At 46.9% G+C, this 123,135-nt stretch overlaps 2 protein-coding genes across 4 annotated transcripts; one reads left to right on the forward strand and one right to left on the reverse strand.

Moving 5' to 3' along the window:
* Positions 1-1,447: 1,447 nt before the first annotated feature.
* Positions 1,448-66,135, reverse strand: GGT1 (gamma-glutamyltransferase 1). 3 transcript variants are annotated; one of them, XM_030583175.1, is made up of 14 exons: positions 66,054-66,135; positions 59,566-59,707; positions 24,783-24,962; positions 23,727-23,854; positions 23,371-23,460; positions 21,417-21,609; positions 20,770-20,927; positions 18,070-18,219; positions 17,253-17,389; positions 16,359-16,546; positions 12,763-12,890; positions 11,519-11,631; positions 8,382-8,495; positions 1,448-5,154 (listed from the first exon to the last, which is right to left on the reverse strand). In XM_030583175.1, exons 2-14 carry the CDS (start codon positions 59,604-59,606, stop codon positions 5,011-5,013), a joined length of 1,764 nt encoding a protein of 587 aa, XP_030439035.1. In that variant the 5' UTR covers positions 59,607-59,707; positions 66,054-66,135; the 3' UTR covers positions 1,448-5,010. The 3 variants fall into 3 exon arrangements, with proteins under 3 accessions (XP_030439035.1, XP_030439036.1, XP_030439037.1); XM_030583176.1 differs by lacking the exons at positions 17,253-17,389; positions 18,070-18,219; positions 21,417-21,609; ... (3 more) ...; positions 59,566-59,707; positions 66,054-66,135 and having other exon boundaries at positions 20,770-20,919; XM_030583177.1 differs by lacking the exons at positions 17,253-17,389; positions 20,770-20,927; positions 21,417-21,609; ... (3 more) ...; positions 59,566-59,707; positions 66,054-66,135 and having other exon boundaries at positions 18,070-18,152.
* A 7,987-nt stretch (positions 66,136-74,122) lies between these two features.
* On the forward strand, positions 74,123-108,542 carry LRRC75B (leucine rich repeat containing 75B). Its single transcript, XM_030583517.1, has 4 exons — positions 74,123-74,713; positions 81,583-81,711; positions 89,298-89,410; positions 107,353-108,542. Exons 1-4 carry the CDS (start codon positions 74,426-74,428, stop codon positions 107,882-107,884), a joined length of 1,062 nt encoding a protein of 353 aa, XP_030439377.1. The 5' UTR covers positions 74,123-74,425; the 3' UTR covers positions 107,885-108,542.
* The last annotated feature ends 14,593 nt before the right edge of the window (positions 108,543-123,135 follow it).

The following is a 123,135-nucleotide window of genomic DNA, read 5'->3' on the forward strand; positions in this document are numbered from 1 at the left end:
CATATTGTAGGGTCAGGAAGGAATTTTCCTCCAGGGCATATTGGCAGAGGCCCTGGGTGGTTTTCACCTTCCTTTGCAGCATGGGGCAAGGATCACTTGCTGGAGGATTCTCTGCACCTTGAAGTCTTTAAACCATAAGTCGAGGACTTCAATAGCTCAGATATAAGTCAGCGGTTTGTTGCAGGAGTGGGTGGGTGTGACTCTGTGGCCTGCGTTGTGCAGGAGGTCAGACTAGAAGATCATAATGGTCCCTTCTGACCTTAAAGTCTAAGAGTCTAAGAGTAGCATAGTCAGGATTTCTATTACATCTGCACAAATACACAATGAGCCTTTCCTAACTGGAGCTGTTACTGCACCCACCAACACAATGAGACATGATGCAGACTGGTGCTGTGCGTTCTGTGACTATTTTACACCTGTGTCCTCAGGAAGAATTGTGCTCCACAAAAATGAGTTGCCCCAATTAACTACCACAAGTGACCTATGTTTTTCAGAGAATTTAAGGAGAGGACTGTAGAAACATGCCAAAGAACAGTCATAGCTAATATGCCTGTAGGAGGGGAGCGGACTAGTGCTTGTTAAATTACAGACGTGCACGGCCTAGCGGATTATGTACGCCTCATCCCTGCCATAGGTATGATTGGGCAGGCAGTCACATTGTTTATATTTGTACACTGATAGCTTTAAAGGGCTTTAGAAAAATTCATAGGACCAAAGATTCAGCATGCCTCTGTAAATTCACCTGCAGCCACTTGTGTGTATAGGAACCTTTGTTTGCATGCAGGAATTTGAGATTATTATACACTTTTAAAGCCTTGCATATAACAAATTTATATTGGCTTTTTTTTGTGTGTGCGTTAATAGATTCCCTATTCTATTAACCCATTTGATGCAGAAAAGCAAGCAGTTACATTCATGTCAGACCTTAGTCTTTTTACACCAGTCTCATTATCCCCCCACCACTGTTTTCAAACTCATGCTTAAAATGTCTCCGCAAACCCTTCTGACTGTTAGCTTTTGGTCCCAAATGGCTGCATACATGCCTTTAAAAAAATCCTGTATCTCATGAAACCAGATTGCTGGATGCCTGCTTTTTCTACACATAAGCCCCTATCATGCAAATAAAATGCTAGCCACTTAGAAACCTATTAACTCGGAGAAACAAAAGTCAGCCTTTAGATGCATTTCAGTGCTGTTGAAAATTAAACTTGCTACAAAGAGCGAGCTGTTTTCCTTCAGGAATAGTACTCCAAGAAACTATCTTTATTGCAACAACTTCCATGAGAAGCTACGGCTGCATCATAGTGGTGGCTCATACAGAAGTATGGTTGCACTAGAACCATGATGTTTTGTCTGGAAAAGTATCAGAGGGGTACCCGTGTTAGTCTGGCTCTGTAAACAGCAACAGAGTCCTGTGGCACCTTATAGAGTAACAGATGTATTGGAGCATAAGCTGACGAAGTGGGTATTCACCCACAAAAGCTTATGCTCCAATACATCTGTCACTCTACAAGGTGCCACAGGCTGCTTTGTTACTGTCTGGAAAACAAATTTATTGGTTTACGTACTAGTCAATGAGTAAGACCGTGTTTTCCTGAAGCAGGGCTTGCTGTTTAAAGTACTTGCCTGAACAAGTAGTAAATGTAAGTGTGGCAGAATGGTACAGGATAAAAGAATGTTGCTGGTTGGCTAGCACTCATTCTAGAGTATGTAGAATGAGAGGGGCCCTGCTTTTTCTTACTTGTTACAGTCTGGTGTTTGCAGTAGCTGTTGTGATTTAGCAGTCGTATGACCTGAGCTGCAGGTATATTGACCTCTCAACGGTGGTAGCACTGATGACTATAATTAGTTGCCATCCAAGAATTGTGGGTAATTACATAGGCCCCAAACAGTAAGTTCAAAAATGGACCCAACTCTTCAAGAGCAGACCCACTGACTGTACGCTAGCAGAACTATCACGTAGAACCATAACACACTAGGCAGATAAACTGAACAGAAGTAGTGCTAGAGCTGTCATGACCTTTGGCTGGGTGAATGTTGCTTAGTGTGTATAAAAATGAGGAACTGGCTGGAAGTAGGCAAGAGCTATTTTTGCTACCATATTACACCTCAACTCTGATCTCAGCATCAATCAGGTCTAGCCCTGGGATTCTCCGCTGGTAGGCTCCCCCATGCCAACTGCTGCCAAGGGCAGGGGCCAGTTCTGTACACTGCCACCTTCCATGGGCTTTACGTGACACTGTGAGAGGGGATATGCTTCTATTTTCCAATGGAAATTTGTTTTACAAAGTTATATTTTTAATAAAGTACTTTTACAAATGGCTTGTAGCTGCTGGGAATTTTTAGCCTGCAGCCCTACCTCCCCCACCCCAACCGATCAGTTCTTAGAGAATGGAACCAGCTGCATGGTTTCCATTTCTCTGCCATCCCGAGTCATTCTGGCATTTCTTCCAGTAGCAGCAAGGCGTTCAAGGTGGTTTTGAACAGACACATGTTCTACTTCACATTTGAAATAAGAGTGTCTTTGCCTGGACTGGGCTCTCATGGCTTGGGCCCTGGGCCCAGCATTAGGCACTGAATTGTCGGAGGGGGCTGAATATTACCGCAATGATTGTGAAATAGCAACAGCCTAACTATTGCTAAGGAGCTTATGAAGCTCCTTTAATTAAAGTGATATGAGACAACTGGTGTCATTATAAAGATTGGGAGAAGCTAAAGCAGTCCTTTTAGAATAGTTTGTTCTGGTGCTTTCCAAAATAGTACCCAAGTTCTACTTAATTTCCTCTACTGGGACTTTCACTCATAACATTTCGGTGCACGGTTATGGATTTATTTATTTTTTTAAACATAATCAGTGCAACTCAGTTCAAATCTTTGAAGGCCATACTTTGGCACTTGTTTGTCAGCTAGAAAATAAGTCATATTGAGGTTTCTGTACCATTAAAGCAACACACTGATAGCTAAACCTTGACTTACTGTGGAAAAAGTTTGAGAATCTTGCCCTGTTGCAGAAGGATCTATATAGAATGGGACAGGAAATGAGTTCAACTGATATTTTTCAGGAATAAAAAAGGAGTTTGAAAAAGGAAGTTTTCATCTCAAAACACATAAATTTTGGTAATTTCAAAATCTGAGCATTTGCAAAGACAAACATTTGTTTTCATCAGAAATTCTCAGAGGAAAAAGTCAGTTCCTGACCCCCTCCACACCTACAGGATTTAGGAACACAATTGCCATTGACTGTGGGAACTGTGCTCCTAAATCTTTTGAGGTATATTTCTGAAGGACCTGGCATTTATTTAGTTATTAGTATTGTGGATTTTTATTTTTTGGCTTGTTTTAAAATACAAGTGAGCAAATACTTGCACTTGCTCTTTAGAGAGCTACTTCAGGTTAACATTCATTTTCAATGAAGTCTTGTTTGTATTACTAATGCCACTAGTTATTGCCACTGAATAGATTTTTAAAATCCTGTTTAGACCAGTTATATTTTAGTTCTTGGATTTCACCCAACTGCAAAGGACAATGGTGAGAGTAGCAGGCTGCCAGTTTGACAGTCTGTTTGTGCCCATCCTATAAGGTACCAAGAGCTTCTGAAAGCTATTGACCAGCCTCACCTCCGGTGGGGAGACTTCAGGAAGCAGCGAGGGTGCTCAGGCCTTATTTACCCACCTTGCATCTCAAATCCAAATGAATGACCCCAAGCTCTGAAGGTGGCGAATAGTCTTATTTCTGTTAGAAAGATGGCTAAAGTCACAAGCAACTCAAAAGTTTAAGGGACACACAGTTGGCTGAAACCACAGCTTCACACTCATCTAAGGACACAACTTCTGCAATATTCAAGTCTTTGAGGTAAAAATCCACATATTCAACTGCATCAAAGTTGGAGTTTAAGGATGGGCACCCTGCACCCCCCACCCCTTATAGAAAGATCTCTTTTCAGCTGCTAGACACCATATCACAGTGATATAACCAAACCGAGCCCTCAGAAGTTGTGCTTGGTAACTGAAAAACAAGATACCTTGCTGCCCAGGCTGTCAGTGGCTTATACTATGCTATTTGGCTTTAAATGCTTCCTTCCTTTTTCCTTTGGACTCTAGGAATTTGCATGCTGTCAGAAGGGATAATAGTGAGAGACAAATTGGAGACTCCTGGGGTGAGGTGAGAAGGGAAGACGCATCATGGAAAAAGGAGCCTTGTCCCTATTTTCTGGGACCTGAAGGAGTTGCACCAAGGAGCCAAATTGCTGCAGTGCCTCAGTCATACAGAACCTCCCGATTCCTTGTGGACAAGGGCGCTGTACAGGTCAAAGCAGGAATGTTTACCTCCATAGGCCTGGCATTCTTTCTCAGCATAAATTAAACAGGTAGCCTCTGTCTTCCCCTGACAGCTTTTGAACAGATGTAAAAAACAAACAAAAGACATTGGCACCATCACTTCTTCGGCTACCCCGTCATCCCTCAAACTCCTGAAATGAGAAGTAAGACGATAAAAAAAAATGGGTGAGGTTGTGGGAAAGGGTTATCCTAATCCCTCTTCAGACTGTGGCTCAGGTGTTCTGCTTTACAATGTAGCGTTGCCAGCACCTTCCATCCCATTGACAGTCCAGCATTCATTTCTCATGGGAATGCGTCACTTCTAGAGAACAGACCAGGACAGCCACTGGCTGAGTAAAGCTGAAAAATAAAGGAGCTGGGGCTTTGGACCTTCCAAAAGCTGTGCACTCAGTCCCTGGTGAGCAGGAGGAGGGAGTAGACCCTTTAGGTAGGTGCTGGATATTCTGGGAGATTTGTGCTTTTTCTTAGCACACTGATCTGTTGTAAGGCACTTTTCAGTAATGACCCTCGAGAACATCTGTCCAGGTCCATTAGCAGAACCACAGGCAAATTAATTCTTTCCTGTGACAGTCCCTGAGTTGCAGTGCTCAAGTATTCCCTCCCCCTTCTCCCCAAATGTAAGCTGGTCACTAGATCTGCAAAGAAGCAGGCTGTCAGAGCAGCTTGAGTGACTTCAGTAGCCTGCTGGGAAGCCACCTTTCCGGGAATCAGACACAGCAGCCCAGCCATCGGCAGTCCATAGAATGGCCTGGACAACGGCGTTACTGTCACTCCGCTTGATATCGTGTTTCCTCTTCTTTAGTTCCACTTCTATGCCCTGGAATGCAGAGAGAAGGGATAAACACACAACAGGAGAGGCACCAAAGGATGCGCACAGCGATTACACGGTACATGCAATGTACCTCACTTGCAACACACAAGTATACTGGACTGCTGAGCTGCCCCTCTGCTGCTGGTAGCTCCATGCAGAAACCTGGTCCACCCTCTCCACCCTCCCACTCCTCCAACCAGCTACGTCCTCTCTCCGGCTTTCCAAGGGGTTTTGCTACAAAGTGACAGAAGGCAATTCTTGATTTAATCCTAAATGTTGCACAGGGTCTGGTTTAAACGGTGACTATAGCTGAACCCCTTGGTAATAAACAACCATCATATAATTAAATGTAACATCCCTGTGGGGGTGGTGGGACACCAAATAAGCCCACCACAGTAGCATTTAATTTCAAAATGGGGAATTACACAAAAAAGAGGCAGCTCGTTAAACAGAAATTAAAAGATACATTCCCAAAAGTGAAATGCCTGCAAGCTGCATGGAAACTTAAAAAAACACCATAATAGAGGCTTAAATTAAATGTATACCTCACATTAAAAAACATAGTAAGAGGCCAAAAAAGTGCCACCATGGCTAAACAAAATAAAAGAAGCAGTTAGAGGCAAAAACGCATCCTTTAATAATTGGAAGTTAAATCCCATTGAAGAAAATAGAAAAGGAGCATAAACTCTGGCAAGGTAAAAGTATAATTAGGCAGGCCAAAAAAGAATGTGAATTGCAACTAGCCAAACACTCAAAAAGTAACAGCAAAAGCAGGAAGCCTGCCAAACAATCAGTGGGGACAATGGTCGATCAAGGTGCTTAAGGAGCACAAGCCATTGCGGAGAAACTAAATGCATCAGTCTTCACTGTGGAGGATGTGAGGGAGATTCCCAAACCTAAGCTACTCTTTTTAGGCGACAGATCTTAGGAACTGTCCCAGATTGAGGTGTCATTAGAGGACGTTTTGGAACAGATTGATAAACAGCAATAATAACTCACCAGGACCAGATGGTATTCACCCAAGAATTCTGAAGGAACTCAAATGTGAAATTACAGAATTACTAAATGTGGTTTGTAACCTCTCATTTAAATCAGCTTTTGAACTGGATGACTGGAGGATAGCTCATGTGACACGAATTTATAAAAAAGGCTCCAGAGGCAATCCTGGCAATTACAGGCCAGTAAGCCTAACTTCAGTATTGGGCAAACTGGTTGAAACTATAGTAACGAACAGAATTGTCAGACACATAGATGAACATGATTCGCTGGAGAAGAGTCAACATGATTTTTTTGTAAAGTGAAATCACACCTCACTAATCTAACTAGAATTCTTTGAGGGGGGGTCAACAAGCATGTGAACAAGAATGATCCACTGGAGATAGTGTACTTTGAGTTTCAGAAAGTCTATGACAAGGTCCCTCACCAAAGGCTCTTAAGCAAAGTAAGCTGTCATGGGATAAGAGGGAAGGTCTTCTCATGGATCAGTAACTGGTTAAAAAGATAAGAAACACAGAGGAATAAATGATAAATTTTCAGAGCAAAGAGAAGTAAATAGTGGTGTCCCCCAGGGGTCTATACTGGGACTAATACTGTTCAACATATTCATAAATGATCTGGAAAATGGAGTAAACAGTGAGTTGGCAAAATTTGCAGATGATACAAAATTATTCAAGATAGTTAAGTCCAAAGCAGACTGCAAAGAGTTACAAAGGAATCTCACAAAACTGGGTGACTGAGCAACAAAATGGCAGATGACATTCAATGTGGAGAAAGGCAAAAGAATGCATATTGTATGAGCTTGGCAAAAATTTGTGCACTTCAGTGGTGTGCTTTGTACAGAGAGCAAACATAAGCAGGAAGCATGATGGACCACAAAAGCAGAACTGCAGTGGGTCTGGGGGTCTTTATAAACCCTGCCCAAACACGGCTGTGCTTTAGAGGTGGAATTCAGAATCCCAGATCCCAATTGCTCAGCTGAGCCCTTCTGTCTTTAAGTAAAAAGGGCAAAACCTTAGGGCATTTGAAGTTAGTGTCTGAATTTTGCACTTCTGTGTATCTAGACCACACATACCTCCCTATCACTGCAGTGCCCAAACAGACAGCAACAGCCATTATCAGAGGAAGCAGAGCACTAGAGTGATAAATCTTGGAGTCATTGTGGATGGCTTTCCCAAAACATCTGCTCCATGTGCAGCTGCAGTCAAAAAAGCTAACAGAATATTAGGAAGCATTAGGAAAGGAATAGGTAAGACCGAAAATATTATAATGCCTCTATAAAAATCCATGGTACACCCACATCTTGACTCCTCTGGTCAGATCTGCTTGCCCCATCTCAAAAAAGATATATTAGACTTGGAAAAGGTACAGAGAAGGGCAACAAAAATGATGAGGGGTATGAAACAGCTTCTGTATGAAGAGATCAAAAAGATGGGACTTTTCAGCTTGGAAAAGAGATGACTAAGTGGGGGATATGAGAGAGGTTGATAATATCTTGACTGGTGTGGAGAAAGTGAATAAAGTGTTATTTACTCCTTTAGATAATGCAAGAACTAGGGGTTATTAATAGGGAAATTAATGGGCTGCAGGTTTAAAATTTAAAAAAAGGAAGTACTCCTTCACACAACACACAGTCAACCTGTGGGACTCTTTGTGGTGAAGGCCAAAACTATAACAGAGCTCAAAAAAATAACTAGAGAAGTTAATGGATCGGTCTATCGATGGCCACTAGCCAGGAAGGGCAGGGGTGCAACACCATGCTCTGAGTGTCCCTAGACTCTGTTTGCCAGACATTGGGAATGGACAGAGGATGGATCACTTGATGATTGCCTGTTCTGTTCATTCCCTTTGAAGCACTGGTCACTGTCGGACAACAGGATACTGGGCTAGATGGACCTTTGGTCTGACCCAGTAGGGCCATTTTATGTAAATGAAACATTTTGAACACTACAGCACATCACGCCCATTCGTGAGCTCCTCATCCATGCCACTTCAAGTTTTGTAGGCAAACTGCAGCCAAAATGCCGAGTGCAAACCCACATGGATGGGCCCTTGAACTCCTTGTTGTAGACCAAGGCCAAAGCTTTGCCCAGCTTTAATTCTTAAGCTCATAAACAGTCAGACAAACATTATGCAATGGAACATAGGGAAAACATTCCCATGGTGCCCGCAGAGACCAGGATCATGTCTGACATCATAGCCCCTGCCCCAATCCTTCCCACAGAAGACAAACAGACCTGCTCTACGTTCTGCTCCAGCTCCGTGACATTGGGAATCAGCTGATCATGAACTCGAGGTTCTTCCACAGCCTTTGTCACATCGTACCCGAACCAGAGGGATCTGATGATTGTCTGGATGAAGCAGAAAGCCGCAGCATTAGTACATGACCTGCCCCTGGAGAACTCTGTCATTGGTGTCTCAAAATACTGCAGTGAAAGAAAGCCAGATTCCTCAGCATGTTAGACGTTACCTGTACAATGCTGCCTCTAAAGCTGGCTGAATGGGACACAGGAGATCACCTCAGTATACAGGGCTGCTCAGGTGATTCAGAGCCACTACAGCCCTTTCTCCACCACTCCCTGCCTTGAAGCCAGCCTGGACAAAGCTCCCTTATGCCTGGCTCATCCCTGGCTGTTCTAAATGCCACTTAGGGCTACAGGCAGACATGCTAGAAGGCCTCTAGGCTCAAGGACCTCAATAGCTGACTTAAGGCAACTATTGCACTACCTCCTCTTGCCTTGCACCAAGTGTTGCTCCCCCAGATTCCAGGTGCTAGCCCCACGTGTACAACTGCTGTGCTTTGTATGAGCTTGGGAAAACCCTGTATGCAATTCAGTGGTGTGCTTTGTACCGAGAGAAAACATAAGCAGGAAGCAGAATGGACCACAAAAGCAGAACTGCAGTGGGTCTGAGTGTCTTCATACAGAGCTGTGCTCTAGAGATGGAATTCAGAATCCCAGATCCCAATTGCTCTGCTGAGCCCTTCTGTCTCTAAATTAAAAGGGCAAACCCTTAGGGCATTCAAAGTTAGTGTCTGAATTTTGCACTTCTCTGTATCTAGACCACACATACCCCCGTCACTCTGCAGTGTCCAAAGAGGGACAGCAACAGCCATTATCAGAGGAAGCAGAGTACTAGGGTGGCAGCTACTTCCTGTGAAAACCCATAATACTTGGTAAGGTTGCTTCTGTAAGAATTTTGTACAGTGAATCATGAGGATCCATATTTCTAAAGCAGACTGAAATGAAGCCAAGTTAGAGTTCCAGTAAACGTAACCTGTAGCTGTGCAGTGCAACTGCCATTTGAGAGTCCTGCAGTTGTGCGTGGATGTGGAGAAATGCATGAAGGAGCAGTTCCCATGCAAACCATGCAGCTAAACACTGGATAAGTTAGGAACTTTGCGTGCCTGTGATGCAAGTAATCTAGATTGTCTCCTTAATTCTCAGGAAGTTGTACTGAATGAGGCTCAACAGCAGCCTCTGCTGGTCTTCTGTTAAAGTGCACCTGGATCATTATCACCCCAAAGCAGGGCACACCAGGAAAGCCACCTCAGAAGCTTGGAACATTGTACCAAATCTGACTTGGATTCTTTACCGCAAAGAGTAGTAGACTATTGTATTTGCTAACCAAGTGTTATTGACCCACTAACTCTTTCACCAACCTAAAAAAAGAAAGAAAATTCACCCTTTTGCACTCAGGAAAATCTCATGCGAAGAGACAGATACAAATATTCATGTGCTCAGGAATGTACACAAGTACGAGGTTTAGTGTAAATAACCGGGGTTGTATGCACACACAGGTGCTTTTTAAAGTAGCCTTTTTAAAAGCCTCCAAAAGCTTAAGGCATTGTGTAGGCACTCAGCAAACTTGGTTTCTTTGAGATCATACTACATGAGTTATATTACAACAAAGTGCATGGCAGAAAAAAGTTACTTCTGCACACAGCACAGTAGTACACCTGACGCTTCTAAAATGAAGGTTTTCTATTGCAGATACCGTTTTCCATTGTAACAGTGCTGTGAGGGTTAGGACAGCAGTCTTCATTATGCATTTCTGCATTTGTTAGGGTTTAACATACACCAACCATTTTGTATTGATTGGAGAGAGATATATATATATAAAAATCCAGTCAATACACACACACACACACACACACGCGCGCACGCCAGAGCAGTGTCCTGCTCGGTTGATTAATTTTATTAAGTTCTGTAAAAACATAAAACATGCATTTAGAATAATGTCCAAGTGAAAGGAATTTGGTATGTCCTAGTCTCCAGAGCACAGTGGAATGATTCAGCTGGGACGTATGCTAGGGCTCAGTATAGCTGCAGCTAACCCAGGTAGGTCACATTAAGTAGTACTTAGCTCCTACATAGCACTTTCACCCAGAGACCCAAAGCTCTTCACAAAGATTGTCATCCCCATTTTATCTATGGGGAAACTGAGGTACAGGTTAGTTGATTTGCCCAAGAACAGTCAATGGCAGAGCTGAGGAGAGAGCCTAGATTTCCCAACTCCATCCCAGTTGTGAGGTTACATTATGGCTGTTTTCTTGTGTGACATGCTTACTATGACGTTCTCCGTGGAAACAAAGCATGTCGATCACACAGGATGGGAGACAGTTGCCTGGAATTCAGCAACACTGAAAAGGACACGTACCCATGAACCCTAAGTGAAAATGAGCTCTGAGTACAATACTGTGACTAAGAGGGTGAACACATCCTTGATTCCTAAGCAGGAGACAATCAAATAGGATGCAGGAGACCCTATTTACTTCTGTATACCCCGTTAGTGAGACCATTATCGGAATAGTGTCTAGTTCTGGTGTCCACGCATCAAAAAGGGTTTAGGAAAAGAGGTACAAGAATATTTGAGGTCTGGAAATCATTCCTCATAGACTGAGCTTCCTAAATCTCTCCACTGAGTTTACTCCAAGAGAAGGTTAAGAGGCGACTTGATCACAGTCTAGTAATACCTACATAGGGAAGAGATTAGTCAGTCAGTGGCTTTTAATCAAGCAAGAAAAGGCATAATGGGATCCTATGGTTGGAAATGACAAATTCAGACTAGAATTATGGTGCAGATTTTTAAGTGATGACAAGTAACCACTTGAAGAACTTACACAGGGAGGCTGTGGATTCTCCACCATTTGCAGTGTTTATATCCAGATGATGTCTTAAAATATATGCTATAGCTCAACAGAAGTTATGGGCTGGATGCAGAAATTACTCGGTGAAGGTCTGCATTTTACAGCGGGTCAGAGTAGATCGTCATAATGTTTCCTTCCACCCTTAACATTTCTGAATCAGCCACCTCTCCAACCTTGTCTGCCCTCTACTAACTGTCTCCTCATCTGTCCCACAATGACATGTACCAGTGCTGTTGCTGTGATAATTTTTGTTCCTCCGGATGCACCAACCACCATCTTCAGCTTATTTGTTTTATCCACTAGGACTGATGGACACATGGAGGACAGGGGCTGTTTACCTGTAAGAGTGCACACAGACGTTAACTTGTACTTAATTACATGCTCGGCATCTGGGCCCACACCACCACAGCCTGCTTAGGCCAGAAATACAGAACACTGCTACCGCTGGTCTTTTGCAGATCCCAGATCTGCTGGTTCAGCGCACAAGTCTCTCTTCAGCTGCCAAGGGGATTCTGTCATCCCCTGATCCCTGCCCCTTGTTGACTTTGTAGAGCGGGTGCGAGTGAGAACTACAAGGGCTTTGAGCTGGCCCCTGACATATGGGCACACCTCAGTGTGCCAGCTATCCAGCTGTGTGCACCCATACACTGGAGGCCAGGGTTCCGCTTCAGAGCTCATCCCTGAGTAATGGGCCCTTCCTGGTCACTTTCCCGTCTGGGTGAGAACCTCTGTGGCTATAGATCTGGTTGGGGAGGCTCCCTTGCACTAATCCTCTGGTCCCCCCAGCTCATCTTCATTGCCCCATGATCCACTCTTGGCACTGGCAAAAGGCAGCTTTTACATACAGGGGGTGTGTCCCTCTCTGACTCCACCTCACCTGTAAAAAAAAATGGAAAACAAGGGAAGTAAAGGGAAGAGATCTAGGTTTAAAGGTTAGCAAAAGACAGTGTATTTTTTTTCAGAGCTGTATTCCTAAAGTATTGTGGGGGAGAGAGAGCATACGCACTGACACAAATGCATTCTAAATATTTATGCAAATTGCTTGCAACCAGCAGATTGTTGGAATGCTGCACGGTTGTGCACCACTCCCAGGGCCTCCCATGTCCACTCATTGCCTCCCTGATCAGCGATGTCCAAGGCTCTCTTGCAGTTGTGGAGCATTGCACTTGGAGTGATTTTTGAGCTCACCTTTGTGAGGGCTTCAGGCAGCTGGGGATAAGCAAGTCCCGGGTGTTTCCCTTGACACTACAAATGCTTGTGTTCCTCTCAGCCAGCCAGTGCATACAGATCACAGTAAGGAAATGTGATCTGTAGTTAAAGAGCTGTTATCAGTGATGCAGTATACAGAACTTGCATATTTCCCACATGTGACAGGGACCTCGAGTCAGCCCTCTAGCTGGCAGTCAGCATCACTTTGGTATGCAAAAGGCAGCCATGATACTGGCTAAGGAGAGGAAGTGAAGTGCTACCTGGTTCGATGAAGTTTGCAGTAGAGGGAAGGATTCCGAAGCCATTGACAATGTAAGGTGAACTGAAGTCGTCCATCTCATCGTTAAATATGATTCCACTCACATTGGAGCGAACTTCTGAGCCAAAGCTAAATAGAAGGAGCAGAAGGGAAGGCATGTCAAACCCAGACTCTAGGAGAAGGACAAGCTTCAGGTAAATTGTAGGTCACAAGAAACTAGGGCTGTTGATTAATCACAATTAACTCACCAGATCAGCTCAAAAAAATTAATCATGATTAAAAAAATTAATTGCAATTAACTGCAATTTTAATCGCACTCTTAAACAATAGAATCCCAATTGAAATGTATTAAATACTTTTGGATGTTTTTCTACATTTTTAAATATATTGATTTCAATTACAACACAGAATACAAAGTGTACAGTGCTCACTTTTTATTACAAATATTTTCACTAAAAATTATGAACAAAAGAAACAGCATTTTTAAATTCACCGTATACATGTACTGTAGTACAATCTCTGTATCATGAAAGTGCAATTTACAAATGTTGATTATTTTTGTTACATAACTGAAGTCAAAAACAAAACAGTGTAAAACTTTAGCGCCTACAAGTCCACTTAGTCCTACTTCTTGTTCAGTCAATTGCTCAGAGAAACAAGTTTGTTTACATTTATGGAAGATAATGTTGCCCGCTTCTTATTTACAATATCACCTGAAAGTGAGAACAGGCATTCATATGGCACTTTTGTAACCAGCACTGCAAGGTATTTATGTGCCAGATATGCTAAACAGTCATATGCCCCTTCATGCTTCGGCCACCATTCCAGAGGACATGCTTCCATGTTGATGATGCTTGTTAAAAAATAAGAGTTAATTAAATTTGTGACTGAACTCCTAGGGGGAGAATGGTCTCCTGCTCTATTTTACCTGCATTCTGCCATATATTTCATGTTATAGCAGTCTCAGATGATGACTCAGCACATGTTCATTTTACGAACACTTTTGCTGCAGATCTGACAAAACACAAAGAGGTACCAATGTGAGATTTCTAAAGATAGCTACAGTACTCAACCCAAGGTTTAAGAATCTGAAGTGACTTCCAAAAATCTGAAAGGGACAAGGTGTGGAGCATGCTTTCAAAAATCGTAAAACAGCAACACTCTGACGCAGAAACTACAGAACCCAAACCACCAAAAAAGAAAATCAACCTTCTGCTGGTGGCATCTGACTCAGATAATGAAAATGAACATGTGTCAATCCATACTGCTTTGGATCATTATCGAGCAGAACCTGTCATCAGCATGGATGCATGTCCTATGGAATGGTGGTTGAAGCATGAAAGGACATATGAATCTTCAGCGCATCTGGCACATATAAATCTTGCAATGCCAGCTACAACAATGCCATGTGAATGTCTGTTCTCACTTTCAGGTGACATTTTAAACAAGACGAGGGCAGCATTATCTCCTGCACATGTAAACAAACTTGTTTATCTGAGCGATTGGCTGAACAAGAAATAGGACTGAGTGGACTTGTAGGCTCTAAAGTTTTACATTGTTTTATTTTTTAATGCCTTTTTTTTTGTATATAATTCTATGTTTGTAAGTTCAACTTTCATGATAAAGAGATTGCACTACAGTACTTGTATTAGGTAAATTGAAAAATATTATTTATTTTGTTTATTACAGTGCAATATTTGTAATAAAAATAAATACAAAATGAGCACTGTACACTTTGTATTCTGTGTTGTAACTGAAATCAATATATTTGAAAATGTAGAAAACATCCAAAAGTATTTAAGTAAATGGTATTCTATTATTGTTTAACAGTGCGATTAATTTTTTAAATCGCTTGACAGCCCTACATGAAACTGTTGTATCTCAGAGTGAGACCTCACTGCCCTGCAAGGCACAGGCCTGCACTCAGAGAACACCTAGCAGACTAACAGAGGGACATTAACCTACCTTTGGATCTCACTTGGGGGAGCCAGTTTTCCTCTGCCTGTCACCTGTTGGTGTAACCTCTGTACAGGAGACACTGCCACCGACATAACTGGGAAACTCTATTTACAGCCACTTTGCATGTGTAACTATCCCAGGTGTGATCAGGACCCAGCTTTCCCATACAGGGGCCAAACCAAACCTCCAAATACCCTAACGTGCCTAAATGTGCGGGTTGAATTCCAGCTCCAAACCGCCCTGGGGTAGAGGTGCTCCAGTACAACCCATCATGGAGATAGGATTGAGCTGCAATCTTGGATCCAGACCCATCTCTACCAGAAGAGAAGTGGTATTTTACCAGAACGCCACGGCAGCATCATGTGCTTTGTTTACATTTTCTCATTATTGATTAAATCAGTCAGCAAGTGAATAAATTGCAATCGCCTTCATAACCCGCTAGTGGCTCACACCCGATTCATTCAGTGATGCCACAGCCCAACACTTGACATGTTACAGGCATTTTGATAGGTTGGATTTGACCTCACCAGGTGAATCAGGCAGGAAAGGTTCACGCTGAGCAGATGGGAGGAAAAGCCATCCTGGCTGCAGTCTGGTAATTTAGAAGAAAGCCTCTATTTACTAACAGACGGGGGAGGGATAGCTCAGTGGTTTGAGCATTGGCCTGCAAAACCCAGGACTGTGAGTTCAATCCTTGAGGGGGCCATTTAGGAATCTGGGGCAAAAATCTATTAGAGACAGTACTTGGTCCCAGTGTGAAGGCAGGGGGCTGGACTTGATGACCTTTCAAAGTCCCTTCCAGCTCTATGAGATAGGCATAGCTGCATATAATGATAAAAAAAACCACCTCTCTTAATAGCCAATAACAGCACAACACTCAGTGTGCCAGTAACAGGCAGAGCAGCTGCAGTAACTATACTTCCTTTATTTTAAATGGAGACATACCTATCTCATAGAGCTGGAAGGGACCCCAAAAGGTCACCCCATCCAGCCCCCTGCCTTCACTAGCAGGACCAAGTATTGATTTTGCCCCAGATCCCCTAAGTGGCCCCCTCAGGGACTGAACTCACTACCCTGGGTTTAGCAGGCCAATGCTCAAACCACTGAGCTACCCCTCCCTTTCCTTCTCTTACAAGAGAAGGAAAGAAAGAAACAGGAAGGGTCTGATAATTTAAGGAAGCATTAATTTAAAAGAGGTACTTGAGTACAGTAGGGGATTCCCTGATGACAAAGGGCATGGAATAGGTCATTGCAAAATTAAACAAGAGTGGGCTTGAATGAAGCATAATGGAGGCCTCTAGTCCTTATACCTTATGTGTCCTACTCAGTATCATGGGACTTAGCATTAAGGGCCTGACCTGTAAAGTTCCCTCAGCTCCTGTGGATTTCAATGACTGTTGAGGGTGCTCAGCACCTAGCAGGACTAGACCAGAGAAAAGTATAGAACCTAGAAGTCCATTTCAAGTCTTACTGGAACAGTGGCACCTATATGACTCCAATAAAGGGAGTTCCAGTCAGCAATTCCTCTACCAATGACTAACCCACTATGGAGATACCAGGCCAGTGATGTTTATACCAACCACAGAACCACTATGAAGACGGCAGAGGCCTACATGGAAGTAACATCTGAACTCATACTGTTGGTTGATGGTGCTGGTGGCGGACACAGCACTGCCATCATCAGCCACAACGGAGAGATGGGATGTACCGGCATTGTCTGGAGTGTAGTACTCTGGCTCATAGTAGTCGACTATATGGGTGACGTTGTCAGTGATTTTCCCCCGTAGGTTATCCGCAAAGAACTCAGAGGTCATGTTCCTGATCACCTGTTAGGAGAGACAGATTCATCTCAACGCTACCAATAAGTTCCAGTTAAAGATGTAATTCTAGAATGGTGGAACCCTTGCGAGATGGGTCACATCAGACCTTGAAAAAAACTGGGGGAGAATCCAGCAAGGAAGCGACTGGCTTTCCATTGTCTGGAACCCTTTGTTCCATGCTGCGAGGCCAGCACGTCAAGCTTCCATAAAGAGAACGCTGCCCACACCGACACTAATACCACTGAGACCAGTTCACGTCTTTCATTGTCAAAACACTTTATGGAAGTCCCTTGTCACCATCCCCGTGAGGTAGGCAGACAAGTGGAGGTATCCTTGTTCATAGTCTGTTATTTTTGTATGGCACACTGAACACGTAACATGTTACGGTAGTGCAAAGTATTATCTATATTTTGTAAATTCTACTGGCAAACCAATGGCTGCACACTGCCCACAAACACCAGTGGAAATTCCTTTTTATATCCCTGGCAGGTCACCCATGGATCAGTGGTAACATATGGCTTTACATTTGGATCCAGATCTGCCATCAGCAAGTTGATGAAACACAAACAGAATTCTGAAGTGCCCTTGGACATCTCTGGGGTTCCCTGTCAGAGGCTGTAAGCCAATCGCCACTTGGCTTTCATAATGCTTTGGACATGCAGAAAGATCTTGCTTTTAGGACAGGAAATACAGTGACTTCTCTGCTCTTTACCTCCGTAATGTTGACAAATGCTGGGTCTCCCAGTAAAGTCCTCTTGGCATACGCGAAGCGGAAGGCCTCCACAATGCGGTGGTAAGTCAGACCCTTTTTCTCCATGGTTGTGATACTGTCACTGGAGAAATTAAATCCTGGCAATAGTAGATAACACATTGTGAGCATGTCTGAAAGCACATGGCCAGTGGGTGGCAAACAGGAACTGGCTCTGAAAGATGGTCAACTTGCAATCTAGTCATTTTAAGAAAAGACTCAGAAGCAAGTATTGCCCCAGTCTCTGAGCCCCAACAGCCACTGCTTGGGGTCTGACAGTCACATTTCTTTTTTCCTTTTCTGCTGTTGCTGCATGAAAGATCCATTCAGGAAAAACAGGCCACTGAAAATACAGAGTGCTGGAAACACTTCAAAAGAAAACATGTCCTCTAGTTTCTGTTCGAGTGACCGTACGTGTTACTTGCAAGAATGGCAGGTAAGAAAGTGAGGGCACTATAAGTCCGTGTCCCTTTCATTTCCACACATGCGGGTACTAGAGGACACCCATCAAGAGAATCCTTTTCATTCTTCAGCCTGTTCTTTCATCTGCTGAGGCCATCTCCTACGTTTATGGAATTAGAGGGCTGATTCCCAGATGTGCAAAGTGGCCTGCTAACCGCCTTCAATCACTGGCCACTTCAGAACTGAGGTTAATTAAGAACACTGCTGTTTGCCTACTGAGATTGCTGTGGCAGAGAAAGTCAACTGGACAGCGTGGTCTTTGGGAAGCCCCAGGCTGCTATCACCTGTAACAGTGTGCTTCACTGAGGCTTGCTCTTACCTTTCAGCATGTTGAGGATGAGAGCTAGCACTGGGCCACTCAGGGGGGAACTGGGTGTGTACATGGTGAACTCCCCGATTGTGATGTTTAAAGGATTTTCAATCAGGATCGGAGTATAGTCTCTTAGGTCCTCCATTGAAACTATGCCCCCTAGAACAGAGAGAAAAGCCATCTGTGGCTCCAGGTTTACATGATCTCCAGTAGGAGGAAGAACCTATCTTCCCCGTTCCCCATCCTTGCTGTGCTGCCAATGGTGGGAATGCAGTGACCTCACCATGATTGTGATTTAACCAGTGAGATTCCACAAATTTACTGAGATAAGGGGAAGTGTGAATGGAGATGGGTTTATCCCTTTTCTGACTCAGGGCCAGATCCCCAGCTGGCAAAAATCTGCATCAATCTTTGGTGAAGTTAGACTGACTTATACCAGCCAGGGTTCTGGCACTCTGCTTCTCTCATTGTGGGAGACTGGTAACATCAGGGAGTGAGCCACAGAATCCTCTTGTTTTACAAGGAGGAAAAATGCTGGTGGTGGATGCAGACGCTTTATGCTCCCCAACAAGCACAGTGATTGGTGCTGTCTGTTTCCAGCCTCACTGGAATTGATGCAGGGTTTGCAGAGTGTGGTGAAGGAAAGTGGTGGCCAACAGGGATTATTTGTCTCAATCCTCCCTGCTTCTGGGGAATCTCACCCCTGCTGTATTACGTCCCCTGAAAGGGATGCATTCAGAAAGTGGGAGACTATTACTGAGGGAGCCGAGCCAGGTGGACCACACACCCGGGCTAGGAACAGTGAGGGATTTTAATTTATTTTAGCCCCAGGGCACTTTAGAACCTATGGTCACATTTTCAAGTAAGCTCAGCACCCAGCAGCTCCTACTGAGAACAAGGGGGCAGGGTGCAGAGCAGTTCTGAAGAGCAGGCCCCAGTTGTGGGTGCCAAGTACTTTTGATAAACTGGCCTTTGGTGGTTCAGACACCCAAGTGCTGAGCATGGTGTGAGCTAGACAGACTCTTGTGAAGGCTCCTACTCTCAAGAGCTGACAGACCCCTGGACAGAACTAAAGGAAAATGGGTGAACTAGCTGTCCCTGGCCCTCCAAACCCAAACTGAACCTCTGAGGTTCAGAGACATGGCTGACAAGGGACAGGATGTGCAAAGGTGACCCAGGTCCACCTGGAGGCTGCATCCAATTCTGATCACTTCATCTTAAGAAAAATACAGTAAAAACTGACAGAGCTCCTGAGAAGGGCAATAAAGGTGATTAGACTGAGCACAGAAAGCATAAGACAGAAGGAACTGGTGGCTTCTATGTACTGATAGTGTCAAAACCGAGCCATCCCTCTTACCCCTTCTGTGCCTCAAGTTCCCCATCCCACTTTGTAAGTGCTGTGTAAAGTGCTTGAGAACTGATGAAAAGTGCTATATGCCGGGGATCATTATTCCATAGTACAAGAACGGGGGGGCACTCAGTGATGTTAAATGTCAGAGCATTTACAACCAATTGAAGGAATTACTTAAAAACAAACAAACAGAAAACATAGTATATAGTCAGCTGGAGGAACTCACTGCTCCGGGAGGACAAGCACAATAGGTGGGTTACTACAGTTCTGTGAATTCCGAAGCTATGTACAATGTACTAGCTAAGCCTATGCTTCTGTCACCATTTAGTGACCTACAGAGGGTCAGAGCCCTATTCCCACAGACAGACCAGATTAAGTGTGGGTGGGTGAGATGCTGTGGCCTGCGTTGTGCAGGAGGTCAGACTAGATGATCAAAATGGTCCCTTCTGACCTTAAAGTCAATGATTCTATGAAAGTCTAAGTTCACATGGTACAGGCCTATGTTTTTAGGTATAAACTAATATCAGAGGTTGCATCTCAGATTTGACAGCAGACCCTGATCTGCTATGAGAAGTCAGTACTTCCCATGAGTCTAAAAGCAAAAGATGTTTGGACCAGAGATTTTACTTAGGTTATTTACTGGCAGAAAAAGAGTCTACACCTTTTTATTGTTCCCCCAAGATTAAATTTAATCTGGCACAAAAAAATCTCCCAATAAAATTGTTTCTCTCCAATAAGATGCTAAATCAGTGGTTCTCAACCAGGGGGTACATCAACTCATCTAGATATTTGCCTAGTTTGACAACAGGCTACATAAAAAGCACTAGCAAACTCAGTACAAACTAACATTTCATACAGATGGTGACTAGTTTATACTGCTCTATATACTATACACTGAAATGTAAGTAGCATATTTATATTCCAATTTATTTTATAGTAATATGGTAAAAATGAGGAAGTCAGCAATTTTTCAGTACTAGTGTGCTGTGACACTTGCATTTTTATGCCCAATTTTGTAAGCAAGTAATTTTTAAGTGAGGTGAAACTTGGGGTATGCAAGACAAATCAGACTCCTGAAAGGGGTACAGTAGTCTGGAAACACTGAGAACCCCTGATCTAAATCATCAGCCCCACGACTACTGACTTATAACCAATGACAACTTCAGCCAGCTGCTAATGGGTTTCACTTTCTTTGGCCATTATAAGAAGTTTTGCTAAATCAGAGACTTGGTATCACAGCAAAGATTTTCATCCATGGAAGCTGAGCTTCTGCAGTTCTTCTTGATTACATTTGGGGTATTTAGTTTTATTTTAAACAACCAAAAAAAAAAAAGATACTCAAGCCCCTGGTTTCTCACCTGCCTCCTTGATGTCTTTGACAATTTGCTGCGCCAGGCTCCCTGTGTAAAAGGCATCTGCTCCCTCATTGGCTAAAGTCTCGTAGGTGTTCGCTAGTTTGGGCATCTTGATGACATCCCCCTCATGCAGGATTGTTCCTTCTCTGCAGAACACTTCACTGTGGGGGAAAGGAAAAGAGAGTGAGAGAATCAGCTCTGACATTGAGCTTCACCATAGACATCTTTGGCTTTGAATTGTGCAGTATGCAGGCTAACAGCTTCCAAGAGAAAACCAGCACTGAGGAGTTAGAAGACATGCTATTCACATGGTCCCCCCGGACCCAAGTATCAAGACAGTAACGCCAGGCCAGCTCGCTGAACAACATACACAAGGAACTCCTGCCTTAGAGTTAAAACAAACTCATCGCTCACCACTTGCTCAGTGTAACCTACACTAGTGGAGAGTGGCTCTTTGTGTCCAATAGGCTAGTAGCTGGTCTACATCAGAGATCAAACCTACCGCAGCAGCCAGGAATGGGGCTTGTCCTTGAGCTCAAATGATGGAGGCTCCTACTGCTGGTTCTGAAGTTCCTGAGTTCAACGCTTGCTGCCAGTCCAAGCAGGGGCAGTTATAATACCACCAATGCAGGCTCCCAAGCACTACCTACCACAGCAAGGGGTTGCTTTCAATTGCCTTCTCTTTATCCTTGATGGCTTTTGCCAGAGCTTTCCCAATTGGGAACCCTTCTCTCGCCAGCCTGATGTTGGGCAGAAACAGGTGCTTCCATGGCAACTTGCCATGCCGCTTATGAGCCATTTCATAGCCACGAATTTCTCCTGGAACCGCAATTGACAGGCCCCCTGGAGCAGACAGGGAAGACATGAGGCCATTGGGCAACAAACATTAAGCAAGAACAAAGACAGAGTCGTCTTTACATGTACTCATTTCCAGAACAAGAAGTGAAGGGGACCCCTCCATGGCCAGGTCTTCACTAGAGCTGAGCAAACAATTGTTTTTTTGCTTCGGTGGCCAAACTGGGAGAGGAGTGGAGGGAGAGAAATCAGGAAAAAATTGTTGTGTTCCAGACTGGAAGTTGAGTTTCTCACCAAAATGAAAAAACAAAAATAAAACAAAGTTGTTTTTGAACAAAACATTTAATTCAATCCAAAACATTTGGGGGTTGTTTTTTTTGTGTGTGTTTAATATTTATTATTTAAGTAAATCCAGCTACATTTCTAAATGAAAACATTGTTTCAAGAAGAAAAGTCAAAATGTTTCATTTCAGAAGTATCAAATCAAAGCATTTAGATTTTTTTTTTTAAGCTGAAGCTATTTGCTGAATTCAGCCTGAATTCAAACACAACTTCAGTTGACTCAAAACTGCATTTTTTGGCAAATAAAAGTTTAGTCTGCAAAATGCTGCCTTGCTCTGATGTTCACTTAGCAAGGAAGCCATTTTATGGGAATAGCCTGCATGAAATGGTTGGTCTCATCTCATGTCTTTGCAACAGTTCAGTCCACCCATACGATCATGCTGTTTGGCGGAGCTGGTTTTGGTCCAGTCACTCCCTGTACGTGTTCGAGGACTCTTGAAGCAATTGCTGGTAGAGGGGGGGGTTCGGGTTTTACCCAACATGAGGCCCTGCAGTGTGGGATAGCATCACTAGAGCTAGCTGAACTGATGAGTCAGCTTATGGCTTCCAATCCAAAAAAGGGGAGAAAGACTGTAGTAAAGGACAAAAATACAACCAGAGCTGAATCATAGGCCTCACTGCATCCACCTGCACCGGGATGGCTATTGGGTGTTGACACATGGCGTTGTACAAGTAACCCATGCAGATGGGATTTCAATCCATGGTTTGGTGCAACAACTTGCACCTCATATAGTCAGTCCCATTTTTATGTGCACCTCCCCAAATTGTAATGTATTCCTTGGTGCCAGTTTTCCCCACAGAGGCTTTTCCCTTCCCCCCTCAAATACAGATGTATCCCAGCAAGAGAACTTGCTTTCCTAGGTCACGCAAAGCATTCTGGGAAGTCAGTTGGTTTAGCTGCTTCATGTCTTTTTGATATGGTTCTGTTTCCAGTCAGGAGAATTTCTGCCTCTGCCCTGGACCCTCTAGGTATCCAACTGGAGCCACCATTAATAAGACAGTTGAGTGATGGCTCTCACGGCAACACAAGCATTGGTGAGATCTAATAGCAGGGACTCCTGTCTATCAGAGCATGGGGAGGAAAGTGGCAGATGTTATGTTGTTCATGGCAATACAAAACATGGCCCCTTAACAGTTATGTATTAAGATTGATTTTCTACATTGTTCTTTGTATGAATGAGACAATGGGTGCTGTTGCGACTGACTGTCATGGTCGAGACAGTACATTCTGACCTCCTGGACAAGTGAAGTTACACAGCAGCAATCATCAGGAGGTGGAAGAGATTTCTGGGGAAATTGAGAAGGTGAGAATCCCAGATGGCTGGGTAGGCCAACGCCAGCCACAAGATGCAGAATAGTCAGAAGTACTCTGAACCCAGGAGATTCTGCAACAGTAGCTAAAGTTTGAACAGCCCAAGGATCCACTTACTGGAATCAACGTGCCAGCACCATCTGACATCTCCTTACCTTTAAGGGAGAGCTCTGTGTTGTTCCCAAACATGCCCAAGGATGCATTTTTTGGAGCCACCTCTCTTGCATTAATGACTTCTACTTTCCCTTTAAAGACACAAGGCGTAAGGATGGCATCAGCTCTTCGCTCTAGACACACAATACACTGGCTTTGTGGTACTGAACCTCTGAATTGGAGTCCTACAGCACTGAGAATTGACTCCTGCGTGGCTGGGATGCCTGAGGCCACCTCACCTGCGTTGGTAGGGTACGATGTAACCCGCCCTGTGCTAGGATAGAATTAATAACTTTGCTTTAGACAGAGCCATGTCTCAGGGGTAATGCTACCCATCATTTACGACTGACACTCTTACCTGTGCGGGTGTAGATGGTGAGGAAGAGACCCCCTCCAATTCCCATACTGTGAGGATTCATGAGGCCCACACAGAGCAGAGCTGCAATTGCCGCATCCACTGCAGATCCTCCTTGCTGAAGGATATCCCTGCACAGGCCAAAGAGAACAAAATTATCGTCCAGCAACCGACAGCACAGGAGCCTCTTCTCCAGCACTTTCAGGACTTCCTGGTACATGGCAGATCGCAGGGCTTCTACAGACAAGTCGGGCTTTTGTACCAGATTTGGATTGGCTATGGAGCATCCACCATAGAACGCGACAAGAGAGGTGTTCTCAGTCTAAGAGATACTTTAACGTGCTGCCCTCTTTGTGGATGTTACACATGGCATCACCTAGTGGCTGAATATTATAAGACTGTTTTAGTGTCCCACCACAGCCGCCACTCCCTCCTCCCGCTCATGGGCTCTCAAGGGGTTGCCTGCTTCAGCACAGAGGCAGTAGGGAAGCAGTATCCAGTCGCCTTCTCAGCATTTTATTCAAGACAACAAAGATGCAACCTGGTTCAGTTTCACAGTGAAGCCTGAGCTCTCCCTTGGTAGCATCATCTACTCTTGAGTGTACCCCATCTTACGGAGTAATTTTTAAAAAGCAGCATCTCCTGCTGGTGTGGGCTGGAGAGATCTGCATTAATATCAGCTTGAAACCCTGCTGAGGTTTTCTAGAGCTGCTTATGGCATTTAGATATCCAGTTCCCAATTTAAAGTGGGAATAGGCCACTGAAATCTCCATGGAGACTGAAAAAATTGATTTTAAAAGTGCCTTGAAAAGTTTATTTCAGTCATGTATGTGGTTCCCATCCCTGTGGACCCAATGTACATAACTTAGATTGTCAGCATCCATGTTTCTCAGGCATGGGGAAAAAACCAAGCATTGCAAGACTCCTCAGTTTTGCTATCCTGACCTTAATGACAGATTACAAAGCAGCTCCTGAGTGAAAGCAAATCGAACAGCAAATAGGTCCTTGACTTTGTTACAATAGCTAAGAGAATGTATGGACATGAGTAAAGAGAGATACCTTCCAATTATTGAGCACGGCCCAGAATCCGTGGCTACGGCTGCTTTCTTATAGAGATGTCCATCCTGCGCTGGGGGCAGCGGGGCTGAGCGCAGTCCAAAGAAAAACCCCAAGAAAAGGACCAGGCCCACCAGGAAGCCAGTCATAATCCCAACCACGAAATAGCGCTTCTTCATCTTTCTGTGGACAGAGACACTGTGAGCACGCAATTTCCACGGGGCCTACAGGTGATCGTTGAACACGGTACTGAGAGGGCTGCTTCCACCAGTCCGTTTCAAATACACTGGAAATGAATGTCCACCTATCCAGTTTCACACTCTGGTTTCTCACCAGTTGTCTCCTCTCTTGACTCCCTATTGCAGCAGGGGAGGTTCGGGGAAGAGCAACTGAAGGAGACCAAAGGCGCATTCCATTCAGAGAAAGTAGAGACTCGGCCTACTCCTTCTGGAAGGGAGGTAGATAGTGAGGAACTTTTCAAAGGCCCCCAGGGCAGATGGGCATGCAACTCTCATTGCCTTAGTTAGGACCTGGGTGCCTAATTATCCCTTTTGACTTTCATACCTCACCCCCATGCCAAAAAGCATAACGAAGTCATTGGGCATGCCTGTTCTTGCAGTCCTGTGAGAGTAAGAGTCCCCAGTGTCCGCGGGACAGTGCTCAGATGCAATCTGTCTCAGTTAACTTTGAGGAGCCCTATCAAATGCTGTGCCAGACTCCAGCTCTGTTACATCCCTGAGTGCCCTTCATTCAACAGTTTATAACTTGATCAACATTAAAAAGCTCATCGCTGTCTGGCGTGGGCTGGTGTCCTGCAGCTTTCTGCTCCTGAGAGTGCCCGGGGAATAATGGAAACAAACATTCCCTCTGAGCCAAAAATTTTAGTAGAGACCGAAGTTAGATTTACTGGATGGCAGTTACCAGGATTGCTCTTTTTTCCTCCTTTCCCCTCACAGAAAGTCTGTACATCTCATTATCCCTCCCTCCCCCACACCCCCTTGTTTTTAAACCAGGTCTCCATGGCTTTTCAAAAGTAATTGCCAGTAGCTCAGTAAATCAATTAGCTAACATCCCTGGCCCTACTGATGTGCAGCACTTCCAAGTATTCCCTACCCTAGATTTATTTTTCATTCACAGGTATATTGTACTGATACCATCACTACTTCGTTGTGTCTCTCAATGAGCCTTGGAGTTTTCATGCTGAACATCGACCACAAGCAGCAGACCAGGGATTCTATCATTTTAGAATGTTAACAGACCTACTCTGTGCAACACTTTCTGCCCCCATTCCCTCGGCCCTGATCATTCTATTTATTATGAATATAGCATCACCATTGTTCCAGTTTATAAGCACAGAGCCCTTCAAACCCAGCTTCTTTGGCTAAGATTTTAAGTCAGCAAAGACTTTTGCAAGAGCTGCCCCATATTTCTTCAAATGGAGCAGGCCAAGATATAGTAATTAATACAGTGAGCATCCAGGATAGATTATGTTACGTAGTAGCAAATAAGTATTCCACATAGAGCAGAGGTAGCACGATCAGGAGAAGTCCCAGGTACAGAACTTGATTTAAGCTGAAATAAATTCTAAATGTCTGGCAATGACTTCACAGGAGAAATGCTTTGTTTTCAAATTCTAGAACAGGGGTAGGCAACCTATGGCACAGGTGCCGAAGGCGGCACATGAGCTGATTGTCAGGGGCACTCACACTGCCTGGGTCCTGGCCACCAGTCCGGGGAGCTCTGCATTTTAATTTAATTTTAAATTAAGCTTCTTAAACATTTTAGAAACCTTATATATACATACAACAATAGTTTAGTTATATATTATAGACTTATAGAAAGAGACCTTCTAAAGACGTTAAAATGTATTACTGGCACGTGAAACCTTAAATTAGAGTGAATAAATGAAGACTCAGCACACCACTTCTGAAAGGTTGCTGAACCCTGCTCTAGAATCAACAGCTGCCCTCCCTCTGTGCAAGGTCATGGGGTATCCATAGACCTGCATTATATACATCTTCAGTAATGACACTAGGAGCACTATGATATGTTCCAGAGGCAACATACAAATATAGGCACAATGCACTCTAAGCGGTACAAAACGCAGAGTACTCAGAAGGTGTCTTTTATCCCATTCCTAGGTGCAATAGGAAGCCATCTGCTTTCCCAGTAGTTGGGGCCTCATTTCCCCAGAAACAGCTGCACTGGAAGTAAGAAAATAAATGTATCTTCTTTTAACTGCTTATGATCCCCCTCTCCTCCAAACAGTACAGGTTAGTTACAGATGTAATACAGCCAGCACACTTAGTGCAATAGCCACGCTACCCAGGAACCTTACCAAACCATCTGTTGTGCACAGAGAGAAAGCAGGCAGAGGCATGGTGTGACGAGCGGACAGGACTGACCCTCTCCAGTGACGTAACAGTCCCAAGGCAGGATGTGATTTCCAGCCAGGTCAGACTGGCTCTCGCTGCCCTGTGGCAGAGGCACATGCAGTACCAGTGAGCTGTGGGGGGAGCTCATGCAGAGGTCACTGGAGGGAGCAGGCCAGCCAGGATGGAAGCAGAGTGGGTAAGTTGGCCCATCAGGGAGAAGATTGGCTGAACACCCCCCCACACACAGACAGACAGACAGACAGACAGACACACACATCACTTCAGCTGAACAGAGGTCAGTGCACCATTCTGGCCCTCTGTCTATTAGTAGCCATTGCATTGCTCTTCTCATCCAGGCACGGAAAGCTTTCTCGTAGCTCATTATAAAACTACTCTACTGCCTGTGCCTTTACACATGTGAATCTTAAAGATAGTCAGTCACAGGTAGCTGATGGGGAAAGGATGAAGACTCTCCGCACAGGTTCCGAGCCTGCTTTATACTAGATCATTCTAAAATCAGTGGCATACTTGTCATACAGTTACTGTGCATGGAAACGGAGCAGCCATTATGTCTTCAACAATAGCTCCCTTAGCACAGGATCTTAAAGGCAGTTTATTGGCTGCGAGTTTGGACTGGCTCTGTCCTCGGCTTGTTACAGAAAGTGCCGCAGGATCTGTCACCAGGCAAGAGGCGTCTTTTTTCTGTGGCTCATCTGAAGGACGACCCCTCTACCCCTGCAGCACAGGGCAGGATCACTAGACCCAGGCTGGAGCCTGAAGCCATAAGCTTCTGAATCACTGGAAGCAGTGCTCTGTGACCTGACCATCCTGGGTCTGGCCAGCTGCAGTGGGGCACAGTGTCAGACCTCTTGTTTCTCACTGCTTATAATCAGTGCAAGTTACCCCAGTATCACAGTAATGGGCATCATTCCAGACCAGTAAGGGCCAGATTGGGCCCAGCTGCTGGGTGACGGCACACAGTGTACAAAGCCTCTGACCCCTTGAGCCCCATACATGGGAGTCAAGCCCAGCCAGTCCCCCTGTAGATGACAGCCACCCCGAAGAGAATAAGGCTAAGACCAGGACACGACCTCCAGTGCCCTAGCTCAGCACAGCTGGAAAGACACAGGGAAAGGCTGTGTCAGTGCCCCAACCTGTATACCTGAGAGGGAGCACCTCCTGGAGCCAGCACCCCCTATGCTCCTGCTGGGGCAGTGCAGCTCTGCATGCCCCATCCTCAGGACCATGCCTATCAGAGAGCTGGGCTCTATGTTCAAGAGTCATAGTCAGTGTTTCAGCTTAACTCTCAGCTCAGAATTCAGCTCCCAAGTTTCCTTTGGGCTTAGAATAAGTGGAGCATCCAATGCATCCTCTGTCAGGAGACTAGGTCCCCAGCCTTGCAGTGACTCCTGTGACCTAAGAGGTACATCTCTGTTTCTAACTAGTATAATCCATGCCAAAGTCTTGAGGAAGCTGGAAGAAAAACCATCACTTGGAATGGCCAACCAGGACATTGAATAGACATGGACCTACAGGCAGAAGAAAGAGAAGGCATCTCGATGAAATGCAGCTGCGTGAGATGGATCATGTCAGGGGAGAGAGCCAGAGAAAGCTTGGTCCCTGTAGGAAGCTGGAGGACTGAGCTACAGGAAAAGCAGGCAATCCTGAGCAGAGCCGGGACTAGAACCAGAGCCAAGAACACACTAGGTCTTTACTGCTGGAGTTAAAGGAAAGCAACTAGATTCCCTAGCCTACTGTAGGCCTCGCCACTAGAAGGCCACATCCATCCTATACACAAGAGCCACTACATTGCAGTTTTGAAGATAGGAAAGAAGCCTGTGAATGTTGCTGCATGAAGTTTAAGAGGTATTGGCCGACGTTATGACCAACATTTCAGTACTTACCTGATGCCTCTGACTAGGTGGCATAGACAAGTGTTTTAAGTGAACAGCCTATTTTTTCCCTGCTGAAGCTGGCTCTTTTCTCCAGTGATTTGTTGGTGGGACTAGTCAGAACAATTACTGTGCACTGCCATCTGAAGCAGCGAGTGCTGGAACTCTCTAGCAAGCTGTGTTCTGCAAGTGGTTTTAACCTCTGAAACCTCTCGCCAAATCAAGCTGCGGGGAAGCTCTGTTAGTATTTCAGTCAGATAGCGCTTCTCGTCAGCAGAAGACCGAGACAGAGGGGCTATAAAGTAATTAAAGGCACTACAATTCCTTCTCCGACATTAGGCTTGTGACCGTGTCCAATGTGAGGCAGGAAATTCAAAGCCAAGTTTGACCTGTCTGAATTCATGCAAGGGAAGAACAGCAAGCAACGGAGTTATAGTTGGATGAGCAGCTTTACCAGTGAGCTGTGTTAATTGGTGTCACAACTTTAACAGTCCTAAACATACAGAAGCTTCATTTCAAACCCCAGCACAACAGCCTAGTTACTGCCAGGCAGGGGATTCAAGTTCAGCCTGCTGTGCAGTATGAAGCAGGGGCTGGAAGTGGGTCTCATGATGCTCGCTTCTGGCCATGTGAAGGAACAGCAATGAGTGGCTCTGACGGGAGGCAACGCCAGCCCCCTCTGTGCCTGAAGGCAGGTTGCATTGCCCTGAGAACTGGAGCAGGATGAGGAGAACAGAAGGCGGGACATTAGGAGGGTTCTGGAGGACCACCCAGAAGAGTTGAGAGAGTCACACATACACACATCCCTGCTCTAGAGAGCTAAGCATGTCAGAATTTGGTATTTCCCCCTGGAGGCCAGAATTTCCAAATGCACATAGTTTAAGGTCTCGGCTCATTGTGGCCCTAGAGATCAGGCATTCCAGATTAGGAACCAGGGGTAATCAATTATATTTTGTCAAGTTCCAAATTTCTTGGTCAAGGTATTGTCAAGGTCCAGACTCCAGTGAAAAACAACAACACAAAACCAACAATAATACTGGTAATAAGAAGTAAATAAAAAGATGTTGCGGTCTGTCCAAAAGCATCTGGTGGTCCAGAGCTGGCCCACGGTCCGCCTATTGATTACCCCTGCAAGTCTAAGCTGTCAGAAAGGTGGGGCTATCAGAGCTTGGATGGTGTTGCAATCATCGCAGCTAGCAGTGCTTTCTAGCACAATGCAGAGCAGCAGCAGCCAACATTTGTCCATTAGCCAAAAACTCGCAGGCAAAAAGTGTCACGGAGTGTGGGGGAGTCCAGCCCTGCACCCCTTTTCCTGGGACTTACAGTGACTCTTACCCAGCCAGTAAAACAGAAGGTTTATTGGACAACAGGAATGCAGGTTACAGCAGAGCTTGTAGACACAGTCAGGACCCCTCCATCGAGTCCTTCTGGGGTTTCAGGGTGCTTGTATCCCAGCTTAGGATTCCCTGAATTCCCACCACCCAGCCCAAAACCGAAACTGGAACTAACCCCCTCCAGCCGGCCCCTTCCTTTGTCTAGCTTCCCAGGCAAAAGTGTTGACCTCCCACCCCCCTTGCCTAGCTCAGGTTACAGGCTCAGATATTGTCCATCCTCTAAAGACCTCCCCTGCTCTCCCATCCCCATGCAGACAGCCCCTACTCCATCACAAAAAGATATCTAGATCACCTCCTCCACAGACACCAGCGCTGCTCATAGAAAGAGGGCACAGCCAGATCCCATCACTTTCCAAAGCAGCACGCTGCCTTTGGCCTACCAGTTAGAGTAGGATCCCTTGTTACCCAGGGACCATTCCCTCAGTTGTGGTTGTCAGTGCCTTTTCCCATACATCTCTGTACTTGCATTACAGGATTTGCCAATAAACTGCTAGGGTACCAGATTATATTCACGACTGGCATATGAATTATTTTCATTCTCCCTCCAAAGGCAGGTTTGCAGTAGTTATTTAGCCATTAAGCTAAATAAACCATCATTTCCTCACTCACATGTCAGCCAGTGAACTCACTTTACCTCTATGTAAACAGAAAAAGCAAATGATTCTGTCAGCCTTGGAAACCTTGATCATCACTAGAGTGTTGTAGTCAAGCCTAGTTAGCCATTGTTTATATCCTTAGATGCTGTAGTCTAATTCTGCATTCTCCCAAACCGTCTTCCAGCTGTTAGTAGGGTCAGGGCCAGCAGACACACTCTGTGTGCAATAACATCCCAACTCATCACTTCTGTATAGCCCATTAAACTGTGGCTATTTGCTCCATAAGACACCTTCCAGCACTGGGAAAAAGAAAACGAAGAACATCGCAGGAAAGGCAGAGAATATATTGACCATGTCCGCGGCAAGTTCAGATGACAGTGATTTCAAGTGTTAGTTCCACTTCTTTTGTGCAGAAAACATTCAAGGTTTTTGTTTCTTTTGATTATTGTTTAGGGTTCAGTCTGTTTAGTCTCTTTTCATACACACCTGCTTCTAGTGGTTTTGCTCAGATTTATCCTAGCAAAATCTCTACTGACTCACTATGGTCTTTGTCCATCTCTACTGCTAGATCATGCTTAGTGGCTTTTGAGCCTGCTACTGCTTCTGAGCTGACAGATTTGGTTGATCTTTTAGTTCATAGAGGCTTATGCTTTTAGCTATCCAGTTCCCAAGATTAGTCCCTACAGACAACTTCTCCAGGGGTGTTATTACACAAGCTACACAATCCTTAGCAGACGTAACTGTGGGGATCCTTTAACACTTAATTTGATAGAGTTACTTAAGAACTCCTAGGTTGTGAACACATTACACAAAACAATAAGGGTCTTGTTTCATGTACCATTGAAAAGACTGCTGAGCGTATACGTACACATCATTGCCTGTCAATGAAACCAAAATAGCTCAGCTGCAGAATCACAGAATCATAGAATATCAGGGTTGGAAGGGACCTCAGGAGGTCATCTAGTCCAACCCCCTGCTCAAAGCAGGACCAATTTGCAACTAAATCATCCCAGCCAGGGCTTTGTCAAGCCTGATCTTAAAAACCTCTAAGGAAGGAGATTCCACCACCTCCCTAGGTAACACATTCCAGTGCTTCACCACTGTAGGTCATAGTCCCAATATTGCTAGCAGATCATGGAAATTCCCATCAGCACAATTGGCATCTTGTGTTTCCGAAACAGGAAATTTGCTCTCTATTGCTGCTGCAGCCATCGTGTCCAGTCTCCTTTAGAGATATTTTGCAATATCAAATGCAAAATCAAAATCTAATTCAATGCAGTATCTTTTTTGTTCCTAGTGTGGCCTTTCCTTCTATTATTTGACGTCATGATCTCAGTATTATCTCTGGAAATTGTAAAGTTGTATATGCCCAAATTTAAGTCCTATCAGCACAGGAATTGGGATTAATGGAACAAAGATCTGAATTCCAATTCATTTAATTATCTAGGAAACCAAAATGATTGCTCTCCAAGGCCAAGTTCTGTGTTACCTTTGAAGTGCAGAATTTCTCTATGGAATATTTTAGCAATAAATATTTATTTCCCAGTCTCCCCACCCTTTAAGCAGATTAGGATAGTCTCAGCCTTAACTCAGTTGTCTTTGGAGTTTTCTCTAGTAGTAGTGGCATCTTCTGGGTGTCTCTGATCTTCAGGAAAACTTCCTCTTTCCAAAGTTGGGCTTATAGTTGGAATTTTGGGCCTAGAACCCAAACCCAAAGGTTTTTGTCTATGAAGAACTCATTTAAAGAAACTCAAATGATTGATCATTCCTTGCTTGAAGTGGGTAGCCACTCTCTCTAGGTCAAATCAAGACAACTCTGCACTCAGGATCTGTTGATCTTCAAATGAGGCTGCTTCTACTCACTTGGTGATGGTGCATCTTTTATGTATCCTTCTTCCATTCAGATGGACTGATGAGTTGAACTATCCCCCAGAAAGATCACTGTCATGATTTTGTGCCTTTTCATTGGTCATCCCCAAAATTTGATGACATTTCATCTCCAGGTTACAGGTGAATCCATCATTTTGGCAGATCTGGTGTCATTGCACTCTTTTACCCATCCAATAGGTGGCAGCCACGATTCAGAAAAGTTAGTTTTCCCATGTAGTTGCGATTCTTTCCTGGAATGTTTTAATTTTTACTTGGCATTATAAGTGTATAATACTAACAAAATTATCTCTGAAGTTTTTAGTTTGGTTCTCTGCTAATTGTTTGTGAAACAATGAACAGTCTCAGTAAATTTGGAGATTATTTTCTCAAAGTTTCATTAATCGTGAAGTTTAAAGTTTATGCTTCATTCTTTTTGCTATTAGCTTTAATTTGAGGAAAAATTTTCCCATCCTGCCTTCAAATTTAGGAAGGGTTTCTTCCCCAGTTTAATTTCAGATAACTTCCAGAGTGCATCAACTTGATAGCAGAGCTATCCAAAGTGTCAAAGTAGAAATCTAAGCAGAGAAAGGAATGGGGGAGGGTGTACTTGGTCTTTTTTTCCCCTCTTCTTGAAGCTTTTGGAATGTTTAAGGATGTCCAGGAGACCATATGTCTGTTCTCCCACACATACTAGTTTTCCTTAAAAGTAACAGATAAGGCTTATATAACCAGAGTTTATCAGAAGGTGTCTTTGGCCTAATATTCAGGCATTTCAGTCAGTTCAATATGGGTACACAATTGAAATCAAACCATTTCTGAACACAACTACCAACCTTACAACCTTCTTCACAGTGAAAGAAATCTAAGGGAAGTTCTTAGTCTATAAGGTGCCACAGGATTCTTTGCTGCTTTTATCAAATACTGAGGAATTCCTCAGAGTGCTGTTCAAGAGAAATATAATTACCGGTAATTGTTGCTAGTGTTACGTAGAAACTTTGGTACTTGGAAGAGCAGTTACTGCTGATTGGGAAATTGCATGAAAGGACAGGAGCTGATAAAGATTTACAAACACTTGTGAGAGCTAAGGGGGAATTAGAGAAGTTCTGTAGCAGATGATCACCTGGAACCTACAGGTGGCAAAGCTCTGTCTGTGGGATTGCTTATGGACAAGGAAACAGCAGATTTGCCCTCCATTCCTCCCTTGAATGCTGGTAAGTATCTGATCTGCCATATTGGATACAGAGACTGACCAGAAGGCCAGTCCTATCATTTAACTAAGCATAGAGCTGGTCAAAATCTTCTGACCCAATAGAGGAGAAAGCTTTTGAACATCTGGCTTCATCACAATTTTCCAAATATGTTATTTTGATTAAGGCTTTTGACTTTCCAATTGGGGAAAATCAAAATCAAAATTAGTTTTGAATCAACATTTTAGAATGTAATTTTGGTTTTTGGAAACTGAAACTTTGATTTTTATACTTCCACCCTTTAGATTTTTGGGGGGCCACCCAAGGGGAAAAGTTGGCAAGTAATACATGTGAAAAGTGGATTTTCCCACCTTCTCTCATCTTTTTTCCTTTGGAAGTAAATGGTGTGTGTAGGGGGGGGGCGGAATTTATATTAAAGAACTAATTTTGCATTCTACGTCAAAGCAAACACAAATCAGTTAGATTTGAAACTAAAATTCATGCTGGAAAACCCAAAGTTTTTGTTGAAAAACTTCAAATTATTCTTTTTAGATGAAATTTTCTGGAAGCGGGGGGGGAGAAAGGGCTTGTTTCCAACTGTCTTAAGCTTTCTCTGAACTTCACAATCTGGAGAGAACTTGAGGATAATGGATGCAGTCTTTGGAAGGCTTAATCTTCCCATGGTGGGTCTGCAAACCCCCGTCTGCCAAAGCACTCTGAATGAGCTGTGCACACAGACTGTAACCTACTGCACCTGACACTGTCACAGCCAGTTAGCCATGCTTTTTTCAGCTGAACAGTATCGTGTTCTAGTCAAAATGTATCAAGGAGGGGCAAGTGGTAGGTTCTCTCTTTTTGGGTATAGTGCTCCACTAGCTGCCCTACATAAGAAGGGGAAACCTGGGCTTCACTCAGACCTATACTTCTCCAGTATATCTGCAAAGACATTGGCCTATGTTCAAGCCCTAGACTCAAGACTGGAAGAGATCAGTGACACTGTTCAGGGCAACTGCACCTGTTTTCCCCTTCCAACGTTCCTGGGTGGATACCTTTGTCCCTCCCTCCTGAGCGGAGTTTCTCTGGGCTGCACCATGCCCTGCCTATGCTGTAAGTTCCCCAATAAACCAGACTGCCGAAACAGGCCGGAGCCTGTGATTTGCTTTCCTCTCAGCGGCTATAAACTGCTGTTGCCCACACTCATAAGTTACCACAAAGCCCTCTTTAAGCAAACACATTTATTCTTAAGGTGAAAGCATTATAGAGAAAACAATGTAAAAACATCATAGTTCCTGTACACATGATAAAAGCTTACTACCACTCAGGCTTATGGGCCTCAGTAGGCCAAAGTCCTCCCCAGCTTCCTAGGAAGGCTTGGGGCCCCCTTCTTGGATGGGAGGGTCTGTCCATTTGCTGGATCAGAACAAAAGCCCTGAGTCAATTTAAACTCAAGCTGTTTATCCAAAAGGCTATTGGTCTCTGGAGAGTCCAGTTTGAACCAGTATATGAGAGCCTCCCCTGGAGGGGTGGCACTTCTCTGAAGTATTACAACCTGTGTCAATTTGCCTAATCAACCCCTACTGTTCTTAGTTCCTGGGGGACATGTGGGGTCACCTCCCCCATGGAATTGCATACAATCCCTGCCCCACAATAATATGTAAAGTTAATACAGTACGTTCTCCCAAAGATAGGCCTGGAAATGGCCAGATCTGTCACAATGTAAAAAATGCTAACAGAACTTAGGCTGTATTAGAGGGAGACAGTCAGCAGGCTGTACAGCGTATGATGTCTGTTGTTTGCATTCCCTTGACCATTGAAGTTGAGTTCCCTCCATCTAGTTACTTATCAATTAACCACGTCAGAGGAGGACATTAGTTACTCATTGACTGAAGAATCAAAACCTCACCCCTTTTAATCTTTATTTAGTGCTCATGAAAAGTACCATACTGAGCCTAAGTCCTTATTTATAAATGGAACCAAGACAAAAAGAGTAGCCTTCCCATACTACATCACTATGTCTGACATCTGATTAAGAGGGCCCTCTCCTATGGAGGAAAGCGTTCAGAGTCTTCTTAGGTACATATATGGCCCTCATTACCATGGTATCTGAACCATTCAAGTCTTTAGTGCCTTTAGTCTCACAGCCCTGCAAGGCAGGGAAGTATTATTATCATTAAGAAAAAAAAAACACAGAGAATTGAAGCAGAGAGAGACTAAGTGCCCATAGTGACAGAACAGGGACTTTAACCAGCTGTCCCAAGTCATAGTGCTCTAACCCCTGGGAACATGAGCACTTCACTTCTTTGCCTCCTTGCTCAGCCTTCCAAGGATGCCAGTTAATGCCATCAGATGTTAACTTTTGACCTTTAACAACAGACACTATTTTAACCAGACATCTACCTAATAGTTAAAGACTCCAGAAATCTCATTATCAATCCCTCAGCCAGCCAGACCTCTTCCTACCCATGGCCCATGTTTTCCTGCCTCAGGGCATGAGCCACTATAAAAAATGTGCTGGCTGTATTACATTGAAACACTAAAATAGTTTGACTTAACCACAATGATAAACAAGTAATTCCCGATAAGGTTCAATGTTTCCTAAAATAAAAGTGTTATTCCGTTCCTGAGAGAAACCACCACTAAAGGTAGAAAAAAAAACCACCCTGAAGTTCTAAACATTTATATTAGCTTATTAATACTGAAATATGATTACCTATTTTTTTAGCCTCAGAGGTGCACAGAAGTCCCCTACAAGGTATGTAAATCCTTTCGAAGACCTTAAGCTACATAGGATAGGATTTTAACTTTTGATATATGCCTCACACTTTACAGTACATCAGAAGTGCAAAAGCTTCCCATTTGTTACTCTTATCGATTCTAATATAAGAATAATTTCAGGGGTGGGGGCAGGTTGCAAGAGATCCACTGAGCAGGCTGAGACAACGGAAACTTTTGGAAGGTAGGTAATGGAGACCCACATTTTGACCCATAAGAAACTAACATGTTGCAGGTTGAGAAGGATGAGAAGTAGTGGGTGAGAGCACTGATGACCATCAGTATCCAGACTGATGCCCGTGGTCATTAGATTCCAAAGCCAGAAGGGACCATTGTGAACGTCTAGGCTGAGCTCCTGTATTACACAGGCCAGAGAACTTCCCACAACAATTCCTCGAGCAGATCTTTAGAAAAACATCCAATCTTGATTTAAAGAACATCAGTGATCACACGACCCTTGATACATTTTTCCATTGGTTAGTTACACTGTTAAAATGTACACCTTATTTCCGGTGTGAATTTGTCTGGCTTCAACTTCCAGCCATTGGGTTGCATTATACCTTTTTATGCTAGATTGAAGAGCCCATTATGAAATATTTGTTCTCCATGTAGTTACTTATAGACTGTAATCAAGTCACCCCCTAACCTTCTCATTGAGAAGAGACTCAAGGAGCTCAATCTATCACTATAAGACACATTTTCTAATCCTTTAATCATTCTTGTGGCTCTTCTCTGAAATCTCTCCCAATTTATCAGCACCCTTTCATAAGAACATAAGAACGGCCATACCGGGTCAGACCAAAGGTCCATCTAGCCCAGTATCTGTCTACTGACAGTGGCCAATGCCAGGTGCCCCAGAGGAAGTGAACCTAACAGGCAATGATCAAGTGATCTCTCTCTTGCCATCCATCTCCATCCTCTGATGAACAGAGGCTAGGGACATCATTTTTTACCCTTCCTGGCTAATAGCCATTTATGGACTTAGCTATCATGAATTTATCCAGTTCTCTTTTAAACATTGTTATAGTCCTAGCCTTCACAACCTCCTCAGGTAAGGAGTTCCACAAGTTCACTGTGCGCTATGTGAAGAACTTCTTCCTTTTATTTGTTTTAAACCTGCTATCTATTAATTTCATTTGGTGACCCCTAGTTCTTGTATTATGGGAATAAGTAAATAACTTTTCCTTATCCACTTTCTCCACATCACTCATGATTTTATACACCTCTATCATATCCCCCCTTAGTCTCCTCTTTTCCAAGCTGAAGAGGCCTAGCCTCTTTAATCTTTCCTCGTATGGGACCCTCTCCAAACCCCTAATCATTTTAGTTGCCCTTTTCTGAGCCTTTTCTAGTGCTAGAATATCTTTTTGAGGTGAGGAGACCACATCTCTACACAGTGTTCGAGATGTGGGCGTACCATGGATTTATATAAGGGCAATAATATATTCTTAGTCTTATTCTCTATCCCCTTTTTAATTATTCCTAACATCCTGTTTGCTTTTTTGACCGCCTCTGCAAACTGCATGGACATCTTCAGAGAACTATCCACAATGACGCCAAGATCTTTTTCCTGACTCATTGTAGCTAAATTAGCCCCCATCATACTGTGTGTATAGTTGGGGTTATTTTTTCCAATGTGCATTACTTTACATTTATCCACATTAAATTTCATTTGCCATTTTGTTGCCCAATCACTTAGTTTTGTGAGATCCTTTTGAAGTTCTTCACAATCTGCTTTGGTCTTAACTATCTTGAGTAGTTTAGTATTATTTGCAAACTTTGCCGCCTCACCGTTTACCCCTTTCTCCAGATCATTTATGAATAAATTGAATAGGATTGGTCCTAGGACTGACTGTTGGGGAACACCACTAGTTACCCCTCTCCATTCTGAGAATTTACCATTAATTCCTATCCTTTGTTCCCTGTCTTTTAACCAGTTCTCAGTCTATGAAAGGACCTTCCCTTTTATCCCATGACAGCTTAATTTACGTAAGTGCCTTTGGTGAGGGACCTTGTCAAAGGCTTTCTGGAAATCTAAGTACACTATGTCCACTGGATCCCCCTTGTCCACATGTTTGTTGACCCCTTCAAAGAACTGTAATAGATTAGAAAGACACCATTTCCCTTTACAGAAACCATGTTGACTATTGCTCAACAGTTTATGTTTTTCTATGTGTCTGACAATTTTATTCTTAACTATTGTTTCGACTAATTTGCCCGGTACTGACTTTCCTGGACTGTGGGCACAAGAACTGGACACAGTATTGCCAGTAGCAATCACAAGAGTACCAAATTCAGAGGTAAAATAACCTCTCTGCTCCTACTTGAGATTTTTTTTTTGTTTATGCATCCAAAGACTGCATTATCCCTTTTGGCCACAGCGTCACTTTGGAAGCTCATGTTCAGCTGATTATCCACCATGATCACTAGATCTTTTTCAGAGTCACAGCTTCCCAGGATAGAATTCCCCATGCTATAAGTAGGGGCTACATTCTTCGTTCCTAGATGTATAGGTTTACATTTTGCCATATTAAAAGGCCTATTGTTTGCTTGCACCCAGTACCAAGTGATCCAGACTGCTCTGTATCAGTAACTTATCCTTTTCATTTACCACTCCCCCAATTTGCATGTCATCTGCAAACTTTATCGGTGTTGGTTTTGTGTTTTCTCCCGGGTCATTAACAAAACTGTTACATAGCATAGGCCAGCAACTGATCCCTGAAGGATCCCACTAACAACACACCCATTCAATGATTCCCCATTTAATTCCACTTTGAGACTTATCAGTTAGCCAGTTATGAATCCATTTAATGTGTGCCACATTAATTTATATCTTTCTAGTTTTTTTTTAAACCAAAATGTTGTGTAGTACCAAGTCAAACATCCTACAGATGTCTACGAATATTATAACAACACTATTTCCTGTATCAACCAAACTCAGTCCAGGTGTACTGACTGTTTAAAGTCTACATGATGGACAAGCTGGTCATAACTACACAGGCAAGGTTGTTCCAGCCTTAAATTTGCAAAAGAAACAGCACTGAGACAATTTAAGCTCTACCCCTGAATGTTTGTTAGTCCTTTATATTAAACATGGAGGATACTTGTTGGGTGGAGAATTTACACTGTGATTTGTTGTACAGAGTTCCTTTTCTATCTATTAGCTCATATGCGCATACCTCTGATATAATGAATCTCAGCTCTGGAACAAAACTAACACCATGTGTTTTAATCCAGAGACATAGTCCATACGCTCACTTCAGCTCCAGTGATGTGTCTAATTGAGGGGTCATGGAATTATTTTGCTGGAGGGGAAGATTTGCTGGCTGCAGCATATTTCCACAGTCCCAAATTGTTACAGGAGCACAGTGAGAGATATGTATGGTTGTTTAAAAGGCCAGATTTTGTAATACTTCTGCATTGACATTAAGGTTTGGACGTTTTCATGTAGATCTGGAACAGTTGAGTTGTTTCTACAACACGCTGATTTAGTCTGTGGTTATCGCTAGTGTGTTGTCACAGAGGCAGAATGGATTCTGGTCAGTGATAATCGCTCTGTTTACTGGCCTGTAAATATGCCTATAAGGAGTTAAAGTTACATAACTCAATCTCAACCCAACGTTAAATTGGAATTTCTAGTTCTGAGATTTTTAAGTGTCGCATGGAGTGGTTGTTTTGAACCACACATAGCAACCTCTAGGTAACTAAATATTTTCCTGTGGGTAAAGAAATAGAGTTGATTGATACTGAATAAGACATTAGCGAATCTTAAAATCTACAAAAATCAACACAGAAACATCGTTTTCCTTGTCATCATCAACTAGCAAAGAAAATACCCTGCAGAAAATACCCTTCTTCCTCCACAATAAACATTAATATGAAATTAAACTGCCTGGTTTTGTCATCTCTCTAAATCTAAGATCTCCAGGTTACATTGAAACAGGATGTGCAAGTTGGTCCCCTCTACTTTCCCTTTCTCCCAAAGGAAAATATTTGTCAATACATTAGGGATATTTTCTTTCCATTGTCCTTAGGACAGTTGCTGAATCATTACCACCTTCTGCCCCAACAGTCAGCTGTCAGATATTTTTGCTTAATAAACAGTACTTCGTTCTTTCATAAGGCACCTTTCCCCTCCGACATCATAAACCGCACAACATTGTAATCAGCTCTTATTCAATTTCAAGATAAGGGACCTTTGACCTGAACATAAAGATGAGAGATAATCTTAAAAGAAAGAGCAAAACCAAACCTATGTTAAAATGCTGGGCAAGGCCTTGACAAAACATCTGAGCGTCTTTATTTGAAAGAAATGCCTTCAGCAAAACAAGACTTGGGCACAAGCAAGGCACCACCCGTCTCTGTTCTATGTGGTGTGAGCCTATGCAGCACGCTCAGTTAGAGACCCTTGCCATGGCTAATATTGGTGGACACAAGCCACATATCTGAAAAGTGTTCTATTGGAGCTTAGAGAGGTTTCCTTTCTCCAGAGTCAAGAATGAGGTTATTTGGGGAGGCTCCACTTTGTACAGGAGCGAAGCTTTGTCGTAGTCTCATCAGAGCACATTGTCTGAGCAGCAGGTCTCTACTCGTGCTCTTTTTAGGCTGAGGTCACACAAATGGCTGCCTCAGTCTATCTAGATTGTCTGAGCGGCTCCAAAGCCTTTTCATATTAGGGCACTTAGAAGACTTACACACCTCTCTCCTGAAGCCCCCAGGTCTGACCGAATATTCTCCAAGCAGCCACCCTAACAGTTTGCTACATGAGAAGCATAACATGAAGATTCAACAGGTAAAGATCAGCTTGTTCCAGCCTGGCACATGCTGCTGCCTGGCATCCTTCCCCTGCAGCGTGGCCATGTGTTGTGAAGTCCTCTTAGAGGCCAAACATAGGGTGAGCTGCTGGAGATTTCTAGGGCCTACATCTCCTCTCCCTTATACCAGTATAATCCAAGAGCAACTCCACTCAAACCAGTGGCGTTTCACCCATGCAAGCAACGTCAGAATCAGACCCCTAGGCTGTGTGTGATGGGGGAAGGAAGCAGAAAGCCAGTGTTCAGAAAGCCTAATGATTTGTTGCATAACATCTGTCTGCCACTCGCCTCCTGGCAAGTATTTGATCCTGGTCTCAGAGAGCTAACCTGCTGCTGGAGCCCCCAAGGGCTCCCTAGAGAGCTGGAAAGAGATTTTTAAATCCAGACCCAAACCATGTTGGATTTGACAAGAAAGAGATGAATGCAGCAGAGGGGCCACTATTCAGAGTTCTTCAAATTCTCATAGCCAAAGACAACAGCTCCTATTATCTCCCCTTTTAGGAAACAGACTGCAGTTCTCTTTCCTGTATCAGGGAATAGAAGGACTGTGTTTGCTAACCTGGGCCAGTCTTTGAGCCGCTGGGCACAGAAGCAGGCAGCTTTGCTGACAGAGCTTTGGAAAGCAAGAAGTCAGCAGACTGGAACCTGCAGAGATAAGATATTTTAGAAAGTTAAAAAGATTATCTGGCCTGGGAGAGGGCAAGGCAAACTGAGGCCAAGGGCTTCAGAGGACCAACCCACTGGCCCTACCGCCACAGCTCAGTAAACAAAGAGCATCTCTGTACCAGCGTCGCTCCCTCATTCCAGGAGTAATGCAGCCCCCAATAAAGAGTAGCTCACTCCATGTGCTTCCGTTTATATGTCCTGATTTTCCTCTCTAATGGGGTAATTAACCCGAGGTGAGCCTAGCCCCCAAGACTGGGTTTTGATTTTTGATCCAAGAATCAGGTTTGGCCACTTCTGCTCCACTGGGCAGCTCTCTTCAGCCTCACTGGGCCATTTTCTCTCACTCCCCCAGTCAGATTAGTGCTGCTGCCTCTGGCTGTGCCCTTTGCTTTTGTCATTCCGCCCCCCTCGCTCCCCCCACCAACACACATGCTCTGCACTGAGATTCTCTGGGCCAGCATGTGTCTCTCCCCCTGGCTTTTCTCTCCCTGTCCCATACAGGAGCCCTGCTCTCTTCTTACCTTCCCCCCTCCCCTCACTGAACAGAAGAAGGCTTCTTACAGTGCCCTAGGCCTCCTCTCTCCTCCTGACAAGCACTGGAAGGTCCCTCTCCACATCCTGATGGCTCCTCTTTCCTGCTGAGGGTCTCCTACCCACTGCCCCTGCCCAGTCCTGCTTGCCTTTGCCATTTTTAGTGCCCATTCCTTCCCACCGCTTGGTGTCCCATCCTCCCACAGCTGGTTCCTGGGCCAAGGGTTGGGAATGAGCAGAAGGTGAGGTGGTCACATGGAAGCACAGAGTGAGGGGAGGCACGTAGGGCCACCCAATAGCTCCAAGCTGCCCAGTCTCCAGGCTCTCCCATATAGCACCTCTCCCGCAGTGGTTCCTCAAGCCCCAAATAATTAGGTATTGGCCAGGTATCAGCCACCTGGGAGTTAGCCCAGTTTGTTTCCTGTGGCCTAAACGGGACTCATGCTAGCGATGGGGCTTTCAGACTAAATCTCTCTCTGCTTCTGGACACCAGGGAATTCTCCCCCCACCCCACCCAGCCCAGCAAATTCTCTCCTGTGATTTTGGCAGGTCTTCATCTCAGTCACATTTGGCATTTCTTTCTCCAGCCTCCAGTATACCCCACGCTCTGTGCTCATGAAAAGTACTTTGACTTGAACGCAAGTCAAAGTGACTCAAGCATGTGACACAAAAACCTGGCACTGCTGCAAGGCCTTTCATGTACACATATTAATTAATGAAGCCTCATGACTCCACCATGAGCTAGGCAGGAATTACTATTATTAACAATGGATGGATGGGTAAACTGAGTCACACAGCAGTTGAATGACTTACCCCTAGCTCACCCAACCAGTCAGTAGCAAAGCTGAGAAATGACCACAGGACACGTGACATCCAGTCCCCAGCTCTAACCACACACTCTGTAAAGAGACACACTCCTGCTAAACCGGACACACTCCCTCTCTGCAAATCCTGATCCGCAGGTAGATAGGACCCAGTTGTTTAGAAAGCAAAGCCACTGTAACAACACATTATGAAACCGGCCAGAGAAGGCAAGGAGCAAGACCTGGACACAACCCAACCAAAAGTAAGAGTTCAGAGGGGGGAACAGACCCATGGGGTTGCTTACCCTCAGGAAAGCTGGGATGTTAGCTGGGAGCTATTCGCCTTCTGCCAGTGACATCGAGGATGGCTCTTCCGTCCCACTTGCCTCGTCCCCACTTGCAAAGGGATTTCAGAAGTAACAACTTCCAGGCAGTGGTTAGTGGCTGTTAACTTTATAAATGGGAGTGGTCAGAAACAGAGCAAACAGTCCACAGTCTGACATAAGGAACTCGCAGCTCTTTGAACACCAGCGGTGGTGTTGGAAAATTGCTTCCCTGCCCGTTTTTCTTTTCCTTGCTCTTTTTGGGTTTCTTTTCTCACCCTGGCTGATTTACTGCTCGCAGGAGAAAGCGGATGTATTTTCTCACGGCAGGGAAAGTGGCATATAGCAGAGAGAAAGGGAACTGGGTGGTTGAACTGGGCGATTCCTTGTCATCGTGTTGTCCCAGGGCTGAAGCCCTGCTGGACGCACTCTTTGTTTTTCCAATGCTCTGGCTAACATGCTGACAATGGTTAGCTCTGCCCCACCCCACAGCAGGGCAGTGCTTGCTGAGCGGGGCATAGAGAGCCATTGCTCACTGCTCATCACAGCCCAGCTCTCCCACCAGCCATGGGGAAAGTTCAGCCATGGACCCTGAAGCCCTGGAGCCTGACTGATGGCCCAGGGCAGCCACAGCACAGCGCAGGCCCAGGCTTGCTCCGAGTTTCCTGGGCTGTGAGGGGCAGTGTACATGACTCCTGAGCGTTCATGTGTTGCCTTGGACGGTGCTCGGAGACGGTCCAGAGAGAGACAAGTCCAGCCCGTCTCAGCCAGAGGTGTGTTGCTGTCCATGGACAGTGGGGTGGTTCCCCAAAGGAACCACCCCACCCCCCGATTATAAAGAATTCATTTCCAGTTTCCTTCTCTATGGCGTTGTCTTAGATTTTGAAGGCTAGTGCCACATACACTGCATGGACTTCAGCAGGTTCAGACATAGGTGCTAGAACTAGGGATGCTGGGAGTACTTCTATACCCCCTTGGCTCGAAGTGGTTTCCATATACACAGGGTTTAGAGTTTGATTCAGTGGTTCTCAGCACCTCCACTACACAAATTGTTCCAGCACCGCTGGGTTCAAAGCCTTGTTGCTCCTGATGCTTTTTCTTGCTGAGAAACGACTAACCTAATGGGTGATACTCCCAGGAAAACAATACAGGGCAGGTGCAGTTAAGACTGACAGTAAGTTGGTTCTTGCTGCAGCCCTTTCTCCCACTCTTCAGCTGTCGTGTCTATTTAGATAGTAAATGTTCCAGGACAGATCCTCAGCTAATACACATGAGGGTCACTCCATTGACTTCCACAGAGCTGTGTTGCTCTACACTATCTGAGGATCTGGTCTGCCATCGCCTACTATGTATTTGTACAGCCTCTCTCACAATGGGGCCCTGATCTCTGCTGGGGCCTCGGGACACTACAATAGCACAATACTGAAGTACAATCCTAGAGCTAGAGACTTACTTTTTTTAAATGAAAGCGTAGATCTCCAGAGGTCATTCAGCACCCTATTTTCAGTGCATTGGAGCCAATATGCCTATCTGATGTTAGTATTTACAATCTTAACAACTTTTAAAATTAAAACTAATCACTAGTCCTGGACACAATTAGGTGAGTCCAGTAAAGTTTTATTTCTCTTCTTTCTGCTGCAAGGAGATTAGAAGACTCTAATTTCAGAGGATTGTAACAATTCTGGAAACCCTCGTCCAATTCTCTTCATATTTGGCAGACAACATCAACCTCAGTCCAAGACCTAACCTGCCAAAGTTGAGGCTGATATTCCTTTTGTTTGAGGATTTTAGTGGCAGAGAGTAGGTTGGGGGCAAAAAACATCAGGATTATAATGGAAATTCATTTGCATCCTTGACTGTGGAGTAGTCGCTGCATAATATTCCATCTCTAGAATGGAGTCTTACTCTATAGTCAGAAAAAACGCTGCCCTCTCCCTTGCCCCATCAGTCTGAGAGACTCAATAGCACTCTGAAACCATACTGCTGTTCTGCCCAGCCTGGTATCTATTAATCTACTTGGGCTACCAAAAGTTAGTTGACTAGTAGTCACAATGTTTTATTTCGTCCCTCCAAATGAAACACAGTTCAACTGACCTGGACTGAGTCTATCTGCATCTCCCAAGGGTCCTCAAGAGAAGCTTCACCCAGCTGGCCATGGGTTGTTGATGTTTCACACCAAGAATCTCTACAGATGATAAGGCCTTTATTAACCAGTGGGTAATGAATGCTGACCACACCTACTGCGCACCCGGCTTTGGCATGAAGATTGCTGTGGACATCTCTCATTACTACCATAAACTATAGACTTTGTATAGAAAAAGGCATTCAGCTACACTGGCTGGTACCCTTCTGTTTTTACTGACATGGCATCAGGCTGTCCTTTACCCATTCATTATAAATGCTTTGTGGTAGGGTTCATGGCCTTTATGTGACACATCCTTCATACTGTACAGCACTGCTTATACACATGGCATAAACAACATCTTCCGTACATCTGACCTAGATGTCCTGTTGGCCATTGTCCAAGCCTATGACTCAGGAGACCCTAGTTCCTGGTGCTGTCCCTGATTTACTCTGACATTGGGTGAAGCACTTTCTCTTGCTGTCTCAGTTACCCTATTATAAAAAGCTTTCCTAACTCCCAGAAAAAGAGCGAAGCTTTTGCAAACCACGTTGAGATCCTGGGATGAAAGGGGCTAGAGGTGCATGATGTGTTATGTTACTGCTTACATTTGGGATGCTACGGATTTTTAATGTGTTGTACTGTAATCATGCTAGTGGCTTCCTGCAGCGTCTTGCATCCACCTGCATCTTTGAGCACTTTACGAACTATAAACCATGTGTGGAAGAGGGGGCAGAACATTTCCCCCGGCTTTAAACTCATTGAAAACAGTAGCTATTCCTCCCTCTGGTGAGCAGGAGTGTGAAAGCTGGAGGTGGGGTGGAGGTGGAGAGACAAAGGGTGTCAATCATCCATTGGCCCCCTGTAGCCCACCTCCCACTGCAGAAAGACCACCAGCTACAGGCACAAAATATTGTTCAGAAGTTTGCAGGACCAATAGAGTTGTTGCTGAGAGCTGGCGGCCTACTAGGTGATGCCATCCAACATACCCTGAAGAACTGGGGACCTCTGGAGCTAAAAGCATGCACTAAAGAACCAAGCTTCCCCAAGTGAGGCTGTAACAGACTCTGACCCTTTGTGGATAGGACCCAGCATGGACCCTGTAAACACATTTGTGACAGATATGGCAATTTCCTGTTGGATCCTTGAAAGTCCTTATTGTATTAAGTTTATGTATTATTGTGGGCTGAGACTGTAGGTAATCTCTCCTGGGGGATTGGGAGAAGCGTGGGGCGGGAAGGGAGATGTGACAGATGTGAGACCTGGGAGTTCAAAGGACTATATTGAAAATGTGCCAGACAGGCATGGACTTTTGGGATAATACACGTAAAGGGGATTTCCTGGAAAACCTGGGGATGGGGTGAAATTAATGCAAACTCCTCAAGTCCAGTTGTGAAAAAAAAACTAGACTTTTAAAACTATGCCCTCAAGAGAAGGTCATTTTTTCCTGATTACCTGTTGCAAAAGACCAAGATCTAAGACCCGGGCTGTATAAAGAAATGGCTGACCCACCCAGCCTTCCTTCTGGTTCCTGCTCTAAAGATTGATAAGAACTAGTAACAACATGGACAACTTAGTTGTGACGGTCTGAAGGACTGACAGCTATATGAGGTTGGAGGTGAGCTCTCATAAGCTTTTTAGCATGCCTGTAGGGTCTTCTACTGGGTTGGAACTTTTTAAATATTTTCTCTATAATGCTTTTACCTTAAGAATAAAGGGACTTGCTTAGAAAGATCTGTGTGATCATTTGTAACTGCTGTCAATATACAAAGGCTGGCCTTTTAGGCAGTCTGGCTTGCTGGGGATTTCACAGTGTAAATCAGGGAGCTGTGCAGGGTCAGGAGGGAGTGAGATGCACGTCTCTGCCCAGGAAGTGAAGACCTGCATTTCTATTTCTCTCTCCTGCTCCTGATCTGGGTACTTCCAAGCTGTACAGTTCCCTACCTATGCTGTGAATACCCCAGCAAGTCAGACTGCCTATACAGGCCTGCTGAGCCTGCTTTCCTCAGAGGCTATACAGAGCGTCAATGCTCATGGTTAAAGACCCACACAGCTCCTTCTAAGCAAGCACATTTATCCTTAAGGTGAAAGCACTGCAGACAAAACACGTAAAAAAAATTAAAAGCACCTAAATGCATGCAAATAAGCTTACAGGGGATCACTCCAACTTCATAAAGGGATCTGGCAGGTGAACAGTACTTCAAACATCACCAAGGTGCTTTCCTGTAGTTACACATTCTGTGTCAAGGCGGTTATGAAGAAGCACCCCCAAAAAAGTTTAGTCCCTTCTTTAAACAACTTGAGTCTTTGATCTGTGAATAAGTAACTCAGAGACACTGGGTTTCTCCTGAGGGCACAGCTTCAAAAGGTAGGACTTTGGCATAACTGGGGGAGTTACATTTGCATACAGCTTTGCCTAGAGATATCCTGGAAAGTCCACTTACCTTTAAAAGTTCACAGTGCTTAAAATAGTCTTTTGAAGTGCATAAAACATCTCACAGTTTATATTAGGCAGGTCTCGTCCCTAGAGACGTGCCATGCAATGCCATAACAATACATAAACATTTGCAGTTTTAATACAATGGCTTCTTAAGTTACTTAACCTTAATTCATTAAGGTTTGTCCAGGATATTGTCACAGATGTCACAGATGCATGCTGCCTTTCTAGCAGAATGTTTATTATATTCATCGTTGAAATATGAAGTGAGGAAAGGTAATGGCTTAAATGCTGTCCAGGAAGTAAGTTAACGGGTTGCCCCATGATGCCAGTCAAGCACCTTGAAAGCCCTTACTGTATTAAGTTTATGTATTATTGAGGGTGTGGGATAGCATGTAATCTCTCGGGGGGGGAGACGCAACAGATATTGCAACTCCATAGGGAGCCATTTCTACTCGGTGGGGGGTGGGTTCTCACAGCTCCTCCAGGAACTAAAAACAATGGGTGGTGATTATCTCACAGAGAGGTACCACCACTTGGGGAGGCTCACATATATTAGTTCAAACTAGATTATCCAGAAACCAACAAATAAAAGGACGTTAGAATAAATAGCCAGAGTTTAAACTGACTCGGGGCCTCCTTTGTGATCCAGCAAACACTCAGACCCTATTGCCCAAGGGGGAGCCCGAGCCTTGAGGATGAGTTGGAAGGACTTGACCTACTAGGGCTCCATGAGAATGCTGTAGGGTTGCCAGCATTGCCTTTCAAAAATAAGGGACTGTCTTCTTAGCACGGCTGCCCCCCGCCAACTACAGCTATTTATTAATTAATAATAAATAAAATATAATAATAAAATATAATAATAATAATAAGTACTCACATTCACGAGGGGTATTTCTTGCTGCTTTTTTGCAGCACTCAGCAACTCCTGCTCTTGCTCTACAGGGATGAAGTACAGGACAGGCCATTTTCTATTTTAAAAAGGGATGTTTCTTGTAATACCTAGACTGCTGGGTGGTCACTGGTGAGTTTTTTACATGCATAGAGGGTTTGGTTTTTTTACATGTTTTCTCTGTAATGCCTTCACCTTAGGAATAAAAGTGCTTGCTTAGACGGAGCTGTGTGGTAACTTATAACTGCAGGCAATACACTGGTCATAGACCTCAGAAAGAGAGTGAGCAAAGCACAGACACTGGCCTGTTTAGGCAGTCTGGCTTCCTGGGCACATCACTGTATAATCCAGGGAGCTGTGCAGCCTTAAAACTTTGCTCAGGAGGGAGAGAGAGACACAGGTGTCTGCCCAAGAGAGGTGCTATCCAGGAGCCAGAGGTAGAGGCAGGGGGAGAGGATGTCTCTTATGACTCTGTTCCTCCTTTATGTCCTTACCGGGCAGTCTGTCCAGTAAGTACATTTGTATAATCTCCTCCATGCTGCACAGCAGATGAGAGGTCTTAGCCCTATATGTAAAAGAACCAGCTCCCCTACCACTGAATTATAGGTACCCTTGTGGGGGAATGCAGCTGTTACAGTGCACAGCCACACGGGCCAGCTTGGGCAGGAAATGTAGAATAGTGCAACTGCCTGGGTGGGATGCAGGGTAGAGGAGTTGTTCTTTTTAAAGCAGTATAAACAATTGGAAGTGGGTCCCTGTTGACAGGTTCCACCGGGGCTCAACCCTCCCTGAGGTGGAGGGGAGCCACACCGACCTCGATGTCTTCCCTGCAATTACAGTCTGCACTGGTCTTTCGGCAGGTCAGAGCAGTGACAAAGTCAGAGGGGGCCCAGCCCTTGGTTCGGGCGGGGCACCAAACACAGTTTAAACAGTTACAGGCCTCTCCGACTGGGGAGAGGGGGAATCTGCCACCCGGTTACAGGTGGCAGGGGGAACGCAGGCCCACCCACTCCTCTGCGTTCCAGCCCGGGGCCCTGGTAGCGGTTGTCACCTCTACCGGTGGGCAGTGGGGTCCTGACCGCAACACACTGACATGGGCAACGGTAGCTCTGCAGCCTGACTGGAGTCAGCTGCCCCCGGACTACTTCCTAATTCCCCCTCTATTCCTACCTGGTCCGGGGCCTCTGTTCTGGAGACGTCCAGGACCATCGGTTCCTCCCAATCCGGGCTGGGCGGCAGGTCCAGTAGGGTTTCGGGGAATTCAGGCCACGCCTGGTCTGGGGGCTCCTCGGGGCCGTAGTAGGGGCGAGGCAGCTCTGGCAGCTCCTCGTCGTAGTAGGGGCAAGGCAGCTCTGGCAGCTCCTGGTCTCGACCTCTGGCTTGGGCAGCCTCCCAGTCACGAGCGGCGGCGGGCACGTCTGCTCCTGCTGGTGGCCAAGCCGCAACTGAAGGCTGGGGCCCGGCTTTTATTCTTCTGGGTCGCCGCCTGACCCTTTGAGGGGCGGGACTTCTGCCCAGCGGCCCCGCCCCTGTGGATGACTGATGGGGCTCAACCCTCCCTGAGGGGGAGGGGAGCCACACCGCCTCGCTACAGTCCCCAAATGCCACACGTCCATCTTTCCCCCATGCCTTTGATAATCATAACAAAGCTTTACACTGAGGTAGCACTTTTAATCTTGAACGCTCTTTACAGACAGGGTCGATTAATCCTCACAACACTGCATGAGATAAGTATCATTACCCCCATGGTAAAAACAAGAAAACGGAGATCTAGAAGATTTAAATGACTTGCTTAAGGCCACAGAGCAAATCAGTGTCAGATCTGAAATCAGAGCTCAAAAGCGTCTGTTTCCAGTCAATCGACAACACCTCTCTGTCACTTCGCTAACACATACATTAACCCAGACGAAGTTGGAAATGGCAGCTGAAATCGCTGGCTGTGATGTGACTACACAATGCATGGAGCTGTGTGGGTTGTTTTGCTGGTTTTTATGGCTTGGTTTCTCCTCCAGCATAAACAAGAAATGAATAAAACATAAAGACAGCTCAGACTCCTCATGCAAAACAGGGTGCATTGCATTGCAGCAAAGGAGTTGAAAAGAAGTTCAAAGTACTTGCGACTTAATGTCAAACGTCCCAATTGCAGTAAGAAGCTGTTTGGTGACTGATTCCTGTTAAAGTCTACTAAGGTGGGAGGACACTGCACCCAGAGTATTGAGGGCTGTTTCCATGGGTAATCAAAGTCCACTCTCGGTAGCTGCACAAATCCACTTTCTTTTCTGTCCAAGAACCATTATGGTCAGTCCCAGCAGCAGAGTCAAGACCTGAATGGACCCAGATGCTGTGAGCTGGACTCTTTTGGCCTCTACTTCCTGTCCCTTATTCTTTCTGATGGGAGCTATTGGCATTAAATAGGACCTTTATTTCTGAAAGGTTCATTCACTCTTGGTATTAACACTGCCCAGGGAATAGTAGTTATAGCTCATTTTAGGTTGATCTATCACAATTAGTGTCTATGGAAAGTATTGTGATGTCAGAATCAAACAATGACAACCTTAGAAAGGGAAGAAGCAGCAGGATGAACACTTAGCGAACAAAGACTGAGTTTGCCACTGACGTCCTCAAACAGTACAAGAGACGGCTGCACCAGGGGAGTGGGTAGACTCATCCCCAAGGCCAAAGCACGCAAGCACATGTTTAACTTGCAGCACATGCTGAATTCCCCATGACTTCGGTGGGCCTTAAACCCCTGCTGACACGACTGGCTGATCTGGTGTGAAACTGGGATAGTGACCATGGAGTTTATAGAAACAGATGGGAAGCTTCCCTTGCCACCTTTCTGTCCTAAAGCAGCAGGAGAGCCCCTCCCCCGGACCTTAGAATGTGGGGATCATGGGACAAAATGTTTACACATCGTTCTGATTGGGCGGACCGGTCAGGCTGGGTGTGTGCAGCAGGCCAGCTACTTTGGGTAGAACATTACTAAAGCACATAGCATGGACAAGTGCTAATGCATCCGTGGGAATACGGGCAGGGCTCCCCTGCCCAAGGGGGCAGCCTAGTGCCTTTCGAACTACAGCAGAGCTGAGTGCTTGCACACTCACACCACGCAGACCAGGAGGAGAGAGAAGCTGCAGCGGAGCTGCCTGTCTAACCTCCCATCTCCTGTATTATGATTTATTTAACAGTGGTACAGAGCAGCCCAGGAGCGAGGGAACTTTACACAGCGAGTAGAGGCAGTCTCCGTCCCAAAGGGCTTGCAACCTGAGTTGATCAGTCTGCCTTCCTTACTATTTAGCGTGTGCTTACAGCACCACAGGCGGGCAGACAGACTGACAGCTGTGCTGTAATGGTGCAGGGTCCCATGACAATTGGGGCACAGTGAGTCTGAGGTGAGTCTGTTGCTAACCAATGGAGGAGACATGAGAGTGTCTGCTCTTAGCCAGCACTGGATTGAATAAGGGCCAATCACTGTCAATCCTATGCACGACTCCGTTCCTTTCTGGGCTTTGCGGTTTGTTTCGCCAGCTGCGTCAGCACCTCCAGCTGAGCACAAAAGAAGTTGCTACAGCCACACCACCTGTGAGCAACAGTGGGCCTGGTACACCTGCACCAGTCACATGCCAATGAGCTCCCTCCATGGGGGAGGCTTGCTGCAGAGTCACTGAATTCAAGAGCCTGCCTGCGCCTAGCTCTGGGATGAGTGTCAAAGAGGAGCTTTTGCTGCTTTTCACCTGCCTTGATCCATGCCTGCTCCTGCTGTTCTCGTTGCTGGGGGGGGCGGGGGGCGCCGGTCTCTTTACCAGGCTGTAACAGGATCTCTGGGGAGGATTTTACTGCTGCTTGTTTTAACAGACTGCCAGGGCTGTGGGTAGCTGGCAGCCAGTGTGCCAGGGACACCTGCACTTCCAAGCCAGCTGCCAGAAGACAACCAGCCCCTACCCCTGCACTGTCAATCTGTGGCCATCACAGCTACGCACAGGCTGATAGAAACAGTACGCAAATGTGTGCATTGAGATGTGCTAGATCCCTTTGGGCAGCTGTGGAGGGGTCCCCTGGCCTGGTTTGCCCCTCTGCAAAAACAAAAATAGAAAACCTTCCAGAGGGCTTAGTCTTCAAACTTGTACATCCCTAAGACCTACATAGGAATCAGGGGATCCCCCAGTGGCCAGCGCTGAGGTGCATAGAGGCCATGTGCCCCTGTACCTGCCCTCTACCCACAGCAGCCCTCTGACAGGCCTGGATCAGCACAAACCAGCCAGTGCCACCAGACCCCTCCACAAAGGGTCCCCATCACAGCGTGGAGTGGAAAATCACTCAGGCATGTGCGTAAATGTGTCAGACAGTGCTCGTCTCTCCTTCCCACTGCTGGCCTGTCCCCCTGTACTCTCAGATCTGGATCCTCATGGACCCCACCATCCCGCCCTCTCCACATGGTTTCCTTTGAGGTGAGAGGTCGCACTCCAAGCAGCATTTAAAATAAAAAGTTTCTTCTTTATTGGACCTTTTTCCCCCTTGGGCACCAAACCTCTGCTATGAAAATAATTCACTTGCATGACTCACCTTCATGGGGGGAGGGGAGAGTAAACAACAAAGGGTATGTCTACATCTACAATTTTGCAGCGCTGGTTGTTACAGCTGTATTAGTACAGCTGTATAGGGCCAGCGCTGCAGAGTGGCCACACTTACAGCAACCAGCGCTGCAAGTGGTGTTAGATGTGGCCACACTGCAGCGCTGTTGGGCGGCTTCAAGGGGGGTTTGGGGAACGCGAGAGCAAACCGGGGAAGGAGACCAGCTTCGCCGCGGTTTGCTCTCGCGTTCCCCGAACCCCCCTGCAAACCGCAGGGAAGGAGACCTGCTTGCTCGGGGATTCGGGGAACGCGAGAGCAAACCGCAGGGAAGGAGACCTGCTTGCACGGGGGTTCGGGGAACGCGAGAGCAAACCGGGGAAGGAGACCAGCTTCGCCGCAGTTTGCTCTCGCGTTCCCCGAACCCCCCTGCAAACCGCAGGGAAGGAGACCTGCTTGCACGGGGGTTCGGGGAACGCGAGAGCAAACCGGGGAAGGAGACCAGCTTCGCTGCGGTTTGCTCTCGCGTTCCCCGAACCCCCCTGCAAACCGCAGGGAAGGAGACCTGCTTGCTCGGGGATTCGGGGAACGCGAGAGCAAACCGCAGGGAAGGAGACCTGCTTGCTCGGGGATTCGGGGAACGCGAGAGCAAACCGGGGAAGGAGACCTGCTTGATTACCAGAGGCTTCCTCAGGTATGCTGGGATACCTGCTTATTCCACGGAAGTCAAGAAAAGTGCTGGTAAGTGTCTACACTTGATTACCAGCGCTGGATCACCAGCGCTGGATCCTCTACACCCGAGACAAAACGGGAGTATGGCCAGCGCTGCAAACAGGGAGTTGCAGCGCTGGTGATGCCCTGCAGATGTGTACACCTCCTAAGTTGCAGCGCTGTAACCCCCTCACCAGCGCTGCAACTTTGTGATGTAGACAAGCCCAAAGTCTTTTGTCCTCTAACATTCCAAACTAGTCTGTCTGGTGTCCATAGGCCTTCCTGGATGGGCAGAACATAACACCTTCTGTTGGGACCAGCTTTTCACCTAGTTAATGTCTCTCTCCTGTCTGGTGATTTACAGTCACAGAGGCTTACAATGTAAATGCTCAGATATGACCTTATAATGGAGTACAGATGTTATAAGTGAGATTCATGCATGCAGCAACTTCCAAGCATTCCATAAAGTCCAAAAAACCCAAACATTCTGGTAAGTCTAATATGTGTTTTACCACCACCACCACCCAGGCGAGCCAGGCTGGTTCCTGTTGTGTATTTGTCAATGTTCCGTTGAGACAAGGGCATATGGGCTGCCAGCATCATGCCACAATGCACCTGGTGTCTAACATACATTTAGCATGGGGCTACTTAGCATATCCTGAAGCACGTCCTGCTCTTTATTTCAGTTTGTTTTGATAGGAAGCCTGTTATGTCAGGGCAAATTAAGTTACTCTCAGCTTATTAAAATCATGTTGCAATTTCTCAACTGATAATTACATGCGACAGCAGGGACTCTGTGTTCATTCTAGGCAGAAGCCCTGGCTAGAATTCAACCCGCTGAGTCAAGCTACAAGGTGCTTTCTGGCTCTGATGGGTTCCCTGCCAGGATGTCACCAGGAACTGGGGTACCACTGAGCCCCCTTGACCCACCAGCCTGGACTCCCTTTACACTGTACTGCTATGACCAGCCCTCTGCCAGGCTCCAGCACACATCTAGGTGGGGACACACCCAGCTGCAGTTACATGCAGATAGGTTCTTTAACCAGCCCCTGCATGCGAAGGCACAGCTAGGGCACTTTCCAGTTCCTAAGACACGCACACCCTCTCTGAAGGGTAAACCCCAAATTATACCATTCTGTGCTACACAGAGAACTGTACAGCTCCCTCCCCCGAGTTATGATTTCCACACACGCTGGTTTTAGACAAAGCAAAAGCAAGTTTATTAAAAGAATAGATTTAAAGTGATTATAAGACATAGCAAACAAATCAAACCAGATTACCTAGCAAATAAACCAAACCACAAACTCAGCTTAAAACACACTAGATAGGTAGGATATGAATTAGCAAATTCTCACCCTGAGTGAGAAACAGGCTGATTCTTAATTCTTAAGGCACAAGCTGCCCTGGTTTTGCAGGTTGTGTTTCCCAGGTTTTCATACACAAGCTAGAAATATCTTTAGCCTGGGATCATCACTTCCCCCTGTTCAGTCTTTATTCCTCAGGCATTTTCAGGTGTGGTGTTGTAGGGAGAATGAGGTCCCATCATGATGTCATTTCCCCCGTTTTATATCTTCTTCCCACTTGCTGGAAAGCTCTTTTGCTATGATCTAGGGCAAACAGTTCCCATTATGTAGTGCTATCTCTGAGAGGTTTCTATTGTACACAGTCCCCACGGTAATCCTTGTGCTTGTGTGCATTTCCACAATAAGCCATTAACATTGTTTGGCCTTTTTACTGTTGTACTTGAAAGGCAGCTTGAAAGAGTGTTTTTAACCTCACAATGAAGCCAAACTTCATAACTTCACGTAGGACGATAGCACATACAATCCAATGAGATAGCACTGTCTAACAGATCAAGACTTTGAGACTGATACCTTACAAGGCACACTTTGTGCAAAACATATCCTAATTACCTGACAGTGGTGCATATTGGGGTGCCATCCACACTGGGAAAGCTGCCAAGCTGATTTGGGCTTAGCAACCACGTTACCTAAACCCAGCCTCAACTCAACCACTTTCCTAGTGGAGACAGCCACAGCAGTGATGAGAGGGAAGATACGGTATGCACAGAAAGCACCTTCTCAGCACTAGAAGTGCTCCCTCCACACCCAGTTCAGCGGTCATTTACAGCCAGGCAACCTTAGCGAAGTCACTGGTCTTCCATATCAGGGTTGGGGCACATTAGGGGAAAAATGTAACCTAGTGGACGGAATACTGGACTGGGACTCAGGAGTTGTGGATGATATTATTGGCTCTTCCATTGGCCTGCAAGGTGATCTTGCCCAAGTCACTTCACTGCCCTGTGCCTCAGTTCCCTGTGTGTAAAATAGGGATAGTGATGCTGAATTCCTTTGTTAAAGATCTTTGAGATCTATAGATGAAAAGTGCCATCTAAGACACAGCAAGGTGCTAGTGGATACTGTGGTGCAAACCTCTGCTGTTTCTGCGATCCCCCCCACCTTGTACCTTGCGTAACACAGAACTACCTGCAGCAGGTGTTGCGAGGCCTGAGAGGGGACACAGTGAACAAACAGCCCAAGATATCAAGACAATAACCGAGGAATTCTGCAGGCATGTCAGAGGTAGAAACTTTCTGGAGAACCAGCGCTGTGACTGCACCTTGTGAAAACTAAGAGAACAGCCAAAGAGGTCTCAGGGATTGCAGGTGAGCTAATTTAGCTCTTTGCATCAATCTTCACCACAAAGAAACGCCTACCCCAGATTACTTTTGCCAGGCAGGAGGGGTGGGGCCTGACCGGAGACGGAGAGATCAATAAAGAGCTGATGGAACAACCTGAGAAACGAAGGCCCAATCCTATGACGAATCCCTAGTGGGCACAGCATTTGCTAAAAAGAGTAGCCTACCACCTTCCACGCCCAGCAGCATGGGGCCCGGATTCAGACAAGCACTTAAACACACACATAGACTTTAATCCATCCCTATTCAGGAAAGCACGTCACACACTTAACTTTAACCATGTGTTGAAGTCCCACTGAAGTCAATGGCACCTTCACAACCCAATAGGACTTAAGCAAGTCCTGAATGCTTGCCTGAATCAGGGCCTCTGTTTGCAGGATCAGCCTCTTACACTACCATCAATCACCAAGCTCACATAGCGCGCCTGTGAAAACACTGACAGTACTAGCAAATTAAGTTGCTGAGTGACGAGTTAAACCAGCCGCTACCCTAGAGGACTAGAAGTTGATCAACGTTGTAACTTTTTTAAAAGTTTAAGGGAACTCCCAGGAATTCTAGAGCAGTGAGCCCTACCTAAGTACTGAGAAAACTAAATGAGAAAATCATTAGCCAGAGTTATAACCCTGGTCTGATCAGTGCACTGTGACAGGCCAAGCCAGCAGGGTAAATTGGTGGCAATCATTTATTAGCAAAACTGGATAAAATGTGTACAACTGCTCGGTATGATCCGTAAAACTCTTTGATAAGGATTTTAATAAAGTGCCGCAGAAGGGGCTACCAAGGACACACAGACTGTGGGTATGGCTACATTTGGAATTTCAAAGCGCTGCCCCGGCAGCGCTGCCGCGACAGCGTTTTGAAGTGTGAGTGTAGTCAGAGCTGCAGCGCTGGGAGAGAGCTCTCCCAGCGCTGCATGTAAACCACATCCTTTATGGGTGTAGCGTGCAGCGCTGGGAGCCAGGCTCCCAGCGCTGCTGCCATGATTACACTGACGCTTTACAGCGCTGTATCTTGCAGCGCTCAGGGGTGTGTTTTTTCACACTCCAGTTGCAGCGCTGTAAAGTGTGAGTGTAGCCAAGGCCTGTGATATCCAGACTTGTCCTGGACTAAAAACTGGTTCAAAGATAGGAAGTTAAAGAGTATAGGAATAAATGGCCCAAGCTCAGCATGGGGAGTGCTTAGGAATGGGTTGCCCTATGGCTCAATGGGGGCTGTACTCCTCGATATATCTATTAATGACCTGGAAGAGGCAGTGTTAATGAAAGGGCTGAGCACACAAATTTAGGTTATCAGACTCGGGGGAAGTTTGCAAACAGCTCATGAAGAGCTCGAAAAAACTGGAAAATGGGGCAACATGATGGCAGATGATCCATGCATGGTGATACCAGGTGGGAAACAGCTTACCAATGCACACCGATGGGTTTGGTTTAGGAGCTCTTTTCACCCAGCACAAAAATCTCTTTCTAGCAATGTGTGAAGACATGCAGGAAGATGCTGATGCAGGAGGCACTGTATGTGTCATCCGGATCCTGATAGCTCCTAATTCATTCCCTCTTAGCCACAGCTTATAAATGAAATTGTGTCTGGGAAGGGGAAAAGATATTTCTTTGGAAAGGATAAAGGGGACCTAGGAGAGAGTTAAGAATCAGAACTGGCAAATCAAACAACCATCGCTGGAGTTCAGTGCTTAAAAATAATACTATAACTCTGTCTGTGCTGCCTGTTTAGGAAATGGCGTAACAGAAACTGTGCTGGGCAACCTGTACTCGTGTTTAAAAAAACCAAAAAAAAAAAAGTGTTTTCCAGTCTAAGGCAGCTGCTTATAGCTCGGATTGCAATAGAAATGACAGTTAACCAGACAGAACAATTCAAGATCAAACTGAGGTAGGTCATTTCATTTATGATCATAGGCGTCTGCAGCTGGCATGCTCAGACCATGCTAAGGTAATTTAACATCTCAAAAGCAAGGGCAAGATCATTGACAGCAACAGATATTCCCCTTCCTACTAACAAAATCTGGCAGCAGCCAAGTATCCTGGCCACTCCAGCTACGTTACCTGAAACCTCACAACATACCCACCTCCTTCCCCTTTCCACCCACCCCTACAAACATACCTGGACATACACAAGCCTACCTGGAACTAGGTCTGATTTTTCCACAGAGTCTGTGTCGCATTTCACAGGGTGTTTTCAACACATCACCTCACTGGCAGGTTGTCTGATGTGCTTCCCTGAAGAGAAAGGAGACTTGAGAGCAACTTCCTTCTGTCTGTTCTCCTGAGGGTGAAATAGACAGGCTTAAATAACTTGCAGTTCCTTGCCTGGACACTAGATGGCATGTGCCATGAGTTGTAGGAAATTTAAAGGTGACCTGTGGTTTGGTGGTTGTTTTTTTTTTTAAATGAGCTAATTAGTGTGTAAAGGTATGTACCAAAAGGTCCCAAAGGAGACAGGTTACATCAGGTGTTCTGCACCCCTAGGCTAGATTATCCACGGCCCTGCTTCTGGTGTGGTGCCTGTGGTATTACACAACTGCTTGGATCTGGTAGCATTTTACAATCCCTTTGCTCTGAGATAAATGACTCAGCAGACTGCAGGGCACCAGAGAAGCAGGCCCATAACCTAGGACTTCAGTTCCTGTCTCCTGAAATTAGATTGGCTGGTAGCCCCCACTGTCACACCCCAGCGCGCCGCATGCTGTGATGTCACAGCAATCACGCAATACCGCCCAACCTGGGGCCAGGCCATAGGGGGTGGAGTCAAGTAGTGACATTAAAAAAAAAAGATAATTCTTGTCAGCACTCTTTTGTCCCTCTGACCTTTGCTCTCGGGGCATCGAGTGGAAAAAAAGCTTTCAAAAATATGACAGTACTCTGCAGATGTGCTGCCAGCTCTTGCAGTTGGATTGTCAGTCACTCTTGTAATATTTGGTGCTTTTCTTCAAGTCTCAGCTCCAGGAAACATGAGGCTTGGGGAGAATCTCAACTTTCATTTCAAGTCAAGTAAATGTCCTTTCGGATGGAGAGAAAAGCTTGAAAATGTGACCCCGGAAGGCTATGACACCGGCAGCAGACCATAAATGGAGCCTGAAAGTAGTTGTTCTTAAAAATCTCGGTATTTTAAGTCAATCTCACGATTTCTGAGGGCCTGACTCATGACTTTTGAAGGCTTGGGGTTGGCAACACTGGAAAACTCCAAGACTTTTGTTGCAGAACAACCAAAAAAACCTCTCTCTGAATTTTATCGGAATGGCTGGCCCAGCTGCCCAGCAAAGAGCCAAGGACTCAGCCCACCTGTCCACCCCCCAAAAGGGCAGCCTGGGGAGCTGGCCAGGTGGGGAACTGGCCAACTGACCCTCCTCCCAGGAATCCAAGGGTTCCTGGGACCCTTGGGTCTGCAGCAGCCCACCAAGCGAACTGACAAGGAGCTGAGGACCAAGGCCTGCTTAGCACTCTGCCCTGGGACCCTGGGAGCCTTGAGTCCAAGGCAACCCACTTGGTGGACTGCCCTGAATCGGAGTCACCCTGCTGAGGAGCTGTGAGCCTGGAAGCTTGGTGGCTGGGACTCCCAGTCAGCCCGCCAGGCTGGAAGTGAAAGAGCCAGGCAGGGAGGCAGGTTTCCAAGCCTGCCTGGCCAGTTTCTTCACAATTGTTCCATTCCTGCAGAACATTCAGTTTTGATGAGCCGGGCTTTGCTGATGGAAAACCATCCCCTCCCAACCAGATCTAATTGCAACAGGTACCCCAAACACGGCCTGAAGCCTGCTGTCAAGCTTTGGACCGCGCGTGTATACTTCAGAACTTTTCTTTGTATAAAGGAACTTGAGATTTAGCTTTTTAAAAATAAGCTATTACATTTGAGGCCTGGTCTAGTGGTCACACCCAGGAGCCAGGAACCTAACCCTGCCTCTAACATCAATGTCACAGCTTGCCTCAGTTTACCCATCCATAAAATGGGAAGAGTACTACTGCCCTGCATCACTGGGCTGTGGTAATGTTTGTAAAGTGCTTTGTAAAGAGAAAGCTCTCATTGCTAAGCATTACTGATACCTCTCAGGACATGCTAGTGTCAGGGTAGTGAGGTGTTGATTGCTATTGCACTAAAGAAGGTTTCGAGTTCGCTTATTTCTATCTAGGCTCAGTTCTGCTAACACACTTGCTGAGATACCAGAAACAGGTGGTGAGGAAGGAGGTCGGTGCTTCTACAGCAGTGTCTACTGTAGCTGCTCTCTTTCCTCCCTGGTTTTCTTTCTTCCAGAAATTCCTTTAAAAATGTAGATGAAGATATTTACGAATGAGCCTTTTGTGACTGATGTTACAATGCAAACGTTGCCTAACACATGTAAGCCAGCTGTACTGAGCACAGGAGGACAATGTACTTTTTAGAACACGCAGGCAGGGGAGGCGTAGGGGATGGTACATTGGCCTCTGCTGTTACTACATTAGAAATTCCCTTTACTCCAAAGGTTAACATGGTTAATGTCGATGGTGAATGTCATTGGTTCTGACAGTGCCTTGGGAAGCAGGCTCAGTTCATGGTGGCTCTCCAATCTGTGGAAGGCGGGTGCAAGGTAGGATGACCAGATGTCCCGATAAAATTGGGACCATCCTGATATTTCAGTTTTTGTCCTGATATTTCGTTCTGCCAGCAGCACTCGGCTCTTTTTCCTTTCCGTTCTCCTTGCTGCTCCGCTGGCAGCACTCGCCTCCCCAGCCCCGGCCTGCTGCTCTGCCGGCAGCACTCAGCCTTTTTTTTTTGCTCTGCTAGCAGACCACCCCCACCATGTGTCCCAATATTTTCTCCCTCTCATCTGGTCACCCTAGAGCAGGGGTCAGCAGCCTTTCAGAAGGGCTGTGCCGAGTCTTCATTTAGTCACTCTAATTTAAGGTTTCGCGTGCCAGTAATGCATTTGAATGGTTTTAGGTCTCTTTCTATAAGTCTATAAAATAGAACTAAACTATTATTTACTTTACATACAACAGGGTTTTTAAATGTTTAAGAAGCGTCATTTAAAATAAAATTAAAATGCAGAGCCCCCTGGACCGGTGGCCAGGACCCAGGCAGTGTGAGTGTCACTGAAAATCAGCTCGCGTGCTGCCTTTGGCACATGTGCCATAGGTTGCCTACTCCTGCCCTAGTGCAAGGATAGTGCTCAGATGGAGGAAATGACTAGTGCGAACGGCAGACACTGCATGCGTGGGAGAAAGGCTGTTATTCCACCAGAGCCTTGACCAGGAAAAGCAAGGAGGACGCTTACACTAACAAGCCCAATCAGCTGGGCCTGTAGAAGGGATTCAACCCAGCCAGGCCGCGGAAGGCAAGCTCAATAGGTTAAGTGAGCATTTCACACTCCGGCTAATGGCACTGCTCTTGCAAACATAAAGGAGCCAGAGTTCTACACCTTCATGTTACTGGGATCTGTGAAAACCCATTTAGAAAATGCTTCAGGGTGTCCTGCACAGGACAGAAAGTGTATGAATGGTGGGAAAACAGCAGCTAGCATGGGCCAAATTCAGTGCTGGAGTAAGCAGGCATAACCCTATTGGCTTCAGTGGCATTTACTCCAGGACTGAATTTGACCTGGTGTCTCTAGTCTCCCCAGGGAAGAGCCCAAGGCCTGGAACCTAGGAGTGCATGTAATGTGGAGGAGGAAGAGCGGGCTGATTGGGAGGGGTCCGGGAAGTTAAAGGGAGCCAGTAGCTGACAATGCTGTACAGAAGTGAACCTTTCAAACGTTGCTGGTTTCCAGGCTGCCAGCCCAGGGCTTAGTTTGCCAAACAAGCACCTGTGCTTTCTCCCATGCTGCTCCATATGCTTGGGAGGAGCTCCCAGTCAACATCAGCAACGCTGCTCCTTTAGCCCCTTTTAAATCCCTCCTGTTCGCTCTCCTTTGCCTGGAGATCTATGAACAGCGGTCTCATTGTTTACTTGTGCTCCAAGGCCTGCCTCTGGTCTTACACGTCAATTGCAAGCTCCTTGGGGCAGGGACGGTCCTTTCGTTCTGGGCTTGTACCGTCCCAGCACAAAGGGGGCTCCCTAGGCTCTACCATACAAGTCATAAACAGAACAACAGTGGTTCTGCAGAGGCACTCATGCTGGCCCGGGGAGGAGCTGCACGTGCCCAGGGTGCTGTCTTTGAAAGGCAGAACGACTCCAGAGACTCAAGAGCAGGGGTAGGCAACCTATGGCATGTGTACCGAAGGCGGCACACGAGCTGATTTCCAGTGGCACTCACACTGCCTGGGTCCTGGTCACCGATCCAGGGGCCTCTGCATTGTAATTTAATTTTAAATGAAGCTTCTTAAATATTTTAAAAACTGTATTTACTTTACATACAACAATAGTTTAGTCATATATTATAGACTTAGAGAAAGAGACCTTCTAAAAACGTTAAGATGTATTACTGGCACGCGAAGCCTTAAATTAGAGTGAATAAATGAAGACTCGGCGTGCCACTTCTGAAAGGTTGCTGACCCCTGCTCTAGGGCCAGCAGGCACCTCTCCAGCAGAGGTGTGATCAGCACTGTCCCAGCACAGCTCTGCCAAGGAGTGGGGTGGGCTATGACCCTGGCATCTCCTACCCAAACATGCCCTGCTGGCAGAACGAACCAGGCTCCCCTTAGATTCCCCAATGCCTGCAGACAAGCGATGGCTGTCTACTGCATGGGATCCCTGGGCATTCTCCCCCCTGCACTGTACCCATGCTGGAGAGCCATAATCTGGTTATATGTGCTGGAAGGTGGGTCAGGGGAGGGCAGGGAGAGGTGTATTAGCCTGTCACAGTTCAGGGCAACTGCACCTGCATTCCTCTCTAGGGTCAACCAAGGGCACTCAGTTTTGGGCCTCTGAGCCATCAGACTTCTTGGGTGGACACACCCATCTCTCTCCCTTTCTCACTGGGGTATTTCCAGGCTACAGAGCTCCCTGCCTACAGTGTGAATGCCTCTAGCAAGCTGAGTGGAGGGATAGCTCAGTGGTTTGAGCACTACCCTGTTAAACCCAGGGCTGTGAGTTCAGTCCTCGAGGGGGCCATTTAGGGAACTGGGGTAAAAATCTGTCTGGGGATTTTGAGCACAGGGTTAGATGACTTCCTGAGGTTCCCCATCCACCCTAATATTCTAGACTGCCAGCATCTGCTCTTTGCTTTCTCCACCAGACACTAAGGGTATGGCTACATTTGGAATTTCAAAGCGCTGCCGCGGCAGTGTGAGTGTAGTCAGAGCGGCAGCGCTGGGATCTCCCAGCGCTGCATGTAAACCACATCCCTTACAGGTGTAGCTGGGAGCCACGCTCCCAATGCTGTTGCCCTGATTACACTGACGCTTTACAGCACTGTATCTTGCAGCGCTCAGGGGGGTGTTTTTTCACACCCCAGTTGCAGCGCTGTAAAGTGTGAGTGTAGCCAAGGCCTAAAACAGTGTAAATGGCCAACAGCTCAGTTACCACCCAGAAGATTACTGAGAAAACAGATCACAACAACAGAAGAGCCTGCATGCATGCTCATTAGGTGGCCAGCAATCACCCCAGTTCCACCAAGGGTTTTGGCAGGTAAACAGTCCTTCAAACCCCACCAAGGAGTTTTTCCTTGGTTACAAATTGATAACTATCAAGGCTCACGTCATAAGTACCCTCATGAATCAATGAGTCACTCCTTTGTCCAGTGTGAGCCTTTTTGATCTGTCCTCACTTAACAGGTGATCAGCAGATAAAGGTCCCCACCTCAGGGTGACACCGCAATAGATTGAGGTCTTGCATAACCGGAGTGGGTCCACTTGCAAACCTCTCCACCTAGTGATTTCTGGGAAACATTCCATATTCCTACTTGTCTTGGCCCATTGTTTAAAATAGTCACTTCCCATGGTTCACATTAGTCAGGTCTCCCCTGAGAGGCACTCCGAGCAATCCCACAGGAACACACAAACATCTGCATTTGTAATACATTAAGCCTTACAATACTTAAACTGAATTCAGTAAGGTTTGTCCAAGATAGCAGGAAATTGCCACAGATGTCACTGCCCCTCAGGGGTCTGTGCTCTGCAAAGGAGCCAATCCATTTCTCTCTCTCCTTTACTGTCCTCTGTCAGGCCGCACTTGTTGCAAACCAGAAACAACCACTCCACTGCTTCCTCCCTGCGCTTAATGGGAGCTAGGAACCATCATAAAATTGCCTTCCAGGGGAACCCTTTATTGTTCCTTTCTGATGGCTAAATAAGACGCATGAAGTATCTTTGTCCTGCTTATTTTTTCCCTGGGCAATGTGAATCAGGAGTGTCAGCTGAGCTCTTCCTTGGCATGGCTGGAGGACCTCCTGCACTTCTCCGGGGATGAAGGATTGGTGAAGACAACCCTTACCCGAAATGTTAACTAGTCATTAGGTGTTACCAGAATAGGTGTTACCAGAAAACAGAGGGTATTAAACAATCTGACTCAAAAATCCCTTCCCACCTTAAGTCTCTCTCGCGGTTCTGGTGTTGGCGCCATTCCACTAACATTCTAGAGCCTCGGCACAACTTAGCTTTGTAATGTGAAAAAAAGCAGGACAAGAAAAGTTGAGGCCATTTTTATGCACCTTAAAGATGCAACAAAAGGCTTCCACCCCCTCCCTTTTTTTTTTTCTACTTACCAGATCACCTTTAATAACTGCAGTTCCAGGAGTTCATCGAAACCCAGCGGTGACGTGGGCCGATGAAACTGCCTGCTGTGACGCCAAAGGCACCTGCAGCATAAAGGTAGGCACTGATGTTCCAGTCTGCAAATCTGAGGCTCACTCATGGTAACGCTTTACTATTTTTTGTAACTGATAGAAGTTTCTTCAAAGAGAGGATCTCTTGAGATTGAGAGAAAAGCAGGTTGATTTGGAAAGGAACAGAGCCAGTTGGTCGAGTTCCCAAGCCTGCAGCGAACTGCAAACAGGTTGATATGGCAACGAAAGGGCCCACACAACAGAGAAATTTTATTCATCCTTCTCTGAAGGTTCCTACTTGGATTGCAGACTTTTAGATGTCTATGTAGTTAATGGATGGCACTGGGATCTCTCTCTACATAGGCTTGCCAAGCCTCCAGGATTGTCCTGGAGTCTCCAAGGATTAAAGATTAATCTTTCATTAAAGATTATGTCAAGTGTGAAACCTCCAGGAATATGTCCAACTAAAATTGGCAACCCTAACCTCTCTCTCCTGCATTTTTGAAGCACCAAATAGCATGATATTTTGGTGCTGCATGTAATTACAATTCACACTTAGTTTCTGTCCTGTAAGGACAGCCATCTCCTGCCCTGCCCTTGCTGCAGAGGGCCCTAGGTCCATGGCTCAGTAGTACACAGGCCTTGTGCTGGTAATATACCCAGAGTGAACTTCACCCTGGAGGTCTGTGCCAGCTCCCAGTGGAATCAGGAGGAGTTTTGCCCAGTGGGAAGCAGGATCAGGCCTTAGAAGTTTTCCAGTCCTTTGGTCAGTGGGTTAAGGAATGAAAGCTGTTTGGAATGGTGGAGGAGCTCTTCATCGCCCTGATGAACCACTTACAAAGCCAGCTCAGCCCTTCAGCCTCGAGCACTGAGCCCACGCAAACCCTCAGCTCAGCACTGGCCTAACTTCCTTCCCATTGGAGTTAATGCTCAGGTCAGGTCTCCATAACGTGGTCAAAATGCTGGTGGCAGCACCGCTCCCCCCTCCCCAGGCTAGCCCTTTGTGACCAATTGCTTAAGGTGGCTCAGTGCTGCTACTAAGCTGCTTTATGGGCTCAATGCATCTTAAGCACTGGAGCAGCTTTAAACTCTTAATGGCAGCATAAGCCCCCTTAACCCTCTGAGTTAAGTCAACTTATGTGCCTCTGGTGACTTGATTGGCACCATAACTCCTCCATCAAACTGCTGAAACGCTGCAGAAAGCTTAAGCCAGGGTAGGGTTTTGGGTTTTTTTTCAATTCTTTTAAAATATTTTTAAAGACAATTTTTAAAATGCCCAGGGAAATCTAGCACAAAGTCAAAGGTTCCTGCACTGCAGGGGTTGAGGAATTGAGTGCACACCAGCCAGGAAATGTGAAACTGAGGGTCGCTCCAAGCAACACGACCTGGGCCACAACACATATGCCTCAGGATTTCATTTCCTGTTCCCCGTGGAGTATGCAAACTACCAGGCTGCTCCAACCTGCACTGGGGGTCGGGCCAGGGCAGTGGCAGCCCCAGAGACCTCGTGCATGCTCACCAGCTCTGCCAAGTGCTTTCGGTAACAGCTGAGGATCGGGCCCAGGCTGCCTGAAAGATGCACAGCTAAGCCCTGGAGTTCAGAGAAAGTTAGCAAGATGCAAGTGACCTCAGACCGACCCCTGAGCGCTGGGAGGCGGAAGGGGGAGAATCTCTTCCTCTCCTCCCCACCAATTTCCTGGCATTTGTTTCTCTATCTGTTTGAATTGCATTTTATTGCTTTGCTGATCTTCTCCCATTTCACCAAACGTACAAAGAGGAATTAGACTTCTCCCCTGTTTCCCAATATACCCCTCGGCAGAGGACATGGAGACGAGGACGCTAAATGGAAGGGGGACAAGGAATCGGGGGGACTGGTCTGCTTGCAATGTGGAGTTCCAGGCAAGCAGCAGAGAGAGCTGCAAGCACCGATTTCCTGGGTTATAGTTCTGTTCAGATAAGGAGGGACCCGTGAGCTCAGGTGGGCTTGAAGAAGCCTGCCAAAAAGCATGTCGGTCCCCATGAGAGCTGGCCACTCCCAAGGCCTTGAGAGCCAGTTTACTGGCAAACAAAAGATGATGCTCTGAAAGCACCAGGCAGTCTGGCATAGCAGCCTCGCCAGATCCCTTTCCCTTCTTAAACAGGGAATGGATCGATTACGTTTCCAGCGCAGCAACAACAGTCAACACTGTAACCTTCATCATATAAGAGCATTGTCATCCGAGTCTGACTTGTCCAGCATACAAATCAGGACGCCCACAATGTGCGTGAGACCGATTTCCCCAAGCCGGGGGCAACTGGAATTGCAGTCACACTATGAGCCGCTGAGGGTCTCTCAAGAGAAAGGGCAGTGGAGTGATTTCTGTTTGCAATAAGATTGTACTGTAGTCTCTGCAGGAGTGCTAAGGCTCACAGCAACAGCTGAACGGGGGAGGGAGGGGAAGAGAGAGAATGCAACACATACGCTATGCAGCCATCCAGCGGCAGGAGGGAAGCCCCCAAGCCACAGTGCCTGGGCCCACACTCACCCTGGAACTGGGGCATCACAGGACATATTGGGATGAAATGTTATAAACATTACAGCATTTGGCATTTTCAAAGCATCCTGCTGACATTAACAACCCTAAGGGGTAAGCAAGTATTATCCACATTTTATCGGTGGAGAAACCAAGGCCCAGAGATGGTAAGTACCATGTCCCGTGCCGCAGACCACACAGTGACAAAGGCAAGCCTGGAATTCCAGAGTCCTCGTCCTAGCCTTGACCCCTACGTACTTGACCACGTTGCCAACAGGAGTGAGGCTGGCACTAGGAGCTGGGAATGGCTGAGCTGGAATCAAAACCCTTCCCCTGGCTGGGAATAAGGAGATGTGTTTGCACTGATGAAGTTGGGTCTATTACCAGTAGCATTTCTTATGTGTATCGGTAGCACCTAGGAGCCCCTGTCCTGGCCCAGGACTCCTGTGCGGAGATGCTGTGCAAACAGAACAAAACAACGGCCCCTATCAGCAGCATTCCTCTTTGTTCTAGAATCACATTAAGGGGGACTTTTAGGGGCAAATTCTAATTCAACCCAGCTGCCCCAAAGTGGCCATAGTGCTGCAAAACCACCATTAATATGCACCCAAATTCAAGTTCTTGCACCATTTTGCCTCATCCCACACAGGCCATCCCTGCTAGAACGGCAAATAATCTGTATGGGGATATGTGCCGAGCGGCCACTGCCAAATCAGAGGAGAAGCGCATGGACGACAGCCTCAGATCCTTCACTCCCACTCCGGAATGTCCATCAGCATCTCCTGGTTAGAGAGAGCCAAGACAGAGAGTGACACCTACCTCCCTGCTTGAGACACTTGTGTAGGGTGACCAGATATCCTGATTTTACAGGGACAGTCCCGATTTTTGGGTCTTTTTCTTATATAGTCTCCTATTTCCCCCCACCCCGTCCCGATTTTTCACACTTGCTGTCTGGTCACCCTACGCTTGTGTGTAGCACCTAACACAATACAGTGCAGCGTGCTGGTTTCTGGGATCTCTGGCGTTCCTGCATATTGATCCATGCTAGCATGTACGGGCTGGTTTTCCAGTATTGCCAACCCCAAGGGTTCACATGACAGGCACTAAAATGAATGAAATTAGAAAAAAAAATTGTTTTTAGGACAAATACTAAATGTTGGGTTCTCTTTCTTTGCCTTCCGGTTTCTGAGCCTGTAGGCTTCATGGAGGGGTAGTATTTACAATCTTTTATCTGAAATCCTGAGGGCTAGAAACATCCCTTCCCTTAAAAAAAAAAAAGGGGGGGGGGAACCTGAAAGTCTCCCGTAATCAGTTAGCTCCAGGAGCTGGGACTTTAAGATAAACACCAAATGTTGCGAGACTCACAATAAATTTCTGAGAGTTGCCCACTTTTCCATCCATGCTAGCACATAAGCCAGCATGATCCCTCGACCGAGTCAGTCACATTCATAACAATAAGGGCCGAACTCCTCTCCCCAACACAGCAAAAAGCTTATGGAACTGTCTTCCCTGCACTGGTTTGAGATCTCCTTCCCATCTACCCATGGAAACCCCCTGGATCTGGTCATGACGCCGCTGGGGACTGGAACCCTGGGGCTGAGAACCCACGTTCTAGACCAATGACAGCAATAGCCTCCTCAGCCTCTGGGACAGGAAGGATCCATGTAAGCTTTCTCCTGGTCTGCTCCTGTCAGCCCCCCTCTCCTCCCACTACAGCAGTGTGCAGGGAACCTTAATGGGGTTCTGCTCCTTGTTGTCCACTTTGGGTGCAGAAATACACCCGCTCCACTGCCAGCGGGCCTTTCACACCCACACAGAGTGAGCCAGTAGCCACCCATACTCCCTCTCTCAAATGTGCTCCAGCCTTGTTGTGTGTTTCTAATTAGCACTTACTATTCCTACTGTTATGTTTCCTACTTGAAAGCACACAGACAATACATTCTGCAGACAGTGCCCCTGTTTGTTAAGAGGATTTGCTCTCTGCTGGGATATTTTCAAGTTGAATACACAGAAGATGTAACCTGGTAATGGTACCGTCCTTTTATTAACTTAGGGCTTGGTTACACTTGAAACTCCAAAGCGCTGCCACTGCGAGTCTAGTCACTGCAGGTACTCCACTGCCTCATGGGATTAGCTTACAGCGCTGGGAGCCGCGCTCCCAGCGCTGGGGCACTGTTTACACTGACACTTTACAGCGCTGTAACTTGCTGCGCTCAGGGGGGTGTTTTTCACACTCCTGAGCGAGAAAGTTGCAGCGCTGTAAAGCGCCAGTGTAGCCAAGACCTAATTGTCTTTTGTTCTCCCACCCCCCTGAAGCAATGCACACTGATTTCATCCTGAACCATGTGTAAACTGGAGACAATGTCCCTATTCCCTGGGTCCTGGAGAGAAGGCATGAAAGAAGTGAGTCACAAAAAACACTCGTTTATTCAAAGGATCCCTGAGTTACAAATGCTGCCATTGTGGTGCCTTTTAATGAGGCACAGTGGACAGGGCACGGAACTGAAATGCCCCATCCAGCCTCTGAGAGGCAGGGTGAGGCTGACCCTCCGGTCTCAGTTTAGGACCTTTCCCCATTTACTATCAGTATTTTCTGCTCTCCCCCCTGATTGCTGGCAATGCGCACGCCTTGGAGACACAATCAGAGCTCAGGGGACCCACCATCAATTTCGTTTTGGACCCAATTGCTTTTCAAAGTCAGCAGACTAAACCCTGAAATCCTTACTCAGAATTCACTCACTCCCAATGGAGGTTGCCTGCGCTAGGACTCACTGAGCAGCACCTTGGGACGCCATTGATTTTAGAGACTGAGTTCCTGCAGCAGCAGTCAGGCAAAAGTCCTGGTGGGGTAAGGGTTGAGTAAAAGCGGAGGAAGGGCCTTCAGATTTGGCCTAGCATAACCAGAGCCCTAGGTATACTGTGACAGACAGTGGATCTATTTCCCGGTGCACCTTTCAGCTCTGACTTGCTTCTGCCGCCAGACCCCAGGCTGGCTGAGGCCTCTGGTGACAGAAAGTGAACCCGGAAGGGATCAAAATGATGCAAGACATCAGCAGCCCCCTCGTGCAGGGGCCTGGAGCTGGCCAGAACAGCCCAGAAAGTAGATGGGGCTGGAAGGTGTGTGAGGGGAGGGCAGCTGAGTAAGGTGCTGGTGAGTGCCACTGAGGCAGTCTTGATCAGGAGTTCTATGGAGCCCTGTACTGATGTGTGGTGAGATCTCCCTCTCTCCCTGGGGCGATCGCTCTTGTGTGCGGCTGCTCAAATAGACATTGCGCCTTCTACTTCCCCAGGGATGAACCTACCCTACAAATGCCATGGTTTGTTGCAGACTAACAATTCTATTCCAAGATAGCTGTTCAGTGTCTCAGCAAAGAAACCAAGATCTGACTGGGCCTGGATACTGAACTCCCTGCTTGCCCGTAGAGGTGTCTATGTTAGGCCAGGATGGGGAAAGCCAGTGTTACTGTTCTTGCTTTGTGGATAGGCCTTCAGCTTCCAGGTCAGCCAGTCAGTCACTTCCCCCCAGGAGACTCTCTCAGCACTAGGGCAAGAAGTTTCGAAGGCCAGGTTTAACTAAGCTTTCCATTCTGGAGTCCCCTTTGTAAGAATCGTAGGACTGGAAGGGACCTTGAGTGGTCATTTAGTCCAGTCCCCTGCACTCAGGGTAGGAATAAATATTTTCTAGACCATACCTGCTCTTAATCTCCAATGACAGATTGCACAACATCCCTAGACAATGTATTCCAGTGCTTACCCACCCCGGCAGCTAGGAAGTTTTTCCTAATGTCCAACCTAAACCGCCCTGGTTGCCATTTAAGCCCACTGCTTCTTGTCCTATCTTCAGAGGTTAAGGAGACCAATTTTTCTCCCTCCTCCTTGTAACAACTTTTTATGTACTTGAATGGGAGCAAGAAGATGCATGAGACTAGCCTCACACAATATGTGCACACACGTATAAGGCAATAAGTGAATCCCCAGCCTTGTAAATATATTTATGCACATTCATTGCATCAGTGCAGTGAGTCCAGACACAGCAGATCCGAGCCCAGGCACATTCTTATCCACTCCCACGTACTCCCTGCCTACGTCATGCCACAGAGGAGACAGCTCAAGGAGAAGTTCCAATGGCTCTCACACTGGAAGGTCAGACTGAGGCTCTCTCAGGGTTGGGATCAGAATTTTGCTAGCCACCGTTATCACTAGTGGGGTTCTAGCTGTCTTTCCTCACATGCTATGGCTAAAGAGGATTTTGCCTGAGAACAAACATAGTACACTTGATGTACAGTGCCTGAGGCGAGGGGTGGACATGTATGACAGTATGTCTATGGCATGATATGGCTAAGGAAGAAAAAAAATCTCTGCCCACAACAGTCAAGGAAACATGCCAGAATCCTAGCCTCCATTACAAATCATTGGTTACTAGGACAATTCTCACACCTAGTCTGAATTTATAAGAATCCTGTCACTGGTTCTAACAGATGAACTGATGTAGAATACTGCCCACAGCTGTAGGGACTGGCATACCTGATCTCGCCCATGACGTGTATTTGATAACATTCCCACTTGTGACAGATTTGGGTAATCCTATGCAGGTTTAGCCAGACAAATAAAAGAACCAGAAAAGGGCTTTTAAATTGGGATCAGCTCATGTGTTTGTTTTTAACCTAGAGGTTCGGTTAATCATTTTTGTAAGTGGCAAATGAATTCCTCTCGGAGTTGCAGAGAAAGATAAAACAACAAAATAAACACCAGGTGATCCAAACCCTTCAAAACAGTGTCCCCCTCCCCAGGCTGACCAGGCACTCAGAAGGTCTGGGCTCGAGTTTCTGGTGGGTGCCTTATGTTATGTGCTAGGAAAGGGAAAAAATATACTCTAGAGTGAAAGGCAGCCAGGACAAATCAGCCATTCTTGGGATGTCCCCTCTGGGCAACCAGGTGCCAGCAGCAGCTTAAAAGGGTCTAGATTAGAATCACAAGACTGTCTGTACCACTCTTGAATGCATAAAAAGCCAGACCAAATGGATGCTGCTGCTGCTGCTGCTGCAACCTCTAAGTACTACACACGGTCTGTGTATGCGCTACCCACCCACAGGGCTTGCAGACACACACACACATGCTCATAGCAGCCTGGGCAGACGCCACATACAAGACGCACGGTACCAGTGTCTCTCCCTTCGTTCCAAAGTCGCAGCGAGGCGCACGATCGGGGCGCACTGGGCAGAGGCAGGACGCCGTTGTGTCTCGCATAGGAAAGTCACATGCGTCTTGCAGAAACCTAACAAGACACAGCGACGCTTGGCAAGGGGCGGATGGGGGGGAAGACCCCTTTTCCAGAGGGATCTCGGACACCCCCCCACACACACAAATACTCACGCCCAGCCTCTATTGGCTGCAGAAAGCCAGGGACGCACAAAGCGAAGGCTAAGCGCCTCCTTCGACAACTAGCAGCGCCAGCCCCCTCGCCCCACCCTACCGCTTTCGGAGAGAGCGCAGCATTACAAGGGAAACGTTCATTTATTTACTAAGGGGAACGGCTGATGGGGGGGAATCATGTGCCAGCTCCCCCCCCCCCAACCCGTTTTTGTGCAAGCTGGGATGAACGCACCTCAGATGTTGTTTCTCCTGCTATGATGTGGGTGGCTTGAGAGCCCCCCCCGGTTCAAAGCCAACCAGAGGCGCTGACATTGACAAGCGGGTCAGTTTCACGCTCTTGCTGCCCAAGCGTCTGGTTCCCCTTGGTAAACCCCTCGCAGAGCCATCTCCTTCCCGCTGCAAGTGGTACCAGCAAGGGGATCCATCATGGGGTCCAGGCTGAGCAGACAAAGCAGCCTGGAGGAGGAGAGCGCCTCTGGAGAAGACTCGTGCCCCAGGTTAGCTAGGAAGGAGCCGCACAGGAGGGTGGAGACTACCCGAGGGGACTTTCAGTTCGCTTCCCTGATCCTGAACTCCGAGAAGCTGTCCGGGGTGCTGAGGAAAAACAACCCGGCGCCCTACGTGAGGAGGGTGGGATGGATCCGAGAGATCCAGGCGACCATCCGGGAACACAAGAGAGAGCACGCGGTCCACATTCTCAGATTGCTCAGAAAGGTAAATCACTTAATAGTGCAATGGGGGAAAAAGTGCATGGAAAATAAATAGAGTCATAAAAAAAAAAAAAGAAGAAACAGCAAGCAATACCAAGAGAAGTGCACGCAAAGACTAAAGTGTAAAGAAGTGCATGCAAAATGCTGAACAGAGCAGTGCAGACAAGGTGTGCTAAAATAAAACAATGCTAACTGGGCAAGAAAGCAAGGCGAAAAAAATGCATGGGAAAATGCTGAAAAGCTATACACCAATGCAAACAAACAAACAAAAAGCCACAGAAATGAAGCAGTGCAAAAAGTCACACAAAGTGCAAGCAAAATGAAACAGTAAAAAGCAGTGGAAAATGCATGCAACTAATAGATCAATTTTAAAAGTAAGCAAGGCCATTTAAGAAGTGCTTGGAGGAAAAAAAAATTATGCTGAAAAAGCAATGTGTCAGTGCAAGGATGTGCATACAAAACCACAGAAAGGGATGCTAAAAAAACAAAGCAATTCTATCCCAACATGACAGAGCAGGGAAGGGATTAATCTTGAGAAGGGCTGTTATGAACTGGGCATAACTGAGTCTATGGCAAGACAATAACCGTTGGTCCTGTCAGTGAGAGAGCAATTTAGGATGAGGAGGGGAGAAGGATTCCGATTCTTCCTCATTTTGAAATGAATTTTTCACATGGTACCTTTTGCAATGAGTTCAAGAGCTGCCTCCGTGAAGAGAGCCTGTCACGGCGCTTTTTCATGGAGGGAAGCTCCTGATTTGGAGCAGAATCCTTTCCGCTTTCCCCATCGCTGTGTTCGACCCCAAACGCTCTCCACTTTCTAGAGTGTTGGTGGGGTGATTTGTGCACAGTTCTCCAGTGATTTCTCCGTGGAAGGGTGTGTGTGAAGGGCTGGGCTCTTTGTTATGCTTTACCAGGGCATGCAGATGCTGGGTCAGCAATCCCACCTTGGGTGTGGACATGGAGAGAGGGAGGCAGCCTCTTTGTTCCATACATCACCAGTGGCACGAGGGACGCGTCGCTAGAGGCACGGGAGCACTGAAAGCTAGACATCGAGACATGCATCTTTGTCACCAGCATCTTGCTGAGTCTCCTTGTGGGGAAGGAGGCGAGTTTAACCAAATCCTTTCGAAAGAGGGGGTGAGTGGGAGTTATCTGATCGTAACCACTGGAGACACAACTGAACCTGTGCAGTTAAGGATTTTAGAGCCAAAAACCCATGACCCAAACTCCTTCAGGCAAGGACTTTGGAAAGCTACCTTCTAATCAAGGCCATTTTATGCCAGAGACTAACGAGATGGCCCCCTTCCATAAATTAATCCTGCCTGTTGATTCTATCAAAATGGGCTACTGAGGAGACTGGGCCCTGGATCAGGGTAGTCTATTTTTTTTTTTGATCAAGGTCCAAATGATCAAGGTAAAGTCAAGGTCCAGACTCCAGAGAAAATACAAAACCAAAAATAACGATAATAGTAAGTAAGTAAAGCTTTCAGGGTCCATACAAAAACATCTGGTGGTCCGGATTTGGCCCACGGTCTGCCTATTGACTGCCCCTGCCCTGGATACTGAATGTCTCTTTGAGGATAACCTAGTCAGGGAAGGAGAGGTAAGCGGGTCAGTGGATCACAGGCAAATTTGTTCTTGTCTGTCTCCATTTAAGAAATAAAAGGGAATATACAGACAATGCTGTGCCAAACTGATCATAAAGGACACAACTATTACTGTACTGGAACAGGTCCATCCACTCTTGTGTCCTGTCACAGACAGAATCAACGCAGCCACAAGGGCCGCCCCCCGTACTTAAGTTTGTATTCTGTACCATAGAGGGACACTTCTCCCTGACCCCAGTGGGTGGGCAGCTTCTGAGGACTGAAAGCCCCTACAATTTCTTATCTTAGTAGGTGTCATCCTTGTTCAGATAATGGTCTAATCCTCATTTGAAACGTAAGACTGATTAGTAAACTTACTTAAAGTGTAAACTCTTAGGGCGGAGGGCCAGCTGTCATATTTGTGCAGCGCCTAGACTAGGGCCTCTATGCAGTACAATATAACAATAATTATCCTGTAGCAGTGAGTTCCGTAGATTCGTTGTGTAAAGAATATTTCTTTTTATTAGTGTAAGGTCCTGATTCTACAACATTTGCTCACATGAGTAACCTTACTCGAGGGATTACTCACATGAGAAAATAGCGCTTTCTTGAGCAAGAATTTGCAGAATTGGGACTTAACATTGTAGCTTCTTAATTTCAGTGTGTCCCCTTGAAGTAGAATTTACACTACCTCCTGCCCCCTTAACATACAGGCTCCACCCATTCATCTTTGTGTTGGCATAAATTCAATATTTCTGTTCTTTTACTTGGAATCATTTTGAGGACATGTTCTACTGAAATCCTGTGGGGTGTGGGGAAGGAGTAGTTCATGCAAACAGAGGTCTAAGAGGACATGAGAGACATTATTTCAAGAAGCTTGCGGGAGGGTGGGGGGTGCGGCAGAAATAGGCTGCAACTTGCTTCTGAAGTGCAGTGATGTGACAAGAAGGGACTTTTGTAGGCTTTGCCAGAGGCTGGAATTACAGAGTGTCACTTCCTATGGTGCTCAGAATCTTTTACCCAAACAAACATTTAAACGCCTCTCAGATCTTGAAGTCTCCAGAAGGGTCATTAAATGACAGCTGGGATTTTCACGTTGAGTCATCGGGCCATCTGGAGTGGAAGGTCATTTTGAAACCTTCCTTTGCACATGGCCTGACAATTCCTTTTGGGTCCAGCTATAGGGCTGGCAACAGTCCCTTATTAGAAGCAACTTTTTTCTTCATCTCTGTACAAGAAGATCAAGTGTTGCCGAATGCTGCAAGCAGCAGCAAGAAATCCCCCAGCAAACGTAGGTGAGCACTGCTTAGTGTTAATAAATACATAATAATATTGGGAGGAGGGGTAGGGCAGGGGTGCTAAGAAAACAGGCCCTTATTTTTGAAATACAGTGTTGGTGACCCTGTGCTAAGCCATGTGCCCCCCATCCTTCCCACTTCTGCAATTCATCTGAGAAGAGCCGGTTACTAACAAACATTTCCCTTTAACTCACTTTTCCCCCTAGTCCCTGTCTCAGGATTGCCAGTTGTTTGTGTGTTAGGGCAATAAGCTACTGTAAAGGATATAGGTTCATTCTCACACACCCAGGCTGTGTGGACACTCAGAAATTGGACATAGTAATTATCATGGCTGAGTCAGGTGGAGAGAATCCAGCCAACGCTTATACCAACAACTACCTGCTGCCCGGTGTGCTTTGTAAGTTCATTTCGTATAATGGTTATTGTGTTGTTCTGTGGCTAACCGTCAACAGGGCCATGGGACAGAAATAGCATTAATGCTGTCCTAGCTTGGTCAATAGCATTGGTGGCAAAACAATTGCCTGGCCAGCAATAAACTGAAGAGAGTCTCATGAGCCTGTTAGCCGTTTAGCTTGTGCTTTGCCCTTCCAGCCGTTCCTCTCTTTCTGCCCTGAATGGGTGTGGAACATGGAAGCTTCAGCTTCCACCCTCCTTACCTGGTATATTACAACCCTCAGCTCCAGTCTGTCACGGGACGTCCCACATTATACGGATGGGCTTACATTAACAATAGCAGGCACGCAAGAGCCACAGAGCAATGGACACAGGTGCGGGTCTGGCAGCTGCTTGGAGGGAGTGAGATTCACTTGTCTGCTGTTAAGGGGTTCAACTTCATTTCAGACCCTACATTGGAGCTACAAAAACTGTCCCTGTGCTGGGCTGCAAGGAGATGAGGAGGCTGCAGGAGCCTTGCAGGGGTGCTGAAGCTGGCCAGCTCAAGGGGGACAGAGGAAGAGGGTGGCTGTGACTGCCCCCTCATGGGCACTGAGCAGCAGAGATGAGCCAGGACAGAGGGAGCAGATGCTTTCCCCGCCCCAGAGCCTCATGGGCAATTATTTCTCCTCCTGCTGCTGCAGTGTGCCCACCCCTTCCTACCTCCAGTGCAGGCTTCTGACAGCCATGCTCTAGCCCTGGATGTTTACCCAGCAATTTTGCAGTATATACAAAGGGGGGGTGGGCAGTGCTTTGACTGGCTCTATTCCATTACCAAGACATAGGCCAAGCAGGGCTTTGGGTGTCAGCACTGGGAAAGCTCCATTAGCCACTGCAAGCTGCCATTTTAAAAACCAGGAGCCAGATCCTGTGCGGGTGTCAATGTGCATGGCTCCATTGACGTCGGGGAGCTGCACCAGTCTACACTGGCAGAGGAGAGGGCCCAGCTGAGCTACACGGATTGACACCAGTCAAGGATCAGGCCCACTATAATTAAGTTAATAGAACACAAAAATGTAAATAGGTCAAAACCATAGGTCTGTGCTGTCTCTTAGTCACAAACCAAACTCTTTAAAACAATATACTCGGGGGGCAAGGGGTGAGGATCGACTAACAAGTGCTTCTGGGCTGAAAACATATAGACCAGAGGTTCTCAAACTTCATTGCACTACGACCCCCTTCTGACAACAAACATTACTACACGACCCCAGGAGGGGTGGGGGGGAGGGGGAAGCCCGAGTCTGCCTGATTTCCACTGCCCCGGGTGGGGGAGCCAAAGCCCGAGCCTCACTTCCTGCGCGGGCTATGGATCAAAGCCGAAGCCCACAGGCTTCAGCCCCAGCCAGAGGGCCTGTAACCTGAACCCCAAGCCCCAGCAGGTCTAAGCCAGCCCTGGTGATCCCATTAAGATGGGGTCATGACCCACTTTGGGGTCCCAACTTGCAGTTTGATAGTCTATACCAGCGGTTCTCAATCTGAAGGTACTTTTTACAGCTACGTTATTTACAAGCCTCTCACCTAAGGGACATATAAAAGGAATGCAGATTCCTCTTTAACTGGACAGCTCCAAAGGGTGCTGCTGAACCAGAGTGTTTAATTATGGCTGCAGAGTTTCCAGCCATTCCCCCCTTCCCACAGCTTTCTTCATCTTCGTACTTCGCGCTGTGTTTAGGAGGATGAGAAAAGGACTACAGAGCCTGTGCCAACTTGCCCTAAGTGTTTTGGTCAAGCGAGGTGCTGGCATGATGCTGTGATGCGTTCCTAGCCCATGCGTAGGTGTCCATATCAATAGCCCTCTGTGGCAGCTTATTCTTATGTTGTTGACCCATAAATTATGTTGCTCAGTTTGCCTGGGGATATCCTACTCCTGTATGAATCACTGATGCACAGAAGATGAGCTACGGTGCACTCAACTGCGTCTCTAGTGCATGTGATCTCATCTTCCTCTCTCATTGGATTTGGAGACAGTGACTCTTCTGTATCCTGCTCTCTGCTTGGTGAGAGGAGGGTGGGGGAGGGGTGTTGCTTTTTCTCTTGCTGCTGTCTAGGGTCAAGATACACCAGTTCTCCCATGGTTTTGTCTCCCTGGGGATGTGCACGCACACAGCTCCTTCCTTCAGGGCTGCTGATTTCACCCTGCGCTGTATTAAGCACAGACTCAGCAGAGTAACGAGAGCACATGGGACACCCATTTGCTTGCTCATGTCTCCTGGCAGCAATGCACAGATTGAGCAGATGTCTTGTTTATTCCCTCATCTGAATCCTCCATGTCGACTGAACCAAGCCCCAGCATCATCCCTCCCCCATGGGACTGCTCTCATTCCTCCCCCTTCCCTGTCAGCTCCCTGCCATTCCTGCCGTTATCCTCCTCAGAGCATGTTTTGCTGAGTGCCTCTGTCTCCTGGCCAGGTTTCCTCTCTTCTCCTCATGTTCTCATCCTTCCCGGTGCCTCATGGCATCTCTATTTATCTTTGCCATACCCAAGTTTCCCTTGGTTCCCATGGGGACTTCCGCCTTCCCTCGTAGCACAGAAAAGCCTCCCAAAACTTGGTCTTGTGGATTGTCACATGATTCATCCTATCACCCCACCACCACCCAAACAGTCTTCCAGGCTCTCCTGAGGTTCCCGGTTAGGGTAAGTCACAGGATATGCTGAGCCCGCAGGTGAGCGTCGAGACCATCGTCCCAACCAGAGCTTGTGCCAGGGATGCTGAGGTGAGAGAAGCAGGCTGCTGCTTCCCCATTGATACTGCGAGAGCTCTAGGGGACAAACCACAAATAGATTCAGCACTACAGTTTTAAGGATCTCACTGCTGCTGGTTAGGTAGCCCTGTCCAGCCTCTGACTCATAGGCACTCACTCCCCCAGAAAAGGCTGCGGCTGAACTAGCTGTCAGCTCTCGCAGTGCTGGTGCTCCTGCACCATTCCTACGGGACCCTTGCTGGGACAGGGCAGAGCTGGAGTAGCTGGGAGCTTGCCTATAGCCTCTCCTGTGGGCTCCCGCAGGAAATGGAGTGACTCACCTTTCCTTGGCTAATACAGTGAAACCTTTTCTACCCCTCATACGGTAGACAGACAATCTCCAATCTAGACCAGTGGCTCTCAAACCTTTATCGTGGTGACCTCTTTCACACAGCAAGCCTCTGAGTTTGTTTTTAATTTATAAGGGGGGTCAAACACCATTATAAATGCTGAAGGCAAAGCAGGGTTTCAGGTGGAGGCTGACAGCTCGCAATCCCCCCTGGAATAACCTCACGACCCCTGAGGGGTCCCAACCCCCCGTCTGAGAACCCCTGATCTAGACCAACCCAGCTGTGTCCACTCAATCTGTTTTATCCAGCCATTCATCCAGATACTTAAAGGGCCCCCATTCCATAGTTCCTGTATCCATATATTTCTGCTCCACTATTGTTAGGCAGCCTCCTCTGTTACTTGATCTGTTTTTCTTGGGCCCTAGCATGGCTGTGTTATGGCTTTCATGCTATGTTTTTTTTTAAATATAGCAACTGTAAGGGGGCCCTGAAGAATGGAGTCTAACTGCTCATGTTCTCTCCTAGGACCTGGGATTGGAAGGTACGTGCCTCAGTGAAGTACTCTACAAGAATGCTACTTTCCTCAACTTGGTGGACCCCATTTCCCACGACCTGCTGATGAACCTCGCTAGAGATCTGCAGTGCCCCAAAAAGGTGAAGCCCGCTAATACAACGATCCCTTTGGGAGAAAAAGTTAACCCAGGAATGAGCTTATTGAACTGACCAATGCCACTCCAATCTCCGCTGGGTTCGGCTTAGGATCTGTAGTGCTCTAGAACCAGCTAACCTACTCCGTTGGAGTGACATATAAATAATCCCATAGATTTATATAGAAGCCATAAAAAGAAAAAAGCATCATTAGAGTGTGTGTGTTAAGTGCAGAGAATTCAGGAAATTCCCTCCCACAGCAGTAAACTCAACCCCAATGTGCGTGGATGTTTGTATACAAATGGGTGGAAAAATGCAAGTGCATCTAGGAAATCCACCCATGATTACAAGCCAATCTTCATCATGCAGGCCCTTGGCATGCATTCACTAACATGGTCTGGCCACACAAATAAGCTACACCAATATAAAACTGGTATCATGGAGTGGAGGATCAAGCCTCTTGATTTGTGCGCCTATCCTACCACTGCATTAGTGCCAGCAGGATACTCTAGAGTTCCTTATTTAAGGGAGAGGAAAAATCAAATGACTGCACATCAGACTGAACAATGTATTGTGGGGTGGTGAGAGGCAGATGTGTGGGGCTCCAGCTATAGTCCCGCAATCTCCCAAATATCTCTGGGGCTCTGAAGATTCAGTGTTCCTGTGGGTACATGCAATCAGTCAGACGTTCAGATAAACGTAGGTACCTCTAGATAGATATCCTGCGAGCCCTCTGTGTGCACGACTTCCGTTTAAGTCAGCCAGCTTTCCTTTACAGGAGTGGGCTCTTGGGACCCCAGGTTATTGAAAGAGCTCAGAGCCAGATTTCCAAGGGCTCAGCACCCACATATTGGACTAGATGTTTAAATGGGAGCTAACCTCATTTGAAAAGAGCCAGATTTTTCAAGGAGTGCTTCGCCCCCGGCATCTCCCATTAGGACCCTTGGAGACAGATCTTCAGAAGAGCCCAGTGCCTGCCATTTAAAGCTCTTTTGAAAATCTGTCCCCAAGTAAGGGGGCTGAGCTCCTTTGAAAATCTGGCCAGTAGGGCCTGTTCCTGCAGTGCACCAAGCTGCCCCAGTGACCTGAGTGGGAGTGGAGGGCAGGCAGCACTTCCCAAGGTTGGGCCTTACATTGTTAATGGAAACCCCGTCCAGCGTGCGTGCAAGGTGCTGCTTCAGCTCAGGGATTGGTGCTGTTTCTCAGACCCTGCTGCATGCAGGATGGGCAAAGGCAGTGTTCTTCCTACCAGCCCACATGGGACAGTTCAGTTATCCAAGCCCCAAAAGGTGCCTGCATCATTTCCTGAATGCCTGACCCTGCAAATCCTCCCTCGCTAGATGTCCCATGGTGTCACTGTGACACGGAGGGCTCCTCAGGTCAGGAAGGGTTAGCTGTGGTAGGCCATTAGCTCACAGAAACAACCTTCCACTCCCATCCTAACCGTCCAATCAGCCAGCTCACTAGCAGCCAAATGACAGTTGGGAAAACTGTCAACACCCCCCACGGGCTGAGAAGCAGCATGAAAAATGTACACCCAGGGAGTAATTTCTTTCCAAAAGGTTATGAGCATCTAAAAATGGGGGTTTGCAATGAAAGTGCTTCACAACCATAATTCCAATGACCTCTGGGTTTATAGTTCTAAATTACTTCCCTCTGACTGCCTCTGCAACCTCTCAAAGCACAGTGCCTTCCAGAGGAGGTGGGGATAGATGGTGCTACCTTCTTCTGCTGACCTGTTGCTTAGCAGATATATACACAGAGTGCAATCTATATCCCTCCACTCTCATACACACCCTGAAGATGCTGAGCACCTCAGTTGCCCTTGAAGTCAATGGGAGCTAAGTTGAGGAGTAGATGGGACTCAGCACCGTCCCACAGGATCAGACCCCTAGGCACATAAAGGGATAAAAAGAAGAGCTCAGCCACCCGCGTTGTTTCTTTCTGATTCCCATCTGGGTACCCGGCAGCACAAAACTCTGGATTATAGATGTTAAGCAAGTAATAGGAAGGCTTCACACAATTTCCAATCTCAATTAAATTCAGATCAGGTGTCTAGTTACAAGGACACCTAAGGATCAGGACGCAGGGTCTAAGCTGTAGGAATGGCTGCAGCAGACTGCGCTAGGCTACAGAATGAAGCAGGCAAACACAAAGGCCTAAGGAACTTGGAAAACATGTAACGTGCTATGTGACGGCAGAGGTCCTAATCCCAGCCAGCGCAGCAAGGTTGCAGAGACGCAAGCAGGTGCATCCTAAACCACAAGGCTCCTGCCAGTCAGAGTGGGATTCTATGGGGAGGGCTGCAGCAGAGCAGGTGTGCACAGTGCATCCCTACCAGCTGTTTGCTGTAAAGCCACATGCTGGCATTACACGCGCCCCATGTCCCGAGGAGCTGGGATGTTTCAGCTGCTTCCTAGCAAAGTTATGGTGCCCAGAAGCGTGGTGCTCCAGGCACTTGCAATAAAGCATGAAATTAGCATAATTATTGACAGCTTTACCCATACAGTTCCGAATTATAGATGGTGTGTTGCAGTCACACAGCTAAGGGTTGGGAAGCCAGGCAACCATGAAGGTTTTTCAAACAAGATAGAGACATTTGGGAATCCTCACCTGATGACACTGTCTCAGCTTGGCCCTCTCTAAGGACTCACATCGCTTTCAGCTCTGCCTGTCAGCATTCATCCTGCAGCACGTGCAAAGAAGAACTCGAGCAAGCAAATTCAGTTATTTTGGTGCCATCTTGTATCAACGGGAATCACTATAGGGAATGACATCAGACCACTGACCGTGGGGAACTCACCCTGACGCTTTCCAGTGGCCCAGAGCAGAAGTCACTGCATAAATGTGGGGCGCTCATAGATACTCCAGTTCCAGCCTCTCCCAGCAGGAGGCACGGGAGGGAACGGGACAGGAGTACTGGCTGTTGAGCGTGCAGTACTTGAAGGACCGAAGATAAATCACAATAATAATCTGATTTAGGGATTGGGAAATATTCTATCCAGGTAATTTTAGCCTGGCTGCGTAAAACTATGGGAGTCATCCTGGAATTTCCCTGTCCATACTCAAGTGGAATGTCCTACATTGGCCTGAACCTAGATCGTTACAATGATTATTAATGAAGAGGGTAGAAAAGCGAAGGCGGCAGCTCCGAACGCCGCATGTACACACACACTCCCCTGCCGTTCCCTGGGTAAAAATCAATTAATTTAATCAATTCCATTTGTTATGCCATGTGCAGCCTCCACCAGCCAGTAGTTCACGTTCTTCCCCGCCATACCTGCAGCTGAGCACTGGGCCCTGATAATCCCATAACGTTCCCATGACACTGTCACAGTTCAGGGCGAATTCACCTATATTCCCCCTCTGTGGTCCTTCCAGGGTATGCGCTTTGGACTTCCAGCTCATAGCTGTCAGCTATCTGCGGTGAAGAGCCACGTCTCACTCCATCCCTGTCAGGGTTTTAAGGCTGTAGAGCGCCGTGGATTACACTGCAGTATCCCCAGTAAGCCAGACTGTCCAAATAGGCCAGTGCCTGCACTTTGCTTTTCTCAGAGGGCTATGACCCCTGTATTGCCCACGGTTATAAGTTACCATACAGCACCTTCATTCTTACGGTGAAAGCACTGCAACAATAAAAACATACACGCATGCTAGAAAGCTTAGCAGAAACCACTTCAAAGCAACCTGTGGCTCTGGTAGGATTTAGTCCTTCAGACCCCAAGACTGGTTACAAGTTCATCTGTCCTACATCCAGCACCAGACCAGACACTGCACAGATCAGCCATTTCTTTATACAAAGGCCCGAGCTGATCTTGGCCTTGTGTAACAGGTAATCATCAGACAGGGACTCTCTCCTCAGGGCACAGCTTTGGAAGGCTGAGTTTTTACATAATTGGAATGGGAAAGTTGCATTCACCTCAGCCTAGGAATTCCCCAGGAAATCCTCTTTCCACTAATTGTCCAAAAAGTCCAGATTTGTCTGCCACATTTGTAGTACGTTCTTTTGAATTTCCACATCTCTCATTCGTCACATCTGCCCCCCCGCAGAGGTTACGTTTATGTATCATTGTGGGTCGGGATTGTATGTAATACAGTAAGGTCTTCCTAAGATATTGCAGGAAATTTCCCTGTCAGATAGAAGCCGCTGTGCAGAGACAGACAGGTGGGCAGAGGTGGAAATCTTCTACCACTTTTCCCCTTTTCTCTCTCACCCAGCTCTGGTGTGAGCAGCTACTGCAAATATCCTGCAAACCTCTGCCTTGCATTCCCCATGCAGACAGTCACACTCAGGGCACTAGAGGGGGCTGCAAAGGGGTTGCATTGCTGGACCCAGAATTCCTCCTGGAGGTTCCCACGGTTCATAGACCAGGGCAGTAGCCCTGCTTCCTTTGGAGAGGGGTGCAGTGTGCTTTCCACACCACACCACTTCTACAAGCCAATGCCAAAGTAGAGGGTGGGGAGAGAAACAGGGCCATGCACCCCTCCATCCCCATAGCTCTTTTCAAATAGCTACTGCTTGACATGGGCACTAGGTGAGATGCTGGCCAGCCTCTGCACAGGTGTTCAGGGATGGCGGTAGCTCCTTGCCCCAGAGCTGGGCAGAATCTGGTCCTCAGTGATGCTGCTGAAACTGAAGCTCTGTGATCCTCCCGTTTAAAACAAACATAAAACCTGCCGAGCGCAGCTGGGAGGGTGGAGTTTGACAGGGCTAGAGTGGCTGTGCAAGGACAGGGATATGGCGCAGTCCCAGTGTGCTCCGAACACTCACAAGAATCGATTCTCTACTGCTGTGCACCTTGGTCACCATTCACACCTGTACAAAGTGGGGGATAACACACTATTTAATCAGTGGGAGCATCTTACAACCACTTTGCCCTGATGTCAGTGACTCCACCACCTACCCGGCAATGGAGAATCAGGCCCACAGAGTCTGTCTCCAGCTTCCACGGGCAGGGCCCAGTTTAATTCTTTACGGTCTTCATACCCTGGTGCTTTGCAAACAGCCTCCTTGTTCTGAGTCACTCCTAGCACAGCCAGCCTGATGGGTGACATTTATTATTTAGTTACTACAAGATGTGCCTGATTCTCTAGATCAGTGGTTCCCAAATTTGTTCCGCTGCTTGTGCAGGGAAAGCCCCCTGGCGGGCTGCAGCGGTTTGTTTATCTGCCGCGTCTGCAGGTGCGGCCAATCGCGGCTCCCAGCGGCTGCAGTTCACTGCTCCAGGCCAATGGGAGCTGCTGGAAGCGACGGCCGGTATGTCCCTCGGCCCACGCCACTTCCAGCAGCTCCCATTGGCCTGAGCAGCGAACCGCGGCCAGTGAGAGCCGCGATTGGCCAAACCTGCGGACATGGTAGGTAAACAAACCGGCCCGGCTCGCCAGGGTGCTTACCCTGCACAAGCGGCTGAACAAGTTTGGGAAGCACTGATCTAGAGACAGGAAAATCAGGCATGATCCTTGATCCACACCCCTGAGGAACACAGTTATCTCACCATGAGCTGATAGTGTAGACCAAGCCTCAGTCTCAGAGAAGCCTAAGTCCCATTGACTTTCAAGCCCCTGAATCACTTCTCAAAAGGGGAGTTCGCCATCTGCGTCATTTGGGCCATGCAGACACTGAGCAGAGAAACATCGACATGCCTTTACAAATTTGGACCTTACAATCTAATCACTATGGTGTTCCACCATGGGTATCCAGCACTCACAGAGGTCCTAAGCAATCCCTTCCCCTGGAGCACTCAGCCTGTTGGGATGGACTGGCTTGGGCAGGAGTTCTTCACAGATTTCATTCTGAAAAGCCCTTGCTAAGAATCCCTCTTCACACACTGCTCAAGACTCAGAATGGTTCATCCCATCACAAAGGGTTTAGTGTGAGACTCTGTGCTCTAGGATGGCTTCTTATACAAAAAGAAAGAATAAAACACATTCAAAAAGAGTTACATTTTGAAAGTGTGTTCACAGGGGAACTTGGCTAATACCTTTCCCCACCCCGGCCCGGCCACAAGTTATACTCCATGGAACAGGTCAGGAAAACAGTTTTCTTTGAAATTTTTCATGTTTCCACAGAAAATCCAAAACACCAGAAGTGTGGGTTTTTGGGCAACCAAAAGCTGAAAAAAGTTTTCCCAATTTCGGCAACAGGAAAACCAACGTTTTTCATTTTTTGGTTGTCAAAAATGGAAATTTTGCTCTTCTATAAAGCCTCCAAGTTTTCAATGTAAAGGGAATCTCTCTGGTGAAAGTTTCCACTTAGTTGAAAAACCATTTTCCATCCCTCCAGCCTGACCATCTCCCCATTGCTCTGCTCCACCATGGAAACGTGCAGTTGGATGTATTATGCTGATTGTAAAGAGTTCCATTCCCACGGCCCATTTCGTGACGTCGCAGCTCTGTATGCTTTCTCAGCGGGTGGTGGAGTGGAAGAATATGTTTATATAGAGAGTTCTGTTTGTTGCCTTGAAACATGTTGATCATAAGCTGTTACGAGGTTCTGTAAATGGAGACTGAGCTCCCCCATTTATAGTTTTAACTATATTGTGTAGCCAGTAGCATATGCTGTTTTTCTGATGTGAGTAATGTCATATGCTGTGGCATGTTCGAGATGGAGACCCTTGGAGGGCTACAGTGAACTATGTGACTGGGGAATGGGATTTTATCATCTCCTAGTAAGTCTTTAGCCTGAACTTTGTGTATGTTTTTGCACGTTTTCAGGTGCAATGGTAAAGTGGGGGTGGGACAAGCCAGTGATGCAGGATGACCTGGGAGCAGGGAACTGGCTGGATTCCAAAGCTATTCAGTTCCAGATCTTCTATCCTGTGCAGTGTTTGAAGGCGCAGATATTTTCCATGGATGCCAAGGGACAAGAAGGCTTCATGTACAGAGCTGTAGTTAAGTTGCTACGTTTCCCTCCCAGTCTGAAGAGGGCAAAATCCAACATTCCCTCCATCCCAGAGCAGGCCCAGGGGCTAAAATATAAATACTCACCCCCACTCCACAGTCAGAGCAGGAACTATCAGAGCATTAACAACAGATCATCCCTTCTGGGCAGGAAGCCTCTTGACAAGAGGGCGACTCCCAGCCCTGCTCCCCCGAGCCACGTGCTGCAGAGAACCATAGGCACCCCTAAGGCACTGCAGAGAGAGTTTACACAGTTTCTTTTTCCCCCAGTGGTCTCAAGCCTGACCTGAGGGAAGGAGCCACAAGCCTTCCCTCCAGATTTGAGGGTGGGGCGGGGGCGTTCCCATTCCTAAGCCCGAATCCCAGCCTTGGAGTTCCTGTCCCTAGTGCTCTTTCCCCTTCCCTTTGCTTCCCTCTTTTACATTCCTCCTTTCACTCTTCTGTTTCCCACTCCCTTTCCCCTGCTTGTTACCTCACCTCCTATTGCCCAGTCCACTGCCCCATCTTTGCTTTTAGCCCTCTCTCTTGTTTCTGTCTCTGTCTCACCTCCCTGTGTGTCTCATTCCCCTCCCCATCCCATCTGTCCTCTCTGAGGCTCTCTAGACATTCCACGTTCTCCTGGTGGTCCAGGAGTGTTTCCAGGATGCGCCAGAGTCGTGGAGCAGGAGGCTGAGCTGTCCCTTTCTTTCCAGGAATATGACCCATGGAAGTCCGCAGACAGGATCTGCAGGCAGCTGATTTACCACTTGAGCCCTCACTCCACGTGGCATAGGCACGGCATGCCCCGCAGGAAGTCCCAAGCATGGTGAGCAACTCAGCTGGGAAAGGGAAGGGGAGGTTAGGAGGGGATCTGCTCGGTCACAGCCAGCTGTTCACTGCCATGGTGTGTGCTAGCCCAGCCCTGTCTGCACCCTCAGGAGCCAAGAGAAAAACCACATTGAAAACACTTGGGTGGCAACTGAATGCTTTATTTGATTTTGATATCTTAAAGGTACCTCAGCCAAATTGTTCATGGCCAATTTATGATGACCTCGCAGGCTTCATTTGTTGTTATTTCTTTACGGCTCCCTAGGCCTTAAAGTAATTCCATCCAATAATTCTTGAGTTGCTGCAATACAGACAATGCTTCCTGGGGAACGGGGGGATGTGAAAGTTCCAGGACTGTAACTTTGCATGAATTCGGTGGTGGTGGAAGGTGCGAGATGGGGAGCCCTAGGGACTGACATCCTCCGCTGCCCTGCAGCTCAGGAATAGCTGGCCGCAAGCTTCCACCTGCTACATGTGATTCTGATCTTGGTTACAGCATCTTTACCCCTCTGCAACTCCATCCATTTCAGTGAAGTTACTCCCAATTTACACAGTCTGCCACGGAGTAACCATGGCACCCTGTCGGGACTGCCTCAAGGGAGGGAGGGCACATGATCTTCCAAGACCATCTTCTAGTGCTCTGCTGAGACAGGGTAGCCAGGTAATGCCATTTTTGATAGTGGACTTCTGTGATCTCTCTCACTATTTCTAAAGGTGTCTGCTCCCATTGGTATCTAAGCACTGATGCCAGGGAATAGGTGTCTGAGACACGCTGCGGACACTTACACTTGGGGAAGGGGACTAATACCACCAAACTCATTTCACATGGGCCACCAAAAAGCCATCAGACAGCAATAACTTCTAGCTACAGCTGTCCCAGGCAGGATTTAAAACAAGAGCTTCACAGTAAAAGGCTTCCTATCCTACTAACACATCTCGAGGCTCCTGGGAGCTTTCCTAACCCAATAAGGTTTGTCTCCAGACGTTAAGAGAACCCCCCACTTCATTGCTCACCCTATTGCCAGAGCCGTGCCTGATGCCCTGACATCAATCATTCGGGATGCTGAGGAAAAGACAGAAATAAATAAAAGGAGACTGGACTGGCCTCAGCCACATTTACATGGCAGGAAGTGACCTCAGCATTAGTCAAAAGACAGGGCTAAGTTGATTTCAATTTAGGAAAGATGTTTGATTGTCCAAACTCAGAAACGTTGACACAAATAATGGTGAATTAAAAATATATCCCACCACGGAGCATTAAATGGCAGCTTTCAGTTACCTGTTATAGTTTCACGTGGAGAACCAGAGTTAACCATGGAAACTCCACTTTTTGATCCGGTTGTGGTTTTTAGCCTAATTGTAACATTTAGTTCACAGCAAACGGGGCTGGTATACACTGAAAGTTTACGATCAGCATAGCTGTCTTTCTCAGGGGTATGAAAAATCCACACCTCTGAGATGTAGCTCTGCCAACCTAACCCCCAGTGTAGACAGGGCTAGGTTTGATGGAAGTATTCTTCCGTCAGCCTAGCTACAGCCTCCTGGGGAGGTGGATCACCTACACAAATGGAAGAACCCCCCCGTGGTGCTGTAGTGGGTGTCTACGCTGAAAGGCCACAGAAGATATATGCATGGTCTTAGAATTGGGGAACACCTGAAGAGGTAGAGGGGGAGGGAGGAGGCTAGCTGCCTCCCCAAACCACTTCTGAGTAGCAGGCCACTGCCATTACCCCGAAGGTCAGTGAAGGTGCCAAGGGGCGCTGTTATGGGTCAGGTGGAGTTGGAGGGGCCTATGGAGGGGCACACTGTCCTGATTCCAGTGCAATAAAAGAATTTTGGAGAGAATCTGAAACCTGGTATGTCTGGCCTGGTTCTACGTATCAGTGTGAAACCTGCCCTGAGCCTGTTTCGGGACACAATGAAGCTGTTTCCATGTTAGACTCCAACATCAGTGCTTGATTCGGCTCTGTTGGAATTCTACAAGGATTATAACAGGGAAAATGCACCATCCCATCTGATACAGCATGACAGCACAGGAAGAACAGAGCAGGGGCAGTGAATCATGTACAAGTCTGCAGTTACATACAACCCTGGTTTGAGATCAGAACAACAACAGCTGTAAATAGGGCTTTAAAATCTCCCAAGAGGCATGGTCCCCTGAAGGATTTAAGTCCAAACACAGCTGCAGGCCCTGACGTTTTCCACAGCCTCCATTTCCAGCTGCAGCACTTCTGTGGTCAGTAGCACACAGGAATAAGCAATGAGACTAGATTGTGTATGATGGAGGGAAATGTACGTAGGTCCGAAATGGGCAGCGCTACCTTGCAATCAGGTATAGCTAGGAGGTGTTAGGGTCATACTAGAGGCAGCTTTCCTCAGTTTCCCCTCCAGATTACTCAGATACATTTCACTTCAATTTTTTTCCCTTAGGTTTTTACATCTCTCCTGGGAGACTCATAGACTTTAAGGTCAGACGGGACCATTATGATCGTCTAGTCTGACCTCCTGCACAATGCAGGCCATACAATCTCATCCATCCACTTCTATAACAAACTCCTAACCTATGTCTGAGTTATTGAAATCCTCAAATTGTGGTTTGAAAACCTCAAGCTGCAGAGAATCCTCCAGCAAGTGACCTGTTCCCCATGCTGCAGAGGAAGGCGAAAAACCTCCAGGGCCTCTGCCAATCTTATTAATACAAAATACACTGAAAATTACTCCAGACCCCAAAACAAAGTCCATTCAGAAATGCACACAGCCCAAGATTTCTCTTTATCCTCCCACACCACCCTGCCTGGAGACTCTGCCACAGCTTCCTGAGCCTCAGTGCAACCCTGTTCCCCTGCCCCACAACTTCCTGCTCGTTTGATACTGGAATCATCCAGTTCCCCTCAGGTGGGGCTCTTCCTGTAATCATCAGCTAGAGAGCATGGAGCTAAGCCAGCCCTGGAGTAAGTCATCCTGTTACATACCCAACCCTGCACTGAAAACCTTGCCCACCCCAGGGCAACTTCTACTTGAGGGGATTTTTATTCTTTTCTTCCCTAATTCCTGAGACCTTCGCAGCTTGCCGGACTGTTTTCCATCTGCAAACCCTCTAGCTCTCCTTCAAGTTCGCTCTTTTCCCTTCAGGGCCAGCTCCCTAGCTTCTTCCAATGCAGCCAATTTCTGCTGGCTTCTCTGCCGGAGAGAGTAAGACTTTCTCTAGCCCCTCCTGCCAGCGCTGCATTGCACAGACTCAGACTTTAAGGCCAGAAGGGACCATCACAATCATCCAGTCTGACGACCTGCACAGCACGGAACCTCACCCACCCACTCCTGTCATAGACCCATAATCTCCAGCTGAGTTACTGAAGTCCTCATATCTTGATTTAAAAGACTTCAAGTTTCAGAGAATCTACCATTTATTCCAATTCACACCAGCAAGAGACCCATGCTCCATGCTGTAGAGGAGGGCAGCACCCACCGCCCAGGTCTCTGCCACTCTGACCTAGGGGAAAATTCCTTCATGACCCAATATATGGTGATCAATTAGACCCTGAGCTTGTGGGAGACCCGTGCCAGCTAGACACCTGGGAAAGAATTCTCTGTAGCAACTCAGAGCCCTCCGTATCTAGTGTGCCAGCCCTAGCCAATGGAGATATTTGCTAATAGTAGTCGTGGATGGGCCATATGCCATTATAGCCAATCTCATCATACCATCCACTCCATGAATTTATGAAACTCAGTCTTGAAATAAGTTAACTTTTTTTTGGCCCCACATCTCCCCTTGGAATGCTGTACCAGAACTTCACTCCTCTGATGGTTAAAAAAAACTTCATCTAATTTCAGGCTTAACAACATATTGATGGCCAGTTTATATCCATTTGTTCATGTGCCAACACTGGCCCTTAACTTAAATAACTCCTCTCCCTCCCTGGTGTTTATCCCTCTGACGTGTTTATAGAGTGCAATCGTATCTCCCCTTAGCCTTCATTTGGTTAGGATGAACAAGCCAAGCCTTTTGAGTCCCCCGCAGCAAGGTAGGTTCTCCATTCCTCTGATCATTCTAGTAGCCCTTCTCTGCACCTGTTCCATGTCTAAGAAGGATGAATTCAAACTGGAAGATCAGAATTACACACCGTATTCCAGATGAGGTCTCACCAGTGCCTTGTATAATGGTGATAACACTTCCCTCTCTCCCCCTTCTTAAATACAGGCACTGTATGTACAAGTCTCCAGCCACAGGCTATGACCCCTGAGTTTACAGACTTCTTAAAAATCCTTGCTATTGGACCTGCAGTTTCATTGTAAGAGCCCTGGATGCAGTGTCCACTTTCCCTACAGCCTCAGCGTTGTTCCCCTCTTCCGAACACTAATACAACTCTGCCATTCAGTGACCACCCCCACATTTGAGTCATGTTTCCCCAGCAGCCAACTGGAGCTTTGTTTTTTTCCTCCACTCAGTCACAGCAGGGATTGTTTGGAATCCTCACTTGTTTCCCTCACCTCCACCAGCCAGGGCCAGCACACTTCTGCGAACACACAGACTGTTCCTCTTTGACTTGCCCCCTCAGTTTGCAGGGCTTCTCCCTCCCCACTGACCTCAATATTCAAGGGGCAGGGCCTCTTAATGTGTCCTGTCTTTCCACCTCTAAAACATTTGGGTGGATCCTTACTCCAGGTCCCTGCCCTCCCAGGTATCTGGGCCTCAAACCCCACCACCCGTACTTTCTGCTGCATGGCTCACTGTGCCTTCTGCTCCCGCTGAGGAACTGACTGCATCCATTGCTGCTGGTCTGCCAACGAATGACTTCTTCCATTCAACTTGTCCCTCACATTCAGTTTCTCTCCTTAATGGGAGGGGCCCTGGAGGATCCTGCTGGCTACACCAGTTTTAACCAGGCTGGTTGCCTCTTAAGCATCCCCTCATGGCTTAGGGCCACATGAGAGGCAGCCTGCCTCAATTTCCCCTCTTGGGCTGTTCAAATAAACACCTGTTGTTTTTTTTTCCAAATAAACTTCCAGCTTTTTCTTGGTCAAGAGAGACCCCTCTTTAGGGACTAGGCTTATTAATATCAAATAAACTGAAAATAAAACCCTAAGCCAAAGTCCATTCACATGTCCACACTACCCAAGCTTTTTCTTCCTTCTCACAGGCCTCCCTACCTAAAGAACTTTTCTCATGGCCTACAGACTCTGCTGCAACTTCCTGCTCCTTGCATACTACACTCACCTGATTCCTCTCTGGTGGGGCTCATCCTGTAATCAGGGCTGACTTAGCTCCAGGCTCTTCAGCCTCTGGGCCAAGCCAGGACGCATGAAATAACTGACTGACTCCCAAACAGGGATCTTTTACTTCAGGTGTTTAAACTGGCATTGAAGCTGGATAGAAACTGGTTTGTAGACTTGCCAGCTGGCTTCCCTGGAGCTGGGGTCCAAGGTCACTGCAGCAAAACAGATACTACCAGGAGCAGGAGCCTTAGAAATACCCACTTCCCTTTCAGACCTTGGGCCTGATTCCCCACTGCCTGGTCATTTCCAGCTGTGCAGAGTGCATGTAAAACCCTACCTAATGCTCCACTCCCTCCGTCATGCTGCTGGTAGCGTTTTCACCCCCTCTGCCCAGCATGCAAGGCAGTGCAGAATCTGCCCCTCTGCAGTGTATTCCTTGTGCCATAGGCCCTTCCTACCATATGGCTGCACTGAACAAAATGGGGGAAGTGTCAGCTTCTATTATATCAAGTTCAAAGGCAGATCCCAGGGCAGCTGGGAAAGATCAGGGCAGGGAAATCACATTCAGGGATGAGCTCTCCTCTTGCCTTCCCTATCCCCTGCCCTCTTTGGCTGCTGGCTGTCATGGAGCAGATGCAGAACGCTCCTGTTCTCTTCTGAAATGCGATTTCCGCTTTCTGGCAGCAAGTCAGATGGGCCCGGAAGATAATTAACAAGCCCTGCCATGGAGAGAACTGGGAGCATCTGCCAGGTATTAATTATGTTTTATCTCCGCAAGGCCAAGGAAGAAGGAGACACACATCAGGGCCCCAATGGTGCCCTGGGTGATCGCTACTTCCCACCACCCAACACAGATGTAATGAGGTTGAGCAGTGTCCGTATAAGAGAAACTAAAAGTACTGATTATTCCTCAAAAAAGGCTTTTAATGACTTTCGACTATAAAGGCAACACAGACAAAATAAGAAAAGCAGAATTTAAGACCAGCACTAAATAAGGATTAATATTAATGGCAAATTATACTGAGGGTGAGCACAAGTACATGTAATATTATGCATCAGGTACTTACTGCTATTTTTAATACTGCAGCATTGATATAACCTGAGGTCAAATTATCCCAACACTGCTATTCTTAATACTGTAGTTCCAACACAACTTGAATTAAATCAGCTCGAGCAACCCAGACTTCTTTACTCCGTAAGCTTACCCTGCATTCATCCAAAAAATATGTTACCCTTCAGTCGGCCGTTTTCCACACTGGCTAGATACAGACGGTCGCGAAGTGCACATCCCTTCAGTTCAGGGGCTGTGGGTCAAGTTTCCCTTATGACCAAAACACACACACAGTCCCATGCCTTCGTTCTTTTTATCTTATCTGTTGACCATGTTCCAAAACAGACCAACCAATCAGGGTGAGCCAAATTCTCATTGTGGTTTGTGCTGTCGCTTTTACTGTATAATTTATGTTTATTTAGGGTGACCAGATGTCCCAATTGTATAGGGACAGTCCTGATTTTTGGGTCTTTTTCTTATATAGGCTTCTATTACCTACCCCCCTCCCCCCCCGCCATTTTTCTCACTTGCTGTCTGGTCACCCTGTTTACTTATCTCCTTGTAGCCAATTGTTTTAAATATGGTTAATGTGGGTTAGACAAAGTGTGCCTGGGCGGTACAACTTATCTTACTTTATAGGAGTTAGCATACTGTGTTTTCTGGTTGCATTGCGTTTTGACCACAAGTCTGTTTCCTTTTGCAAAGCTTGTTTTTTAAAGCTAATTTTACAAGGCTAGCTTTGTGAAGCTTCCAGAAGTTTGAGGCCTAACATTGACAATACACTTGTCCAAATTATTCACAGGGCTGTTATGGAAATATAGTTTGGGGGCGGGGGGAATGAAATGGAGGTTGCCACATTCCAGGGGGTCCATGCACCTGGAGAAAACCAATGGGTCAGAATGGAACCAGGTACAGTCCTGTCCTCAAACACTGTATCAGTGGAGCTCCAAAATGCTCAGTAAATCACATACTGAATGACCCAGGAAATCCAAATGGGGAAGTATCTTTTTAGCCACATTTCAGTACAGCAAGACTGGGAGTTGTTGAATCCTCCTTTGTATGGATCCGGCTTCGACCTCGCAGGAACGGTGAGACGTTACCCAGGCTATCAAGCATGCTGTTGTAAAACCCAGTGAAGTACTTATGCTAACACACTGTGTTAGTAAAGTGCCTCCGTCATGCAAGGAGTGTCGGAGCTTTAAGTTTCTCAGTCTGGACTTCATCTTCCTTAAGGACCAAATTCTGCTCCCAGTGAAATCAAAGGCAAAGTTCCCACTGATTCCCGTAGAGCCCCATGTTGTGACATAAAGCACACTCAGCTGGTCAAACATGAGCTATAGCCATGAGTAGGGTCCCACCAAATTCACGGCCAAGAAAAACATGTCATGGACTGTGAAATCTGGTCTCCCCCTTGAAATCTGATATTTTGTATGCTTTTGCCCTGTACTGCACAGATTTCATAGGGGAGACCAGTGTTTCTCAAAGTGGGAGTCCTGACCCAAAATAGAGTTGCAGGGGTGTCACAGTTATTTTAAGGGGGTCGAGGTGGCTGAAGAGCGGTGTCTGTTGGCCAGGCGCCCAGCTCTGAAGGCAACACCCTGCCAGCAGCAGCGCACAAGGGTGGCAATACCATACCATGCAGCCCTTGTTTCTGCCCTGCTGCCTGCAGAGCTGGGCAGCTGGAGAGTGGCGGCTGCTGCCCGCAGGGCCCAGCCCTGCAGGCAGCAGCGCAGAAGTAAGGGTGGCAATCCCCTCCCAGGCCATCCTTCCTTCTGCGCTGCTGCTGGTGGCGGCTCTGCCTTCAGAGCTGGGATCCTGGCAAGCAGCTGCCACTCTCCAGCTGCCCAGCTCTGAAGGCAGCGCTGTCGCCAGCAGCAGCACAGAACTAAGGGTAGCAGTACCACAACCCATGCCCTATAATAACCTAGTGACCCCCCACAACTCCTTTTGGGGCAGCACCCCTACAAATACAGCACCATGAAATTTCAGAGATAAATAGCTGAGATCATGAAATTTACAATTTCAAAAAATCCTCTGACTGTGAAATTGACCAAAATGGACCGCGAATTTGGCAGGGCCCTAGCCATGAGCCAACGTGCTATGGGTCATACAATGGATGGACACAGTGCTCTGCTCTGTGGGGTAAATTTTCTCTTCTAAGGCATTGCTGTGAATCCTGCACAGCCATAGGTGCTAAAGTAGATAATTAAACGCAATGACAATGCTCTGTCATCTAGAGGTCGGCTAACAGACGGTGCTCGTAATGCACTAGCTGATGCTGAGTCGGTGGGAGTGGTCAGCACACAGAGCATCACTCAGGAGCAGGGCCCATGGCTTTACCTGTTGTGTTCCCCAAGCTAGCGGCATAGTAAATAGAGAAACACGGAAGCAGAGTACTCATTTCAGTCCAAAGGCCTCTCAGCAGCAGCTGATATCTGTATGACACCATGGGGAGTGCCCAGCCCATTCTTCATGTTATGTGTTACATCTTGGTTATGTGCTTGGTGAAGCAGTTATGGAAACTGCTGGGCGAAGGCCCCCACCTCCCGCTCCAGTGGGACATAGACACTTGCTGCAGCAAGTGGCAGCCTGCCTGACTCAGGGAATGGTTAGCAGTACATGGGCCTGTGCAGTTTCACCCAGCTGAGAGAGTAGCCATGATGTGATCCTGCCCATCTCATGTTTAGCCAGGTGTGCGTCACTGCAAGGTAATGACCTTAATGCTGCTTTCACTCATGCGGGTGTAAATCAGGAGTAATTCCACTGCCATCAGTGGCATGGCAGTGGTGTAAAGCTGGTATATGGGAGGTCAGAACCAGGCCCAATAAGTGTTCTAATTATTATTATGATGCTTTTAGTACATGAAGAATGTCAGGGGTCACACTAAGGGGAAAAAAGTGGCGGTACTCCTCCAGGGTCCAGTCCTCACCCATGACATCAGTTTGAGTTCCAGCTCACAACAGCTGGTGTAGATCTTTGTAACATGAGTGTCCCTCTGCTTTCTTCCATGCCTTAATCCGCAGTGAAATCGTTGGCATCATTAGGCTTCAGAGTGGCAAAATCCTAGCAATGTAGTGGGATTGTTCATATGTCTCCCAGCCCTATTGTCTGGTTCATGCTTCTCCCCGACCTCCAGACAGCAATGCATCAGTTTACATCGGAGTCACATTTTGAAGGTTTCTCTCTGCCACGAGTGTTAGAACCTTTGGAAGGTTGTTGTTGTTTTTAACGGAAAAGCTTAGATTCTGCAGCACTAGATTCCAGCACCAGGGAAAAACCCAGCCTTACCAAACCACAACGAAACAGCTCAGATCAACTGCTGAAGAATGGGACATGCTATAACCCAGTACAGATCCCTTCATAGCAACGTGTTTGTACAGCCTATGTTATCACTAGCACTGAATGAGAGTAATAGATTCGAGGGTATTGTGTACCTCTAGCGTCAGCTGGTGGTTAAATTGAAAGTTATGGTAAGAAGAGCAATAGATTAAGAAATTATTTTTCTCCCGGAGGTTTGTACAGGGAGATGTTGGGTGATAAAAGCACCACCGAGCGAGCAGTTTGACAGATGTGGAATTTTCTCACGTTCTTTACTGTTTTCAGAGGTTTCAAGGCTTTGTTAATTTAGAAGCACCATGCAGTGTGGGTTAGGAGGGGTGTGGGGCTGAAACAGCTACCTGCACGGATATTCCAGTGCTCTTCCCCCAGTGCAACTCCAATAGCCAAGGTGCTCCAGCTCAGGAGTGAACTGCACTGGCAGTACTTTGCAGGAACCACAGCCTGATGTGCATGGGCAGAGATGAATGGGAGCCTAGGAATGTAAGAGAGAAGCTGAAAGTTAAGGTTGAGCTGCCTTGGCAGAGCTGTGCAAGGGAAGCTTGCGTAGCATCCATCTGCTTGATTTCCAGCTCTGGACAGTTCTGGCTGTGTCTTGCTTTCATGAATGTGTAGGACTAAATTAATCCATAAAATAAGCAAGTGACAAGACAGGCAGTGGTGCATGCCAGTAAGAATTTGCACTTGCCCTATGGGCAATTGTGGACATGGATATTTGCACACAGACTTTCTGGTTCTGCGAGTGCAGATGCATTTTTGCAGCTGTGGCAGTTTGCTTTTGCATGTGCACAACTGCACAGTGCATCAGTTATTTGAAAATGCAGCCTGGCTCCTTCCTCTTAGTTCTTGTACCTTGAGCACCCGCTAGAGGAATCTTCATGCTGAACCACTTCTGCTAAACCAGTGTTGGATAGAGAATTGACTGTCCCTTCTGGATACGTTTCACTCTTTCTCTGTAATCATTCTGCAGTGCCTAGATGCTGCAGTATTAGAGGCGCTTTAGAAAGAGAAATAGAGAGAGAGAGAGCGATTCTGGAAGAGAGAGGCAAGAAAACAGCTCATAGGGGCTTCAGATGTTTGTGTTTTTCCAAGAGCATAACTCAGTGCCCTGGATGACAGGTCTGGCAGATCAGAATAATTCGTAACACTTACATAGTGCTATGTGAATATTAACTAAAGCATCCTCACTACATCCCTCTGCAGCAGGGAAAAGAATGATCAGTGTCCCTCTTTTATAGATGGGGAAACCGAGGCAGAGAATTGAAGTTAGTTTTCCAAAGCCACTCAGCCATTCGGTGGCAGAGTCAGGATGGAAATACAGGCCTTCATGACGCCCAGCCCTGAGTTTATTCCTCCAGATACTCTGACTCCCATGGGCCCGGATGTCAGCTGGCCCAAAGCAAGGTGGAGAGGGCTGATGGGAAGAGGTAGCATTTGCTGCTGCAGGGCAGGGTGAGGACAGGTGTTGACCCTCCACCTTAAAGCACAGAAGAGTCCCAAATTCCAGGTGCCCCCTATGACTAGGACACAAGGCTTAGGGAAATCTCACCTCACCTGTGAACACTGACACCCAGGATCACTACGGTTTCACACAACATGCCCCAGGGAAAGCATTTACCAGGCGGGTTGTGAGGGGCTGTGGCTAGTGGCAGGTTATGTTCATTGTGCTCCTGACAAAATACCCTGGAAGGGATAAACAGACAAAGACAAGTCTCAAAAATTGCCATGAGGGCAAAGAAAGCAGGGGAGTAGCTAGAGGGTCAGTTGTTAAAAGGTGGGGAGTAGGGTGCCAAGTGGAAGAGGGAATGGGAATCAGTCAGGGAATTGCATCTTCAAAGCTCTTACGTGACCAAGGATCCGTGCAGCATCCTTGTGCAGTCGGTGTCATTATCCCCCAGGGGAGACTCAGACAATGAGGGGAAGTGACTTGGCCTAGGTCACAGAGAGTTGGTGGCAGAGCCGGGAGAAGGAATGGTCCTGACTCACAGCTCACACCTCTCTCGGTCGGCGAGGGCAGAGAAAATCCAGGGAGGGCCAAGGGGGAAAAGGTTCAGGGCTGGGTCATTGGCTGCTGCCAAACCCCAGACAGTACCCAAGGAGTGATGCACGGAGGGAATGTAGGGCAGAAGCAGAAGCAGAAGCCACCTTTGTGCTCCCCACTCTCATCCTGCGGCCAGGATTGCACAGCTCCCCCCTGGACCAGGTAAAGAGTGGAAGGTATTTGCTTGATGAAATCAGGCTAGGTGTTGGGCTGGAAACGGGGCTCAGGTGGATGGTGAGGGCTAAATGCTGCCTCTTCTCGTGCGCTGATAGCGAGTTGGGGAAACCAGGGTCCAGCCACGGAAGAGGTGTTTATCCCAGCCCGTGGGGCTGCATTGGGTTACTTCTGCTCATTTTCAAATCCTTTTGGTGCCTGGCCTATGCAGCTACAGAACTGCCCATGGGGCAGCGCTTGGGAACCCAGGGAGGCAGATTATGCCAACGAGGCGACTGAAAAGGGCCCAGTTCTTCCCCTGAACTATGCCTGGAATCAGAGGAATAGGGCATCCAGGGCTTTGGTTGGGGTCTGCATGGAGAGGAGCTGCCAAAACCACGCGCTTCTCAGCTAATTAGCCTGTGGCAGCGGCTCCCGTCATCAAGGGCGGGCTGTATGCTGACGGGAGGCAGCAGCACAGGGAAATATTGTGAGATGTTTACGCTGTGGATGCAGGGGACAAAAACATACAAGGTGAAAAGGGAGCAGGCTGGTAATTAGCCAGGGAGACAGGCAGCGAGTGCCTCTAGCAGCTAAACTCACAGCTGGCAGGGGTGGGGCCAGGAGCTGGGCCTGGCTTAGCAGGACAAATGGGTTGAGAAGCCCAAGCAGCTTATGGATTTGGAGGCGGGGAGTATGGTTAGGCCTGGCCTATATCACTCAGCAATGCAGCCCGCGTGTCAGGGAGCCACACGAACTCCTGTGCAGACGACCCCCCCTTAGCAGAAATGCTGGTGTCAGGTGGGTTGGAACCACATGCTGGGGCCTGCCTTCTCCACTGGCCACCTCTCCGGTTGTAGCATGCTCCAGTTTATACGGAACTGGAGTGAGCCTCAAGCTTCTGGCAAGCTACCAGGGCAGCCCTCAGCCAGGGAAAGTCTGTGCCAACAAAACAAGCCCTTCTGAGCCCTCGCCGCTGTGGGAAAGGGCTTCTCTGTAATCCTCGCATTGTGACAGTGCAGCTGAGCCGCTGCGGCATTGCACGATGCCTGCCAAAGCGTGCAGCTGACGAGAGAGGAGAGTTGAGCAGGGGCCAGTGGTGGGAATCAGTGCTGATGGAAAGGAGCCAAGCCATCCTCATAGACCCAAAGCGTCGAGAGGGTGAGGGGAAGCGGGCAGGGTCCCAGAGACAGGATACTGCCGATTACTGGTAGACAAGACTTAATTACTTGTTGGCTGATTCTTTCATCGACAGCTGCGAAGCTTCCTGCATTAGTTAAGCACCGGTTTCCAGGAAGCCGGAGCACTGACTGAGGCAGTGTGCAGAGAGGCTGTTTTTTATCCAGGAGAAAAGCAGGGGGAATGCAGACGGGCTGAAGCCTGTCTCTTGTTGCACTCTTTCCACTGCGACTGGCTGCCTCCCCCAGAGCAGGTCGATGCCCAGGAGCCGGCAGGCCCAGCGTGCTGCTCCGTCCCCTATTGGCCAGCGTGCCCTGATTTCCTGTCTGAGGGAAAGGCAACATACATTGCAGGGAGGATGTTTACACTGGGTCCTGGGGTTTCCTGGGTTCCTAAGGAATCAAGACAGGTCAGTGCCTGGGGCGATGTGAGTTTCAAACAGCCAGGTTTGCAGTGCTGCGGGGCACAGGGCCCAGGGAGACATCTGGGACACGCAAGCTGAAGAGCAAGCTCAGCACCAGTCATCTTGTGGGTGGGATAGTTTTAGATTCATAGAGTCTAAGGCCAGAAGGGACCATTGTGATCATCTGGTTTGACCCCCCGTAGAACACAGGCCAGAGAACTGCTCCACAGTAACTCCGAGAGCAGGTCTCTTAGAAACATGTCCAATCTTGATTTTAAAATGCTCAGTGACGGAGAGTTCACCACGACCTTTGGTAAATTGTTCCACTGGTGAATTACACTCACCATTAAAAACGTAGACCTTAGTTCCAGGCTGAATTTGTCTAGCTTCAACTGCCAACGATTGGGTGGAGTTAGACCTTTCTCTGCTAGACTGAAGAGCTCATTATTAAATATTTGTTCCCCTTGTGGATACTTCTAGACTGTAGTCAAGTCACCCCTCAACCTTCTGTTTGTTAAGCTAAATTGATTGAGCTCCTTGACTCTACATGATTAGAAAACCTGCCTTGTAGTGATAATCATTCTCCTGATTCTTCTCTGAACCCTCTCCAGTTTATCAGCATCCTTCTTGAAGCATGGGCATCATTCCTGGACACAGTATTCCAGCAGTGGTCGCACCAGGGCCCAATACAGAGGTTGTGGGGTGGGAGGTGGCTGTGGACCAGCAGCCCCCATTAACGGAACAATATGAAGGGCCTGTTCCCCTTGAAGCCATGGCAGGACCGCGCCTGATTTCAGTGGGAGCAAGTTTGGGCCTTCGCAGGGAGTGGGAGGAAGGAGTCAGAGAGAGAGACCCCAGAGATTGTGGGATGGGCTTTGCAAGGGTTCTGAATGGGGTACTGGGGAGAGCCAGGCCACTCACAATGGAGAAGAGACATATAATGGCACAGTGGCTTGGATGATGCTTGTCAGACTGGCAGGCGTGTCACCATCACCTACCCAGGCCTGCTCTCTGCCACTGAGGGCAGAAGGCATTTTGATTTCTCCTGCCCAGGGGGCTGATTATTCTTGCCTGTGTTCCTTGCTCAGGAGAGCGTGACTTTTCTCTGCAAGGTTTTGGGAGACTGTGCCAGGGTTGTGTAACCCAAGCCTAGGCACAAGGGGGAAGATTGCTGGGGGAGCAGGGTGGCCAATAGGTGCACAGTTCCAGCAGTCTTTGCCCCTCAGGGAGCCGCTCCACAGCTGGGAGAGGTCGCAGTCTTTCACACTCAGCCTGCTGCAGAGATCACAAGCGCGTGCTCCATCTCTGTATTAATGGAGCAGATCCTCGGCTGGTGCAAAGGGGCATATTGATTTCACTACAGCTCGGTCAATCGATGCCAGCAGAGGACCTGGCCTACCATTGCCAACACGCTGTGCTGTGGGAATGGAAAGCAAGGTGATTATGCAACTATTCTGTCTCTCAGAAAGCTTTCAGGGGCTGCAATTTTCAGGCCATTGTTACTAAGAAGTTAGGAGAGAATAGAGGACCCATTTCTCTGGGAATAACCTGGTATTTTTCTCTTCTGCTGCGCAAGGATAGGAGCATTCCGGGCTCGGTCTGGGCATTACGATGCAAAGCCCGAGGTGAATGCAGTGCTGTGGCTGGGCTCTGAAGCGCCCTCTGCATTACAGCAGGGGCGTCAGGATTTTACTCTCCAGAAATCACAGCAAGGGAGGGTGCAGGAGCAAAACTGCAGCCAAACCCAGAACCGACTGGCATAAACCAGCTTTTTTCCATTGTCTCTCAGGACGGGTCAGGATTCCTTCAAGCAGGTGGGGAAGAGACACCTGTGAGCAGGTCACTCTGTGCTCCTCCCGGTCAAGGAGTCCCAGGTCTGGCCATTGGAGAGAGAGCTCCATGCCTGGCACGTAGCCAAGCACCTGTTAAAACAGCTGGTTATGGTAAGAGCTGTGTCAGCAGCAGCTCAAGCACACGCCTCTAGCTGCAGCTTCCACAGCACCGTTTAAAGCAAACAAGAGGAGAATCCAACACAGAAAAAGGGGTGAGGGGAGGGAGCAGATGCACCTTTGAAGCCTCGGAAATCCAGAGGGATGAAGCAAGGAAACTCAGTGCCACCGTGAAAGATGCAGGCAGGCACTGCGGGCGAGAGGAGGAGACTCACGCAGATGGGGAAGAGCCATAGGCTGGGACTGAGGGTGGATGGCTTAAGTGAATTCAGACAGCAGCCGCCCTGGCTGGCAAATCAATTCTGGGAAGATAATTTGTCTGCTTGCTAAGGCCTCCTCTGGGTCTTGGCTTGTTGCAGGGCGAGACAGAAGGTACCTGCTCCAGAAGGAGTGGGATCCGTGACTTATCGCTGCCGTTTGCACTGAGCACGTCACTGGGGTAGTAATGGATGTCTGATGCACAGCTCTGTGCAAGAGAGGAAGGGGAAGCCTGGCTCGTCTGAGCTCCTCCCAGAATATCTAGTTCTTACACTATACCCTCTTCTTCTGCCCTCACTGACCCCCATTTTACACCACTGGAGCCACTCCTAATTTACACCAGAGAATCAAGCCCCATCAATCATGTTATCACTTCTGTCCAGCCCAGTGTACTTGGTGCCTCTCCCCATCTAACCCACTGAGCCTGGGGACTGTGCTCTTCCCATGTGACCCAATAATCCAGCACATCCAAGAGATACTTCTCTCTGGTTTGCATCCCTCCCAGACAGCTCAGTGTGCCCGGCCCTAGCCTGCATCTGATGATCAGTTCAGGCAAACATTTAAATCTGCTGCCCAGCCAAATGCCCAGCACTGCCGAAAGACTTAAAGAATGTCAATTAATGCCTCATCCTCTGTGTTTGAGCCCAGTCCTAGATGAGATTTTACACAGCATCCCCAGGCCAGAGCAAATCCTCTGCATGTGAAGAGCATTTTCCTACCTTTGCCAATATTATACGGCATTTTCAATGACTGACTAAAAAAATGTGATTCTTTCAGGAGAGCTGTAAAACCAGGTCGCACCTACTGGGGTGGGGAGGGAAAGAGAGACTAAATCTCACTTGGCAGTTTTCAGAAGAGTAGGAGGCTTAACCCAGGGATCTGGCCAAACCCCAGTGTGGAGGATTATGCACTGCCCATCTAAATTCCTATCACTAGTTCAGTGGCAGTTGCATTTCCATAAAGGGGCCATGGAATTTGTGCTCCTGATTCTTCATGGCCTGGTACCTCATAGTTATTGATCCTGTACGAAGCGGGTGTTACATACCCCTGCTGGGGTAAGCAAGCAGAGCATTGTGATACCGTGGGTTTGACATTCCTTTGCACAAGTGCCAGTGACTCCACAAGTCACCATCAGGCCACGGAGTAATGAGGTGTGTGTTGTGTATAATCTATGGGAGTATACACACAGTCAGCCCTCAGACCTACCCTCTGCAAACCTACTGCACAGCCAAGGGAGTCGCCCAGCATGTAACCAAGGCCACACAACATAGTGCCTAAGGCACTTTGGGATCTTTCAGGCTGAGCGGCGCCACTTGAATGTAAGATTATTACTGAGTCAGCACAGCAGGCGTTTGACATTTCAGATCACAGCTTTCCGTACTAGGCCTTAGTGGGGGAGCGTTTCCCAGGGAAGTGCAGAGGCATTTAAAACTACACCAGACAAACACGAGTAAGTGTCAAGTAGGGACTAATTCTGGCAGGTCTTTTCCAGCTCATATTTCTGTGACGCACCAGAGAGTATCCCAGAGTCCTGTGTGCCGTTTGGGTGTTATGTAGCCGTTAGTGCACATTTGTATACATCTGCTCATGGGGGATTGTTATAGACTGAAGCACATGGGAGAACAGCATCGGCTCTGGAATATAGAGCAGGGCTATAGAGATGGATTACTGCTAGCTCCAAGAACGCTGTGGCGGTCCTGCCTCCTGCAGGTTGCATTTCTCTGCATCCCCATTGCGTCGTCTGAACAACTTTGCAATGAGGTGTGCACAGGCCCTGAGAACAGGTTTGCAGAGGGACGGTGCTAGAAATAGTTTGTTTAGTCTTAGGTCCCAATTCAGCGAGGTGTCTATGAAGCATGTGAATAGTCCCACTGACGTCAGCGGGGCTACTCATGTGCTCCAAGTTAGATCCATCGGGGCCAGATGGTGGGGAAATTGCTCCACAGCAGGCGACTCCAAGGACAACCCTAAGGCTTGGGAGCCCTCTGCACTTGATTAGGGACCCAGCAAACCCACAGATACAGAGCAGTGCAGACCTGTCCATTTGTTAAGAGTTGTCACCACAGTTGTCTAATGTGTTTTTGTGAAGCAGAATCCGAGATACAAGGATTTGAAGTTAATTAAAGTAACTTTAGAACCTGATTACTGGACATCCTCCGCCCACCCAAATCCCATAATCCCCACAGAGCTCTGTGCAGTGGCCCAGCAAGCCTGTGGCTAGGGCTGGCCATGAGGAAATGCATGAGAGCAAGATATCTAGTAAGGGAAGTTCCGTCCAAGAAAATGTTACTTGGGTTCAGTTTCCAAGCTCCCTCCCTCCCTCCGTCCGTATTTCTAACGATCTCCCTCTCCTTAGCCTGAAGACCAGCCTGCAGAAGAAGCTGAGCCAGGACTCCATGGATTTATCAGGGATTCCCCTGACCATGCGGGATGTCCACCGCATGGCCTATTACCTACAGAATAACGGGGACAACCTCACTGCGGTGGACCTGAGCTTTACCGAGATGACTGACGACATGGTGCGCCTGCTCCTGCCCTTCTTCTGGGCGCTGCCCAAACTCACTCACCTTTCCCTCAATGGCAACCGGCTGACCCGAGCCACCATGAAGGAGCTGACGGACACCATGAAGGACATGAACAAGTTCCCATGCTTGGCCTGGATAGACCTCGGCAACAATGTGGATGTCTCCTCCATGCCACAGCCTTTGCTGGTGGGCCTGCGCAAGCGCCTCAGCCAGCAGACCACGCTGCCCACCATCTACGAGACCCTCGACTGCGACACCGAGCTGCCCGGTGGACACGAGGCCAGCCACCAGGAGGAGGAGGGCAGCGTGGCTGAAGACAAGGACACTCCATGTGACTTCCCCCAGCAGTGCTGCGAAAGGTGATTCGGCAGCAGGCCTCAGCTGTCGGACTGACGCCGTGGCAAGGAGAGCTCGGAGTACAAACACAATGCAGAAGGCCAGCTTCACCGGCTTCCTTTGGCGCTTCTCTTGCCTTCACTGACATCCCAGACTTGCCGTGTTCTCAGTGAAAGCCTGCCTCCCTCTCCCCCACTGCCAAACCTATCACCCCCATTCCAAACAGGAAGCTGATACTCACAGCGAACCTGGCCTCAGAGCAGGATCTCACTGGAAGATGGGAACTGAGCTGTAGGATTCGGCATATTCCCCAGAGGCTATTGAGGGGAGCGGTAGGGGAGGAAAAACCTAAACGAAAAGCAATGTCTCCTCCTAGGTTATTTCTTTTCTTCCTTTTCCTCCTTGTCCTGTCATTGTTGGGTCCTGAGACCTGGAGTTGTGAGGTGGGAGCTGCCCCAAGGGTCGAGGGTCTGTCAGGCTTTGTTGAATACATCAGAGGCTGGAGTCAGAGCCCAGCAGAGCGTGTCTTGCCCTTGAGCCTGGTTCAATATGTTTTTTTTCATTGTGTGATTTGTATTAATGTCCAAACAAAGAGAATTGCAATCAGAGGCCCAACAGAGTGTGCAGGCCAGGGAAGACATGTGACATGGAATTGCAGTGTCAGGATATTTAGGGGCAGGGTACGTGTGCGCATTGGTGGGAGTGTGGTGGGGGCGTTGATTGGGGGGCAGGGACAAAGGGAGGGAATAGCCATTCCCTGTGGATTAACATGATCGGTTTTACAAACTATGCTTTTGTACAAAACCAACAAATCAGAACCAAAAGACAGGAGGAGGGAAAAAGCTCACAGAAAAGTCTATTATGGTGGGGGCTAGGGGGCGAGATGTGGCAAAGCCGCTGAGCCTGGCCCAAACAGCAGCAGAACTTTGGGTTGCTCCTTGTTAGACATGCCGTGCATCTGACCATCTGTAGCCAGGATTTCCTAATATTATAGATATGATGGGAACGGTCAAGTCACCATTACTAACACCATTCAGGAAACCCAACCAGCAATGCAAGATTCCCAGTGTTTTCCACATTGCCATGCTGTATGTGAACACAATAAATGGTTCTCTTGGACATGAAAGTAAAGCACGAACACCGCGTGTGAGCGTCTGGGTTATTTGTGCCTCTAGCTAGCAGTGCACTGGCTGCAAAATATAGCCCAGTGGTCCTGGCGCAGTGCCCAGCAGAGGCCCTGGTGGGCACGGCTTACATGAACAGCACCAGTGCAATTCTCTTAGCACACTGCAGCGCTTTGGTTCATACTACGGGAGAACCCAGATGCCCTGATCAGGCCTAGGGCCCCATTATGCAAGATCCTAGTCTCTTGTCTGAACCACTAGACAACACCACCTCTGTTATCATCATGGAACTAATCTACAAGCTCATCTTTCATAGACCTTGAATGGCCTTTCAGCTTGTGTATGCCAGTTTACTGTAACTCAGCATCATTTGTGTGTCAACCAATTTTCTCAAACCTCAGAAGTAGTCATAGGCATCCAAGTGTGGGGACTTAATGCTCATCACCCAGAAGTGTAACCAGAATCTAACGATCTCTTAGATTTTGTACATATGTCCTTAAAGCAGGCTAACGGGAGTCTATCAGGGCTGTTGATATCAGCTCGTTTGGCTGCCTGCACAGAATCAGCATTCTGAAACACAGCAATTATCCACTTACACCAATTCCTCTCCCCCAGAAGTGGCCACTTAAAAGTTCCAGGAGAAGGTGCATAAAATCCTCTAACCGTGCAATGCTGTGCTAGAGGGGAAATTTCCTCCCGATTCTATTTGGGTCTTATACTATGACCCAGGAAGTCCATGGCAGCAGCTGGCAGGCCCAATAGTTAGAGATACTCACACCTCAGTGTGGGATTTGTCTGAGCTGGATCATAGTGATGTTCAGAGAAATCTGGTATCTGCCTCTGGCAATCTGGTTAGCAAAATAGAGAAGGAGCCTAATGGCCCAGTAAAGACACAGGGCCAAATCTTTAGGGTGCTCTAGGGCCCACTGCAACAGGGCTCCAAAAACTGCTCAGACTCACTTCCTTCTTGTGGGCAGGCTACATTTTATTCCAAAACCATCCACCAACACCCATCCAGTGCCACATCAGAGCTCTAACCTCTACTTCTTTCAGCCCCTCTTTGCTAGGGCCCTCAGAGGAAAGGCACTTGGGCAAGCACAGCTCCTGCTCACTCTTCATTCCAGCTCACCTAGCCCTGTCCTCTTCCTCTGTAACACCTCCTTCCAGGCAGGCTGGTCAGTTGGGGGCTAATTAGTTCCTTACCTCCCCAGCCTCTCCTGTTTAGCTAATTATTCAATCAGCCATTACTCAGGGAACTAATTGAGGCAACAGTGATCTGAGTGCTGGCCCAGCTGTCAGTTCTCTGCACTCTGTCACCCCAGCCAGGGGCTGGTGTCTTCTGGAAGGGAAGTTGATGGACCCCACCCAGGTTATTCCTTGGCTATGTAACCCAGAGGCACCCCCTGTGGGACGAGCACACTGAGCAAATTCCTGAGCTCTGTTAGGCCAGTGTAGCCTCATCCACTGACACCAGCAGAGTCCTTCTGGATTTACAAAGATGTGGCTGAGAGCATAAGCACCGACCAGGTCATAAGGCGAGGAGAGAGCATGCCCCTCAAAAACACCTCCATAAGCCCTAGGAACGGGGAGCAGTGCAAAGCCAGATAAAGTCATGCTCTGAGCTGGAGGAGAGAAAGGAGCTTATAGGAGCAGGATACCGAAGAAGTAACAAAGTTGCAAATAAGATTTTAGCAACCTACCAAACTGTGTTTGGGTTCAGGCCCAGGTGAAAGCCGGCTCTTCTTGGATCCAGAGCAGGTGGCCCATGTCTGCTGAGCCAAATTAGTGAATCCCGTCCTGAAGATGCCCTCCCTTTTGCACCTTCCCCCCTAGCCCCAGGCTATGCAATTTTCAGTTTAGAAAGCTGTAGATGCTCTCACATTGTCTAGGCTATCAGATCCTTGGCATAGACCCATGCTATAAAGCACCATACACACCTGTGGCTCTGTAGAAATGAGTAACTATTTCCAAGAGGTAAGAATGTAGCAAGCAGCTGGAAGCATCAGCTTGTACGATTATTTTTATACACTGTACTTCAGAATGAAACCTGTCCAGGTATTTTTCCTACATTGACAAGGTTATTTATTTATATTCATTCTTCATAGGAAGTAGTTGTGAGGTATCTGTTTTTCTCCCTCTGAGCAGGTGTGCTGGTTTCTTATTGTAGGGTTGCTTCTAAAGGCACCAATTCTACTTCCATTTGTTTCTTTGTATAATAAACAAGGGAGAAAAACTAATTGGTTTTGGATGCCACCGCCCTTCCTGCTCCAGCCAATCACACTCATTTAACAGATATAAGAAGGAAAGTCTAGTCTGACTCTCACAATCTTGACTGTATCCTCTTGTCATTGTACTATATGGTGGCAGCACAGCTGTTGATGGCAGCTGCTTGGGAGCCTGACAATCTGAGCTCTGTCTAGGCAGTAAGGGATGATTCTTAACAGACAAATGGAATTTGTTTTTCTCTGTGATGAAACCAAATATTTGCTCCTTGGGAGAGAACTGATAGGCCAGGCTGATGCTGCATGGAGCTAGATAGCTATTTAAAATACACTCTGTGCTTTATTAGCTAGGCCAGTGCTTTGGGAAAATCAGAAGTGCAAACATCTTGACTGAAGTGTGAGTCACTGAGGGATATTTTAGTGAACTATTTTGTTCTCCTTCAGGAAACTCAGAAAAGGAAACTTGCAACAAGAGAGACTTAGGTTAAATATTAGGAGACACTTTCTAATTATAAGGATAGCTAAGGGCTTGACCAGGTTACTGAGGGAGGTTGTGGATTCGCCAGCATTTGGTCCTTTTTAAGAAGAGGCTAGACAAACCCCTGTCAGGGATGGGCCAGGTATGCTTGGTCCTCAGCACACAGTCTGGACTAGATGATCTCTCACAGACCCTTCTAGCCCTTCATTTCCATGAGTCTATGAAAGTGGATCAAATTCTCATCTCAGTTATGCTTGTGTAAATCCTCACTGTGGCATTGTATGTTCACATGACACCCAGCTCTTGTATGTGTCATGGGGTAGTGGAGAAAGTGCCTTGTGGCCCACAGAGGGGGAAGAGGCCTGTTGCAGCCAGTAATCCACCCAGTCACTTCTCTGTTTAGACAGCACTGTTCCTTCCAATCCCTTTCTAATGCTTTGCCCATGCCTAGTTTCAGTGTCCTGCTGCGAACGAAACGGGGGGGTGGATACTGCAGTGATGGGAGGAATATGAGACCCTAGATAGATTGAAACCACGTGGACCAAATTCATGCCTGGTGTAACTCCACTAAAAGTCCATGGAGTCACACACAGATGGAAGAGGCAGGGAAGAGACAAACCAGCTTCATCTTCCTTTTCTGGTCCAACAGATCGGCTTCCTGGCAGGAATATAAGGTTAGCATGGCTCCCACTTCCTTGCCATGCATGACTGTTCTCTCTGAAACCCCACCTGTTTTCACAGAGGCCAGTGCCAGTTTGCTGCCATTTCTGAAGCAATTCTAGTTCTACACTTCACCATCTCTTCCATTTTGGGAAGGGCAGTGATGCCCTTTGTCCTACACCAGTTGCCTCCTTTTTTTGTGCATTGCAGCGGCTGGAGATTCAGCCCAAGGGCTGTCAAGAATTCACAGAGGACATCACAGCACACACCAGGCCTAGAGAGGGGAGGGGATAACAGGAGTGGAGGAGAGCACATCTCAGTACCTGGTGGAGTTCAGCTGGAATCTGGACTGCTGCTGCTCCTTGAAGACAGATGACCCCCTCACACGCACCAAAACATGGACTTTGTCTGGGTGGCTTCCGTTCCAAGCTCTGCCTTTGACCTGCCATGTCATCTGGGGCAAGTCACTTTCCCTCTCGGTGCCTCCGTTCCCCTTCCACCATTATCCTGCCTATGTAGAGTATACTCCCTTTGGGGCAGGTCCTGTCTCATGCTACATGTCTGTTCAATGCTTAACACAACAGGATTCTGATCTCAGGAAGCCCTCTTGGCTCTACTGTAATACAAAAAAATAATCGGTCCATGGCCCTCATCACTAGTAACGCACAGTTCATAGACTGTGGCACACTTTCTGTGTAATAGATATTTATAGCCACAATACAAAAATTACCACCAAGGGACAAAATGTAGCCAATTGTGAAATAGAATGACCTGATTTAAATAGATTCCACTGACTGTAAAGTAGGGCTGTTAGCACAGTCTAGAATTAGTGTATGGTTTTTCACAGGTTTTATAAAGTCCCAGAGTGCCAGCAATTGGGCTGAAGTAAAGCATGGTTACCTACCGTGTGGTTCTTCAAGATGATGCAGTCTAGGCAGATCCCAGCATGTGCCATCCATTCCCACTTCTCAGAGCCCTTAGCTACCACAGACATCAAATTGCAAAGGAATTGAGGATATGTCTACGCTACAGCAGCAAAGATGTGTCCTACATCCATGGAAGGGGTTTTTATGACATTGTAGTTAATCCACCTCTCCAAAAGGCAGTAGCTAGGCTGACCTAACTATCCTGCACAGAGTGTAGAATCTCTCACAACCATGAGTGAGGTAGCTAGGTTGGTCTAATCTTTAGGTGTAGACTAGACCTCAAGGAGGGGTGTAACTGCTCCATCCTTTATGCCCTTGTCTAAGAGCCTCAAGAGGCAAAGGGCAAATGTGTGGCCCCAAGTGGGCATTGCTATTCAAAAGTCTCCGGTCTTGCACATCTAGTGTGGAATCCACACTGACATATACTCCAAGATGATCAGATCTGATTTTCCCCTGGTATTTCAGTCCTCTAATTGATGCTGTGAATGATCTGTTTGCCTGAGGCAGAATATATTCCAAAGATACATCACAGTTTAAAGGATAATTGCCAAGGAATGGTTCAGGGTTTGGAAGGGGGAATCTTTGCAAGCCCGGTGCTCAGGCACAGGTTTCTCCTTCACAGCATTCCAGCATGACATTGGAAGCCTCAAACTAGCACTTGCAGTGGATGCCGAAAATAGGAATTTGGGAGCTTGTGTCCTAATCTAGACAGAATTTGAAAACTGAGCTTCTTGTGTTAAATTAACTGTTGGTAACTGGAACAAAATCAAGTCAGCAACATTTCAATATCTTAAGTAATCAGATATCCAGGCTTTATTGATATTTTCCCCATTTGCCTGTGTACCAGTGCAATAGCAATATGGGATGAAGGGATCTATTATCCTGTCTCCAACAGAACAAAGACATTTAACGTGTAGGGGTCAGATCCATACTACCAACTGACTCCTCTGTCTATTGGGAAACATACAGAGGGGAGAAGAAAAAAGTGACAGGGCAGCCTGCCATTATATATAGTAACTGAGGAGGGAGGCAGAGAGTCACTCATAATAAGTTAAGGATGGAAGAGACAGAAAACATCTAGTCCATCCTTCTGCCAGGGCAGAACTCTTCCCCTGCTAGGACATTTGCCAGTACTGTGTCTAGTCCAGAGAGCAATGAAGGCCTCCAGCACTTGCAAGCCATGCAAATAGACTTTCACCGATTCCCCTGGAAGCCTATGCCACAGCCTAAATACACTGCACAGTCTAGGCTTTTTTCCTGCTATTTACCCTGCGTTTCCCTTTCACCCTTAGATTATTTAGGGTAGAACATGCAGGCATAAACTGTCTCAATGGTTCATGTTTACACCATTCCAATATTTCTATATGCTTCAATTCCCTGCTCTTCACCGCTGCTATTATTCCACTTTTCCATTGTATTGCATATTCAGACTTTGTGAATCTCCTGAGTGCACTAGAGCAGAACCATGACAAATTTGGTCCATTAAGTAATTATAAGCTTAAGAAAAATAACAGATACCTAGAAAAGACCCTACCTCCCCACACATTTATTGCATTTCTTCCCAAACTCCTACGTCCTTCCACCATACCCAAATCCATTCACTAGCAAGATGCAAATAAACAAAACTCAGCTCTGAGTGACACCGCTACATCCTAAACTGGACAGGACTGAGTCCTATCTTAGGCCATGTCTACATGTACCACGCTGCAGCGTGTGGTGGAGATGCTCTATGCAGACAGGAGAGAGCTCTCCCATCGGCACAGCAAAACCACCTCTGCGAGCAGCAGAAGCTCTCCCATCGACAGCACAGTGCACACGAGCTCTTATGTTGGCATAACTTAAGTCGTTCAGAGGGGTGGTTTATTCAAACACACCCTGAGCGACATAAATTATGCTGGCATAAACTGTAGTATAAACGTAGCCTGAGATACTTCTCTGACCCTTGCTATGGTAGCACTGGAAGACATTATGGTTGTTAATGTATTTAGCCTCACAACACCCCTGTGGGATGGGGCGGTGCTATTAGCCCCGTTTTTCGGTGTGCCCACAGTGACTCGCCTAAGGTCCCACAAGAAGCCTAGGGCCAAGGAGAGACTTGAATGCAGGTCTCCCAAGTCCCAGGTTAGCGCCCTAACCACTGGCTAGTCCTTCCTCATTTGAGTGAGCTGCTGGATTCAGTTATAATCAGGACCATCGCTAGTCTTACAGGTGCTATTTCCTCTGCCCTCACCTCCAAACCAAAGACCTAACTAAGTTAGCCAAAGTTTCAGGAGTGCTCAGCTAGGCAGGAAGGGGAAGGAAGGTAATTGGTTTGCACCCATCTCTATGAAGAACCTACTCATCTCTCTCCAACCATTCTTCTTTACCTGCTGGAACTGCTGGCATTTTAATCTCTCACTCTCATGCTTTGTGAATCAACTATTAAAAAGCATGATGGGAAACAGCCTAAACAAGTTCCTTTTTGCATGAGCCAAACACCACTGAAGGAGTCATTTAATTCCATCTGTTCAGAGACTTAATAGCCCTTGCTGTGTTACATTAAACACACATACACCCCCACGTTCCTTCCCAGCCCCCTGGCCTTCCAATGGAAACACACCTGTAAGTTCAGAGAACTGCTAGCTAGGGTATTAACTGCAGAGCAGCTGCTTCTTTTGGGGAAGCCCCAGTGTCTCTGCTCAGTGGAAGCCAGAATGCCAGGGGAAGGCCTGGCTCCAAGAGTTTTACCTCAAAAAGGAGGGTGCTGCGAAAGTTTGGAACCGCCAAGCTTTCTAAAGACTAAGGGACTTTAGAGTTGGCATATGCAACTGTGCAAATCATTTCAGGCTGTGTTGCACCTGCCCGTTGCTATTGTGCTTTACTCAGCCCTACAGGTATATAGCAGATGCCAAAGCATGCATGGACAGGGTGCTACATGCACATAGTTACTTTGCAGCACCGGGGCTCCTGGCTAGTTAGAATATTGGCACTAGCAGCACCTAGCCTCTAAAGCAACTTCACATTTTCATGGCTAGTCAGTACAGCTCCTCGAAGGAGGCATAAGTATAATGGGTCAGGGCGGAGAACCAGATGTGTGGGGAAGATCCCAGCAGCGAGGAGGCTGTTGTGTTTGCCATATCCCCCTACACATTTCTGCAAGTGAGGCTTGAACCAGAGCTCAGGGGCCTTTGGCTGTAACAACACTAAGTGAGCTACAGCTGCAGTAGGTGAACTAGAAGGGAGCTCTGTTCCAGACAACCCAGAAGGGACAAAAATCAGTCCTATCCCCGACTCCCTCCGAGGCCCCTTCTGCCTCAGTTGCCTTCTCTGTAAAATGGGGATAATTGTACCTGGTTATGTCACAGGAGCATTGTAGGAGGATTAGTTAGATAGTTAACTGTTGTTCAGTTTCTTTTATATGGTATCCTTCAGTCATTAGCTGACTGTGAGCTGATGGCTGGACCTGGCAGAGAGAACTTAGTTAACTGCACAGCTCTTTTAAGAACACGAGACCCCACGAGAAGGGGCCTGTGTCCCTGTGATGCAGCTGAAAAGCAAGTTATGGCAAACAAAACAAAACAAAACAGTTCCCACACCCCTCCCTTGGACTGATGTTTAAGGAAAAGAAACAGCAGCTGGTTGGCCTGCAGGCTATGTTGGAGTCTGAAATGCTAGGTTAATTTCACAATGAGCAAACCTCAAGAGGTCTGGAGAAGCCTCTGAGTATCTCCGCATTATCATCTAAGAGGCTCAAACGTTTTGGGGGCTACTAGGTGTAAATTGCTAGTAAGGTGGCCTTGATCAAAGCTGGATTGAACTCAGATATTCTAACATCTACAGGCCACCACGACCCCTGGAAGGGCAGTCAACCCCCATCTACGTCCCTAGCAGCAAAAGACAAAGTGCCAGGAAATGCAGGAGGCACCTAAATCTCTAGGAAGCGGCCAGTGCCCACTCTCTGCCAGGACATCTCTTCTCTTTTGAATGCTTTAAAGCATTCAATACACTTCAAAATCAGAAAAGTATTGGTGCAAGAAGTGGCCTAAGTTCCCTTTCTGGAAGACTGCCTGTTTCTGCTACAATGCCGGCCGGTTGTGCGAGTAGTTTATGCCTAGGAACCATCAGACCTCTTGAATGAAAGGCTATAAATCAACTAATCCTCTGATCAGTCTTCCATTTCATCTGGCTAGAGTAATGTTTATACTGCTCATCACCATGGTATTGGAGCAGCTTGCAATCTTTGGTGTATTTATCCTCACAATAGCCTCAGGAGGGAGGGCAGTGCTATTATCCCCATTTCACAGATGAGGAATGAAGTACAGTGACATGTGACTCACCTAAGCTCACACAAGAAGTCTATGACAGAGGCAGAGCTAGAACGCTGATCTCCTGATTTCTAGTCTTCCATCTTTCCCACAAGACCATCCTTCTATTTACCCCCTTTCCAGCCTCTCCCAGGTAAGAGAGAAATCATTCACTAGCAGAACAGGACTCTGCAACAGGATTGGATCAAACAGTAGCCAGCATCTAGTTAATATCCAGCTACTCCTGGATTCTCTTTCACATTTACTCTCTCTTTTTTTCACTTGCCAACAATTTTCAAAACTAAGGGAGATAAAGGCAAAAAGAGGTAAGGCAATAAATCAAAGGAAGAGCAGATCTGATGTACATTAACAAAACCGCCGAACAAGGAAGATTAATGGCAGTTTCCAGGGAACCTGACTAATCAGACCAAGTGGCAAGAAGAGGTAAGTAAAGCTACAAGAGAAGCAACAGACCCCTTTAAAAAACTGAGTTTTGGAGAGACTAATCATAGACATCCAGCAAGATGTCAGCCCTAACAGCCCTCTGACAAGCAGCCTACTCTAGAATGGGGCCTTCATTCCAACCACGATGCTAGCAATGACAGCTCAATGCTGTAAGTGACCACAGCTGCGAAGTCAGGGTCTTGGTGCTAAGTAGTGTTATAGTGTTGATCCAGTGGTTAGGGCACTAGCCTGGGACTCGTGAGACAGGAGTTCGATTCCCTGCTCTGCCACTGTCTTCCTGTGACACCTCGGGCAAGTCATCTCATCTTTCTGTGCCTCAGTTCTCCATGTCTAAGAAGAGGATCACAGTATTTCTCTGCCTCACAGGGGCTTTGAGAATCTGCAAAAGGTGGTGAGATGGCATAATAGGGGCCATAACAGTATGGCACAAAATAATCTGTTAGATGTTATACCACCATCTAATTGGCCTACACAACCAATCTGGACGCAGATCGATATTAAAAATGAGTGCTTGTATCTCCTCAGGAAACACTGACTTTCCCATAATGTGCCCTTTGCTGCTCCACCATACAGCCTCTCTGACCCTCACTTTCACTGGGGTCAGGTGGAATCAAATAAATCTTTACTGAAGATTGCAAAACTTCTGAGCAGGGACTGTCTTGTTCCGTTTGTAGAGAGCACTTAGCACATTGTGGGTGCTACTAAAATACAAAGAATAAATAAAGGCTTGATCTGCCCCAATTTAACTCATTGCTGTAGCATGCATTGGTATAGACAGACAAAACCATCAGGACCCATGCAAATCACAGCTTATAGTGGTTTATCTGTTGACACTGGAGTTTTGAATTGGTGCAGCTACACCAGTCTGGCTACTGAGCTGAACCCAGGCGAAATCATCCCTGCAGACAGTGTGTTCTGAGCTCCAAGGCAAGGTAAAGTGAAAAAACGGTAATTAAATGCTCAGTGCAAGCAATCCAGCAGCAGCAGCAAAGTGCTCTCCTGTGATTCTCTTTGCCACCCTCAGCACACACATACAACTTACAAAACCCCTTTATCAGCCAGGGCTGCAAAATTCTCCATCTGATTACCAATGCTGGAAACCTCCACCCTTCATGGAATCCAATTTGAGAACATTTCTGCTGAGCAGGAGAAGGCTGCACAATGCCAGCTTCTGCAAGGATTTGGCTGTGAGCCAGGGTTAATAATCGGTCCGCAGCAAGAACAGCCACTTAATACACAAAAAATAAATACACAAAAACAAAAACTTCTCTCATTAGAATGTAAAAAGCAGGTAGACAAAAAAACCTGAACGTCACGCACAACATACCCTCCTCAGCTTCCATGTCAGAGATGCTCTAGTCTTCTCTGCTAATTCTAGCCATCAGTAAAAGGCTGGGATTGGATTTTCGTTTTAATAAAGAAAACGAAGTCCAGTTAAATCCAGCTGATTGAGGCTATCTACACTACCAAACACTCTTGTGTTGCAGGACCAGATGACAAGATAACTGAGACAGTTAAAATACAGCTTGGTCCGGCTAAGTAGGCAAGACCCACTGATATTTTGGTGGTGCCATCTACTAGCATGTAGTGACCGATCCCATGATACAATAGCTATGCATAGCAGAAGTAGGGACCAGGATGGACTCCTAAAGAAAGCACCGGAGGTTTTGAAGCCACATCCCTGTGCTATCAAGGATATTACAGGAGTAGGGAGAGGTTTAAAGACTGCTGCGCACTGTCCTACAGCCACCCAAGTCTGTATGTAAGCCACAGCCTATCACCAACCAGGAAGTAGCTTTTAAACTGGGATGTATCATTAGACTAACAAAACAGATGAGTTAGCTTGCCACCCATTCCCTGCTGCCTCCCCCTAGACATAGCAAATGCTTCTCATTGTGCCCAGTGAAGAACACACACAGTGGAGAGAAATACATTCATGGAGCAGTACCAAGTACAAGCGTGGCAGGGTGTTGTAAGATTCAGGATCATACAGAGACTATGACTTTCAGGCAGGGGTGTGGACGTTGAGAGGAGGGCTGTACGTATGGATGGGAGTGTGAAAGGAATGAGACATGCACAGTTTTGAGAGCAGTAGGCTGTAAAATAGCCAGAAAAGAGAGTGAAAATTCTCTTCAGAGCAATCAGCCTCAGCAGTGCTGCTTTGAGGTTGACTTGCAGCTGGCCCACATCTGGGTCAATGAGGAAGAAACATCAAGTTCTTTGCAAAAGTTGCATTTAGGATTCCCCACTGTACAACCTTTTCCTCTTTGTTGTTCAAAACCTCCATCATTTCTGCCCCAGGGCAGAGCCCCTATTTGATTCTAGAAGCCTGGATGAGTTTCTGCTCAAGCTTCCTCCCCACACCACTTCATATCCAGTTGCAGCTGCCGGTGTTGCAGCCTCTATGGCCCACAGATTGATACATAAGTATAATCCACATGGACTCTTCCCTTTTGGTACCAGCCATGTTGAAACTTCATACCAATAATATGGCCTATTCCTGTCATCAGGAATTATGTGGAGAATTTACTCGGAGCCTATGGAACAGGAAAACTTCCATCAGCCAGCACTGATGAAAAGCCACTGACAACTGTAAGAATGAAAAGAAATACAAAAGCCTGAGAGTAAAGCAAGGGAGACTAAAATACTGCTCAGCAATCCTACCTATAGCATAAAAACCTCATGTGAATCTCATCATTTAATTCTGTCAAGTTACTGAACCAGAAAAACATGCACTAAATGCCAGAGCACGCGTCTGGGGAACAGAGCCTGGACATAAGTCAGGTAACACAGCATCTGGAGGTCAGCAGCGGCAGAGACAAGTTGTGCTAGGGAAGTCCAGGGCTCACTCTCTCCAGCGCTCTTCTGGAAAGCCAAGTGGTTAGCATGCTTGAGTTTCTAATGGACTTCACGGGCTTTGGAGGAGCAAGCTTAATCCTTATTTAGGATAAGGTTTGCTAAGTTTTTAAATGGGAAAATATTTTCCTCTTTCTGTGCATACGGTGAGGTGGAAGAAGAACACAGACAGAATGGGAGTATACTTGTATTTCTTTAAGGGATGAGGGCTACGAAGTTTAACAGAGATCTCAATCCTGCTATAATCCATTACTGATTACCTCACTTTTTAGGATGGCTTTTAGTAAATAGTACAAGCTGCTACATTCACAGTTGGGGGAAAAGTACCAACCTGTATTTTTTAAATTATTACTTAAAAAATGGTTTGACCTGAGAACACATTTATTCTGGCAATCCAGAGAGCTTATCCTGGGTTAGTGTCCTAGAATACTTCGCAATTTGTTCAAGCAGAAACCAAAATAAACTTTTCTAAAGTAATAAAAAAAAATATACACCAAACCATACTTATTGGGTGTGGTTAAAGCTGCTCCACTCCACTACTTTACCTACAACTTCATACACTTATAAGAAGACATCTTTGTTAGACATGTATGTTAACCCTCCTTCCAAGCATGCTTTTCAAAAGCACTAGGTTAGCATGCAAACTAGATCTGGTAGATGTTTTCAAGTTTTCAATTAAAGTTGTAGAGCCAGTCAACATTTGTCCCACGAAAAAAGTTTCAACATTTTCCAACCAGCTCTAGTTTAAACCCTTTCCACACAGGCCAGCCAAGCTGTTTTTATAAACAGGTTCTGCATTAATTATATGCATTTAAACAGCTCTGTGGCCAGTGAAGATGAGGTTTAGATGCAAGACCAGAGGGAAAAGAACAGGTGAAATTGAATTACTGAGTGAAGTCTCAAGAGAAGAGACCTGCACCCACTCACTAGCCCTGCAGAAGTCTGAGGCTCCTGACTCACATACAAGGGTTCTTCGGTTCACCTGATGCTGAGATGGAATTTCTGAAATTCAACCTTGTTTTCTGGATGGGGACTCTATTGTGTTTATGGATTTGAGCTCAGAAAAATCCATTCCTTGCTTTTCTTTTCTTTTTTTTTTTTTTTTAAATGTAGATTAGATTAGGATAGATAGATACACACACTGCGCTGGATTCCTCGCTTGTTTGGCTTTTTTGGCCACAGAGCCACCTAGTGGATGGCCAATCATTTGTCAGCATGAAGACATGATGAATCGCATTGTCATTAACAAGATACGCAGTAGCATGTATATCACCACACCTTTATCTACGAAAGACTTCTGTGCCTAATTAACCCTCTGATTTCCTATCAGTGACTTTAACATCTCTGCTGATCAATGAAACATACTCTAGGCTTGGCTGAGGGCTCAGGAAGGTCCCAATCTGTCCCTACTCTTTAATACCTTTACTGGATTTTCCTTTTGACCTATTATGTTGTTGCTGTTCCCCAACAACCTCCTGCAAATCATCAACTTCACCACCCATGATCTGCCCCCAACTTGAGCTCTTCCTAGAATCACAGCACAAAAAACTTTCTTCAGACAACGTAAAACCAAGAAACTTGTTACAAGGCAATCCTGAGAAGTAGCATTTTGAGCATGTCAGGCCAGACCATTGGGGATATCTACCAGAGTCCCAAATATTTTTGCCTAAAGGAGCTGCTGCAAGTCATAAAGGCTGGGAGCCCCAATGGAAACTTAGCTGTTGTCACAAAGCTGTCCTTGATTTTCCTTCTCATTTCCCTAAGAGGCTTCAACCTCAGCTGAACTATTTAAAAACAAAATGCAAAGCGAGAGGCCCTTTCACCTCTAACTCCATCTTTCATTCCAAGGGCCACTCAGCACCCAACATGCTGGGCCTGCTTTCAGAAAACCAGTCCATCAGTGCCCACCCTCCAGCTGACTTCCCTTTTCTAAGGCTGTCACTCTGGCACCATTTAAAAGTGCTAAATTCATCAAAAAGGAAGGGGAACAAAATTTTGATTGGCAGAGAAAATGTACGAGCCTTTGAGATTCTTTGTAAAATTATGTCTTGGTTAGCCTGACTGCTAGTAACTTGACAGTAGCGTTCACTTCTCCTGGAGATCAGAGGGAAACTATAAAGAGGCTGGACCAAGATTACTTAAAAGGACTTTATATGTGAAGAGGAACATTTACTTTGAAACTACTTGATACCAGCCATCTTGTCTCATCTGGGACCAAATGAAGCAATGGACTCCCCTCTGTGATACAGCCAGTTGTCACCTCC

This window comes from Gopherus evgoodei, chromosome 13 (assembly GCF_007399415.2).
Source record: "Gopherus evgoodei ecotype Sinaloan lineage chromosome 13, rGopEvg1_v1.p, whole genome shotgun sequence".
NCBI classification, from domain to species: Eukaryota; Metazoa; Chordata; order Testudines; family Testudinidae; genus Gopherus; species Gopherus evgoodei.

Bases quoted from the DNA above. Each gene is read 5' to 3' on its own strand.
- GGT1 (XM_030583175.1), bottom strand. From the start codon at position 59,606: ATGCGACACAGACTCTGTGGAAAAATCAGACCTAGTTCCAG. The intron at 20,928-21,416 runs GTAGGTAGTGCT...TTTCCCCCACAG, and splicing joins GAAAGCAACCCCTTGCTGTG to TGAAGTGTTCTGCAGAGAAG. The intron at 16,547-17,252 runs GTAAAGAGCAGA...CTCTCCTAACAG, and splicing joins CATTTGTCAACATTACGGAG to GTGATCAGGAACATGACCTC.
- LRRC75B (XM_030583517.1), top strand. From the start codon at position 74,426: ATGGGGTCCAGGCTGAGCAGACAAAGCAGCCTGGAGGAGGAGAGCGCC. The intron at 81,712-89,297 runs GTGAAGCCCGCT...CTTTCTTTCCAG, and splicing joins ATCTGCAGTGCCCCAAAAAG to GAATATGACCCATGGAAGTC. The intron at 89,411-107,352 runs GTGAGCAACTCA...CCCTCTCCTTAG, and splicing joins CGCAGGAAGTCCCAAGCATG to CCTGAAGACCAGCCTGCAGA.